Source organism: Taudactylus pleione, unplaced genomic scaffold (assembly GCF_031769625.1).
Source record: "Taudactylus pleione unplaced genomic scaffold, aTauple2 ptg000405l, whole genome shotgun sequence".
In the NCBI taxonomy this organism is placed as follows: domain Eukaryota; kingdom Metazoa; phylum Chordata; class Amphibia; order Anura; family Myobatrachidae; genus Taudactylus; species Taudactylus pleione.
In genome coordinates, this window is record NW_028284807.1 from 2088767 (window position 1) to 2232945 (window position 144179).

General features: G+C 49.6%; 1 protein-coding gene across 1 annotated transcript; it reads right to left on the reverse strand.

Moving 5' to 3' along the window:
- Positions 1–56328: 56328 nt before the first annotated feature.
- Positions 56329–116661, reverse strand: LOC148506426 (immunoglobulin superfamily member 3-like). Its single transcript, XM_088446790.1, has 10 exons — positions 116591–116661; positions 108132–108509; positions 101083–101493; positions 95594–95959; positions 94053–94448; positions 80074–80469; positions 68518–68922; positions 66183–66572; positions 64826–65224; positions 56329–57437 (listed from the first exon to the last, which is right to left on the reverse strand). The coding sequence occupies exons 1-10, from the start codon at positions 116631–116633 to the stop codon at positions 57169–57171; spliced, it is 3453 nt and encodes a 1150-aa protein (XP_088302916.1). The 5' UTR covers positions 116634–116661; the 3' UTR covers positions 56329–57168.
- Positions 116662–144179: the final 27518 nt, after the last annotated feature.

Sequence of the window (144179 nt, forward strand, 5' to 3'; positions counted from 1 at the left end):
TAGTGGCGACATCTCTTGGCTGCAGATCTATGAATGCGCCTGGGTAAGGCATTGGGCAGCTTGGCAGGTGATCTCCTGTAGCATTGGGCAGCTTGGCAGATGATCTCCTGTAGCATTGGGCAGCTTGGCAGGTGATCTCCTGTAGTATCGGGCAGCTTGGCAGGTGCTCTCCTCTAGCATTGGGCAGCTTGGCAGGTGATCTCCTGTAGCACGGGGCAGCTTGGCAGGTGATCTCCTGTAGCACGGGGCAGCTTGGCAGGTGATCTCCTGTAGCACGGGGCAGCTTGGCAGGTGATCTCCTGTAGCACGGGGCAGCTTGGCAGGTGATCTCCTGTAGCATGGGGCAGCTTGGCAGGTGATCTCCTGTAGCATCAGGCAGCTTGGCAGGTGATCTCCTGTAGCATCGGGCAGCTTGGCAGGTGATCTCCTGTAGCATCGGGCAGCTTGGCAGGTGATCTCCTGTAGCATCGGGCAGCTTGGCAGGTGATCTCCTGTAGCATCGGGCAGCTTGGCAGGTGATCTCCTGTAGCATCGGGCAGCTTGGCAGGTGATCTCCTGTAGCATCGGGCAGCCTGGCAGGTGATCTCCTGTAGCATTGGGCAGCCTGGCAGGTGATCTCCTGTAGCATTGGGCAGCCTGGCAGGTGATCTCCTGTAGCATCGGGCAGCTTGGCAGGTGATCTCCTGTAGCATCGGGCAGCTTGGCAGGTGATATCCTGTAGCATCGGGCAGCTTGGCAGGTGATCTCCTGTAGCATCGGGTAGCTTGGCAGGTGATCTCCTGTAGCATCGGGCAGCCTGGCAGGTGATCTCCTGTAGCATTTGGCAGCTTGGCAGGTGATCTCCTGTAGCATCGGGCAGCTTGGCAGGTGATCTCCTGTAGCATCGGGCAGCTTGGCAGGTGATCTCCTGTAGCATCGGGCAGCTTGGCAGGTGATCTCCTGTAGCATCGGGCAGCTTGGCAGGTGATCTCCTATAGCATCGGGCAGCCTGGCAGGTGATCTCCTCTAGCATCGGGCAGCTTGGCAGGTGATCTCCTGTAGCATCGGTCAGCTTGGCAGGTGATCTCCTGTAGCATCGGGCAGCTTGGCAGGTGATCTCCTGTAGCATCGGGCAGCTTGGCAGGTGATCTCCTGTAGCATCGGGCAGCCTGGCAGGTGATCTCCTGTAGCATCGGGCAGCTTGGCAGGTGATCTCCTGTAGCATCGGGCAGCTTGGCAGGTGATCTCCATTAGCATTGGGCAGCTTGGCAGGTGATCTCCTGTAGCATTGGGCAGCTTGGCAGGTGATCTCCTCTAGCATCGGGCAGCTTGGCAGGTGATCTCCTGTAGCATTGGGCAGCCTGGCAGGTAATCTCCTGTAGCATTGGGCAGCTTGGCAGGTGATCTCCTCTAGCATCAGGCAGCTTGGCAGGTGATCTCCTGTAGCATCGGGCAGCTTGGCAGGTGATCTCCTGTATGCCGCATTGCCGGATTATTTCGTTTTCTGTTCCATTTGCAGAATGTTTGTATCAGGGAGATATCAGCTCTGGTTAGAGAACACCGTACAATGAATGCTGGTGCTCCCCAAGGCCGGTGCTATCTGTGGGGGATGGGCACGCTTATGCAGAGAACATCAGTCTCACAGGAAATATTCCTACATTTTAATAAACTACACATTTTAGTATCACAGCAATTAGATAAAGAAGCAGACACAATGCAGAGGATGCAGATATCATATTACACAGAAACAATCACTGGAGTGATGGGAGATCGTCACTGATTCTTATCTCCTGTATAACAAATAACATAGGAAATGTTTATTCTAAATTATTACCGGCCCAATATACAGCTCCCCATCCAGTCACCATGGTGGGGCACAGGCGTTTCCAGCACGGGGGCGTTTCACCCCTGGATCTCCCCTTGGTAGAGGGACAGAGCTCTGGTGACAGTAACACAGCAGTGTGTCTATAATGAGGCTCAATTAGTGCTAATTACGTCACTGCTAGATCTAATAATGCTGCAATGATGGCCTTTGTCTGCACACAATGAGTATAGAGGGGTTTCTGTATCTGTATGACTGATCTATCAGGCTGGCTAAGACCACCCCTGCTCTGACTGGCTACATCTGCTTCCATTAGCTAGGTGCTCTTACCCTACTGTGTGCTAGCAGGTGCTCTTACCCTACTGTGTGCTAGCAGGTGCTCTTACCCTACTGTGTGCGAGCGGTTGCTCTAACCCAACTGTGTGCTAGCAGGTGCTCTTACCCAACTGTGTGCTAGCAGGTGCTCTTACCCTACTGTGTGCTAGCAGGTGCTCTTACCCTACTGTGTGCTAGCAGGTGATCTTATCCTACTGTGTGCTAGCAGGTGCTCTTACCCTAGTGAGTACTATCAAGTGCTCTTACCGTACTGTGTGCTAGCGGGTGCTCTTACCCTAATGAGTGCTAGTAGGTGCTCTTACCCTACTGTGTGCTAGCAGGTGTTCTTAACCTACTGTGTGCTAGCAGGTGCTCTTAACCTAGTGAGTACTATCAAGTGCTCTTACCGTACTGTGTGCTAGCGGGTGCTCTTACCCTAATGAGTGCTAGTAGGTGCTCTTACCCTACTGTGTGCTAGCAGGTGCTCTTAACCTACTGTGTGCTAGCAGGTGCTCTTAACCTAGTGAGTACTATCAAGTGCTCTTACCGTACTGTGTGCTAGCAGGTGCTCTTACCCTAATGAGTACTAGTAAGTGCTCTTACCCTACTGTGTGCTAGCAGGTGCTCTTACCCTAGTGAGTACTATCAGGTGCTCTTATCCTACTGTGTGCTAGCGGGTGCTCTTACCCTACTGTGTGCTAGCTGGTGCTCTTACCCTACTGTGTGCTAGCAGGTGCTCTTACCCATGTGAGTACTAGCAGGTGCTCTTACCCTAGTGAATGCTAGTAGTGCTCTTACCTTAGTGAGTGCTAATAAATGCTCTTACCCTAGTGAATGCTAGTAGTGCTCTTACCGTAGTGAGTGCTAGTAGTGCTCTTACCCTAGTGAGTGCTAATAGATGCTCTTACCCTAGTGAATGCTAGTAGTGCTCTTACCCTAGTGAGTGCTAATAGATACTCTTACCCTAGTGAGTGCTAGTAGGTGCTCTTACCCTAGTGAGTGCTAATAGATGCAATTATCCTAGTGAGTGCTAGTAGGTGCTCTTACCCTAGTAAGTGCTAGTAGTGCTCTTACCCTAGTGAATGCTAATAGATGCTCTTACCCTAGTGAGTGCTAGTAGTGCTCTTACCCTAGTGAGTGCTAGTAGTGCTCTTACCCTAGTGAATGCTAGTAGTGCTCTTACCCTAGTGAGTGCTAGTAGGTGCTCTTACCCTAGTGAATGCTAATAGATGCTCTTACCCTAGTGAGTGCTAGTAGTGCTCTTACCCTAGTGAGTGCTAGTAGTGCTCTTACCCTAGTGAGTGCTAACAGATGCTCTTATCCTAGTGAGTGCTAGTAGTGCTCTTACCCTAGTGAATGCTAGTAGTGCTCTTACCCTAGTGAGTGCTAGTAGTGCTCTTACCCTAGTGAGTGCTAGTAGTGCTCTTACCCTAGTGAGTGCTAGCAGATGCTCTTACCCTAGTGAGTGCTAGTAGTGCTCTTACCCTAGTGAGTCCTAGTAGTGCTATTACCCTAGTGAGTGCTAATAGATGCTCTTACCCTAGTGAGTGCTAGTAGTGCTTTTACCCTAGAAAGTGCTAGTAGGTGCTCTTACTCTAGTGAGTGCTAATAGATGCAATTACCCTGGTGAGTGCTAGTAGGTGTTCTTACCCTAGTAAGTGCTAGTAGTGCTCTTACCCTAGTGAGTGCTCGTAGTGCTCTTACCCTAATGAATGCTAGTAGTGCTCTTACCCTAGTGAGTGCTAGTAGGTGCTCTTACCCTAGTGAATGCTAATAGATGCTCTTACCCTAGTGAGTGCTAGTAGTGCTCTTACCCTAGTGAGTGCTAGTAGTGCTCTTACCCTAGTGAATGCTAGTAGTGCTCTTACCCTAGTGAGTGCTAGTAGGTGCTCTTACCCTAGTGAATGCTAATGGATGCTCTTACCCTAGTGAGTGCTAGTAGTGCTCTTACCCTAGTGAGTGCTAGTAGTGCTCTTACCCTAGTGAGTGCTAGTAGTGCTCTTACCCTAGTGAGTGCCAGTAGTGCTCTTACCCTAGTGAGTGCTAGTAGGTGCTCTTACCCTAGTGAATGCTAGTAGTGCTCTTACCCTAGTGAATGCTCGTAGTGCTCTTACTCTAGTGAGTGCTAGTAGTGCTCTTACCCTAGTGAATGCTAGTAGTGCTCTTACCCTAGTGAGTGCTCGTAGTGCTCTTACCCTAGTGAGTGCTAGTAGTGCTCTTACCCTAGTGAGTGCTAGTAGTGCTCTTACCCTAGTGAATGCTAGTAGTGCTCTTACCCTAGTGAGTGCTAGTAGGTGCTCTTACCCTAGTGAATGCTAATGGATGCTCTTACCCTAGTGAGTGCTAGTAGTGCTCTTACCCTAGTGAGTGCTAGTAGGTGCTCTTACCCTAGTGAGTGCTAGTAGTGCTCTTACCCTAGTGAGTGCTAACAGATGCTCTTACCCTAGTGAGTGCTAGTAGTGCTCTTACCCTAGTGAGTCCTAGTAGTGCTAATTCCCTAGTGAGTGCTAATAGATGCTCTTACCCTAGTGAGTGCTAGTAGTGCTCTTACCCTAGTGAATGCTAGTAGTGCTCTTACCCTAGTGAGTGCTCGTAGTGCTCTTACCCTAGTGAGTGCTAGTAGTGCTCTTACCCTAGTGAGTGCCAGTAGTGCTCTTACCCTAGTGAGTGCTAGTAGGTGCTCTTACCCTAGTGAATGCTCGTAGTGCTCTTACCCTAGTGAGTGCTAGCAGTGCTCCTACCCTAGTGAATGCTCGTACTGCTCTTACTATAGTGAGTGCTCGTAGTGCTCTTACCATAGTGAGTGCTCGTAGTGCTCTTACCCTAGTGAGTGCTAGTAGTGCTCTTACCCTAGTGAGTGCTAGTAGTGCTCTCACCCTAGTGAGTGCTAGTAGGGCTCTTCCCCTAGTGAGTGCTAGTAGGGCTCTTACCCTAGTGAGTGCTACTAGGTGCTCTTACCCTAGTGAGTGCTAGTAGGTGCTCTCACCCTAGTGAGTGCTAGTAGTGCTCTCACCCTAGTGAATGCTAGTAATGCTCTTAACCTAGTGAGTGCTAGTAGGTGCTCTTACCCTAGTGAGTGCTAGTAGGTGCTCTTACCTTAGTGAGTGCTAGTAGTGCTCTTACCCTAGTGAGTGCTAACAGATGCTCTTATCCTAGTGAGTGCTAGTAGTGCTCTTACCCTAGTGAGTGCTAGTAGGTGCTCTTACCCTAGTGAGTGCTGTTAGTGCTCTTACCCTAGTGAGTGCTAGTAGTGCTCTTACCCTAGTGAGTGCTAGTAATGCTCTTACCCTAGTGAGTGCTACTAGGTGCTCTTACCCTAGTGAGTGCTTGTAGTGCTCTTACCCTAGTGAGTGCTAGTAGTGCTCTTACCCTAGTGAGTGCTAGTAGGGCTCTTGCCCTAGTGAGTGCTAGTAGGGCTCTTACCCTAGTGAGTGCTAGTAGGGCTCTTACCCTAGTGAGTGCTAGTAGTGCTCTTACCCTAGTGAGTGCTAGTAGTGCTCTTACCCTAGTGAGTGCTAGTAGTGCTCTTACCCTAGTGAGTGCTAGTAGTGCTCTTACCCTAGTGAGTGCTATTGCTCTTACCCTAGTGAGTGCTAATAGATGCTCTTACCCTAGTGAGTGCTAGTAGTGCCCTTACCCTAGTGAGTGCTAGTAGTTCTCTTACCCTAGTGAGTGCTAGTAGTGCTCTTACCCTTTTGAGTGCAAGTAGGGCTCTTACCCTAGTGAGTGCTGGTAGTGCTCTTACCCTAGTGAGTGCTAGTAGTGCTCTTACCCTAGTGAGTGCTAGTAGTGCTCTTACCCTAGTGAGTGCTAGTAGTGCTCTTACCCTAGTGAGTGCTAGTAGTGCTCTTACCCTAGTGAGTGCCAGTAGTGCTCTTACCCTAGTGAGTGCTAGTAGGTGCTCTTACCCTAGTGAATGCTAGTAGTGCTCTTACCCTAGTGAATGCTCGTAGTGCTCTTACTCTAGTGAGTGCTAGCAGTGCTCCTACCCTAGTGAATGCTCGTACTGCTCTTACTGTAGTGAGTGCTCGTAGTGCTCTTACCATAGTGAGTGCTCGTAGTGCTCTTACCCTAGTGAGTGCTAGTAGTGCTCTTACCCTAGTGAGTGCTAGTAGTGCTCTTACCCTAGTGAGTGCTAGTAGGTGCTCTTCCCCTAGTGAGTGCTAGTAGGGCTCTTGCCCTAGTGAGTGCTACTAGGTGCTCTTACCCTAGTGAGTGCTAGTAGGTGCTCTTACCCTAGTGAGTGCTAGTAGTGCTCTCACCCTAGTGAATGCTAGTAATGCTCTTAACCTAGTGAGTGCTAGTAGGTGCTCTTACCCTAGTGAGTGCTAGTAGGTGCTCTTACCCTAGTGAGTGCTAATAGATGCAATTATCCTAGTGAGTGCTAGTAGGTGCTCTTACCCTAGTAAGTGCTAGTAGTGCTCTTACCCTAGTGAATGCTAATAGATGCTCTTACCCTTGTGAGTGCTAGTAGTGCTCTTACCCTAGTGAGTGCTAGTAGTGCTCTTACCCTAGTGAATGCTAGTAGTGCTCTTACCCTAGTGAGTGCTAGTAGGTGCTCTTACCCTAGTGAGTGCTAATAGATGCTCTTACCCTAGTGAGTGCTAGTAGTGCTCTTACCCTAGTGAGTGCTAGTAGTGCTCTTACCCTAGTGAGTGCTAACAGATGCTCTTATCCTAGTGAGTGCTAGTAGTGCTCTTACCCTAGTGAGTGCTAGTAGGTGCTCTTACCCTAGTGAGTGCTGTTAGTGCTCTTACCCTAGTGAGTGCTAGTAGTGCTCTTACCCTAGTGAGTGCTAGTAATGCTCTTACCCTAGTGAGTGCTACTAGGTGCTCTTACCCTAGTGAGTGCTAGTAGTGCTCTTACCCTAGTGAGTGCTAGTAGTGCTCTTACCCTAGTGAGTGCTAGTAGGGCTCTTACCCTAGTGAGTGCTAGTAGGGCTCTTACCCTAGTGAGAGCTAGTAGGTGCTCTTACCCTAGTGAGTGCTAGTAGTGTTCTTACCCTAGTGAGTGCTAGTAGTGCTCTTACCCTAGTGAGTGCTAGTAGTGCTCTTACCCTAGTGAGTGCTAGTAGTGCTCTTACCCTAGTGAGTGCTATTGCTCTTACCCTAGTGAGTGCTAATAGATGCTCTTACCCTAGTGAGTGCTAGTAGTGCCCTTACCCTAGTGAGTGCTAGTAGTTCTCTTACCCTAGTGAGTGCTCGTAGTGCTCTTACCCTAGTGAGTGCTAGTAGGGCTCTTACCCTAGTGAGTGCTGGTAGTGCTCTTACCCTAGTGAGTGCTAGTAGTGCTCTTACCCTAGTGAGTGCTAGTAGTGCTCTTACCCTAGTGAGTGCTAGTAGTGCTCTTACCCTAGTGAGTGCTAGTAGTGCTCTTACCCTAGTGAGTGCTAATAGATGCTCTTACCCTAGTGAGTGCTAGTAGTGCCCTTACCCTAGTGAGTGCTAGTAGTGCTCATACCCTAGTGAGTGCTAGTAGGTGCTCTTACCCTAGTGAGTGCTAGTAGTGCTCTTACCCTAGTGAGTGCTAGTAGTGCTCTTACCCTAGTGAGTGCTAGTAGTGCTCTTACCCTAGTGAGTGCTAGTAGTGCTCTTACCCTAGTGAGTGCTAGTAGTGCTCTTACCCTAGTGAGTGCTAGTAGTGCTCTTACCCTAGTGAGTGCTAATAGATGCTCTTACCCTAGTGAGTGCTAGTAGTGCTCTTACCCTAGTGAGTGCTAGTAGTGCTCTTACCCTAGTGAGAGCTAGTAGTGCTCCTTACAGTAGTAAGTTGCACATAAAACACAAAAAAACAGTTGATCACTAAGAATATGTCGACACCAAAAGGTTAATAAATGTATATAAATATATAAAGTACCATGTTTTCTGCTATGTGAGCGTTTCCTGTACATTATTGATTGTAACATAATAATAATGTAGATATCTCTGTGTTCCTGATTCGCTAGCAGACCCATGTATGAACCCGTCTGACAGCCCCATGGTGACCGAAGAAGTTGTCTGCTCCATGTCTTCAAAGAGAATTGGGAAGGTGCCTGGATAAGTGGTGTTTACCCCTCAGGGGAGATATGAATATGTAATGACAGCTCCTGCGCTGGGAGTGTAGTTATTAGCAGTGTATATGGGGGGTCACATAGAATGCAGGGAGTGTAGTTATCAGCAGAGTATATGGGGGGTCACATAGAATGCAGGGAGTGTAGTTATCAGCAGAGTATATGGGGGGTCACATAGAATGCAGGGGGTGTAGTTATCAGCAGAGTATATGGGGGGTCACATAGAATGCAGGGGGTGTAGTTATCAGCAGAGTATATGGGGGTCACATAGAATGCTGGGAGTGTAGTTATCAGCAGAGTATATGGGGGGGTCACATAGAATGCAGGGGGTGTAGTTATTAGCAGAGTATATGGGGGGTCACATAGAATGCAGGGAGTGTAGTTATCAGCAGAGTATATGGGGGGTCACATAGAATGCAGGGGGTGTAGTTATCAGCAGTGTATATGGGGAGTCACGTAGAATGCTGGGAGTGTAGCTATCAGCAGAGTATATGGGGGGGTCACATAGAATGCTGGGAGTGTAGTTATCAGCAGTGTATATGGGGGGTCACATAGAATGCAGGAAGTGTAGTTATCAGCAGTGTATATGGGGGGTCACATAGAATGCAGGGAGTGTAGTTATCAGCAGAGTATATGGGGGGTCACATAGAATGCAGGGAGTGTAGTTATCAGCAGAGTATATGGGGGGGTCACATAGAATGCAGGGAGTGTAGTTATCAGCAGTGTATATGGGGGGTCACATAGAATGCAGGGAGTGTAGTTATCAGCAGAGTATATGGGGGGTCACATAGAATGCAGGGGGTATAGTTATTAGCAGAGTATATGGGGGGTCACATAGAATGCAGGGGGTGTAGTTATCAGCAGTGTATATGGGGGGTCACGTAGAATGCAGGGAGTGTAGTTATCAGCAGTGTATATGGGTGGGTCACATAGAATGCAGGGAGTGTAGTTATTAGCAGAGTACAGTATATGGGGGGTCACATAGAATGCAGGGAGTGTAGTTATCAGCAAAGTATATGGGGGGTCACGTACAATGCAGGGAGTGTAGTTATTAGCAGAGTATATGGGGGGGTCACATAGAATGCAGGGAGTGTAGTTATCAGCAAAGTATATGGGGGGTCACATAGAATGCAGGGAGTGTAGTTATCAGCAGAGTATATGGGGGGTCACATAGAATGCAGGGAGTGTAGTTATCAGCAGTGTATATGGGGGGTCACATAGAATGCAGGAAGTATAGTTATTATCAGCAGAGGATATGGAGGGTCACATAGAATGCTGGGAGTGTAGTTATCAGCAGAGTATATGGGGGGGGTCACATAGAATGCTGGGAGTGTAGTTATCAGCAGTGTATATGGGGGGTCACATAGAATGCAGGAAGTGTAGTTATCAGCAGTGTATATGGGGGGTCACATAGAATGCAGGGAGTGTAGTTATCAGCAGAGTATATGGGGGGTCACATAGAATGCAGGGAGTGTAGTTATCAGCAGAGTATATGGGGGGTCACATAGAATGCAGGGAGTGTAGTTATCAGCAGAGTATATGGGGGGGTCACATAGAATGCAGGGAGTGTAGTTATCAGCAGTGTATATGGGGGGTCACATAGAATGCAGGGAGTGTAGTTATCAGCAGAGTATATGGGGGGTCACATAGAATGCAGGGGGTATAGTTATTAGCAGAGTATATGGGGGGTCACATAGAATGCAGGGGGTGTAGTTATCAGCAGTGTATATGGGGGGTCACGTAGAATGCAGGGAGTGTAGTTATCAGCAGTGTATATGGGTGGGTCACATAGAATGCAGGGAGTGTAGTTATTAGCAGAGTACAGTATATGGGGGGTCACATAGAATGCAGGGAGTGTAGTTATCAGCAAAGTATATGGGGGGTCACGTACAATGCAGGGAGTGTAGTTATTAGCAGAGTATATGGGGGGGTCACATAGAATGCAGGGAGTGTAGTTATCAGCAAAGTATATGGGGGGTCACATAGAATGCAGGGAGTGTAGTTATCAGCAGAGTATATGGGGGGTCACATAGAATGCTGGGAGTGTAGTTATCAGCAGTGTATATGGGGGGTCACATAGAATGCAGGAAGTGTAGTTATCAGCAGTGTATATGGGGGGTCACATAGAATGCAGGGAGTGTAGTTATCAGCAGAGTATATGGGGGGTCACATAGAATGCAGGGAGTGTAGTTATCAGCAGAGTATATGGGGGGGTCACATAGAATGCAGGGAGTGTAGTTATCAGCAGTGTATATGGGGGGTCACATAGAATGCAGGGAGTGTAGTTATCAGCAGAGTATATGGGGGGTCACATAGAATGCAGGGGGTATAGTTATTAGCAGAGTATATGGGGGGTCACATAGAATGCAGGGGGTGTAGTTATCAGCAGTGTATATGGGGGGTCACGTAGAATGCAGGGAGTGTAGTTATCAGCAGTGTATATGGGTGGGTCACATAGAATGCAGGGAGTGTAGTTATTAGCAGAGTACAGTATATGGGGGGTCACATAGAATGCAGGGAGTGTAGTTATCAGCAAAGTATATGGGGGGTCACGTACAATGCAGGGAGTGTAGTTATTAGCAGAGTATATGGGGGGGTCACATAGAATGCAGGGAGTGTAGTTATCAGCAAAGTATATGGGGGGTCACATAGAATGCAGGGAGTGTAGTTATCAGCAGAGTATATGGGGGGTCACATAGAATGCAGGGAGTGTAGTTATCAGCAGTGTATATGGGGGGTCACATAGAATGCAGGAAGTATAGTTATTATCAGCAGAGGATATGGAGGGTCACATAGAATGCTGGGAGTGTAGTTATCAGCAGAGTATATGGGGGGGGTCACATAGAATGCTGGGAGTGTAGTTATCAGCAGTGTATATGGGGGGTCACATAGAATGCAGGAAGTGTAGTTATCAGCAGTGTATATGGGGGGTCACATAGAATGCAGGGAGTGTAGTTATCAGCAGAGTATATGGGGGGTCACATAGAATGCAGGGAGTGTAGTTATCAGCAGAGTATATGGGGGGTCACATAGAATGCAGGGAGTGTAGTTATCAGCAGAGTATATGGGGGGGTCACATAGAATGCAGGGAGTGTAGTTATCAGCAGTGTATATGGGGGGTCACATAGAATGCAGGGAGTGTAGTTATCAGCAGAGTATATGGGGGGTCACATAGAATGCAGGGGGTATAGTTATTAGCAGAGTATATGGGGGGTCACATAGAATGCAGGGGGTGTAGTTATCAGCAGTGTATATGGGGGGTCACGTAGAATGCAGGGAGTGTAGTTATCAGCAGTGTATATGGGTGGGTCACATAGAATGCAGGGAGTGTAGTTATTAGCAGAGTACAGTATATGGGGGGTCACATAGAATGCAGGGAGTGTAGTTATCAGCAAAGTATATGGGGGGTCACGTACAATGCAGGGAGTGTAGTTATTAGCAGAGTATATGGGGGGGTCACATAGAATGCAGGGAGTGTAGTTATCAGCAAAGTATATGGGGGGTCACATAGAATGCAGGGAGTGTAGTTATCAGCAGAGTATATGGGGGGTCACATAGAATGCAGGGAGTGTAGTTATCAGCAGTGTATATGGGGGGTCACATAGAATGCAGGAAGTATAGTTATTATCAGCAGAGGATATGGAGGGTCACATAGAATGCTGGGAGTGTAGTTATCAGCAGAGTATAAGGGGGTCACATAGAATGCAGGAAGTATAGTTATCAGCAGTGTATATGGGAGGTCACATAGAATTCAGGAAGTGTAGATATCAGCAGTGTATATGGGGGGTCACATAGAATGCAGGGAGTGTAGTTATTAGCAGAGTATATGGGGGGTCACATAGAATGCAGGCAGTGTAGTTATCAGTAGTGTATATGGGGGGTCACATAGAATGCAGGGAGTGTAGTTATTAGCAGAGTATATGGGGGGTCACATAGAATGCAGGCAGTGTAGTTATTAGCAGAGTATATGGGGGGTCACATAGAATGCAAGGGGTATAGTTATCAGTAGTGTATATGGGGGGTCACATAGAATGCAGGGAGTGTAGTTATCAGCAGAGTATATGGGGGGTCACATAGAATGCAGGGGGTGTAGTTATCAGTAGTGTATATGGGGGGTCACGTAGAATGCAGGGAGTGTAGTTATCAGCAGTGTATATGGGTCGGTCACATAGAATGCAGGGAGTGTAGTTATTAGCAGAGTACAGTATATGGGGGGGTCACATATAATGCAGGCAGTGTAGTTATCAGCAGTGTATATGGGGGGGTCACATAGAATGCAGGGAGTGTAGTTATCAGCAGTGTATATGGGTCGGTCACATAGAATGCAGGGAGTGTAGTTATTAGCAGAGTACAGTATATGGGGGGGTCACATATAATGCAGGCAGTGTAGTTATCAGCAGTGTATATGGGGGGGTCACATAGAATGCAGGGAGTGTAGTTATCAGCAGAGTATATGGGGGGGTCACATAGAATGCAGGGAGTGTAGTTATCAGCAGAGTATATGGGGGGTCACATAGAATGCAAGGGGTATTGTTATTAGCAGAGTATATGGGGGGGTCACATAGAATGCAGGGGGTGTAGTTATCAGCAGTGTATATGGGGGGTCACGTAGAATGCAGGGAGTGTAGTTATCAGCAGTGTATATGGGTGGGTCACATAGAATGCAGGGGGTGTAGTTATTACCAGAGTACAGTATATGGGGGGTCACATAGAATGCAGGCAGTGTAGTTATCAGCAGAGTATATGGGGGGGTCACATAGAATGCAGGGGGTGTAGTTATCAGCAGAGTATATGGGGGGTCACATAGAATGCAGGGAGTGTAGTTATCTGCAGAGTATATGGGGGGTCACATAGAGTGCAGGCAGTGTAGTTATCAGCAGAGTATATGGGGGGGTCACATAGAATGCAGGGGTTGTAGTTATCAGCAGAGTATATGGGGGGGTCACATAGAATGCAGGGGGTGTAGTTATCAGCAGAGTATATGGGGGGTCACATAGAATGCAGGGGGTGTAGTTATTAGCAGAGTATATGGGGGGGTCACATAGAATGCAGGGGGTGTAGTTATTAGCAGAGTATATGGGGGGGTCACATAGAATGCAGGCAGTGTAGTTATCAGCAGAGTATATGGGGGGTCACATAGAATGCAGGCAGTGTAGTTATTAGCAGAGTTCCCAGGGGTGACTCCCAGGTAAGCTGGCTCTCCGTTTGAATGCATTTATGTATGTGCCTTTATCATGAGGCCTTATCATTGTCATATATTACATTTGGGGTGAGCGTTTGGGCGTAGGGCCCCCGTGGCTGGTCTGGCTGGGCCTCCTCAGGGCATCACCACGTAATACACATAATTACTTCTCACATCACTTTTTTATGTTTGTTTTTTATTCATGTAATTTTTTCACATATATTTTAACCCCTTTATCAACACTTATTAACTACTCGCACACATCTATACCTTACACTCGCACACATCTATACTGTACACTCGCACACATCTATACTGCACACTCGCACACATCTATACTGTACACTCGCACACATCTATACTGTACACTCGCACACATCTATACTTTACACTGCACACATCTATACCTTACACTCGCACACATCTATACTGTACACTCGCACACATCTATACTGTACACTCGCACACATCTATACCTTACACTCGCACACATGTATACCTTACACTCGCACACATCTATACCTTACACTCGCACACATCTATACTTTACACTCGCACACATCTATACTTTACACTGCACACATCTATACCTTACACTCGCACACATCTATACTGTACACTCGCACACATCTATACTGTACACTCGCACACATCTATACTGTACACTCGCACACATCTATACCTTACACTCGCACACATGTATACCTTACACTCGCACACATGTATACCTTACACTCGCACACATCTATACCTTACACTCGCACACATCTATACTTTACACTCGCACACATCTATACCTTACACTGCACTGTCACTCTATTTCCATTTTTCGTGTGATGCCCTGGGGGGATCCTGGGCTGGACGTTTTTTTGGGGTGCCCTGCGCCCTGGACATGAACCCCTTAGTGTTAGGGACTGTTAGTAACAGAGAAGCCATGACGTGGCCCAGCAGCTTCCCATGTATTGCAAATGCATGCAACTAATATCTCTGAATCTGTATTACCATATAGTCTTCATATATTGTTGCAAGTACAATTCAGTGTGCTGAGGTACAATAGGGGGTTAAACCCCCTCCCTTTCATGCACCTGAAAAGTACTCCCAGATTGATTGAGCAGCTGACATATTTTGTTTGCGTGCATAAATTAGTCACTGCTATAGCGCACGCAGCCTGAGCGTACAGGTAGGCTATTCCTGAGTAAGGAATGACCTTGTGTAACTGTGTATGAGGCTCCGATGTTACTCCATGGTACCGATGTTTTCTCAGACTTGCAAGGTATTACGTATGTGAGTAAGTGGATGTGGGCGTCTTTATATTGTGCGATCACAGCACAGATCGAAATACTGCGACCGCAATCGCATCTGCGATCCATACTGAATCAGGCCCTAAGTTCTCTATCACATGGACACAACCATACATACTATTTTTGGAGCACGGAAGGACCCAGATCACCCATGCACGGGGAGAACATACAAACTCCACACCCATACACCATGTATAGGGCGGGATGTACTAAGCATTGCATCCAGGATGTAGTACATCCCGCCTCTTGTCGGGAACACACCATACTTGCTTACTTTTGAAAACTAGTTTGAGGGAGATAGCAGTCGGCAGCAGAGTGGGCCGCTGAGGGGGCGTGTCGTATTACGTCCGAAGGGCGTGTCTAGCTCCACCTCTGGGCGTGTCTATTGTCACTGAGAGGCGTGTCCTGCAGTGGCAGGTAAATCTATAGTGCTGAGAGCAGCCACAGCTGGTTATTATATGGGTATCAGGAGCTAATATAGACCTGTGAGCCCCTGTATGAGAGACACTGCGAGATTGTCACAGACCTACGTACATAAATACTGACAGGAGAAAGGGAAGATAGTGCTGAGAGTCACAGAGAGGGCAATGGCTGACAGCAATGGATGGATGGCTGTCACTGAGCGCCCGTTCACAATGCAGGTAATGCCACTGACACCCAGCACCCGGCCACCATGGATCCCTGCTCTGTTGGTTTACTAATTTAATGTATCCCGTTCCCTTACATGTAACAGGGCCACCGCCACCGTAGGGGAAGCCGCTGATGCCGCGTCCGCCGCTGCAGCCGCCAGGCACACAACTGAACCGTGCACAGTGATAAACGGCCACCGCTACCCATAACCCCGCGGAGGTGCACGGGAAACCCGGGAGGTTTGCGGGGCAGCGGGAGTCTCAGTTCAAAATTGTGAGACTGAAATCGGGAGGGTGGGCAACCCTGGTACATACTGACGGTAATTACACCGGTATGTACTCCGAAATGTGATTACAATCACAAAGGACATCTCTCCTGATAAGCCTCGGATAGAGGTGTATAACACCCAGAAGCCCCTCTGCCCTTAGTACATCTTGCCCATAGGGGGGTATTTATCAAAGCTTGGAGAGAGAGAAACTTGTGAAAGATAAAGTACCAACCAATCAGCTCCGGTCATTTTTCACACACAGGATTCAGCATTCAGGGCCGATGTTCGGGAATATGCGCAGGCGTAGGACCCATATGGGCGAGTGTGCAGAATGGGTCCTCGTAACTCGCTCGCAGGCTGGCAGCATTGACAGTCCGTTACTGTTTGTGGGCGGCGAGGGGACGGCGATGCCCTCCATTTCCTGAAATGGAGGCGTGTCGCCGCCGTTGCGTGTGAGGGAAGAAGCCAGGATCTCCGTCGGCTGAAAAGGATTTCCTGGCCTTTTCCTCTAAACTGCGGCGGCCGGCTGCAGGACCCCATGGGTTGAGAACCATCAGCTTGGGCTAAGACAACAGCGTCTGTGCCTCTCTGTAGACTGTCAGATTAGCATTTTGCTGTAACCTACGACTCCCTAGCTGTACTATGGTACCACAAGTCCCAGCACTTCCAGCTACAGGTTGAATACATCTCGTTCAAGGAGGGACAGGACAGGTGAATGTGGCACCAGGGCAGTCTTAGCACATTCCCAGTGTGACAGGGGCGAGTGCAGATGTTTGGTGTCAGCAGAGACTGTAACTCCCCGTCATGGGGGCGGGTGGGGAGGGGGCTGGGTGACGCTCCCTTCAGATGTGACCTTTGGAGGCTGTAATTGTCCACAGTGCCGTGCGCTCTGTGATGTGAGAGGCTCATTATCAATGATTATCCGTCTCCTGGGATCAGCGCTCCCTGTTATCTTCCCGACAATAGGCACAGCGCTGGGAGGAGAACGCAGTGTGCGAGCTCCGTTATATCATACATTTATTATTATCACTTATTTATACGGTACAGCACCAGTATATTATACAGCACGTTATACAGAACGCAGTGTGCGAGCTCCGTTATATCATACATTTATTATTATCACTTATTTATACGGTACAGCACCAGTATATTAGACAGCACTTTATACAGAACGCAGTGAGCGAGCTCCATTATATCATACATTTATTATTATCACTTATTTATACAGTACAGCACCAGTATATTATACAGCACGTTATACAGAACGCAGCGTGCGAGCTCCGTTATATCATACATTTATTATTATCACTTATTTATACGGTACAGCACCAGTATATTATACAGCACGTTATACAGAAAGCAGCGTGCGAGCTCCGTTATATCATACATTTATTATTATCACTTATTTATACGGTACAGCACCAGTATATTATACACCACGTTATACAGAACGCAGCGTGCGAGCTCCGTTATATCATACATTTATTATTATCACTTATTTATACGGTACAGTACCAGTATATTATACAGCACGTTATACAGAACGCAGTGTGCGAGCTCCGTTATATCATACATTTATTATTATCACTTATTTATACGGTACAGCACCAGTATATTATACAGCACTTTATACAGAACGCAGTGTGCGAGCTCCGTTATATCATACATTTATTATTATCACTTATTTATACGGTACAGCACCAGTATATTATACAGCACGTTATACAGAAAGCAGCGTGCGAGCTCCGTTATATCATACATTTATTATTATCACTTATTTATACGGTACAGCACCAGTATATTATACAGCACTTTATACAGAACGCAGTGTGCGAGCTCCGTTATATCATACATTTATTATTATCACTTATTTATACGGTACAGCACCAGTATATTATACACCACGTTATACAGAACGCAGCGTGCGAGCTCCGTTATATCATACATTTATTATTATCACTTATTTATACGGTACAGTACCAGTATATTATACAGCACGTTATACAGAACGCAGTGTGCGAGCTCCGTTATATCATACATTTATTATTATCACTTATTTATACGGTACAGCACCAGTATATTATACAGCACTTTATACAGAACGCAGCGTGCGAGCTCCGTTATATCATACATTTATTATTATCACTTATTTATACGGTACAGCACCAGTATATTATACAGCACTTTATACAGAACGCAGTGTGCGAGCTCCGTTATATCATACATGTATTATTATCACTTATTTATACAGTACAGCACCAGTATATTATACAGCACTTTATACAGAACGCAGTGTGCGAGCTCCGTTATATCATACATGTATTATTATCACTTATTTATACAGTACAGCACCAGTATATTATACAGCACTTTATACAGAGCGCAGTGTGCGAGCTCCGTTATATTATACATTTATTATCACTTATTTATACGGTACAGCACCAGTATATTATACAGCACGTTATACAGAACGCAGTGTGCGAGCTCCGTTATATCATACATTTATTATTATCACTTATTTATACGGTACAGCACCAGTATATTATACAGCACTTTATACAGAACGCAGTGTGCGAGCTCCGTTATATCATACATTTATTATTATCACTTATTTATACGGTACAGCACCAGTATATTATACAGCACTTTATACAGAACGCAGCGTGCGAGCTCCGTTATATCATACATTTATTATTATCACTTATTTATACAGTACAGCACCAGTATATTATACAGCACGTTATACAGAACGCAGCGTGCGAGCTCCGTTATATCATACATTTATTATTATCACTTATTTATACGGTACAGCACCAGTATATTATACAGCACGTTATACAGAAAGCAGCGTGCGAGCTCCGTTATATCATACATTTATTATTATCACTTATTTATACGGTACAGCACCAGTATATTATACACCACGTTATACAGAACGCAGCGTGCGAGCTCCGTTATATCATACATTTATTATTATCACTTATTTATACGGTACAGTACCAGTATAATATACAGCACTTTATACAGAACGCAGTGTGCGAGCTCCGTTATATCATACATTTATTATTATCACTTATTTATACGGTACAGCACCAGTATATTATACAGCACTTTATACAGAACGCAGCGTGCGAGCTCCGTTATATCATACATTTATTATTATCACTTATTTATACGGTACAGCACCAGTATATTATACAGCACTTTATACAGAACGCAGTGAGCGAGCTCCGTTATATCATACATTTATTATCACTTATTTATACGGTACAGCACCAGTATATTATACAGCACGTTATACAGAACGCAGTGTGCGAGCTCCATTATATCATACATTTATTATTATCACTTATTTATACGGTACAGCACCAGTATATTATACAGCACGTTATACAGAACGCAGCGTGCGAGCTCCGTTATATCATACATTTATTATTATCACTTATTTATACGGTACAGCACCAGTATATTATACAGCACTTTATACAGAACGCAGTGTGCGAGCTCCGTTATATCATACATTTATTATTATCACTTATTTATACGGTACAGCACCAGTATATTATACAGCACGTTATACAGAAAGCAGCGTGCGAGCTCCATTATATCATACATTTATTATTATCACTTATTTATACGGTACAGCACCAGTATATTATACAGCACTTTATACAGAACGCAGTGAGCGAGCTCCATTATATCATACATTTATTATTATCACTTATTTATACGGTACAGCACCAGTATATTATACACCACGTTATACAGAACGCAGCGTGCGAGGTCCGTTATATCATACATGTATTATTATCACTTATTTATACAGTACAGCACCAGTATATTATACAGCACGTTATACAGAACGCAGTGTGCGAGCTCCGTTATATCATACATTTATTATTATCACTTATTTATACGGTACAGCACCAGTATATTATACAGCACTTTATACAGAACGCAGTGTGCGAGCTCCGTTATATCATACATTTATTATTATCACTTATTTATACGGTACAGCACCAGTATATTATACAGCACGTTATACAGAACGCAGTGTGCGAGCTCCATTATATCATACATTTATTATTATCACTTATTTATACGGTACAGCACCAGTATATTATACAGCACGTTATACAGAACGCAGTGTGCGAGCTCCGTTATATCATACATTTATTATTATCACTTATTTATACGGTACAGCACCAGTATATTATACAGCACGTTATACAGAACGCAGTGTGCGAGCTCCGTTATATCATACATTTATTATTATCACTTATTTATACGGTACAGCACCAGTATATTATACAGCACGTTATACAGAACGCAGTGTGCGAGCTCCATTATATCATACATTTATTATTATCACTTATTTATACGGTACAGCACCAGTATATTATACAGCACTTTATACAGAACGCAGCGTGCGAGCTCCGTTATATCATACATTTATTATTATCACTTATTTATACGGTACAGCACCAGTATATTATACAGCACGTTATACAGAAAGCAGCGTGCGAGCTCCGTTATATCATACATTTATTATTATCACTTATTTATACGGTACAGCACCAGTATATTATACACCACGTTATACAGAACGCAGCGTGCGAGCTCCGTTATATCATACATTTATTATTATCACTTATTTATACGGTACAGTACCAGTATATTATACAGCACGTTATACAGAACGCAGTGTGCGAGCTCCGTTATATCATACATTTATTATTATCACTTATTTATACGGTACAGCACCAGTATATTATACAGCACTTTATACAGAACGCAGCGTGCGAGCTCCGTTATATCATACATTTATTATTATCACTTATTTATACGGTACAGCACCAGTATATTATACAGCACTTTATACAGAACGCAGTGTGCGAGCTCCGTTATATCATACATTTATTATTATCACTTATTTATACGGTACAGCACCAGTATATTATACAGCAATTTATACAGAACGCAGTGTGCGAGCTCCGTTATATCATACATTTATTATTATCACTTATTTATACGGTACAGCACCAGTATATTATACAGCACGTTATACAGAACGCAGTGTGCGAGCTCCGTTATATCATACATTTATTATTATCACTTATTTATACGGTACAGCACCAGTATATTATACAGCACTTTATACAGAACGCAGTGTGCGAGCTCCGTTATATCATACATGTATTATTATCACTTATTTATACAGTACAGCACCAGTATATTATACAGCACTTTATACAGAACGCAGTGTGCGAGCTCCGTTATATCATACATGTATTATTATCACTTATTTATACAGTACAGCACCAGTATATTATACAGCACGTTATACAGAACGCAGTGTGCGAGCTCCGTTATATCATACATTTATTATTATCACTTATTTATACGGTACAGCACCAGTATATTATACAGCACTTTATACAGAACGCAGTGTGCGAGCTCCGTTATATCATACATTTATTATTATCACTTATTTATACGGTACAGCACCAGTATATTATACAGCACTTTATACAGAACGCAGCGTGCGAGCTCCGTTATATCATACATTTATTATTATCCCTTATTTATACGGTACAGCACCAGTATATTATACAGCACTTTATACAGAACGCAGTGTGCGAGCTCCGTTATATCATACATTTATTATTATCACTTATTTATACGGTACAGCACCAGTATATTATACAGCACTTTATACAGAACGCAGTGTGCGAGCTCCGTTATATTATACATTTATTATCACTTATTTATACGGTACAGCACCAGTATATTATACAGCACTTTATACAGAACGCAGTGAGCGAGCTCCATTATATCATACATTTATTATTATCACTTATTTATACAGTACAGCACCAGTATATTATACACCACGTTATACAGAACGCAGCGTGCGAGCTCCGTTATATCATACATTTATTATTATCACTTATTTATACGGTACAGCACCAGTATATTATACAGCACGTTATACAGAACGCAGCGTGCGAGCTCCGTTATATCATACATTTATTATTATCACTTATTTATACGGTACAGCACCAGTATATTATACAGCACGTTATACAGAAAGCAGCGTGCGAGCTCCGTTATATCATACATTTATTATTATCACTTATTTATACGGTACAGCACCAGTATATTATACACCACGTTATACAGAACGCAGCGTGCGAGCTCCGTTATATCATACATTTATTATTATCACTTATTTATACGGTACAGTACCAGTATATTATACAGCACGTTATACAGAACGCAGTGTGCGAGCTCCGTTATATCATACATTTATTATTATCACTTATTTATACGGTACAGCACCAGTATATTATACAGCACTTTATACAGAACGCAGCGTGCGAGCTCCGTTATATCATACATTTATTATTATCACTTATTTATACGGTACAGCACCAGTATATTATACAGCAATTTATACAGAACGCAGTGTGCGAGCTCCGTTATATCATACATTTATTATTATCACTTATTTATACGGTACAGCACCAGTATATTATACAGCACTTTATACAGAACGCAGTGTGCGAGCTCCGTTATATCATACATGTATTATTATCACTTATTTATACAGTACAGCACCAGTATATTATACAGCACTTTATACAGAACGCAGTGTGCGAGCTCCGTTATATCATACATGTATTATTATCACTTATTTATACAGTACAGCACCAGTATATTATACAGCACTTTATACAGAGCGCAGTGTGCGAGCTCCGTTATATTATACATTTATTATCACTTATTTATACGGTACAGCACCAGTATATTATACAGCACGTTATACAGAACGCAGTGTGCGAGCTCCGTTATATCATACATTTATTATTATCACTTATTTATACGGTACAGCACCAGTATATTATACAGCACTTTATACAGAACGCAGTGTGCGAGCTCCGTTATATCATACATTTATTATTATCACTTATTTATACGGTACAGCACCAGTATATTATACAGCACTTTATACAGAACGCAGCGTGCGAGCTCCGTTATATCATACATTTATTATTATCCCTTATTTATACGGTACAGCACCAGTATATTATACAGCACTTTATACAGAACGCAGTGTGCGAGCTCCGTTATATCATACATTTATTATTATCACTTATTTATACGGTACAGCACCAGTATATTATACAGCACTTTATACAGAACGCAGTGTGCGAGCTCCGTTATATTATACATTTATTATCACTTATTTATACGGTACAGCACCAGTATATTATACAGCACGTTATACAGAACGCAGTGTGCGAGCTCCGTTATATCATACATTTATTATTATCACTTATTTATACGGTACAGCACCAGTATATTATACAGCACTTTATACAGAACGCAGTGTGCGAGCTCCGTTATATCATACATTTATTATTATCACTTATTTATACGGTACAGCACCAGTATATTATACAGCACGTTATACAGAACGCAGTGTGCGAGCTCCGTTATATCATACATTTATTATTATCACTTATTTATATGGTACAGCACCAGTATATTATACAGCACTTTATACAGAACGCAGCGTGCGAGCTCCGTTATATCATACATTTATTATTATCACTTATTTATACGGTACAGCACCAGTATAATATACAGCACTTTATACAGAACGCAGCGTGCGAGCTCTGTTATATCATACATTTATTATTATCACTTATTTATACGGTACAGCACCAGTATATTATACAGCACTTTATACAGAACGCAGCGTGCGAGCTCCGTTATATCATACATTTATTATTATCACTTATTTATACGGTACAGCACCAGTATATTATACAGCACGTTATACAGAACGCAGCGTGCGAGCTCCGTTATATCATACATTTATTATTATCACTTATTTATACGGTACAGCACCAGTATATTATACAGCACTTTATACAGAACGCAGTGTGCGAGCTCCGTTATATCATACATTTATTATTATCACTTATTTATACGGTACAGCACCAGTATATTATACAGCACGTTATACAGAACGCAGTGTGCGAGCTCCGTTATATCATACATTTATTATTATCACTTATTTATACGGTACAGCACCAGTATATTATACAGCACTTTATACAGAACGCAGTGTGCGAGCTCCGTTATATCATACATTTATTATTATCACTTATTTATGCGGTACAGCACCAGTATATTATACAGCACTTTATACAGAACGCAGTGTGCGAGCTCCGTTATATCATACATTTATTATTATCACTTATTTATACGGTACAGCACCAGTATATTATACAGCACTTTATACAGAACGCAGTGTGCGAGCTCCGTTATATCATACATTTATTATTATCACTTATTTATACGGTACAGCACCAGTATATTATACAGCACTTTATACAGAACGCAGTGTGCGAGCTCCGTTATATCATACATTTATTATTATCACTTATTTATACGGTACAGCACCAGTATATTATACAGCACTTTATACAGAACGCAGTGTGCGAGCTCCGTTATATCATACATTTATTATTATCACTTATTTATACGGTACAGCACCAGTATATTATACAGCACTTTATACAGAACGCACTGTGCGAGCTCCGTTATATCATACATTTATTATTATTTTCTCTTATTTATACGGTACAGCACCAGTATATTATACAGCACTTTATACAGAACGCAGTGTGCGAGCTCCGTTATATCATACATTTATTATTATCACTTATTTATACGGTACAGCACCAGTATATTATACAGCACTTTATACAGAACGCAGTGTGCGAGGTCCGTTATATCATACATTTATTATTATCACTTATTTATACGGTACAGCACCAGTATATTATACAGCACGTTATACAGAACGCAGTGAGCGAGCTCCGTTATATCATACATTTATTATTATCACTTATTTATACGGTACAGCACCAGTATATTATACAGCACTTTATACAGAACGCAGTGTGCGAGCTCCGTTATATCATACATTTATTATTATCACTTATTTATATGGTACAGCACCAGTATATTATACAGCACGTTATACAGAACGCAGTGTGCGAGCTCCGTTATATCATACATTTATTATTATCACTTATTTATACGGTACAGCACCAGTATATTATACTGACTGTATAGTATAATGATCTGTGTGCGGTCATTGTATGAACAGTATACTATACAGTCAGTGTGCGGTCGGTGTATTTTCAGTATACTATACAGTCAGTGTGCGGTCAGAATACTATACAGTCAGTGTACCGACCATACTCTGACTGTATAGTATACTGATCATACACTGACTGTATAGTATACTGACCATCAGAGCCGTAACTAGACTTTTTGGTGCCCTGTGCCAGAAAGATTATTGGCGCCCCCCTATATTTCAAAGAGGGACATAACACACCCAAAAAAGGGCCATGGTCTCATGGGGAAGAGCCAGGGAAGAGATAGGGGAGGCTAGGAGGTGCTGGGGATAAATAGGGACATAATATAGTGCACCTGAGAGAGAGCCATGGCCTTATGGGGAAGAACCAGGGAAGAGATAGGGGAGGCCAGGAGATGCTGGGGATAAATAGGGACATAATATAGTGCACCTGAGAGAGGGCCATGGCTTCATGGGGAAGGGCCAGGGAAGAGATAGGGGAGGCCAGGAGATGCTGGGGATAAATAGGGATATAATATAGTGCACCTGAGAGAGGGCCATGGCCTCATGGGGAAGGACCAGGGAAGAGACAGGGGAGGCCAGGAGGTGCTGGGGATAAATAGGGACATAATATAGTGCACCTGAGAGAGGGACATGGCCTCATGGGGAAGAGCCAGGGAAGAGAAAGGGGAGGCCAGGAGGTGCTGGGGATAAATAGGGACATAATATAGTGCACCTGAGAGAGGGCCATGGCCTCATGGGGAAGAGCCAGGGAAGAGACAGGGGAGGCCAGGAGGTGCTGGGGATAAATAGGGACATAATATAGTGCACCTGAGAGAGAGCCATGGCCTTATGGGGAAGAACCAGGGAAGAGATTGGAGAGGCCAGGAGATGCTGGGGATAAATAGGGACATAATATAGTGCACCTGAGAGAGGGCCATGGCTTCATGGGGAAGGGCCAGGGAAGAGATAGGGGAGGCCAGGAGATGCTGGGGATAAATAGGGACATAATATAGTGCACCTGAGAGAGGGCCATGGCCTCATGGGGAAGAGCCAGGGAAGAGATAGGAGAGGCCAGAAGATGCTGGGGATAAATAGGGACATAATATAGTGCACCTGAGAGAGGGCCATGGCCTCATGGGGAAGGGCCAGGGAAGAGATAGGGGAGGCCAGGAGATGCTGGGGATATATAGGGACATAATATAGTGCACCTGAGAGAGGGCCATGGCCTCTTGGGGAAGGGCCAGGGAAGAGATAGGGGAGGCCAGGAGATGTTGGGGATCAATAGGGACATAATATAGTGCTCCTGAGAGAGGGCCATGGCCTCATGGGGAAGGGCCAGGGAAGAGATAGGGGAGGCCAGGAGATGCTGGGGATAAATAGGGACATAATATAGTGCACCTGAGAGAGGGCCATGGCCTCATGGGGAAGGGCCAGGGAAGAGATAGGGGAGGCCAGGAGATGCTGGGGATAAATAGGGACATAATATAGTGCACCTGAGAGAGGGCCATGGCCTCATGGGGAAGGGCCAGGGAAGAGATAGGGGAGGCCAGGAGATGCTGGGGATATATAGGGACATAATATAGTGCACCTGAGAGAGGGCCATGGCCTCATGGGGAAGGGCCAGGGAAGAGATAGGGGAGGCCAGGAGATGCTGGGGATAAATAGGGACATAATATAGTGAACCTGAGAGAGGGCCATGGCCTCATGGGGAAGGGCCAGGGAAGAGAGAGAGGAGGCCAGGAGATGCTGTGGATAAATAGGGACATAATATAGTGCACCTGAGAGAGGGCCATGGCCTCATGGGGAAGGGCCAGGGAAGAGATAGGAGAGGCCTGGAGATGCTGGGGATAAATAGGGACATAATATAGTGCACCTGAGAGAGGGCCATGGCCTCATGGGGAAGGGCCAGGGAAGAGATAGGGGAGGCCAGGAGATGCTGGGGATAAATAGGTACATAATATAGTGCACCTGAGAGAGAGCCATGGCCTCATGGGGAAGGACCAGGGAAGAGATAGGAGAGGCCAGGAGATGCTGGGGATAAATAGGGACATAATATAGTGCACCTGAGAGAGGGCCATGGCTTCATGGGGAAGGGCCAGGGAAGAGATAGGGGAGGCCAGGAGATGCTGGGGATAAATAGGGAGATAATATAGTGCACCTGAGAGAGGGCCATGGCTTCATGGGGAAGGGCCAGGGAAGAGATAGGGGAGGCCAGGAGATGCTGGGGATAAATAGGGACATAATATAGTGCACCTGAGAGAGGGCCATGGCCTCATGGGGAAGAGCCAGGGAAGAGATAGGAGAGGCCAGAAGATGCTGGGGATAAATAGGGACATAATATACTGCTCCTGAGAGAGGGCCAAGGCCTCATGGGGAAGGGCCAGGGAAGAGATAAGAGAGGCCAGTAGATGTTGGGGATAAATAGGGACATAATATAGTGCTCCTGAGAGAGGGCCATGGCCTCATGGGGAAGGGCCAGGGAAGAGATAGGGGAGGCCAGGAGATGCTGGGGATAAATAGGGACATAATATAGTGCACCTGAGAGAGGGCCATGGCCTCATGGGGAAGGGCCAGGGAAGAGATACGGCAGGCCAGGAGAAGCTGGGGATAAATAGGGACATAATATAGTGCACCTGAGAGAGGGCCATGGCCTCATGGGGAAGGGCCAGGGAAGAGATATGGGAGGCCAGGAGAAGCTGGGGATAAATAGGGACATAATATAGTGCACCTGAGAGAGGGCCATGGCCTCATGGGGAAGGGCCAGGGAAGAGAGAGAGGAGGCCAGGAGATACTGGGGATAAATAGGGACATAATATAGTGCACCTGAGAGAGGGCCATGGCCTCATGGGGAAGGGCCAGGGTAGAGATAGGAGAGGCCAGGAGATGCTGGGGATGAATAGGGATATAAAATAGAGCGCCTGAGAGAGGGCCATGGCCTCATGGGGAAGGGCGAGGGAAGAGATAGGGGAGGCCAGGAGATGCTGGGGATAAATAGGGACTTAATATAGCGCACCTGAGAGAGGGCCATGGCCTCATGGGGAAGGGTCAGGGAAGAGATAGGGGAGGCCAGGAGATGCTGGGAATAAATAGGGACATAATATAGTGCACCTGAGAGAGGGCCATGGCCTCATGGGGAAGGGTCAGGGAAGAGATAGGGGAGGCCAGGAGATGCTGGGGATAAATAGGGACATAATATAGCGCACCTGAGAGAGGGCCATGGCCTCATGGGGAAGGGTCAGGGAAGAGATAGGGGAGGCCAGGAGATGCTGGGGATAAATAGGGACATAATATAGCGCACCTGAGAGAGGGCCATAACCTCATGGGGAAGGGGCGGGGAAGCGATAGGGGAGGCCAGGAGATGCTGGGGATAAATAGGGACAAAATATAGTGCACCTGAGAGTGGGCCATGGCCTCATGGGGAAGAGCCAGGGAATAGATAGGGGAGGCCAGGAGGTGCTGAGGATAAATAGGGACATTATATAGTGCACCTGAGAGAGGGCCATGGCCTCAAGGGGAAGGACCAGGGAAGAGATAGGGGAAGCCAGAAGATGCTGGGGATACATAGGAACATAATATAGTGCACCTGAGAGAGGGCCATGTCCTCATGGGGAGGGGCCAGGGAAGAGACAGGAGAGGCCAGGAGATGCTGGGGTTAAATAGGGACATAATATAGTGCACCCGAGATAGGGCCGTGGCCTCATGGGGAAGGGCCAGGGAAGAGATAGGAGAGGCCAGGAGATGCTGGGGTTAAATAGGGACATAATATAGTGCACCTGAGAGAGGGCCATGGCCTCATGGGAAAGGGCCAGGGAAGAGATAGGGGAGGCCAGGAGATGCTGGGGATAAATAGGGACATAATATAGTGCACCTGAGAGAGGGCCGTGGCCTCATGGGGAAGGGCCAGGGAAGAGATAGGAGAGGCCAGAAGATGCTGGGGATGAATAGGGACATAATATAGTGCACCTGAGAGAGGGCCGTGGCCTCATGGGGAAGGACCAGGGAAGAGAAAGGAGAGGCCAGGAGATGCTGGGGATAAATAGGGACATAATATAGTGCACCTGAGAGAGGGCCGTGGCCTCATGGGGAAGGACCAGGGAAGAGATAGGGGAGGACAGGAGATGCTGGGGATAAATAGGGACATAATATTGTGCACCTGAGAGAGGGCCGTGGCCTCATGGGGAAGGACCAGGGAAGAGATAGGGGAGGCCAGGAGATGCTGGGGATGAATAGGGACATAATATTGCGCACCTGAGAGAGGGCCGTGGCCTCATGGGGAAGGGCCAGGGAAGAGATAGGAGAGGCCAGGAGATGCTGGGGATAAATAGGGACATAATATAGTGCACCTGAGAGAGGGCCGTGGCCTCATGGGGAAGGGCCATTGAAGAGATAGGGGAGGCCAGGAGATGCTGGGGATAAATAGGGACATAATATTGCGCACCTAAGAGAGGGCCGTGGCCTCATGGGGAAGGGCCAGGGAAGAGATAGGAGAGGCCAGGAGATGCTGGGGATACATAGGGACATAATATTGCGCACCTGAGAGAGGGCCATGGCCTCATGGGGAAGGGCCAGGGAAGAGATAGGAGAGGCCAGGAGATGCTGGGGATAAATAGGGACATAATATAGTGCACCTGAGAGAGGGCTGTGGCCTCATGGGGAAGGACCAGGGAAGAGATAGGGGAGGCCAGGAGATGCTGGGGATAAATAGGGACATAATATAGTGCACCTGAGAGAGGGCCATGGCCTCATGGGGAAGGACCAGGGAAGAGATAGGGGAGGCCAGGAGATGCTGGGGATAAATAGGGACATAATATACTGCACCTGAGAGAGGGCCATGGCCTCATGGGGAAGGGCCAGGGAAGAGATAGGGGAGGCCAGGAGATGCTGGGGATAAATAGGGACATAATATAGTGCACCTGAGAGAGGGCCATGGCCTCATGGGGAAGGGCCAGGGAAGAGATAGGTGAGGCCAGGAGATGCTGGGGATAAATAGGGACATAATATAGTGCACCTGAGAGAGGGCCATGGCCTCATGTAGAAGGGCCTGGGAAGAGATAGGAGAGGCCAGGAGATGCTGGGGATAAATAGGGACATAATATAGTGCACCTGAGAGAGGGCCGTGGCTTCATGGGGAAGGACCAGGGAAGAGATAGGGGAGGCCAGGAGATGCTGGGGATAAATAGGGACATTATATAGCGCCCCTGAAAGAGCGCCGTGGCCTCATGGGGAAGGGCCAGGGAAGAGATAGGGGAGGCCAGGAGATGCTGGGGATAAATAGGGACATAATATAGCGCACCTGAGAGAGGGCCATGGCCTCATGGGAAAGGGCCAGGGAAGAGATAGGGGAGACCAGGAGATGCTGGGGATAAAAAGGGACATAATATAGTGCACCTGAGAGAGGGCCGTGGCCTCATGGGGAAGGGCCAAGGAAGAGATAGAAGAGGCCAGGAGATGCTGGAGATAAATAGGGACATAATATAGTGCACCTGAGAGAGGGCTGTGGCCTCATGGGGAAGGACCAGGGAAGAGATAGGGGAGGCCAGGAGATGCTGGGGATAAATAGGGACATAATATAGTGCACCTGAGAGAGGTCCATGGCCTCATGGGAAAGGGCCAGGGAAGAGATAGGGGAGGCCAGGAGATGCTGGGGATAAATAGGGACATAATATAGTGCACCTGAGAGAGGGCCATGTCCTCATGGGGAAGGACCAGGGAAGAGATAGGGGAGGCCAGGAGATGCTGGGGATAAATAGGGACATAATATACTGCACCTGAGAGAGGGCCATGGCCTCATGGGGAAGGGCCAGGGAAGAGATAGGGGAGGCCAGGAGATGCTGGGGATAAATAGGGACATAATATAGTGCACCTGAGAGAGGGCCATGGTCTCATGGGGAAGGGCCAGGGAAGAGATAGAGGAGGCCAGGAGATTCTGGGGATAAATAGGGACATAATATAGTACACCTGGGAGAGGGCCATGGCCTCATGGGGAAGGGCCAGGGAAGAGATAGAGGAGGCCAGGGGATGCAGGGGATAAATAGGGACATAATATAGTGCACCTGAAAGAGGGCCATGGCCTCATGGGGAAGAGCCAGGGAATAGATAGGGGAGGCCAGGAGGTGCTGAGGATAAATAGGGACATTATATAGTGCACCTGAGAGAGGCCATGGCCTCATGGGGAAGAGCCAGGGAATAGATAGGGGAGGCCAGGAGGTGCTGAGGATAAATAGGGACATTATATAGTGCACCTGAGAGAGGGCCGTGGCCTCATGGGGAAGGACCAGGGAAGAGATAGGGGAGGCCTGGAGATGCTGGGGATAAATAGGGACATAATATAGTGCACCTGAGAGAGGGCCGTGGTCTCATGGGGAAGGGCCAGGGAAGAGATAGGAGAGGCCAGGAGATGCTGGGGATAAATAGGGACATAATATAGTGCACCTGAGAGAGGGCCGTGGCCTCATGGGGAAGGACCAGGGAAGAGATAGGGGAGGCCAGGAGATGCTGGGGATAAATAGGGACATAATATTGCGCACCTGAGAGAGGGCCGTTGCCTCATGGGGAAGGACCAGGGAAGAGATAGGGGAGGCCAGGAGATGCTGGGGATAAATAGGGACATAATATTGCGCACCTGAGAGAGGGCCGTGGCCTCATGGGGAAGGGCCAGGGAAGAGATAGCAGAGGCCAGGAGATGCTGGGGATGAATAGGGACATAATATTGCGCACCTGAGAGAGGGCCGTGGCCTCATGGGGAAGGACCAGGGAAGAGATAGCAGAGGCCAGGAGATGCTGGGGATGAATAGGGACATAATATTGCGCACCTGAGAGAGGGCCGTGGCCTCATGGGGAAGGACCAGGGAAGAGATAGGGGAGGCCAGGAGATGCTGGCGATAAATAGGGACATAATATTGCGCACCTGAGAGAGGGCCGTGGCCTCATGGGGAAGGGCCAGGGAAGAGATAGCAGAGGCCAGGAGATGCTGGGGATAAATAGGGACATAATATAGTGCACCTGAGAGAGGGCCGTGGACTCATGGGGAAGGGCCAGGGAAGAGATAGGAGAGGCCAGAAGATGCTGGGGATAAATAGGGACATAATATTGCTCACCTGAGAGAGGGCTGTGGACTCATGGGGAAGGGCCAGGGAAGAGATAGGAGAGGCCAGGAGATGCTGGGGATAAATAGGGACATAATATTGCGCATCTGAGAGAGGGCCATGGCCTCATGGGGAAGGGCCAGGGAAGAGATAGGAGAGCCCAGGAGATGCTGGGGATAAATAGGGACATAATATTGCGCACCTGTGAGAGGGCCATGGCCTCATGGGGAAGGGCCAGGGAAGAGATAGGAGAGGCCAGGAGATGCTGGGGATAAATAGGGACATAATATTGCGCACCTGAGAGAGGGCCATGGCCTCATGGGGAAGGACCAGGGAAGAGATAGGGGAGGCCAGGAGATGCTGGGGATAAATAGGGACATAATATACTGCACCTGAGAGAGGGCCATGGCCTCATGGGGAAGGGCCAGGGAAGAGATAGGGGAGGCCAGGAGATGCTGGGGATAAATAGGGACATTATATAGCGCACCTGAAAGTGGGCCGTGGCCTCATGGGGAAGGGCCAGGGAAGAGATAGGGGAGGCCAGGAGATGCTGGGTATAAATAGGGACATAATATAGTGCTCCTGAGAGAGGTCCATGGCCTCATCGGAAAGGGCCAGGGAAGAGATAGGGTAGGCCAGGAGATGCTGGGGATAAATAGGGACATAATATAGTGCACCTGAGAGAGGGCCATGGCCTCATGGGGAAGAGCCAGGGAATAGATAGGGGAGGCCAGGAGATGCTGGGGATAAATAGGGACATAATATAGTGCACCTGAGAGAGGGCCATGGCCTCATGGGGAAGGGCCAGGGAAGAGATAGGGGAGGCCAGGAGATGCTGGGGATAAATAGGAACTTAATATAGTGCACCTGAGAGAGGACCATGGCCTCATGGGGAAGGGCCAGGGAAGAGATAGGGGAGGCCAGGAGATGCTGGGGATAAATAGGGACATAATATAGTGCACCTGAGAGAGGGCCATGGCCTCATGGGGAAGGGCCAGGGAAGAGATAGGGGAGGCCAAGAGATGCTGGGGATAAATAAGGACATAATATAGTGCATCTGAGAGAGGGCCATGGCCTCATGGGGAAGGGCCAGGGAAGAGATAGAGGAGGCCAGGAGATTCTGGGGATAAATAGGGACATAATATAGTACACCTGAGAGAGGGCCATGGCCTCATGGGAAAGGGCCAGGGAAGAGATAGGGGAGGCCAGGAGATGCTGGGGATAAATAGGGTCATAATATAGCACACCTGAGAGAGGGCCATGGCCTCATGGGGAAGGGCCAGGGAAGAGATAGGGGAGGCCAGGAGATGCTGGGGATGAATAGGGACATAATATTGCGCACCTGAGAGAGGGCCATGGCCTCATGGGAAAGGGCCAGGGAAGAGATAGCAGAGGCCAGGAGATGCTGGGGATAAATAGGGACATAATATAGTGCACCTGAGAGAGGGTCATGGCCTCATGGGGAAAGACCAGGGAAGAGATATGGTAGGCCAGGAGATGCTGGGGATAAATAGGGACATAATATACTGCACCTGAGAGAGGGCGATGGCCTCATGGGGAAGGGCCAGGGAAGAGATAGGAGTGGCCAGGAGATGCTGGGGATAAATAGGGACATAATATAGCGCACCTGAGAGAGGGCCATGGCCTCATGGGGAAGGGCCAGGGAAGAGATAGTGGAGGCCAGGAGATGCTGGGGATAAATAGGGACATAATATAGCGCACCAGAGAGAGGGCCATGGCCTCATGGGGAAGGGCCAGGGAAGAGATAGGAGAGGCCAGGAGATGCTGGGGATAAATAGGGACATAATATAGTGCACCTGAGAGAGGTCCATGGCCTCATGGGAAAGGGCCAGGGAAGAGATAGAGGAGGCCAGGAGATGCTGGGGATAAATAGGGACATAATATAGCGCACCTGAGAGAGGGCCGTGGCCTCATGGGGAAGGGCCAGGGAAGAGATAGGAGTGGCCAGGAGATGCTGGGATAAATAGGGACATAATATAGCGCACCTGAGAGAGGGCCGTGGCCTCATGGGGAAGGGCCAGGGAAGAGATAGGAGAGGCCAGGAGATGCTGGGGATAAATAGGGACATAATATAGTGCACCTGAGAGAGGGCCGTGGCCTCATGGGGAAGGACCAGTGAAGAGATAGGGGAGGCCAGGAGATGCTGGGGATAAATAGGGACATAATATAGCGCATCTGAGAGAGGGCCGTGGCCTCATGGGGAAGGGCCAGGGAAGAGATAGGGGCGGCCAGGAGATGCTGGGGATAAATAGGGACATAATATAGCGCACCTGAGAGAGGGCCGTGGCCTCATGGGGAAGGACCAGTGAAGAGATAGGGGAGGCCAGGAGATGCTGGGGATAAATAGGGACATAATATAGCGCATCTGAGAGAGGGCGATGGCCTCATGTGGAAGGGCCAGGGAAGAGATAGAGGAGGCCAGGAGATGCTTGCTGGGGATAAATAGGGTCATAATATAGCACACCTGAGAGAGGGCCATGGCCTCATGGGGAAGGGCCAGGGAAGAGATAGAGGAGGCCAGGAGATGCTGGGGATAAATAGGGACATAATATAGTGCACCTGAGAGAGGGCCATGGCCTCATGGGAAAGGGCCAGGGAAGAGATAGAGGAGGCCAGGAGATGCTGGGGATAAATAGGGACATAATATAGCGCACCTGAGAGAGGGTCATCACCTCATGGGGAAGGCCAGGGAAGAGATAGGGGAGGCCAGGAGATGCTGGGGATAAATAGGGACATAATATAGCGCATCTGAGAGAGGGCCATGGCCTCATGGGGATGGGCCAGGGAAGAGATGGGGGAGGCCAGGAAATGCTGGGGATAAATAGGGACATAATATAGTGCACCTGAGAGAGGGCCTTGGCCTCATGTGGAAGGGCGAGGGAAGAGATAGGGGAGGCCAGGAGATGCTGGGGATAAAAGAAGTGGAAGCTACAAGTGAGAATGATGATAATCAGGAAAAGTGACAGGCCCAAACAGGGCCCCCTGCACTTCGGTGCACTGGTCGCTCCACCCTAGTTGCGGCCCTGCTGACCATACACTGACTGTATAGTATACAGGATACAGTATATAGGAGGATCTTACACTGACCTTACCCAATAGGAGTTCAGTTCCAAGGATACACACAGAAGTGAGAACATTTCCTTCTTAGGCAGGAGACACCTGTGCCCCTCTGATACCAGGGACTGGGGCCTCCTTTTCTTATATATGAATATTTAGGTGTCTATTCTCGGAGTGTCTCTCCCCCTCCCCATCAGTGTTATCACTGTACAGCATGCTTGGAAAGTGTGAATTATTTATAAGTCGGAGATTTATTCCCAGTACAATAACACAGCTAATTACAGCCACGGAATTAGTAATTATCTGACTATAGAAACCTCTATGTGAATGGGAACGCTGCTCTATACACAAAGGGTGGTTACAATGCACATGGAACTCCAAGGGGCCTATACTGTATGTCACCCTGTCATTCCACGGGCACCAATCTCAGCTTGTGCAATAGTGTGTCCCAATTTTCTTAAAGGAGATGGAATCCTAGATCATGTGGTCCTAGGAAATGTATTACAGAGTTTTACACAGCTACAATTCTATTATGTCACATAAGGAGCTGGATGAGACATAACTGCCCAGATATGCAACCATTCCTTATCTATTGCTTTATGCCCTGACCTACCAACTCTACAGTTATCCTTACCTCCTGCCCCGACCCTCCAGCTCTGCTCCAGTTATCCTTACCTCCTGGCCTGAATCACCAGTTATACTCTAGTTATCCTTACCTCCTGGCCTGAATCACCAGTTATACTCCAGTTATTCTTCACTTCTGTGCTGACCCATCAACCATAGTTTATTGTTATCTCCTGCCCTGACCCACCAGCTCTGCTGGTTATCCTTCCCTTCTGTCCTGATCCACCATGTATAGTTCAGTTATCTGTCCTCCTGCAATGATCCACCAGCTCTAATCTAGTCATCATTCCCTCCTGCCTTGACCCGGCAGCTCTAATCTAGTCATCATTCCCTCCTGCCCTGACCCGGCAGCTCTAATCTAGTCATCATTCCCTCCTGCCCTGACCCGGCAGCTCTAATCTAGTCATCATTCCCTCCTGCCCTGACCCGGCAGCTCTAATCTAGTTATCATTCCCTCCTGCCCTGACCCGGCAGCTCTAATCTAGTCATTATTCCCTCCTGCCCTGACCCGGCAGCTCTAATCTAGTCATTATTCCCTCCTGACCTGACCCGGCAGCTATAATCTAGTCATCATTCCCTCCTGCCCTGACCCGGCAGCTCTAATCTAGTTATCATTCGCTCCTGCCCTGACCCGGCAGCTCTAATCTAGTGATTATTCCCTCCTGCCCTGACCCGGCAGCTCTAATCTAGTCATCATTCCCTCCTGCCCTGACCCGGCAGCTCTAATCTAGTCATCATTCCCTCCTGCCCTCACCCAGCAGCTCTAATCTAGTCATCATCCCCTCCTACCCTGACCCGGCAGCTCTAATCTAGTCATCATTCCCTCCTGCCCTGACCCAGCAGCTCTAATCTAGTTATCATTCCCTCCTGCCCTGACCCACCATCTCTAATCTAGTCATCATCCCCTCCTGCCCTGACCCACCATCTCTAATCCAGTCATCATTCCCTCCTGCCCTGACCCACCACCTCTAATCCAGTCATCATTCCCTCCTGCCCTGACCCACCACCTCTAATCCAATCACCATTCCCTCCTGCCCTGACCCACCACCTCTAATCCAGTCATCATTCCCTCCTGCCCTGACCCACCATCTCTAATCCAATCACCATTCCCTCCTGCCCTGACCCACCATCTCTAATCCAATCACCATTCCCTCCTGCCCTGACCCACCACCTCTAATCTAGTCATTATCCCCTCCTGCCCTGACCCGGCAGCTCTAATCTAGTCATCATTCCTTCCTGCCCTGACCCGGTAGCTCTAATCTAGTTATCATTCCTTCCTGCCCTGACCCGGCAGCTCTAATCTAGTTATCATTCCCTCCTGCCCTGACCCGGCAGCTCTAATCTAGTTATCATTCCCTCCTGCCCTGACCCACCATCTCTAATCCAGTCATCATTCCCTCCTGCCTTGATCCACCAGCTCTATTTACCCAGTGGCACTAGGACCCCGAAGTACCAGAGGTGCAACCTCCATACTTTGTGCTCTACAGCACATTCATGGCCATACTGCATGTCTTCAGCTCAGTCCTCCATAGAGGAAGGACATGACCCTGACAATCCCCGTAATGGAGAGACGGCATTACTCAGAGACCCTGCTTGTTCCATTATATCACCTCCACTATACCGCTGCATATAGATGCCAATGTATACACATAGGTGTGTGCCCCCGTTTGTCCATACACACCACCTGTGTTGCCCCATACATTGCTGGCTGGATCTGGTACAATAATTATTGTATACGTGCATTGTGTACTTGTACATACCTGCTACCTTATCCTGTGCCGTCCTGCAATCTGTTCTGTCTGGCTAATAAACCAAAGACCTGGTTATCTCTTATGTGGACTGACCTCCATCACACACCGCTCCCTACTGATCTGTGGGAAAAGGTCCTATTCCAGCTGACCCTAATATATGAATGGACATCGGGAGCCCGGCAGCCATTCCAACATCAAATCCAGGGCTGCAATGGCTACTAACCGCTGCACCACAACCATTCGATGGTATAATCATTGATGGTTTTGCTGTGCACATGCGCAGAAGCAATCAGAGCTTCACAACACCAAATCTGGGTGTCCGCAGCTGCACAGGAGCAACCAGCCATCAGATGGGCATCAGAAAGCTGCATTCGATGGCTGGCAAACATTGAATACCCGCAATTATGGAAAAAGTACTTCCATTGAATCAGGAACATCGATGGTTGGTAATCATTGGCTCCTGATGTCCATCCCTACCAGGGCTGGATAGAACGCTAGACAACCTAAGCGGCCACCAAGGGCCCAGCGGGTGCCAAGGGGCCCGTGGTCAGGCCCACCCAAAATCTGTCCCTGTAGAACCTGCTGCGCTGTCTGTGACGTCATGCTACTAGCACCAGCCGGAGAGAGAGGCGTCGAGGACAAACATACAGGCAGTGTAGTTGTAGCAGCACATCCGAGGCCTTGCCCCTGGGGGAGGAGGAGGCGTAGTTGATAGCCAGGGCTGGCCCTATCATTAGGGAGGAAGGGGATGCCCTCGGTGCTGAATGGAGTGCCACGGTAAGGAGGCCGCCGCTGCACCCGCAGTGAATCACTGTCACTTGGTCTCCCTCTGTGCCGCTATTAAGTAGGCTGGACCACTGGAGCTACTCGAAGAGCCATGCAGGCTCGCTGTGCCCCGGGAAGCTAAGTTTGTTGGAGCTGGCTTGGCGCGGAGGGTAGAAAGGCGCTGAACTGTGAGGGGCGGCGGGGTCTACACTAACAGGGGTTTGTTCTGTGAGGGGAGAGGGTCTATATGATAAGAAGGGTCTATGAGGGCAGGAGGGGGATCTATGCTGAGGGATGACAAGTGTCTATGCTGTGAGGGGAAGGCTCAATGCTGTGAGGGGAGTGGTCTGTGTGGTGAGGGGAGTCTATGCTGAGGGGGAGAGGGGTATGTGCTGTGAGAGGTCTGGGCTGTGAGGGGAGGGGGGTCTGTCTTAGTGGAGCGTTGGGTCCAAAATGAAGTGGGTGACAACAGGGGCAGATTACTGTTCCCACTCTATGACCACATGGACAGTAAAAGTGGAATGAAAATATAGTGCTATGGATGGAAGGAGAGGGGCCCCAAACTGGTATCTTGCCTAGGGCTCCCTGAGGTCTAAATCCGGCTCTGATCCCTACCCTGATGAGGTCTGAGGTACCCACTAACACTGAGACACAAGAAGACTGCAGAGGGATGAACTCTCACTACTCGGGGAATAATGAATGACCCTGACCTATTACACTGAATTATCTGACTCTCCTGTGAGCCACCTCTTAGGTACAGCTGTGCAGAGCGTTTCAGATCCCGCCTCTCCCTCCGGCCATTGTCTGAACAAGGCTTGTTTGTGCTTCCAGTGTTACATTGCTCAGCTGCTGCCAGGCTTTGTCCTGTCTGATGAGCTCATCCTCTGTGTGCTGGGTGTACAGGTCTCCTGTCCGTGGCCTGTGGCTGCCGTCTCTTCTCTCGTACTCTGGACCTATCGCCGTAATATTATCAGTATTATACATTATACCTATTGCATCACCTCCTAGATCCTCTTCTCTGTAAGGTGCCGGGATGATTTATGAAAGTATGAATATCCCTATTACTGACAGACAGGAGAACTGCGACAAAGCTTTTCTAGTATCACACTTTGGGGCCCATTTACTATTTTTTAATTTTTTTTTTATTGAACTGATAATTATAATTTATTGTCGCTGCTAATTGTGGCAGTAAGGAATTATGTATATTATGTACCGTATTAAAGAACACACCCAGGGACAGGGGCTCCGACATACGCTCCCGGAACAGCTGGGTGGCTCCCAAAAATTGGGCGGCTGCTCGCATAAACCACAGCCACCCACTACCCAAGCAAAAGTGGGCTGTACTGGGGCGCCCCACGCTTTACAATGCCTGTGATCTCACCACTGAATTAGCGAGGGCGGGGCCACGATGATGAAATCACACCCCTGCACCACCCGCCTATGCCACAGCCACGTACCCTACTGTGCCGACCGAAAGGGGGCAGCCAGAAAGTCAGCAAGTCTGCCCTCCGCTGCTGGTCCATACAGAATGTCATCATTGTGATCATTTCCACATTCTGCACATGCCGACACGTTACTGTCAGCATTCTAACAATGTCAGCTTCATAACTGTCAACATTGCGATATTGGTATTATGAATGTCTACATTTTAACTACATCCCCATTTACCCGGTTACACAGCTTTACTGTGACTTATGCTGCAATTACCGTACAAGATTACCAGATGGTTGTAAAGGTCAAATGCTCCATCTAGTGGTGGAAAGGGGTAAATTCAGCCATAACGGGGCATAACTCCATTATATATACAGGTCTATTAAGTTATAATGAACTGTGTGAGGAGATAGGGCGTGATGAACTGGCCACCACATCCCGCAGGTGAGCCACGCTCCAGTCACCCACGCGCCGGTCTAACAACCGCCTCCTGGTCTGAAGCCAAAGCCACGCACCGGAGGCGGGAAGGGAAAGTGGCACAAGCGGCAGAATTATAATTAGGGGCAGCGGCAGACTCACAGCGGACAGTTAGAGTGGCTGATAGGAGGGGCTGGGTAAATGCGATGCATTCCGGTGCTTTGTCCCGGTGGGTAGCGGCATCTTTACAGTTATATAGCAACAGCAGTGGAATTACAGACACCCCAAACAGTCCAGGTACATAACCAGCTGTCAGGTATAGGTGGAGTGTAGTAGTTACCGGTACAGCCGCACTCACACTTATACACTGGTTGACCTGAATGAAGCAGAGCTTGGGCGGAGAATATACATTGCCAGCCGGTGATGTATACAGTATACAGGTAGCGGAGCTTGTATACGAAGGATGCACTGTACAAATAGGCCAGAATGCAGAATATTCTGGCAGGGTCTCTGGAGCTAAGTGGAAAACATCTGCGCTCCACTGTGACGCTCATACACAATGACAAGATGGCGCCGCTTCAACCCTCATAGTTTCACCTTCTCCTACCCATTGACTTTGGCTTCATCCCTCATACTTCTACCTTCTCCTACCCATTGACTTTTGCTTCATTACTGATAGTGCCACCTTCTCCTACCCATTGACTCTGGCTTCATCCCTCATAGTTCCACCTTCTCCTACCCATTGACTTTGGCTTCATCACTCATAGTTCCACCTTCTCCTACCCATTGACTCCGGCTTCATCCCTCATAGTTCCACCTTCTCCTACCCATTGACTTTGGCTTCATCACTCATAGTTCCACCTTCTCCTACCCATTGACTCTGGCTTCATCCCTCATAGTTCCACCTTCTCCTACCCATTGACTTTGGCTTCAACCCTCATAGTTCCACCTTCTCCTACCCATTGACTTCGGTTTCATCCCTCATAGTTCTACCTTTTGAGATCAATCATAGAATCATCCGCTCAGGACTTAGCAGCGTGGGTGGATATGGAGTATCTGTCACAGGTGTCCTAGGAGAATCTTCTACTGAGGAGCTGAAAACTGAGGTCCCGGGTTGTGGAAGGAATCGGAGGGGAGAGGCCGGGATTTATGTCCTCATCCACAAGTATCGGATGTTGACGAGACCTGACCAAAGGCGCAGAGTCTAACCTGCTGGGAGGTGTTCACCAGTGACCCCTCCAAGCAGGATATGGGTTTAAGCTGCATCCAGCAAGCAGGTCGCAGCCCTTTGGTCAGGTATCTGATAACGGTGGGAAATGGAGGGAGATAACACTGATGAGGCCCAGGAGAGTGTACTTCTAAAAGAAACACTAGCGAGGATTCTGTACTTGGATGTTGTATTAAGTACGCGGGCAAGGTATCCAGATGCACTGCTGGCTCTGGAGAGTGACACTGTAATTGTGCTCAGATGTTGTACTGAGTACGCAGGCAATGGTATCCAGACGCACCGCTGGCACAGGTGAGTAACTAGAAATGACTTGAGAGTAGAACAGTAAGGGAACCTGGAACGAAGTGACAGCAAGCAAACACTAGTAGTAATGATGTTGTCCAGAGCCCAGTAATATACCCTACGGTAGCAGTCCATTGGAGGGCAGCGTCAGCTTACAATGACCATGCTTCCATTGGACGAAGGGTCAGTCAGGTGATGAAGACTGTCATGGTTGCGCCCATGATGGCAACCTTGGTAACCAAGTCACGGAGCAGCACATGGATGCCCAAGTGCACCTAAGGCAAAATCCGCAGCGCATCACACGCCACCGCACCTGACAGCTCGAGAAGTCAGCGCTGCAGTGAGTAATGGCCGATCATAGGCTGAAACCTGACAGCATCTCTGATAGGTACGCCAGCTAGAAGGTTCTCTCCTGAGTGCATCCAGAACTGAGGAAACTATAAAACATAAAACAGCAATGTGGAACTTGTAGGTATCCGATGCCTCCCATAGAGTCTTACATGGGGTTCTATTACTCCTAGCTGGTGTGGTGGCAACTGGGAAGAGAACCTTTCCCATTGTGTCTCTGCTGACGTTCCCAGCACATCTGTAGTGTTACCTCCATTTTCTCACCTTTTCCACATGGAATGGATAAAAATGTCCATTAATACAGAAAGTAGAGCTGACAAATGTTTGTCTGTTTTCATACATTTTCCCCTCAGGTCAAGTTGACTCCTAAGACATCCGCACAACTGACCTCCTGCTACAAGAAGGAACAACCAGTACTTCCCCGTTCTGGGGGCCTGATTCAGACCCGGTCGCAAGCGCTGAGTGCTCGCAATCGGGTCTATGGTGGCCCACTGGGTATGCGCACGATGGAGCCGGCTCCGTCGTGCGCATGCGCGAGACCCGGCTAGCAACGGGCAATCCGTCGCTCCGGGTCTCGCAACAGAGGGGGCGAGCTGTCGATGGTGAGTGACAGCTAGTCTCCTTTGGTAGGCAGGCTGGGGGCGTGGCCGGGCAAACGGAGGCGTTCCCGAAAGAATGCCTACCATTTGAGCCGAAAGCTCTCTGGGGCTTGCGGCCATGAGACCCTACCACAAGGGTCTCGTCGCAAGCCCGATGGTAGCGATGGTCTTGACCATCTTCCTGGCCGCTCGCTATAGCTGTGGGTGGTCACCCACAGCTATGTGAGTGGCCAGGAGGCCGTTCTAAAAAAACCCCCCAATACCCGGCCCTAATTCAGAGCGACCGGGTCTGAATCAGACCCCGAGTACGTTCACATTTCATGAATGTTTTCTGCAGGCATCACGTCCTCTCCTGCTCTTATCTAAGGACGTATATTAGTAATCTTGTTTATTATAGATGGATTACCTTTGTACTTCCCCTTAATGCTGTATGACACATTATTATATTGTGATGTGCTGAATGACATGCAGTTTATTTGCTGCTATGGTGATTATGGGATCTATTTACTAAGCAGTGTTAGGAGACAGAGTGAAAAGTGATAAGAAAGTGATAAGGTACCAGCCAATCAGCTCCCAACTGTCATTTTTCAAACACAGCCTGTGAGATGGCAGTTGGGAGCTGATTGGCTGGTACCTTATCACTGACATCACTTTTCATTCTGTCTCCTAACACTGCTTAGTACATAGACCCCTATATCTGTTATTACATCTTTGAGCATTTCAATAAATTATATAACCCGCCCCCCCTTCCCCCATAAAAACAAGATAATCAGTTATAATAATAGTAATAATAATAATGCGGATGGAAGTGCTCGCTATGAACATCCGCTGTCGTCTTTGCCGCTGGGGGTTACGTATCTCCCATGGTGCCTATTCTGGTAACATTATCGCACAAATCGCACAAAGATAATAGAAAAAGAGAACCATAAAAATGATATAGGGGTATTTTGGCTGATTTGTTATGATTGGTTAGTGACGGAGCCCCAGTGGATTCTGGTCACAGCGATAGATGAATTTCCCATTATTTTACAATGAAGCACAAAATAAAAAAAACAAGAAGAGATTTATTGTCAGAGTGAGGTGAGTGAGCGAGTGTGCGAGTGTGGTGAGCGAGTGTGTGAGTGTGGTGAGCGAGTGTGGTGAGCGAGTGAGTGTGGTGAGCGAGTGTGGTGAGCGAGTGAGTGTGGTGAGTGAGTGTGCGAGTGTGGTGAGTGTGGTGAGCGAGTGTGGTGAGCGAGTGTGGTGAGCGAGTGAGTGTGCGAGTGTGGTGAGCGAGTGTGGTGAGCGAGTGTGGTGAGCGAGTGTGGTGAGCGAGTGTGGTGAGCGAGTGTGGTGAGCGAGTGTTTGGGGCTGCTGTAATCACTTACACCTCATTTTTTACACAGATTTTTTCCTGCCATTGTGGTTCAACAACCAGCGGCATGGCTACCAGCGCATGCTGGAACATGTAGTTCTGCAATAGCTGCTAGCAGTTTCTCAATAGTTGGGAATCAGCGTCCATTGATGGATGCAAAACTTTCAATTCCCTGTACCCCAAACCCTGCGCTTCCTACCAGTGGTCCTGTGAGCAGCGAACCGCACTGAATTTACGTTAAACAGGCGCAATAACTGTAATAGTGCAGAAGTGACAATATGGTTTTTTGTTATGCAGCATAATGAATCGGCTTCTTAGCTTTCCCCTTCCCTGGCTATTCCCGGCACGTTGGCCTCACATTGCGTCCGGCTGAATGGTGGGGTCGCTGCCATCATGACATCTCTTGGTAACTTATCCCTTAAATGATGTAACAAGTGAGACGCAGACTGTACAAATGGTCGTAGATTTATCTCTGGAGTCCTCTAATATATAACACAATGGTGTCATTGCTGGTAGGGGCCAGTTCTCAGAGCAGAGTGCGTTGGAGCCGCCACGCTCTAACCAATCAGAGGGCTCCCATCAATTGCTGTGGGACGACCGCATGTAGCCGGTCATTGGCGATGGGCTTCCTTTGTGACAAGATCTGCGTCATCTCGTGTCTATTTCTCTCTTCAAGTTCATGGCAATAATGTTAGATCAAAGAGGACCCTTCCCCACGGATATTGTAAGTATCAGATACAGGAAGGGGGGGGGGGTGTTGGGAGTTTTTTTTTTTTAAATAAACAAATTTTACAATGTATACTGCAGGTGCCAGGGCGTTCCGCAGGGGCGTTCTCCAAGTGACAGCAGGCCCCGGCCGCCATATAAATCGGGCATGACAGTGATAGCTGGGTCCTATTTCTATTTTTGTATTCTATTTATTAACCCCAAAGGTTGTGGGGAAAAGTTTTAGGACCTGATTCAGACCCGTTCGCTAGATGCGATCGCTCGCTCCGAGCGTATGGAAATTCGGCTAAGTGACGCCAAGGCAGCCGCTCGCAGGGCAAGGCATAAGCACACCCACTATGTTTTGGTGAGCGATCACGTTGTGTTTGCAGACGCCCACCAGCCTGTCTAAAGATACCCACTTGCGCACGTCATCTGCAGGAAGTGCATGAAACCATTGGTACATCGAGCACCATTGGATGCGATCGCAGCATTTGAGGTTGACTATACCCTGACGCAAGCACTGCGATCACTTCAGTGTATATTTCTAGCAAGTAACATGTCCTATGACGCTGGCTGTTAATTTATGCACGCCTCTGAAACGGCATTAAAATTCTCAGGCACGCCTGTGTTCGCACCTCCACTCCCCCGTTTCCAGTGGTCTGCCCCTGTTACCACCCACAAACGGCTTGACCCGTCACTCATTCAGCTGGGCGGTCTATGCTTGGCGAGGGAGAGTTTCCCCATCGCTCGTTCTAGTTCGCACAATACGAAGCGTACGCATGCGCGCATTGAAAAACATCGCTCGGTCCGAGCGATCGCTTGCTAGCGAACGGGTCCGAATCAGGCCCTTAGTACTATCAGAACCATAGGCGGTGTATATAGAATGGGTGCAGGGTGTGCCAGGCACATGGGTCCCTGGGAGCCCCGTACCGCACACCCTGCACACACAGTGTCCTTTGCACTGGCAAGCGGGTCCATCCTCCTCCACGACGCCATCTTCCCTGTGACATCTTAAGCTGGGTACACACTTAAAGATTCATCTGTCTAATATGTCTGGTGGGAAGAAAATCTGGTAATGTATGGGAGCAAATGACAATCAATGGACAAAAATGATTGTTCGGATACATTGGTAAAATCAAACTTATTCAGTGACTTTGTCTGAAAGACCTTTGTCCAGTTTCCAGTGTTTGGGAGATTGTCATTCCCTCCCATACTGTACCAGACTTTCCTTCCCACCAGACAGATTGGACAGATAAATCTTTAGGTGTGTGCCCAGCCTTAAGATGGTGCTAGATCCTGGCCCTGTGACCGAGCCTCTGCTCTCTTACACCATCGTCCCGAATATCAGTGTAAAGATGGCGCTGCAGGGGGCGGGCGCTGGTCAGAGTGATTACTTACACTATCACTCTAGTTCCTGGTACGGGTCCTTCACACATAATATATATAATAGTCCAGATAGGGCGGCACTCCAAATAATGTCATTCTAATGTCCCTGGTGCCCAATTATTATTATTAATTTTTCTATTTTTGCTGATCTTTTGTATTATGGACAAGCTCTTATAGATACTTATGGATAACATTTATTTATAATATTTATTGCCATGGCATCGCCTTGTTGCGAGTGGACGTCACCAATGTGCGCCTGTCTCCCCTGACGCCAGTTGCCACTAATGTGGCCACCAGGGTAACGGGTGCAGAGAGTTGACGTCATCGGTAGGCGACTCCCTTCCGGATGCTGGGTCTTGTGGATTTCACACGGTGTGGTGCCGGTATAAAGTAGGCGTTGTGGTGTGGTGCCGGGATAAAGTAGACTGTGTGGTGCCGGTATAAAGTAGGCGGTGTGGTGCCGGGATAAAGTAGGCGGTGTGGTGCCGGGATAAAGTAGGCGGTGTGGTGTGGTGCCGGGATAAAGTAGGCGGTGTGGTGTGGTGCCGGGATAAAGTAGGCGGTGTGGTGTGGTGCCGGGATAAAGTAGGCGGTGTGGTGTTGGTATAAAGAGGCGGTGTGGTGTGGTGCCGGGATAAAGTAGGTGGTGTGGTGTGGTGCCGGGATAAAGTAGGCGGTGTGGTGTGGTGTCGGGATAAAGTAGGCGGTGTGGTGTGGTGTCGGGATAAAGTAGGCGGTGTGGTGCCGGGATAAAGTAGGCGGTGTGGTGTGGTGCCGGGATAAAGTAGGCGGTGTGGTGTGGTGCCGGTATAAAGTAGGCGGTGTGGTGCCGGGATAAAGTAGGCGGTGTGGTGTGGTGCCGGGATAAAGTAGGCGGTGTGGTGCCGGGATAAAGTAGGCGTGTGGTGCCGGGATAAAGTAGGCGGTGTGGTGTGGTGCCGGGATAAAGTAGGCGGTGTGGTGTGGTGCCGGGATAAAGTAGGCGGTGTGGTGCCGGGATAAAGTAGGCGGTGTGGTGTGGTGCCGGGATAAAGTAGGCGGTGTGGTGTGGTGCCGGGATAAAGTAGGCGGTGTGGTGTGGTGCCGGAATAAAGTAGGCGGTGTGGTGCCGGGATAAAGTAGGCGGTGTGGTGCCGGGATAAAGTAGGCGGTGTGGTGCCGGGATAAAGTAGGCGGTGTGGTGCCGGGATAAAGTAGGCGGTGTGGTGCCGGGATAAAGTAGGCGGTGTGGTGTGGTGCCGGGATAAAGTAGGCGGTGTGGTGTGGTGCCGGGATAAAGTAGGCGGTGTGGTGTTGGTATAAAGAGGCGGTGTGGTGTGGTGCCGGGATAAAGTAGGCGGTGTGGTGTGGTGCCGGGATAAAGTAGGCGGTGTGGTGTGGTGTCGGGATAAAGTAGGCGGTGTGGTGTGGTGTCGGGATAAAGTAGGCGGTGTGGTGCCGGGATAAAGTAGGCGGTGTGGTGTGGTGCCGGGATAAAGTAGGCGGTGTGGTGTGGTGCCGGTATAAAGTAGGCGGTGTGGTGCCGGGATAAAGTAGGCGGTGTGGTGTGGTGCCGGGATAAAGTAGGCGGTGTGGTGTGGTGCCGGGATAAAGTAGGCGGTGTGGTGCCGGGATAAAGTAGGCGTGTGGTGCCGGGATAAAGTAGGCGGTGTGGTGCCGGGATAAAGTAGGCGGTGTGGTGCCGGGATAAAGTAGGCGGTGTGGTGTGGTGCCGGGATAAAGTAGGCGGTGTGGTGTGGTGCCGGGATAAAGTAGGCGGTGTGGTGTGGTGTTGGTATAAAGAGGCGGTGTGGTGCCGGGATAAAGTAGGCGGTGTGGTGTGGTGCCGGGATAAAGTAGGCGGTGTGGTGTGGTGCCGGGATAAAGTAGGCGGAGTGGTGTGGTGCCGGGATAAAGTAGGCGGTGTGGTGCCGGGATAAAGTAGGCGGTGTGGTGTGGTGCCGGGATAAAGTAGGCGGTGTGGTGTGGTGCCGGGATAAAGTAGGCGGTGTGGTGTGGTGCCGGGATAAAGTAGGCGGTGTGGTGTGGTGCCGGGATAAAGTAGGCGGTGTGGTGTGGTGCCGGGATAAAGTAGGCGGTGTGGTGCCGGGATAAAGTAGGCGGTGTGGTGCCGGGATAAAGTAGGCGGTGTGGTGTCGGGATAAAGTAGGCGGTGTGGTGTCGGGATAAAGTAGGCGGTGTGGTGCCGAGATAAAGTAGGCGGTGTGGTGTGGTGCCGGTATAAAGAGGCGGTGTGGTGTGGTGCCGGGATAAAGTAGGCGGTGTGGTGCCGGGATAAAGTACGGGTATTGTTTTATATTTCTTTGAGCTGCCGATGGAGCAATAAAGGGCTCTGATACGTGTATGTACTTACCTGTGCCTGCTTTACTGACCTGAGTGCTGAGATATATAGATATAGGAACTCTGTAATAAACATAAGATTGATTTCATGTGTTATGAGCTTTCTGATCTGTCAGAACCCATTGGAACCATTTCCATCCTTATTATTAATAATTATTGTATTGTTACTTTCATCGTCCTTTGTGCTTATATTTTATCCATTTACATATTTAGTGCAGCCGTATTAGCCTGAACATCTGTATTCTCGCTCCGTGATTCCATCTCTCCCTCCTCACTACTTACTACTCATTGTAAATTATTTAGAAACGTCTTTCTCTCATAAATAATGAGGCGTACGAGGGCCCGGGAACACTCATGTAATTATTCCCCATTATACCAGACAGCCTATCGTAGGAGAATCACTCAGCCACTGGCCTCTCGGGATTCCGTCTACCCGGAAATAATGCTCCACACCTGAGACATCGCACCAAGCCTTAGGAGGAGATTTACCAAAGCTGGGAGAGAGAAAAAGTGGACCGAGATAAATTACCAACCAATCAGCTCCTGTCATGTTACAGGCTGTGTTGCAATATATAGGACGGACAAAACAGAACTTGAAAACACGTATATCTGAGCATCGGTGCAACATCAAGAAAGTCCTTGAATCACACACGCTCTCCTTACACTTCAGAGAGAGACATGACAAGGACCCCGAAGGGATGAGATATATAGGGATAATCAGAATTCAGAAGAACTAGAGGGGAGGGGGCTTCGACAAAACACTAAACAGGGAGGAAATGAAGCGGATATACACTTTAAAAACCTTTCAACCACAAGACCTCAATGTGGACAACGAGGTCAAATCAGTCATCACATGTCAATAAACATCCACCTACCATCCAGGTCCACCTCATCCACCCCCCTCCTCCTCCTCCCACCCACGGCATTTGTATGATACAATGCCAACACCCAATCTACACCTCTGTATTTTTATGTGTATACCAATCGTCATATGTGCAAAGAGTTTTAAAAAAAAATTAAAAAAAAAATAATATATATATATATATATATATATATATATATATATATATATATATATATATAGTCCAAATAGGTCCACACTCTCGTCTTCAATAATAAATTGCTGGGGTAACACACCCATATGGGATCACAATAATCCTCTTCATGCAAAAGTAGAAAAAAAGGGGGGGGGGGTAGCATTCACCAGTCTTCTTAAAAACATTTCTTTATTACATCTCAGTAAAAATTTTACAGCATTTCAAAATCCGACGTTTCGGTCCTGTGCATGGACCTTTGTCAACCTTGACAAAGGTCCATGCACAGGACCGAAACGTCGGATTTTGAAATGCTGTAAAATTTTTACTGAGATGTAATAAAGAAATGTTTTTAAGACGACTGGTGAGTGCTACCCCCCCCCCCTTTTTTTTCTACTTTTATATATATATATATATATATATATACTCAATGAATAGGATTGTCGGTATACCTCGACCAAATATCGACCCCTGATATTTTTATACAAGATAACATCATATCTTTTTATACACCAGCTAACTACCGATATAACACCCCGTGTTTACCATCTAATGGAGGACATAATATGACTTGCCTCACACAAGATGGCCACCGCTACACATATGTAATTGATATCAGTGCCACACACAAGATGGCCACTGGAACTATCATTGGGACCACAACCAAGATGGTGGACATCATGATTTACCTATAAATGGCCCTTCAGTATGACACGCGGTATTCCCAATCATCACACATCACTACCGGCCTCTATTCCCCCCCCCTCTCCCAGTCTCCTCGCGGCGCCGAGTCGAGCCACTGCGCACTTTTGCTGAGCCCGGTACACTGCGTGCTCTCGCAAGCGCAGTGACCCGGAAGTCTCGCAAGACGCCGGTGAAGACGCCGCTTCCCAGCCAGCACGTGGTGCTCTGCGCGCTGACATCCAGAGGGAAGCAGAAGAACCGCGACGAGGACTACAAAGAGGACATCGCTCACCTGGAGGTGAACAAGCAAAGGACGTCGAGGGTAAGTATGTGCACCTGGGGGATACGGGACGCTGCCATACCAGACACATTCTGAAGACACCCCGCGTGCCAGGACTCACACCGGCTGGACCATACCTGATCTACTAGTGGTGCCCACGTGATCTACATCTATTACCGTGTGAGAGACATGGTACTTTCCACCCCTCACACACCAGCACTTGGCCAGTCCCTATCTGACTGACCATTAGGTCCTTTCACACAAGGACCAACCTGACTTTACTACACTCCCTCTACTTATTCCCCATTATATCTGCAGATCATTTCAAGTGTGTAGCGCTCACCTCCCACTACCATATTTGTGTTTGAAAAATGGCAGTTAGGAGCTGATTGGTTGATACTTTGTCTCCCCACTTTATCTCTCTCCAAACTTTGATAAATCTCCCCCTAAATACCCATCCCAGCACCTGTCACGTACGCTAGCGTTCTGCCGACACCTTTCCTTTTATCTACATTTATGTGATGAACAAATATGTCGTCTGTTCTCTGAACGTTTGATCTAAACATACAGTATAATGATCACATAACTACATTTAAACATAATAATGAGCAGCATAGTTTATAACAGCGAGTGCCAAAAAAGTTCAAATACACAAATGAGCCATGGCGCGGTGTTAGACGCAGTCAATGTTAAAACAAAAAAAATCTATATTTTCTAAGTGCACTTTTCTTCCACAACAAGGTAACAGCCGGAAAATGCCGCCTCCTCCTCCCCTGTGCTGTTTGAATGATTGATTACTAAATATTTCATCTGGAATTATACTTTATCGTGAATCAAAAAATGACATAACCATATTGTGTAATTACTTCCACGTCCGAACAATATAATATATTACTGAGGATTAAGTCACTGGAAAATTAAAATCCGGTGTCAGAAAACTACTGTATCTATCCGTAGCGTTGGGTGTAGTATTGGTAATATGGCGATTTTAGGTTACTAGGGGTCTGGTTGTAGCCATTTCTTACTGAATGGGATTTTACACAATGACAAATCGTGTTCGCCGACATAGAGGTGCACAGGGAAACGTGCGACGCTGGCGGTACCCTGCACAATAGCACTGCTCGTACACCCATCCCTATGGCCATTAGCCGCAAAGCACCTTACAGACATAAGTTCACCTCCAAGCTTGGAGCACCCAGAACATCCATTACTAGTGCTGGCAGATTCTTGCGCGCGCGCGCGTCAGTGAGCCCTGGCTGCCTTGCGCGCGCGCGCGCGTCAGTGAGCCCTGGCTGCCTTGCGCGCGCGCGCGCGCGTCAGTGAGCCCTGGCTGCCTTGCGCGCGCGCGCGCGTCAGTGAGCCCTGGCTGCCTTGCGCGCGCGCGCGCGCGTCAGTGAGCCCTGGCTGCCTTGCGCGCGCGCGCGCGTCAGTGAGCCCTGGCTGCCTTGCGCGCGCGCGCGCGTCAGTGAGCCCTGGCTGCCTTGCGCGCGCGCGCGCGTCAGTGAGCCCTGGCTGCCTTGCGCGCGCGCGCGCGTCAGTGAGCCCTGGCTGCCTTGCGCGCGCGCGCGTCAGTGAGCCCTGGCTGCCTTGCGCGCGCGCGCGCGTCAGTGAGCCCTGGCTGCCTTGCGCGCGCGCGTGCGCGTCAGTGAGCCCTGGCTGCCTTGCGCGCGCGCGCGCGTCAGTGAGCCCTGGCTGCCTTGCGCGCGCGCGCGCGCGTCAGTGAGCCCTGGCTGCCTTGCGCGCGCGCGCGCGCGTCAGTGAGCCCTGGCTGCCTTGCGCGCGCGCGCGCGCGTCAGTGAGCCCTGGCTGCCTTGCGCGCGCGCGCGCGTCAGTGAGCCCTGGCTGCCTTGCGCGCGCGCGCGCGTCAGTGAGCCCTGGCTGCCTTGCGCGCGCGCGCGCGTCAGTGAGCCCTGGCTGCCTTGCGCGCGCGCGCGCGTCAGTGAGCCCTGGCTGCCTTGCGCGCGCGCGCGCGTCAGTGAGCCCTGGCTGCCTTGCGCGCGCGCGCGCGTCAGTGAGCCCTGGCTGCCTTGCGCGCGCGCGCGCGTCAGTGAGCCCTGGCTGCCTTGCGCGCGCGCGCGCGTCAGTGAGCCCTGGCTGCCTTGCGCGCGCGCGCGCGTCAGTGAGCCCTGGCTGCCTTGCGCGCGCGCGCGCGTCAGTGAGCCCTGGCTGCCTTGCGCGCGCGCGCGCGTCAGTGAGCCCTGGCTGCCTTGCGCGCGCGCGCGCGTCAGTGAGCCCTGGCTGCCTTGCGCGCGCGCGCGTCAGTGAGCCCTGGCTGCCTTGCGCGCGCGCGCGCGTCAGTGAGCCCTGGCTGCCTTGCGCGCGCGCGCGTCAGTGAGCCCTGGCTGCCTTGCGCGCGCGCGCGCGTCAGTGAGCCCTGGCTGCCTTGCGCGCGCGCGCGCGTCAGTGAGCCCTGGCTGCCTTGCGCGCGCGCGCGCGTCAGTGAGCCCTGGCTGCCTTGCGCGCGCGCGCGCGTCAGTGAGCCCTGGCTGCCTTGCGCGCGCGCGCGCGTCAGTGAGCCCTGGCTGCCTTGCGCGCGCGCGCGCGCGTCAGTGAGCCCTGGCTGCCTTGCGCGCGCGCGCGCGTCAGTGAGCCCTGGCTGCCTTGCGCGCGCGCGCGCGTCAGTGAGCCCTGGCTGCCTTGCGCGCGCGCGCGCGTCAGTGAGCCCTGGCTGCCTTGCGCGCGCGCGCGCGCGTCAGTGAGCCCTGGCTGCCTTGCGCGCGCGCGCGCGCGTCAGTGAGCCCTGGCTGCCTTGCGCGCGCGCGCGCGCGTCAGTGAGCCCTGGCTGCCTTGCGCGCGCGCGCGCGCGTCAGTGAGCCCTGGCTGCCTTGCGCGCGCGCGCGCGCGCGTCAGTGAGCCCTGGCTGCCTTGCGCGCGCGCGCGCATCAGTGAGCCCTGGCTGCCTTGCGCGCGCGCGTCAGTGAGCCCTGGCTGCCTTGCGCGCACGCGCGTCAGTGAGCCCTGGCTGCCTTGCGCGCACGCGCGTCAGTGAGCCCTGGCTGCCTTGCGCGCACGCGCGTCAGTGAGCCCTGGCTGCCTTGCGCGCACGCGCGTCAGTGAGCCCTGGCTGCCTTGCGCGCACGCGCGTCAGTGAGCCCTGGCTGCCTTGCGCGCACGCGCGTCAGTGAGCCCTGGCTGCCTTGCGCGCACGCGCGTCAGTGAGCCCTGGCTGCCTTGCGCGCACGCGCGTCAGTGAGCCCTGGCTGCCTTGCGCGCACGCGCGTCAGTGAGCCCTGGCTGCCTTGCGCGCACGCGCGTCAGTGAGCCCTGGCTGCCTTGCGCGCACGCGCGTCAGTGAGCCCTGGCTGCCTTGCGCGCACGCGCGTCAGTGAGCCCTGGCTGCCTTGCGCGCACGCGCGTCAGTGAGCCCTGGCTGCCTTGCGCGCACGCGCGTCAGTGAGCCCTGGCTGCCTTGCGCGCACGCGCGTCAGTGAGCCCTGGCTGCCTTGCGCGCGCGCGCGCGTCAGTGAGCCCTGGCTGCCTTGCGCGCGCGCGCGTCAGTGAGCCCTGGCTGCCTTGCGCGCTGCGCGCGTCAGTGAGCCCTGGCTGCCTTGCGCGCGCGCGCGCGTCAGTGAGCCCTGGCTGCCTTGCGCGCGCGCGCGTCAGTGAGCCCTGGCTGCCTTGCGCGCGCGCGTCAGTGAGCCCTGGCTGCCTTGCGCGCGCGCGCGCGCGTCAGTGAGCCCTGGCTGCCTTGCGCGCGCGCGTCAGTGAGCCCTGGCTGCCTTGCGTGCGCGCGCGCGCGCGTCAGTGAGCCCTGGCTGCCTTGCGCGCGCGCGCGTCAGTGAGCCCTGGCTGCCTTGCGCGCGCGCGTCAGTGAGCCCTGGCTGCCTTGTGTGTGTGCGTCAGTGAGCCCTGGCTGCCTTGTGTGTGTGCGTCAGTGAGCGCTGGCTGCCTTGTGTGTGTGCGTCAGTGAGCGCTGGCTGCCTTGTGTGTGTGCGTCAGTGAGCGCTGGCTGCCTTGTGCTCAGGGCAATGTTCTGCTGGGAAACTTTGGGTCATGTCATTCATGTGGATGTTACTATGACACGTACCACCTACCTAAACAATGTTGCAGACCAAGTTCACCCCTTCATGGCAGCAGTATTCCCTGATTGCAGTGCCCTCTCTCAGCAGGATAATGCGCCCGGCTGCCAAATATTGCTCAGGAATGGTTTGAGGAACATGACAGAGATCAAGGTGCCTTCAAATTCCCAGATCTCCGTATGATTGCGCATCTGTGGGATGTGATGGAAACACAGGTCCAAGCCATGGAGGCCCCAGCTCACACCTTACGTCTCGGTGCAAGATACCACAGGACACTTCAGAGGTCGTGTGGAGTCCATGCCTTGATGGATCAAAACTGTTTTGGCGGCACAAGGGGGACCTACACTATTATATATATATATATCTCCATCTCACCACTTCAATAACACATTACCCTCCCTCACTGCAATAGTAACACATTACCCTCCCTCACTGCAATAGTAACACATTACCCTCCCTCACTGCTATAGTAACACATTACCCTCCCTCACTGCTATAGTAAGACATTACCCTCCCTCACTGCTATAGTAAGACATTACCCTCCCTCACTGCTATAGTAAGACATTACCCTCCCTCACTGCAATAGTAAGACATTACCCTCCCTCACTGCAATAGTAAGACATTACCCTCCCTCACTGCTATAGTAAGACATTACCCTCCCTCACTGCTATAGTAAGACATTACCCTCCCTCACTGCTATAGTAAAACATTACCCTCCCTCACTGCTATAGTAAGACATTACCCTCCCTCACTGCTATAGTAACACATTCCACTCCCTCACCTCTTCTCCCGTGTTGTATATATAATGGTAAGGTCTAATGACTGAAAATCTCACCAACATGATTACACACTAGATCACAAGAACACACACCTCCCAGTGTAGCCACATGCAGGATCTACTTACTTCTGTCATCAAAACCTCATCACAAAGCCGCAGCTGCATCACTCCACAAATGTAAACAATTAAATCTTGCACACTGCTCAAAGAAAAGCAGCATATTGCCCCCTCCCTGACAGTCCTACGCGTCGCCCCCTCCCTGACAGTCCTACGCGTCGCCCCCTCCCTGACAGTCCTACGCGTCGCCCCCTCCCTGACAGTCCTACGCGTCGCCCCCTCCCTGACAGGAATACGCGTCGCCCCCTCCCTGACAGGAATACGCGTCGCCCCCTCCCTGACAGGAATACGCGTCAACCCCTCCCTGACAGGAATACGCGTCACCCCCTCACTGACAGGAATACGCGTCACCCCCTCACTGACAGGAATACGCGTCACCCCCTCACTGACAGACATACGCATCACCCCCTCACTGACAGACATACGCATCACCCCCTCACTGACAGACATACGCATCACCTCCTCACTGACAGTCATACGCATCACCCCCTCACTGACAGTCATACGCATCACCTCCTCACTGACAGTCATACGCATCACCTCCTCACTGACAGTCATACGCATCACCCCCTCACTGACAGTCATACGCATCACCCCCTCACTGACAGTCATACGCATCACCCCCTCACTGACAGTCATACGCATCACCTCCTCACTGACAGTCATACGCATCACCCCCTCACTGACAGTCATACGCATCACCCCCTCACTGACAGTCATACGCATCACCCCCTCACTGACAGTCATACGCATCACCCCCTCACTGACAGTCATACGCATCACCTCCTCACTGACAGTCATACGCATCACCCCCTCACTGACAGTCATACGCATCACCCCCTCACTGACAGTCATACGCATCACCCCCTCACTGACAGTCATACGCATCACCTCCTCACTGACAGTCATATGCATCACCTCCTCACTGACAGTCATACACATCACCTCCTCACTGACAGTCATACACATTTCTGACAGAAAAAAAAAAAAAAAAGTCAAAATGACTACATAACTCAAAGGAACCGACATCAGTCCTCACCAAAGAGAACTGGTACAACGATGATGATCTATTTACAGAACTTGAACAGGATTTACCTGAACAGTCACTTCCGAATCCAGCACAGCACACAGTGAGCAGACATGGCAGCTCTAACCATGAGGAAGTAAGAAGCACGTCCTGCCAGTACAAGTCACTGTGCAACAGATGTTTTCTTTCCAAAATGAACAACTCTTACAGGGACGGCAGTAATTAATGTTCAACTGTTTTATTCACTTACACTGTTATACAGTTACATGTTTATTCATTACATAGAATTCAAATTAAACAGCCTATTCTGAACTATTCCGATCTCCTATTCTGTGTCACTCTGCGTCATCTCCACAAAGCTATTCTGTCACCACAGGGGCCATTGTATAAGATAGATATAACGCTCTTGGGTGTGCGGTTGTGCCTTTGGTGGTTAAATGCGAAGGCGTGCGTATATCAGAGCATGACCAGACACCCAAGAGTGGTGTGCCAAGATTGGTTTGAAGAATATATTTAGTTACTTTATTAAACAAGCTTTTGTTACATTGCTGCATTGTGATCTGTCATCTTTACAAGGTTTTGTCTTCTGGATATAATTCTCATGTACATATACATTAGAGATGTGCGGTCCGGTTCCCAGAGAACCAACAACAGAATTTAGGGATTTAGAGTCAAACAGAGTAAAAATTTGGAATCACTTTGGGGTACCGAGTCGAACAGAGTCCCGGCTCAGTTTTTCAGTCAACTCGGAACTCTGTTTTAAAAACTGAACTCGGGTTTTGGATGGTATCGTCCAAATTACATTGCTGTTTATTTTATTTATTTAAAAAAAATACAGATCCAAAACATAATGATAAAACTAGATCTAAAACTCGGGGGTCCGCGCACATCTGTAATATACATGTTCATTTAGTATATTTCTACACATATTGAGACATGTATTAGAGTTTGAATAGAGATATTAGTTATATGTTATCTCAGCCTTTAGAAAGTGTTGATACTGTGGACTGGTCATATGAGAGAACCTCAGAATATGAGGCTTGGACCCCTCAGCTACTGGCTCAGGGCACAGACACATAATAAGGGCTACAATGTATCTTCAGAACGGAGCTAAGAGGAACCGGAGTTCAATCTGCCTCCTCTGTCCCACGTTCCTCCTCTGTCCCACGTTCCTCCTCTGTCCCACGTTCCTCCTCTGTCCCACCACCACCATTCATATCACACATTGTTATTGGAGATAAGAGATGCTCTTGGCTCTTAGGATTGGACTTTCCAGTCTTGTTTTTCCTTCTCAGATATCTCCATGCAAGAAGCATCACTAGTAATATGAAGAGAAATGGAAACACAGCAAGAAAGGAGAAGAGAGGCCGGGATGAACAGACCTGTGAGTGGACACCTGTGGTGGAAAAGAATGGAGATGTCATTTACTTATAACTCATATCAGGGGCTATTAACAGAGGAGAAGAAAATAGCCTGTAAGATAATAGAGAGATCTATACCTGAAGAATGAAGGCAAGAAAGCTGCAGTCTACAGAGAGGTCCTGGAGAAGTGGAGGCTGCAGTCTATAGAGAGGCCCTGGAAGAGCGAAGGCTGCAGCCCACAGAGAGGTCCTGGAGGAACGAAGGCTGCAGTCTACAGAGACCTTGGAATAGAGGAGGCTGCATTCTACAGAGAGAGAACCTGGAGGAGAGAGGACTGCAATCTACAGAGAGGTCCTGGAGAAGAGGAGGCTGCAGTCTACAGAGAGGCCCTGGAGGAGCGGAGGCTGCAGTCTACAGGGAGACTGTGGAGGAGAAAAGGCTGCAGTCTACAGAGACGTCCTGGAATAGAAGAGGCTGAAGTCTACAGAGAGACCGTAGAGGAGAGGAGGCTGCAGTCTACAGAGAGAGACACTGGAGGAGAGAGGACTGCAATCTACAGAGAGACCGTGGAGGAGAAGAGGCTGCAGTCTACAGAGAGGTCCTGAAGAAGAGGAGGCTGCAGTCTACAGAGAGACCCTGGAGGAGAAGAGGCTGTATTCTATAGAGACACTCTGGAGGAGAGGAGGCTGTATTCTATAGAGAGACTCTGGAGGAGAGGAGGCTGTATTCTATAGAGAGACCCTGGAGAGGAGGCTGCATTCTATAAAGAGACCATGGAGGAAAAGAGGCTGTATTCTATAGAGAGAACCTGGAGGAAAGGAGGCTGTATTCTATAGAGAGACCCTGGAGGAGAGGAGGCTGTATTCTATAGAGAGACCCTGGAGGAAAGGAGAGCTGTATTCTATAGAGAGACCCTGGAGGAGAGGAGATTGTATTCTATAGAGCAGAGGTTCCCAACCACAGTCCTCAAGGCACACTAACAGTCCAGGTTTTAAGGATAGCCGTACTTGAGCACAAGCGTGTTAATTAGTTCTGCTGTTTTGTGATTTAACCACCTGTGCTCAAGCATGGATATAACTAAAACCTGGACTGTTAGTGAGCCTTGAGGACCGAGGTTGGGAAACACTGCTATAGGGAGACCCTGGAGGAAAGGAGGCTGTATTCTATAGAGAGACCCTGGAGGAGAGGAGGCTGTATTCTATAGAGAGACCCTGGAGGAGAGGAGGCTGTATTCTATAGAGAGACCCTGGAGGAGAGGAAGCTGTATTCTATAGAGAGACCCTGGAGGAGAGGAGGCTGTATTCTATAGAGAGACCCTGGAGGAGAGGAGGCTGTATTCTATAGAGAGACCCTGGAGGAGAGGAGGCTGCATTCTACAGGGAGGCCCATGAAAACATGATGTGCAGCAAGAGGAAATGTAAAACATTTCCACCAAAAGTTTATAAGACTAAAAAGTGGTCCGACTGCCGGCTCCTCATGGGCCTGTTTCTGAGTTGGGCTCATCCGTGGCCGCTTCCCTGTTTGGCCATAGCAGGCTACTTAGGGGGGGATGTACTAAGCATCGCATCCGTGATGCTGTACATACAGCCCATTATTGGGTACATACCGGCGATTATATAACCGGTACGTACCTAGAAAAAGGAGAGTTATGGTAAAACTTACCTTTGTTAATTCTCTTTCTTCGAAGTCTATAGGGTCCACAGGGAGACAATGGGGTATAGGAAGGACCTTGGAGAACTGGACACCAACAGCAAAGCTTTTCAATTCCAGGATGCTCTGGTCCTTCCCCCTATACCTCGCCCACAGCTTGAGGGCAACTCAGTTTTAATAAGCCCCAAGGCAGGAGCAGGAGAGGAGGAAAACTGGGACTGAAGAATCACACAGAGAAGGAACCAAGTGACCAAGAGAAGAAACCCATAGAAGCAAGGTGAGTCAGGGCGGGTGCCCTGTGGACCCTATGGACTTCGAAGAAAGAGTTAACAAGGGTAAGTTTTACCATAACTCTCCTTTTCTTCTTCAGAGCCCATAGGGCTCCACAGGGAGACAATGGGGATGTCCCAAAGCAGTTGTTCAAGGGCGGGGACGCTCCTTAGCTAACAATAGGAGAACCCTACACCTGAAGGAAGCATCCTGAGAGGCAAATGTATCAAAGGCATAAAACCTAAGAAAGGTGTGGACAGACGACCAGGTTGCCAACTTGCATAGCTGTTCAGCAGAGGCGCCACGCCAGGGTGCCCACGAGGGACCCACAGAGCGAGTAGAATAAGCAGATACTGAAGTCGGCACAGGAAGGCCAGACTGTAAGCATGTGAGATAGGAATGCGAATCCATCTGGCCAGAGTCTGTTTGTTAGCTGGCCATCCCCTCTTGTGGAATCCATATAGGACAAAGAGGGAGTCAAATTTCCTGATGGTACTAGTACGGTCCACGTAGATCTTTAGAGCACGGACCACATCCAAAGAGGCCTCACCTGCTGAGAGGTCTGGTGATTGAAAGGCCGGAACCACAATTTCCTCATTTAGGTGGAAGAGATCACCTTGGGAAGGAAGCCCGGGCGTGTTTAAAGAACTGCCCTGTCCCTATGAAAGATTAAAAAGGGTGAGCGACATGGAAGCGCCGCTAATTCCGATACCCTACAGGCAGATGCAATAGCCAGAAGAAACGGAGCCTTCGCAGTGAGCCACTTGACATCCACCTATTCCAGGGGTTTCAATGGAGGTTCTTGAAGTGCTAGGAGCACCACTGCCAAATCCCATGGAGTCACAGGAAGGACATAGGGAGGCTGTATCCGAGAACACCTTGCAGGAAGGTGTGAACATCTGGTAGAGGAGCCAGTCTGCACTGGAAACAGATGGATAAAGCAGAGATCTGCACTTTCAGAGATGCTAGGCGGAGGCCTAGATACAATCCAGCCTGAAGAAAGGTAAGAATTCTAGACAACGTAAAAACTTTGGGGTCATAGTTTCTTGGAGCACACCATTGGAAATATGTATTCCATATTCTGTGATAAATCCTGGCTGAGGCCGGTTTACGGGCTCTGAGCATGGTCTGGACCATGCTCAGGGCCCGTAAACTGGCCTCAGCCACAATTTATCAAGAGCCAGCGGGCACCCGGCTCCATCCCTGCAGTGGCAGCCGAAAGCCAGAGCTCACTCCTGAGCTCTGGCAGAGAGCACTATGGTAGGAACGTCATGACGTCTCTCCCATAGATCCGTAGAGCCGCGGTGGGACCGGACGGCAGCGGAAGCAGGACCGGGGCAGTATTGTGTTTTTTTTTTTTTTTTCAGAAGCACCAGCACTGGGGGCACGACTATAGGGGCATTACTACTGGGGAGACGCATATATGGGTGACATTACTACCGGGGGGTACTACTACTGGGGGCATTGCTATTGGGGGCACTACTACAGTAGGCACTACTATAGTGGGCATTACTTATGAGGGAATTACTACTGGGGAGCATTACTAATGGGGGCATTACTACTGTGGGCACTACTATAGGGGGCATTACTACTTTGGGCACTACTATAGGGGGCATTACTAATGGGGGCACTACTATAGGGGGTATTATTAATGGGGGGTTTACTACTGTGGGCATTACTAATGGGGTAACTACTATAAGGGGCACTACTATAGGGGGCACTACTATAGGGGGCATTACCACTGAGGGCATTGCATGGGGGGCACCACTACTAGGGCCATTGTGTAAGGGGCACCACTGCTGTGGGCATTGTATAAGGGGCACTACTACTGTGGGCCTTGTGTATAAGGGACACTAATTTGGGCATTATGTAAAAGGGGCACCACTTTGTGTCATAACATGAATAAGGGACTAATGTGTGGTGTAATTTGAATTGGGGATAATGTATTATAAAGGTAATTACTGTGTGTGGTATAATGTGTTATACAGGTAATTACTGTGTGTGGCATAATGTGTTATACAGGGCATTACTGCGTGTGGCATAATGTGTCATACAGGGCATTACTGCGTGTGGCATGATGTGTTATACAGGGCATTACTGCGTGTGGCGTAATGTGTTATACAGGGCATTACTGCGTGTGGCGTAATGTGTTATACAGGGCATTACTGCGTGTGGCGTAATGTGTTATACAGGGCATTACTGCATGTGACAATGTGTTATACAGGGCATTACTGCGTGTGGCATAATGTGTTATACGGGGCATTACTGTGTGTGGTATAATGTGTTATACAGGGCATTACTGCGTGTGACATAATGTGTTATACAGGGCATTACTGCGTGTGGTATAATGTGTTATACAGGGCATTACTGCGTGTGACATAATGTGTTATACAGGACATTACTGTGTGTGGTATAATGTGTTATACAGGGCATTACTGCGTGTGGTATAATGTGTTATACAGGTTCTTACTACGTGTGGCATAATGTGTTATCAGGGCATTACTGCGTGTGGCATAATGTGTTATACAGGGCATTACTGCGTGTGGTATAATGTGTTATACAGGGCATTACTGCGTATGGCATAATGTGTTATACAGGGCATTACTGTGTGTGGCATAATGTGTTATACAGGGCATTACTGTGTGTGGCATAATGTGTTATACAGGGAATTACTGTGTGTGGCATAATGTGTTATACAGGGCATTACTGTGTGTGGTATAATGTGTTATACGGGGCATTACTGTGTGTGGTATAATGTGTTATACGGGGCATTACTGTGTGTGGTATAATGTGTTATACGGGGCATTACTGTGTGTGGTATAATGTGTTATACGGGGCATTACTGTGTGTGGCATAATGTGTTATACAGGGCATTACTGTGTGTGGCATAATGTGTTATACAGGGCATTACTGTGTGTGGCATAATGTGTTATACAGGGCATTACTGTGTGTGGCATAATGTGTTATACAGGGCAATACTGTGTGTCACATAATGTGTTATAAAGGGCATTACTGTTCAAGGCGCTTTACTATGCATGGCAATTATTCGCCATGAGGGGAGAGCTTGGGGGAAGGCCAGAACCTCCGTAAGTGCTGGGCACGCCCCACAGTGTGATGAACTGGGGGTGTTCCCCAAGGAAACGCCCCCTTTCTAGAAGGGCACGCAGAGGAACGGCATCTAAAAAAAGTAATTTCTTTATTTTTAGTTTTTTTTTTTTGGGGGGGGGGGGAGGAGCTGCGCAACTGGGAACTTTCGCCCTGAGCTCCACGATGTCTAGAACCGGCCCTGATGAGAATCCACTGTTGGGGGAACTTCCCATTTAGTGCAATCAGTAGCTGGAAGAGGGTGGAGAGAGCTTAAACATTTTGGAATTTGAAACCTTTTACCGGGCATATTCCATGCTTCGCTCAGACAGCTGGTCAGAGTGAGGGGACTCAGGTAACACTATCTTCTGTCATTTATATAGTGGCTGGTTTTTTTTTTTTTTTTTTTTTAGGGGCAAGTTCTGTGTCTGCTATTTGTAAAATAGATTTTACAGCTCTCACAAGTGCAGGTATATTTAGTTTAGAGGGGGGTCTCCTCGTCTCCAGAGGGGGAGTCAGAGTGAGAGAGAGGTCTGCGTCTTCTGCCTCCCCAGATGATAAATCAGACTCTGATAACTGCTCTGGGAAGATAACACATTACGCTTAGTAGGTAAAGGTTTTTCCTTTTGCAGCATTTGTTGAAAAACCGTAGAGGAATCCGCCAAACTCTGTACTGAGGTAGATAGTACGTCTACCCATGGGGGAGGCACAGGATGTGCAGGGAGTACCTGCTGTGGCCATCCCATAGGGGGGGCTACCACGGGGACTGTTAAGTGGTCCGCAAGCTTTGTCAGTACCTGAGAAAAGCCCGCCCAGGGTGGGTCCTGAGGAGAAGACCCCGGGGGCTGAGGGGCCTGGGGCTGTGTAACAATTAGTACAGAGACCATCCTGAGTGAGGACCTCTGGGACTAAGCCCGCTGAGCAGGACTTACAGGACACCAGAGTGGGAGCCTCAGGCTGCTCATTATTCTCTCCTCTGCCAGACATAGTCACAGGGATAATAACACACACAGGGGCCTATTCATCATCGGGGGCTGTATGTCCTCCAATGATTACGTATTGAACTCGCTGCGAGGGATGGATTACATTGGAGCAACTCATCATTGCTCCGGTGAGGGGACAGCAGCTCAGAAAGTCAGTTGTCTCCTCGGTTAGCGATACAGATCTAGCTGCGTTACTCACCTCCTCCGCATTGGCCCGGCTACGTACCCGAGGTCACACATGCGCACAGCCGCTGGGGAGTCCGTGAGAAGGCGGCAGAGGGCTCTGCTCGGATCTCGCACCAAAAGTGGGGCCCGAAATGTGGTTACTGCCAACTCCAATGAGGTGTCAATGTCTGGCCGCAAGGGGCGGAGTTACCACTATGTACAGTCACGTGTATTAATTATGGCAGAAAAATATTGTGCGCAACTGGCCAGTATCTATTGGGGTAATCTCATTCCCTGTACGCACTGTATGTCAGAGCCATGGCGGGAGTCGTGGACGGGACGCGGCGTTTGGTGACATAACGCCTGATGCGCTAACCAACATTGGAGGAGATGTATTAAAAACCGAAGCGGTATCAGATCACGTTATGTGCGCTGATACCGCTTCTCCCCCATGTATTATTGGGGGTTTGGGCAGTAATCGACTATGCGCCCCTGTCATTATCAGCGCTGTTATTTACAAGATAGCAGCGCCGATGGGCGGGGCAATGTATGAACGGTCCATTTGCCTGACCGTTCCGCCCGCTGCAGTTACCGATAGACAGCTGCAGCAGGTGATGCCCTATCCCCAGTGTTGTCCCTGCTGCGGCGGCTGGCGGCTCCAGGGCTGCACGCGGGATCTCGTGGTGCTTGCGAGATCCCGCGCATGCTCAGTGGAGCGAGTGAGACACAGCACATTGAGAGCGCTAGGCCGATGCGCTGTGAGCTCTAGCGGGGATCGCCGGAGGAGGGAGTTATCACTGCACGCTCCGGCCGATGAGATGTTCATACATCGGTAAAGAGGCGAAGCAGGAAGCGTTATAGCGGCGCGATAATACATCTGCCCCTCTGTTTCCTATAGACACCTCCCGCTGCATTTGTTTAGATGGACGGAATTGCGCAGCTGCTTGTGTACGGCTCTGCTATTCCGTCCACCCCTGACCCAGGCCCATAGGTTGTATGGTCTCAAGGTTCCTGGTTCAGCAAAATATAACCTTGCTGTGTGAGTTAATACGTTACCTGTAAGAACAGGCGCAAGTATAGAAAAATAGGGACAAGTGGTTCTTGCAATGTGAAGCTCCAGTTGGGAAGTGACCGTAGCCGTCCGTAGTAAATTCCATCTAAACTCAGTAATTAGAGCCGGGGCGGGTGAATATTTACTCCAGAACATTAGAACGAGGACATTTCCATATTTCCATCTGGTTTCAGGAAGACGATTAGGACACTACTGTACCTTCTGGCTGGACAGTAACGGAGACGTTCCCAGATCTGCGCTCTGCTATCAGGTTCCAGGCTCCTCGGGGGCTCAGCACCCACTCCTGGACGCTGCAGTAATAGACTCCGGAGTCTTCCTCCTGGGTGCGGAGGATCCTCAGGGTCACGGCGAGCTCTGATGACCTCTCATACTGGAGGCGGCTGCCCCTGGAATCCTCGCTGGGATAGTGAAACAGACCTGTGTGACTGGCATTAAACACCAGCTGCTCCGTATGCCCGGGTTCCAGAATCCTCCACCAGGTGGTGGAGAGGGCAGAGCTGGGCTGGGACACGGACAGTACCTGGCAGGGCAAGGTGAGGCTGGATTCTTCTGGCACTAGAAGGGTTAATTTAGTGCGGTTCACGCTCAGATGGCCTCCTGGAAGGAAAGAGAGACAGTCAGAACTAAGTACAATAAATAACCCACATCAGCGCCAACAGGTGGAGCAGGGTGCAGTACAGACATTCAGCAGAACTGTCCATGGATGGGTAACCAGTAACTAAGCACAATATATAACCCACATCAGCACCAACAGGTGGAGCAGGATGCAGTACAGACATTCAGCAGAACTGTCCATGGATGGGTAACCTGTAACTAAGCAAGGACCCATCTTGTGCAGACATTGCCCTGATCCAGGATATAAAGACCTGAGACCTGGATGCAAAGGAAAAATATTCAGAGGCAGAATCACTGATCATCTCCGGAAAAAGTCCAGAAGCCCTGAACTATATTATATAACCAGATCCAGAACAACCTGTACTATATTATATAACCAGATCACCATGAATATTATATAAACGGATCCAGAACTATATTATATAACCAGATCCAGACCACCATGAATTATATTATATAAACGGATCCAGAACTATATTATATAACCAGATCCAGAACACCATGAATTAAATTAGATAAACGGATCCAGAACCCCTGAACTATATTATATAACCAGATCACCATGAAATATATTACAGAAATAGATTCAGAACTATAATATATAACCAGATCTAGAAAACCATGAATTACATTATAGAAACAGATCCAGAATTCCTGAACTATATTATATAACTAGATCCAGAACCTCATTAAATATATTATAGAAACAGATCAAGAACCCTTGAACTATATTATATCACCAGAACCCTGGACCCTGAACTATATTATCTATGAACTATATCAAATAACTGGATCCAGAACCCCTGAACTATATTATATAACCAGATCCAGAATCACTCAACTACAGTATATTATATAATCCGATCCAGAGCTTGATACTTCATGCTCCAGAACCCCACACCCTCTGTGCAGGATTGCTGGCCAGGTGAGTGTTACCTACCTGGCCTGGTGACTCTGAGCCGCAGGTAACCTGATGCATCTGTGGCCTCCAACTTCCAACTCTCTCCCTGCAGCCTCCACTCTTCTGCCTGGCAGTGGTATGTTCCTGCCTCCTCCTGCCCCACGCTCTGCAGGATCAGGCTGTAATTCCCCCGGCTCTTGGCCACCAAATGCAAGCGATTGGCTAGTGACTCCTCGTACTCAGGAACCCCTTCCCAGCCTGCCCGGTATAGGAGTGTGGGGGAGTAGACGCCAGGCCTTTGGTAATACCAGGACACGGCGTAGAGGGATGCAGAACTGAGAGCCACCCCCAAGGGGCAAGGCAGCAGAGCGTCGCCCCCTTCCTGGACCGCAGAGCTCACATTCTCTTTAGGAACGTTCAGGGTTTTGTCTGTGGGTGAGAGGAGGAGAATGAGAGGACGTTACAGGCATGTCCCGCGTATATAGGGGGGATGTTCTAGGACAGAGGAGGAACCGAAGATCTGCCCCCCATATTCTGTGTTATATCAGCTCTGCTCTTATTGGACAGAAGTTATGTCGCCGTCTTTATGTATCGCTCCTACGGATGAGCCAGGGACACAGCAAAGGAAGTTACAGGTGACCTGTTCTGATGGGAATGACGGGAAAGTCTATCTTACACTATGACGCTATACATAGAATAATATACTGTATATACCGTTATGTTGCTGTCTTTATGTATCGCTCCTACGGATGAGCCAGGGACACAGCAAAGGAAGTTACAGGTCACCTGTTCTGACGGGAAAGTCTATCTTACAGTATGACGCTATACATAGAATAATATATATACCGTTATGTCGCCCCTTTTATGTATTCTTGTTTCTGGCTATTAAATCAATTCCACATGGGAGTAAGTTGCAGAATAGTCTTTCCAAAGAGAACAGTTGTTAAATTGTCTGTAAAAATCTTGGAAAAATTAGTTTTTAAATAGTAAAAAAAAACCCAACAAAATTAAAAAACCATTTACAAATTATAGACGATGGCGTCTGTACATCGCAGCCATTTATAAAGAACATTTCCAGGTCCCTCTGCTGTAGCATAACATAGGGCGCGGCAACGCAACATAGGGCGCGGCAACGCAACATAGGGCGCGGCAACGCAACATAGGGCGCGGCAACGCAACATAGGGCGCGGCAACGCAACATAGGGCGCGGCAACGCAACATAGGGCGCGGCAACGCAACATAGGGCGCGGCAACGCAACATAGGGCGCGGCAACGCAACATAGGGCGCGGCGCACGTAACTGACAGAGAGCAGGGGGCCCAAACGGAGGCTGCACACGGGCCGCCTCCTCTCTTAAAACGCCCCTGGGACACACGGTATCAGAAACGTTGCAGAAAAGTGATGGGCGTACCTGGACAGTGGCTACTAGTGTACGCACCATGCCGTGTGCATGGTATGGGAGTGCCGTGGGCGTGGTATGGAAGCGCCATGGGCGGGGTATGGGAGCATCGTGGGTGGGGTATGGGAGCATCGTGGGCGTGTCAGTGCAAGCAGCTGCGTTTCCAGATGGTCAGTGCGGTGAATTCAGACTACTGTGTGGCATTTGGGGTGGTGCTGAGAGCCTGATTCCGGTTGGTTCACACGCAGCCGGCCGATGTTTGCATTCTGCGCATGCACCGCGAACCGACCGCTGCGATCGGGAATCTTTTGCAGTAAGCACGCAGTGATTGGCAGGAAGTGACCGTTGGGGGTGGTCAGCGGAACGCAGGCGTGCCTGTGCATTTGAATGCAGTTACAGGAGCATGCATAATTAAGCCCCTGCGATTGTATATGTACCCAGAGATCTAGTTGGCGATAGGAAGTTGAGCAGTTTATGCGGTAGGGTCAGGTCACCCACAACTGTGCGAATGGTTCCGATGTTACCGATGTTTACGCTGACTTGCGGATGTCATAGGAAGTGGGCGGCTTTATACAGTGGTGGGTGGCTTGGTGTAGAGCTGCGGTTGCCGTACGATTGCACTCATTAGCATATTTTCGCAGCGAGCGGGTGCATGCGAACGCAGCTTTGCGAACCATCCTGAACCAGCCCTGAGAACGGTAGGGGCCAAGCTGTGATCGTCTCTGGCCAAATGCAGAATGAAGCAAATGATCTGTGGCTCAGTTTGCGCATTTTCTCTCATCCCGACTTTAACTACAAATGTCGCATTGTGCGTTTATCATTTATATCAATATTCAATGGACCTAACGGTCGCCGCTCGCAGCAGTTACTGTACACGTAGCTACACTTGGGTTATTGTCACACGGAGCCCATCGGATAATCCTGGGAACATCACCGGGGGTAACTGCAAGGCTGATATTTGGACATTTGTTAGTACCTGAAGCACTGAAGGTTATTTGTGTGGCCCCAGAAGACTTCTCTTCCCCCAGCCTGATCCAGGCCCCACTCTCCCTCTGCAGCCACTCCTGCACCGCACAGTAGTATGACCCCATCTGTCCGGGGCCCGGTCTCAGGATGCGCAGGACGACGGCGCCCACAGCGACTCGCTCACTCAGGAACCTGGAACTTGGTCTGGAAAACGATGGGTTGGGAGAGATCACTCCCTCGTGGCTGACCTTCAGGATTTCCACTGGAGAGGTGGCCGTGGGTGGGAGAAAGAACCACGCCACGCTCAGGACAGCACCAGGGGTCCACGCCATGATGTCACAGCTCACAGCAGCCTCATCCTGCACGCTGGTCACTGATAACAGCCGGGAGGTGGCGTCCATCGTCAGGCGACTGGCTGGGGGCAGAGCGACAGGAAGTGCAGTCATTAGAGAGGAAGGGTCACATCTGAGACAACTATTTCATAAGTTCAGTTTGCTCTAATATGGTTCCTGCATCTCACAGCCCTGGATAATGGGGGTAAACGGCTCTACAAAATATAAAACTATAATCCTGGCGCTAGGTGGTGATATTACACACATATAATAATATCAGCTGCCTTCCCGAAGAGAGGAGCGCCAATCACAACAAGTACAAAACCACACAGGTGGTGCTGCTATATAAAAATAACACACACAGGTGGCACTGCTATATATGTAATAACACACAGGTGGCGCTGCTATATATGTAATAACACACAGGTGGCGCTGCTAAATATGTAATAAAAACCACACAGGTGGCACTGCTATATGTGTAATAACACACAGGTGGAGTTGCTATATGTGTAATAACACACAGGTGGAGTTGCTATATGTGTAATAACACACAGGTGGCGCTGCTAAATATGTAATAAAAACCACACAGGTGGCGCTGCTATATGTGTAATAACACACAGGTGGCGCTGCTATATGTGTAATAACACACAGGTGGCGCTGCTATATGTGTAACAACACACAGGTGGCGCTGCTATATATGTAATAACACACAGGTGGCGCTGCTATATGTGTAATAAAAACCACACAGGTGGCGCTGCTATATGTGTAATAAAAACCACACAGGTGGCACTGCTATATGTGTAATAAAAACCACACAGGTGGCGCTGCTATATGTGTAATAAAAACCACACAGGTGGCGCTGCTATATGTGTAATAAAAACCACACAGGTGGCGCTGCTATATGTGTAATAACACACAGGTGGCACTGCTATGTGTGTAATAACACACAGGTGGCACTGCTATGTGTGTAATAACACACAGGTGGCGCTGCTATGTGTGTAATAAAAACCACACAGGTGGCGCTGCTATATGTGTACTAAAAACCACACAGGTGGCGCTGTTATATATGTAATAAAAACCACACAGGTGGCGCTGTTATATATGTAATAAAAACCACACAGGTGGCGCTGCTATATGTGTAATAAAAACCACACAGGTGGAGCTGCTATATATGTAATAAAAACCACACAGGTGGCGCTGCTATATGTGTAATAACACACAGGTGGCGCTGCTATATGTGTAATAACACACAGGTGGCGCTGCTATATGTGTAATAACACACAGGTGGCGCTGCTATATGTGTAATAACACACAGGTGGCGCTGCTATATGTGTAATAACACACAGGTGGCGCTGCTGTGTGTGTAATAACACACAGGTGGCACTGCTATATTTGTTATAAAAACCACACAGGTGGCGCTGCTATGTGTGTAATAACACACATGTGGCGCTGCTAAATATGTAATAACACACAGGTGGCGCTGCTATATGTGTAATAAAAAACACACAGGTGGCGCTGCTATGTGTGTAATAAAAACCACACAGGTGGCGCTGCTATATGTGTAATAAAAACCACACAGGTGGCGCTGCTATATGTGTAATAAAAACCACACAGGTGGTGCTGCTATATGTGTAATAACACACAGATGGCACTGCTATGTGTGTAATAACACACAGGTGGCGCTGCTATGTGTGTAATAAAAACCACACAGGTGGCGCTGTTATATATGTAATAAAAACCACACAGGTGGAGCTGCTATATATGTAATAAAAACCACACAGGTGGCGCTGCTATATGTGTAATAATACACAGGTGGCGCTGCTATATGTGTAATAACACACAGGTGGCGCTGCTATATGTGTAATAACACACAGGTGGCGCTGCTATATGTGTAATAACACACAGGTGGCGCTGCTATATTTGTTATAAAAACCACACAGGTGGCGCTGCTATGTGTGTAATAACACACAGGTGGCGCTGCTGTGTGTGTAATAACACACAGGTGGCACTGCTATATTTGTTATAAAAACCACACAGGTGGCGCTGCTATGTGTGTAATAACACGCAGGTGGCGCTGCTATATGTGTAATAACACACAGGTGGCGCTGCTAAATATGTAATAACACACAGGTGGCGCTGCTATGTGTGTAATAAAAAACACACAGGTGGCGCTGCTATGTGTGTAATAAAAACCACACAGGTGGCGCTGCTATGTGTGTAATAAAAACCACACAGGTGGCGCTGTTATATATGTAATAAAAAACACACAGGTGGCACTGCTATGTGTGTAATAACACACAGGTGGCACTGCTATATTTGTTATAAAAACCACACAGGTGGCGCTGCTATGTGTGTAATAACACACAGGTGGCGCTGCTAAATATGTAATAACACACAGGTGGCGCTGCTATGTGTGTAATAACACACAGGTGGCGCTGCTATGTGTGTAATAACACACAGGTGGCGCTGCTATGTGTGTAATAACACACAGGTGGCGCTGCTATGTGTGTAATAAAAACCACACAGGTGTCGCTGCTATGTGTGTAATAAAAACCACACAGGTGGCGCTGCTATATGTGTAATAAAAACCACACAGGTGGCGCTGCTATATGTGTAATAAAAACCACACAGGTGGCGCTGCTATATGTGTAATAAAAACCACACAGGTGGCGCTGCTATATATGTAATAAAAACCACACAGGTGGAGCTGCTATATATGTAATAAAAACCACACAGGTGGCGCTGCTATATGTGTAATAACACACAGGTGGCGCTGCTATATGTGTAATAACACACAGGTGGCGCTGCTATATGTGTAATAACACACAGGTGGCACTGCTGTGTGTGTAATAACACACAGGTGGCACTGCTATATTTGTTATAAAAACCACACAGGTGGCGCTGCTATGTGTGTAATAACACACAGGTGGCGCTGCTAAATATGTAATAACACACAGGTGGCGCTGCTATGTGTGTAATAACACAGGTGGCGCTGCTATGTGTGTAATAACACACAGGTGGCGCTGCTATATATGTAATAAAAACCACACAGGTGGCGCTGCTGTATGTGTAATAACACACAGGTGGCGTTGCTATATATGTAATAAAAACCACAGGTAGCGCTGCTATATGTGTAATAACACAGGTGGCGCTGCTAAATGTGTAGTAACACACAGGTGGCGCTGCTAAATGTGTAATAACACACAGGTGGCGCTGCTAAATGTGTAATAAAAACCACACAGGTGGCGCTGCTGTGTGTGTAATAAAAACCACACAGGTGGCGCTGCTGTGTGTGTAATAAAAACCACACAGGTGGCGCTGCTATATGTGTAATAAAAACCGCACAGGTGGCGCTGCTATATGTGTAATAAAAACCGCACAGGTGGCGCTGCTATATGTGTAATAAAAACCACACATGTGGTGCTGCTATATGTGTAATAAAAACCGCACAGGTGGCGCTGCTACATATGTAATAAAAACCACACAGGTGGCGCTGCTATATGTGTAATAACACACAGGTGGCGCTGCTATATATGTAATAACACACAGGTGGTGCTGCTATGTGTGTAATAACACACAGGTGGCGCTGCTATATGTGTAATAACACAGGTGGCGCTGCTATATGTGTAAAAACACACAGGTGGCGCTGCTATATGTGTAATAACACACAGGTGGCGCTGCTATATGTGTAATAACACACATGTGGCGCTGCTATATGTGTAATAACACACAGGTGGCGCTGCTATATGTGTAATAACACACAGGTGGCGCTGCTATATGTGTAATAACACACAGGTGGCGCTGCTATATGTGTAATAACACACAGGTGGCGCTGCTATATGTGCTATATGTGTAATAACACACAGGTGACGCTGCTATATGTGTAATAACACACAGGTGGCGCTGCTATATGTGTAATAACACACAGGTGGCGCTGCTATATGTGTAATAACACACAGGTGGCGCTGCTATATGTGTAATAACACACAGGTGGCGCTGCTATATGTGTAATAACACACAGGTGGCGCTGCTATATGTGTAATAACACACAGGTGGCGCTGCTATATGTGTAATAACACACAGGTGGCGCTGCTATATGTGTAATAACACACAGGTGGCGCTGCTATATGTGTAATAACACACAGGTGGCGCTGCTATATGTGTAATAACACACAGGTGGCGCTGCTATATGTGTAATAACACACAGGTGGCGCTGCTATATGTGTAATAACACACAGGTGGCGCTGCTATATGTGTAATAACACACAGGTGGCGCTGCTATATGTGTAATAACACACAGGTGGCGCTGCTATATGTGTAATAAAAAACATAAAATATGCAATTGGTAAATTTCATTATAATAAAATATACAAGATAAATACTCCCGGGAGTGTAAAAGACAACATATATTAAATGAAAATATTCACACCAGATATATGAATACATTTAAATATAGGTAATACACCTAACTGATTAGTGATAGATAATGACGTTTGGATTACCTATATCCAAACGTCATTATCTATCACTAATCAGTTAGGTGTATTACCTATAACCAAACGTCATTATCTATCACTAATCAGTTAGGTGTATTACCTACATCCAAACGTCATTATCTATCACTAATCAATTAGGTGTATTACCTATATCCAAACTTCATTATCTATCACTAATCAGTTAGGTGTATTACCTATATCCAAACATCATTATATAGGTAATACACCTAACTGATTAGTGATAGATAATGACTTTTGGATATAGGTAATACACCTAACTGATTAGTGATAGATAATGACGTTTTAATATAGGTAATACACCTAACTGATTAGTGATAGATAATGACGTTTGGATGTAGGTAATACACCTATCTGATTAGTGATAGGTGTATTACTTGTATCCAAACGTCATTATCTAACTGATTAGTGATAGATAATGACGTTTGGATATAGGTAATACACCTAACTGATTAGTGATAGATAATGACGTTTGGATGTAGGTAATACACCTAACTGATTAGTGATAGATAATGACGTTTGGATGTAGGTAATACACCTAACTGATTAGTGATAGATAATGACGTTTGGATATAGGTAATACACCTAACTGATTAGTGATAGATAATGACGTTTGGATGTAGGTAATACACCTAACTGATTAGTGATAGATAATGACGTTTGGATATAGGTAATACATCTAACTGATTAGTAATAGATAATGACGTTTGGATATAGGTAATACATCTAACTGATTAGTAATAGATAATGACGTTTGGATATAGGTAATACATCTAACTGATTAGTAATAGATAATGACGTTTGGATATAGGTAATACATCTAACTGATTAGTGATAGATAATGACGTTTGGATAAACACTGTTGCTATCTGTGATATTTAAGTCTCTTTATAAGAAACCGTGTAGCCAGATTGTAACATCGGATATGCACACCAGTAATACCCACAGCTCTCTGATACATCACAGTACTAAATAGTATTCACCGTGGAGGCTCTAAAGAGTCCTCATAAGTCTCTACACGGTGAATCGACAGCTAAAAGACAGTAAATACCGTGGAGACTCTCGGAGCAGTCCTCGTCAGTCTCTACACAGTAATAAGTCTTCCAGGTGATACATTGCTCTGTGGCAGCAGGAGTATTAGAGTTACCGTCAGGGACCTTTAGATGTAGCATAAGCGGAGGGTGTCCTGGAGCGATAGAACAGCGGGACCAATGAAGGGGTCCTGTGCGGCGTTACCACCTCCAAGTGTCTGCGCTGTCGTAGGCCCGGCTGTGTAAAGCTGTCAGCAGAGTTATGCTCTTCCGAGAGCTGGTGGCGAGATCTGTATATCAGAGATGGCTGATGAATTGAAGGCGGCCAAAAAGGGAAACAGCTTCACAGATCATAGGTCGCTGCCCTGTACATGGGAACCTTGTGTCGCTGCCCTGTACATGGGAACCTTGTGCCACTGATCATAGGTCACTGCCCTGTACATGGGAACCTTGTGCCACAGATCATAGGTCACTGCCCTGTACATGGGAACCTTGTGCCACTGATCATAGGTCACTGCCCTGTACATGGGAACCTTGTGCCACTGATCATAGGACGCTGCCCTGTACATGGGAACCTTGTGCCACTGATCATAGGACGCTGCCCTGTAAATGAGAACCTTGTGCCACTGATCATAGGTCACTGCCCTGTACATGAGAACCTTGTGCCACTGATCATAGGTCGCTGCCCTGTACATGGGAACCTTGTGTCACTGATCATAGGTCGCTGCCCTGTACGTGGGAACCTGGTGTCACTGATCATAGGTCACTGCCCTGTACGTGGGAACCTTGTGTCACTGATCATAGGTCACTGCCCTGTACATGGGAACCTTGTGTCACTGATCATAGGTCGCTGCCCTGTACGTGGGAACCTTGTACCGCTGATCATAGGTCACTGCCCTGTACATGGGAACCTTGTACCACTGATCATAGGTCGCTGCCCTGTACATGGGAACCTTGTGCCACTGATCATAGGTCGCTGCCCTGTACATGGGAACCTTGTGTCACTGATCATAGGTCGCTGCCCTGTACATGGGAACCTTGTGCCACTGATCATAGGTCGCTGCCCTGTACATGGGAACCTTGTGTCACTGATCATAGGTCGCTGCCCTGTACGTGGGAACCTGGTGTCACTGATCATAGGTCACTGCCCTGTACATGGGAACCTTGTGTCACTGATCATAGGTCACTGCCCTGTACATGGGAACCTTGTGTCACTGATCATAGGTCGCTGCCCTGTACTTGGGAACCTTGTCCGGCTGATCATAGGTCGCTGCCCTGTACATGGGAATCTTGTACCACTGATCATAGGTCGCTGCCCTGTACATGGGAACCTTGTGCCACTGATCATAGGTCGCTGCCCTGTACATGGGAACCTTGTGTCACTGATCATAGGTCGCTGCCCTGTACATGGGAACCTTGTGTCACTGATCATAGGTCACTGCCCTGTACATGGGAACCTTGTGTCACTGATCATAGGTCGCTGCCCTGTATATGGGAACCTTGTGCCACTGATCATAGGTCGCAGCCCTGTACATGGGAACCTTGTGCCACTGATCATAGGTCACTGCCCTGTACATGGGAACCTTCTGCCACTGATCCTAGGTCACTGCCCTGTACATGGGAACCTTGTGTCACTGCCCTGTACATGGGAACCTTGTGTCACTGATCATAGGTCACTGCCCTGTACATGGGAACCTTGTGTCACTGATCATAGGTCGCTGCCCTGTATATGGGAACCTTGTGCCACTGATCATAGGTCGCAGCCCTGTACATGGGAACCTTGTGCCACTGATCATAGGTCACTGCCCTGTACATGGGAACCTTCTGCCACTGATCCTAGGTCACTGCCCTGTACATGGGAACCTTGTGTCACTGCCCTGTACATGGGAACCTTGTGTCACTGATCATAGGTCACTGCCCTGTACATGGGAACCCTGTGCCACTGATCATAGGTCACTGCCCTGTACATGGGAACCTTGTACCACTGATCCTAGGTCACTGCCCTGTACATGGGAACCTTGTGTCACTGATCATAGGTCACTGCCCTGTACATGGGATCCTTGTGCCACTGATCATAGGTCACTGCCCTGTACATGGGAACCTTGTGCCACTGATCATAGGTCACTGCCCTGTACATGAGAACCTTGTGCGACTGATCATAGGTCACTGCCCTGTACATGGGAACCTTGTGTCACTGATCATAGGTCACTGCCCTGTACATGGGAACCTTGTGCCACTGATCATAGGTCACTGCCCTGTACATGGGAACCTTGTGCCACTGATCATAGGTCACTGCCCTGTACATGGGAACCCTGTACCACTGATCATAGGTCGCTGCCCTGTACATGGGAACCTTGTTCCACTGCTCATAGGTCGCTGCCCTGTACGTGGGAGCCTTGTGCCACTGTTGAGGTCCGTGGAGTGATACTGGCAGGGAATACTGGGACTGAGTAGGATTTACTACAGTTTGTGATGATTACTATAATCTCGGAGAGGATGAAATGAGGCTTGGTATGCGATCCTGGTGCACGAAGTGCTGGCGGCCAGAATCCTGACAGTGGAAATCCCGACACGTGCAGGTAAATAATCTAACCCTTCCCCTAACCCACCTTTTCTGAAACCTAACCCTCCAACAGCCTAAAGGGGCCCATACACGGTGCGGTGTTTACACGATATGGTTCGATCAATCGTAACGACCAATCGTGTAAAAAATTGCGTTTTCTATGCGATGCGCGTCTCCGGCGTCGTGAATCACATGAACCTGCAGTGAGATTTCAACCAATCGTGTACAATGTGACACACATCGTATGCTGTTTTGCTTGTTGAAAGATCCGTTGTATGATGTAATCATATGATGTAAGCAATCGCTCCATGACACATTTGATCCTACGCTTGTTTGTACAATTGTTTCTTGGCACAAATCGTAAATAAATTCAAGGGAAGAATCTGAAGGGAAATCATACACGACAGAAATCACATATACAAAGAAGAAAAGTAAGTAGCTTTAATGGGTGCACTGGGACCCACGTTGGTAATTTAAAATGTAATATTTTTAATAGGTATGCATTAAAATCTCACTATATTAAATTTGCTAAGATGGTGAAATATAAAAAGATAGAATTGTGCAAAAGAGATGAAAATTAATGTGTACAATAAAATATGCAAAACAAAACCGTTGTCAATTTGTCATTGTTTCAATATGATCAGTGTTTAGTAGCTAGTGGTTCATTACTTATTATAGTTTATTCTCTTATTTATGTTGCAAATAATTATTTCTTAAGGTTAAATGCCTTCATCAGCTCCTAGAAGGAAGTAGCAAATTGTATAAAAAAAATACATTGAGTAATATTGTGTATAGTCAGTTTCCCAAACTGATACAATGTCTTCTCTTCCTATACTTAGATGCCTTATCCTTATGTATTGCCATGCAATGCTTATAGTGAATATTTGTTAGCTATGCAGTATACACAAATATATGTTGTATTCTGAATCTCTTAGCTGTAAGGTTAAATCCCACACAGCAGGTATATGTTAGTATATAATTGGTCAACACACCTAGTAATAATGGGTCTCCACTACATGTGATATATAATAGTAGTAGTTCCCATTATGTCATGTGTGTGTGAATCACATACCATAAAAAAAGATTTTATAGGTAAAAATAACCTTTACAGCTCTGGGTATTCATGTATACAATAGTGTAGCTGAATCTTTAGGCAATTGTAATCATTCCCAGCACTGCTACATATCTCTCAGTTATATATTTATGTTATAGGAAGTAGATGTTAGTGGATTGCTATTAAGACTATACCACCATTCTAATAATGTAATCACTATCTAAAAGATAATAATACTGAAATGAAGTGATCTATAAAATGTGATGTTATAAAATGTACCATGATAATGCTAGATGGATGGAGATGGATTGTGATATACTTTGGATATATATTGGTATGTGTGTCTTATATTTCACTGTCCCTATGTATACTTCTTTTCATCATGATAGAAATATCATCACCCCTATGAGAGATATGTATAAATAGAAAAATAATGGAAAGATATAGAAGATCTGACATAAAGGAATAATTTTTATGTATATAATGGATAAACTCAAAATCAAATTTTATATAGGATGAGACATCACAAATAAAAACATCAGAGGAAGTGTTTTAACATTATACTTAATATAATGAAATCAATTGTTCATATTTATGTTTTAAGAAGTGGATGTTGGTGGATTATTATTAAGATTATACTACCATTCTAATAATGTTAAACATGATTGATTTGCTGATAACCAATCAGAACTTAGGGAAGGGGATTTAAGGAAAAGGAAATGACATGACAGCTGATGCCTTGAGAAAGCCTGACTGGTGAAACGGCCGTAGGCTATCTGTAACCGATTGTCAATGTCATGTAATTAAAAGTCAATGTTAAATATGTTGCTAAATGGATATAAATCCCAGCCATTGATGTCAAAGTAAAATGATATATGCACTATACATTGTGCTGAGACTAATTGCTATTGCCTACAATTAGTGAAAGCTATGCTAATTATATGAGGCCTATGCTCCAGCTACTGATGTATAAAATGATACATGTACTATACGCAGTGCTGGGAATGATTACAATTGCCTAAAGATTCAGCTACACTATTGTATACATGAATACCCAGAGCTGTAAAGGTTATTTTTACCTATAAAATCTTTTTTTATGGTATGTGATTCACACACACATGATATAATGGGAACTACTACTATTATATATCACATGTAGTGGAGACCCATTATTACTAGGTGTGTTGACCAATTATATACTAACATATACCTGCTGTGTGGGATTTAACCTTACAGCTAAGAGATTCAGAATACAACATATATTTGTATATACTGCATAGCTAACAAATATTCACTATAAGCATTGCATGGCAATACATAAGGATAAGGCATCTAAGTATAGGAAGAGAAGACATTGTATCAGTTTGGGAAACTGACTATACACAATATTACTCACTGTATTTTTTTATACAATTTGTTACTTCCTTCTAGGAGCTGATGAAGGCATTTAACCTTAAGAAATAATTATTTGCAACATAAATAACAGAAAAAACTATAATAAGTAATGAACCACTAGCTACTAAACACTGATCATATTGAAACAATGACAAATTGACAACGGTTTTGTTTTGCATATTTTATTGTACACATTAATTTTCATCTCTTTTGCACAATTCTATCTTTTAATATTTCACCATCTTTGCAAATTTAATATAGTGAGATTTTAATGCATACCTATTAAAAATATTACATTTTAAATTACCAACGTGGGTCCCAGTGCACCCATTAAAGCTACTTACTTTTCTTCTTTGTATATGTGATTTCTATAATGTTTAAGTAGTGGGTAGCACCTCAGCAGCTTTATATTTATTCTCTCGATACAGATGAATTGATTACCAGCTAATTGGAGAGAGGACAAACGAAACTGTTAACTATTAATGACAAAATATATGGCTGGTGCGGGATTGGTACTCTATTTGTAACTACTGTTAAATCGTACACGACATCGGAACGTTTGGAAATCGCAGCTGCCGGGATTCTGAGCACCGGGATGCCAAGTATATCCCAAATAAATGTTACTAATAGGGACTATTTGATCCTACATATACACTACTAGTGACGGCCGTACTTACATGGTAACTGGACTTTTACGGCCATGACATTAGAGGAGACTGAAGGTGTCGTCACATTGATGTCTGGATACAGGATCCCGACTTTGCACACGTATGACCCATCCTGCTCTTGCTGGACCCTGAAAATCGTCAAATTGGCCTTGTGCCCCTCTACGGAGAGCTGCGCTTTTCCTTGGAAGCCGGAGGATGAATCCCCCCAGGACAGGCCGTTCCTGGACACTGTGGCCACACTCTGAAATGGCCGCGTTGGGTTGGAGCTGGGCTGGAAGTCCCAGGACCAGAGCAGGAATTTATCCGGCAGGCTGTACGCCGCTGTCACCCTGCAGTACAAAGTAGCACTATCACCGGAGGTTACCCGTGCCTTCCTAGTCATCAACGTGGCTCTGAGCGAGCTGTCTGCAAAGAAAAGATGAGAATATTCTTCCGTCAGGATACAGAAGGGCTGTATATACTGTATGTACAACAGCATGGGACAGACAGGGCAATGAGACATAGGCGTAAGGGTTCCCAAAGTTATATCCATGTAGCAGCCTCGTACACCCGCCCCCGGCCGACCTTCATCACTCTCATCTGCATCAGTCTCCTCATTACAAATAATATTAGGTATGTACACATATATATACATTTATTTATTTAAACAATTAAACGAAGGCAGAGGGTGACACTAAGGATCCACAAAAAGCAGCTCTCTGACATTTATATATACTTCATTATTTTATCACCATCAGGGAACGGATAGAAATATGAACTGGAACATGCGCTCTAACAGCTGTTTCACTGGCTACTGGGACTGGAGCACCACCCACCCTCTGCCTCTCTTATAATATATATTTATATATATTTATGGGACAGACATAAGGGATCCCTCTCCAATCCTCCCCCTCCCCCTATTTACACATGTTCAATAGGACGCCCATGTCATAAACCGGGATGTCTTCTCATGGCCGGGACAGCTGTCATCAGAAGAGCTGCCCTGTAGGGTAAGTATTCTTGCATATCAGCAATCGCAGATGCCGGTATGGAGGCGATAGAGGGCGGGATGTATCACTTTGTTTGCCAAAATTCATACATCCACCCATATAAGGGGCAGATGTACTAAGCTCTGGAAAGTGATAAATATGAGGAGTTATAAACTACTAACCAATCAGCTCCTAACTGGTAGTTTTCAAACACAGCCTGTAACATGACAGGAGCTGAATGGCTGGTAGTTTATCTCTTTCCAGAGCTTAGTACATCTCTATCTTACCAGACTTCTATGTAAGATAGGATAAGGTTTCCTAAAGGGGTAGCATCCCATTTTCATTGAGTGGTGTGTGTAGTTGATGTTATCATGGTGAGGGGTGCGTGTGTAATGGATGCTATAATATACTGGGGTCACTATAATGTTACAGAATATGAACTGGAGGGCACTGTAGTAAGGCACACTATGAACTGGCGGCACTGTAATGTGGCAAAATATTAACAGAAGGTACTATAGTGTGGCATAATGTGAACTAGGGGCAGTACAGGGTGGCATAATGTGAACTGGGGGCAGTACAGTGTGGCATAATGTGGAATGGGGGCAGTACAGTGTGGCATAATGTGAACTGGGGGCAGTACAGTGTGTCATAATGTGAACTGAAGGGCTCTACAGTGTGGCATAACAAGAACTGGGGACACTACAGTGTGGCATAACAAGAACTGGGGACACTACAGTGTGGCATAAAATGAACTGGGGACACTACAGTGTGGCATAAAATGAACTGGGGGCACTACAGTGTGGCATAAAATGAACTGGGGGCACTACAGTGTAGCATAATATGAACTGTGGTCAGTACAATGTGACAATGTCCGTGGGACACTATTTGGCATGGGAATTGGGGGCAATGTGTGGCACTACGAGGCATGAAATAAACATCCAATGCAGAGGTGTCTCTCTAGAACCATTAGGGCAGCTTGAAAATGCTGCTATAGGGCCCACAAAGGTCTGTGTTTGAATCAACCTATGAAAGAGCGTTGGCAAGAAGATGAGAGGGCCATGTTAAGTAAAGACTCCTTGTCTGTCTTGTTGCGGGTAGCAGTCAGGAAACCAATCCTGATGCCTGTCATTAGACCTACGCCGGGAGCCCGACACCCGGTTTACTGATCGAAGGTATTGTTGCGACGTGGAAACCTACATCCCATGCTGCCAGGCCTGGCCATGCTACATTCATCTGAGAGAGCTGCCAGGTCACAAATGTTTCATCACACAGACCTGGCTTGGAAATGGTTAAGGCCAGAAGTAATTTCTAGCAGTCACATTCCAGAGCTTCTGCCAATATATAATGTTATACAAGGCTCACCCTCTGCCTCATGCTACCAATAACGGGGGAGCCGGACCCTGGCAGGGGACAGACACGGATCTAGTTGCACTAGTTGTATAGTCGGGTACTGGGCTCAAGTATAAATGCTGCCTACTGCCCTGAGGAAAGACCCCCACATGCTATTATCCTCATATCATACGTCAGGCACAAAGGACAGACAGAGAGACAGAAGGACATGCTGGAGGCAAAGCAGAACTAGACAACCTGAAAGCTGGAGCATAGACACAAAGCTCAGCACATATGATGTAATTCTAGGTTACACGGAGAACATGCATGTGGTAGGGGACAAGGACGCCAGGTGGGCAAGATGGGGGTGGCCACACTGGGCAAGAATACAAGAGGAAGTGGCCCTGATCGTAAGAGCTTACAATCTACAGTAAAGTTTAAACTATTCTCCTCTACATGGTAAGAGCTCCAGATTGTTCAGGGACCCCATTTATTAGAAAATAAACATTAGAAAGCCCAGGAATATCACTATCAGAGTTACAGACTCCGCAGGATCCTGCTGCAGATAATATTATCATCAATGTGGCTATTTCTTGTCTCTTGTTGTTGTGCACAGAAACCCCTGTGTTAGTACAGGGTTAATCTCTCTAGCCCTACCCCATAAGAACCCTATAATACCCCGTGCATCCTCCCTGGGACTCTTCTCCATGCTCCGGCTGTGATCCTCCTGCTCTCCCAGCACTAATAGCCCTGTGCACAGTATGCCGCTCTCCCTGCACTAATAGCCCTGTGTACAGTATGCCGCTCTCCCAGCACTAATAGCCCTGTGTACAGGATGCCGCTCTCCCAGCACTAATAGCCCTGTGTACAGTATGCCGCTCTCCCAGCGCTAATAGCCCTGTGTACAGTATGCCGCTCTCCAAGCGCTAATAGCCCTGTGTACAGTATGCTGCTCTCCCAGCGCTAATAGCCCTGTGTACAGTATGCCGCTCTCCAAGCGCTAATAGCCCTGTGTACAGTATGCCGCTCTCCAAGCGCTAATAGCCCTGTGTACAGTATGCCGCTCTCCCAGCACTAATAGCCCTGTGTACAGGATGCCGCTCTCCCAGCACTAATAGCCCTGTGTACAGGATGCCGCTCTCCCAGCACTAATAGCCCTGTGTACAGGATGCCGCTCTCCCAGCACTAATAGCCCTGTGTACAGGATGCCACTCTCCCAGCACTAATAGCCCTGTGTACAGGATGCCACTCTCCCAGCACTAATAGCCCTGTGTACAGTATGCCACTCTCCCAGCAGTAACAGCCCTGTGTACAGTATGCCGCTCTCCCAGCACTAATAGCCCTGTGTACAGGATGCCGCTCTCCCAGCACTAATAGTCCTGTGTACAGGATGCCTCTCTCCCTGCACTAATAGTCCTGTGTACAGGATGCCGCTCTCTCAGCACTAACAGCCCTGTGTACAGTATGCCGCTCTCCCAGCACTAATAGCCCTGTGTACAGTATGCCGCTTTCCCAGCACTAATAGTCCTGTGTACGGTATGCAGCTCTCCCAGCACTAATAGCTCTGTGTACGGTATGCCGCTCTCCCAGCACTAATAGCCCTGTGTACAGTATGCCGCTCTCCCAGCACTAATAGCCCTGAGTACAGGATGCCGCTCTCCCAGCGCTAATAGCTGTGTACAGTATGCCGCTCTCCAAGCGCTAATAGCCCTGTGTACAGGATGCCGCTCTTCCAGCACTAATAGCCCTGTGTACAGTATGCCGCTCTCCCAACACTAATAGCCTTATGTACAGTATGCCGCTCTCCGCAAGAACAAGATTGATAATATCCGAAATGAAATGGTATGCACTTCCTCAGCCAGGCACTTGTACAATTCCCTACCTGAATCCAGTGGCACGTTCTCATCATTTGACTCCACTAATGAAGATGAAGTATCTACACTCTTCTCATCCTCCTACTCTACTACCTCTCCTGTTGATCCTATGCCCTCACAAATCAGTGAAGCTCTGTCTCCTGTGCTCATCCCACACTTAACTAAAACCTGTAATCTCTCTTTCTCTACTGGTATCTTTCCATCACTGTTCAAGCATGCAGTGATAACTCCCATTTTGAAAAAACAAAATTCTGACCCTAACTCTCTTTCAAATTACCGTCCTATCTCCCAGCTCCCTTGCCCCTCCAAGCTACTGGAGAGACTTGCCTACACTCGCCTCACACACTTTAACACCCACAACTTATTGGACCCACTTCAGTCTGGCTTCCGTTCCCAGCACTCCACAGAGACAGCACTGACTAAGGTAGTAAATGATCTGGTCACTGCCAAGGCTAAAGGCCATTACTCACTTCTAATTCTTCTAGCTCTCTCTGCTGCCTTTGACACTGTTGACCACTCTCTTCTCATACAAACACTACAATCCCTAGGTCATCAGGACACAGCCCTTTCTTGGTTCTCATCCTACCCATCTAATCGCTCCTACACTGTTCGCTTTTCTGATTCTGCCTCCTCCTCGCTACCTCTATCACTGGGAGTACCACAAGTTCAGTATTAGGTCCCCTGCTTTTCTCAATCTATACCCCCTCTCTTGGCAAACTAATCAGCTTTTTTGGTGTTCAGTATCATTTGTATGCGGACGATACTCAAATCTACCTATCCTCCAAAGATTTGTCACCATCTGTATTGGTCCGTGTCACTGAATGTCTCTCTGCCATTTCATCTTGGATGTCATCTCACCACCTCAAACTTAATATATCCAAAACAGAATTATATTTCCATCGGACAATAGTAGTTACCAACCTGATATCTCTATCAATGTTGACAACTCAACAATCAACCCCACCCCACAAGCTCGCTGCCTAGGTGTCATCCTTGACTCTGAACTGTCTTTTGTTCCCCACATTCAATCTGTCTCTAAATCATGTTACATACATCTAAGAAACATATCAAAAATTCGACCATATCTTACGCAAGACACTGCAAAAACTCTAATACACGCACTCATTATTTCCCGCATTGACTATTGCAATAGTCTCCTTATTGGTTTTCCCAAAAACAGGCTCTCCCCACTACAATCCATTTTGAATGCAGCTGCGAGGTTGATCTTTCTCACCAAACGTTCAGTGTCTGCTGATCCACTCTGTCAGTCCCTCCATTGGCTGCCGGTCTTCTACCGTATTCAATTTAAATACTTACACTCACACATAATGCTATTAACCAAACCACACCAACATACATCTCTTCACTTATCTCAAAATATCTTCCAACCCTATATATCTCCGCTCAGCACAAGATCTGCGTCTCTCATCCGCGCGCATTACTTGTTCCCATGCACGGTTACAGGACTTTTTTCGGGCTGCACCCACCCTGTGGAATGCCCTCCCACGCACAATAAGACTTTCCTCTAGTCTCCAAACATCCAGACAAGCTTATCAGATTCCAGAACCGCCTACATTACCTTTATAGCTCCCTATCAAACTCTCTTCTCATAGTAAACACCTATCACATCTTCTCTTTCATCAATTTAACATCCCCCTAACCCTAGGCCAACTTTCCAGTGTGATTGGATTATACAGCTCACCAAGAACATCTGCAATCGGGCTGGACCAATTTGCAATATATAGCACCTATCCTTGTGTATCAACACCTATTTCCCTATAGATTGTAAGCTTGCGAGCAGGGCCCTCTTACCCTTATGTATGTCTTTTACGTATCTTATGTATGTATGTATGTCTTTTACAACCCAGTAAAATGTTAATGTTGATTCAAATTGTAAAGCGCAACGGAATTTGCTGCACTATATAAGAAACGGTTAATAAAATAAAATACAGTGGTAGATCAGTGGTTCCCAAACTTTCTTGAATCACGGCCCCCCTAGTGCATCAGAATTGTTATCACTGCCCCCCTAAGCCAAACATCTGTTATTGAGAAACTCAGGAAAGAATGAAGTAAAGTGAAGTAAATTGTGCTGACCTGTCACCCTTAGGGTCAGTTATGTGGTGAGGACAGGGATGTGCTGACCTGTCATCCTTAGGGTCAGTTATGTGATGGGGACAGGGATGTGCTGATCTGCCACCCTTAGGGTCAGTTATGTGATGGGGACAGGGATGTGCTGAGGACAGGGATGTGCTGACCTGTCATCCTTAGGGTCAGTTATGTGGTGGGGACAGGGATGTGATGACCTGTCATCCTTAGGGTCAGTTATGTGGTGAGGACAGGGATGTGATGACCTGTCATCCTTAGGGTCAGTTATGTGGTGAGGACAGGGATGTGCTGATCTGTCATCCTTAGGGTCAGTTATGTGGTGAGGACAGGGATGTGATGACCTGTCACCCTTAGGGTCAGTTATGTGGTGAGGACAGGGGTGTGCTGACCTGTCATCCTTAGGGTCAGTTATGTGGTGGGGACAGGGATGTGCTGACCTGTCATCCTTAGGGTCAGTTATGTGGTGAGGACAGGGATGTGCTGACCTGTCATCCTTAGGGTCAGTTATGTGGTGAGGACAGGGATGTGCTGACCTGTCACCCTTAGGGTCAGTTATGTGGTGAGGACAGGGATGTGCTGACCTGTCATCCTTAGGGTCAGTTATGTGGTGAGGACAGGGATGTGCTGACCTGTCATCCTTAGGGTCAGTTATGTGATGGGGACAGGGATGTGCTGACCTGTCATCCTTAGGGTCAGTTATGTGATGGGGACAGGGATGTGCTGACCTGTCATCCTTAGGGTCAGTTATGTGGTGAGGACAGGGATGTGATGACCTGTCACCCGTAGGGTCAGTTATGTGGTGAGGACAGGGATGTGCTGACCTGTCACCCTTAGGGTCAGTTATGTGGTGAGGACAGGGATGTGCTGACCTGTCACCCTTAGGGTCAGTTATGTGGTGAGGACAGGGATGTGCTGACCTGTCACCCTTAGGGTCAGTTATGTGGTGAGGACAGGGATGTGCTGACCTGTCATCCTTAGTGTCAGTTATGTGATGGGGACAGGGATGTGCTGACCTATCATCCTTAGGGTCAGTTATGTGATGGGGACAGGGATGTGCTGACCTGTCATCCTTAGGGTCAGTTATGTGATGGGGACAGGGATGTGCTGACCTGTCATCCTTAGGGTCAGTTATGTGGTGAGGACAGGGATGTGATGACCTGTCATCCGTAGGGTCAGTTATGTGGTGAGGACAGGGATGTGATGACCTGTCACCCTTAGGGTCAGTTATGTGGTGAGGACAGGGATGTGCTGACCTGTCACCCTTAGGGTCAGTTATGTGGTGAGGACAGGGATGTGCTGACCTGTCATCCTTAGGGTCAGTTATGTGGTGAGGACAGGGATGTGCTGACCTGTCATCCTTAGTGTCAGTTATGTGATGGGGACAGGGATGTGCTGACCTATCATCCTTAGGGTCAGTTATGTGGTGAGGACAGGGATGTGCTGACCTGTCACCCTTAGGGTCAGTTATGTGATGGGGACAGGGATGTGCTGAGCTGTCATCCTTAGGGTCAGTTATGTGATGAGGACGGGGATGTGCTGAGCTGTCATCCTTAGGGTCAGTTATGTGGTGGGGACGGGGATGTGCTGACCTGTCACCCTTAGGGTCAGTTATGTGGTGGGGACGGGGATGTGCTGACCTGTCACCCTTAGGATCAGTTATGTGGTGAGGACGGGGATGTGCTGACCTGTCACCCTTAGGGTCAGTTATGTGGTGAGGACAGGGATGTGCTGACCTGTCACCCTTAGGGTCAGTTATGTGGTGAGGACAGGGATGTGCTGACCTGTCACCCTTAGGGTCAGTTATGTGGTGAGGACAGGGATGTGCTGACCTGTCACCCTTAGGGTCAGTTATGTGGTGAGGACAGGGATGTGCTGACCTGTCACCCTTAGGGTCAGTTATGTGGTGAGGACAGGGATGTGCTGACCTGTCACCCTTAGGGTCAGTTATGTGGTGAGGACAGGGATGTGCTGACCTGTCACCCTTAGGGTCAGTTATGTGGTGGGGACAGGGATGTGCTGACCTATCATCCTTAGGGTCAGTTATGTGATGGGGACAGGGATGTGCTGACCTGTCATCCTTAGTGTCAGTTATGTGGTGAGGACAGGGATGTGCTGACCTGTCACCCTTAGGGTCAGTTATGTGGTGGGGACAGGGATGTGCTGACCTATCATCCTTAGGGTCAGTTATGTGATGGGGACAGGGATGTGCTGACCTGTCACCCTTAGTGTCAGTTATGTGGTGAGGACAGGGATGTGCTGACCTGTCACCCTTAGGGTCAGTTATGTGGTGAGGACAGGGATGTGATGACCTGTCATCCTTAGGGTCAGTTATGTGGTGAGGACAGGGATGTGCTGACCTGTCATCCTTAGGGTCAGTTATGTGATGGGGACAGGGATGTGCTGACCTGTCATCCTTAGGGTCAGTTATGTGGTGGGGACAGGGATGTGCTGACCTGTCACCCTTAGGGTCAGTTATGTGGTGGGGACAGGGATGTGCTGACCTGTCACCCTTAGGATCAGTTATGTGGTGAGGACGGGGATGTGCTGACCTGTCATCCTTAGGGTCAGTTATGTGGTGAGGACAGGGATGTGCTGACCTGTCATCCTTAGGGTCAGTTATGTGATGGGGACAGGGATGTGCTGACCTGTCATCCTTAGGGTCAGTTATGTGGTGAGGACAGGGATGTGATGACCTGTCATCCTTAGGGTCAGTTATGTGGTGAGGACAGGGATGTGCTGACCTGTCACCCTTAGGGTCAGTTATGTGGTGGGGACAGGGATGTGCTGACCTATCATCCTTAGGGTCAGTTATGTGATGGGGACAGGTTTGTGCTTATGTTTGTCCTCATATTTACATTACATTGCCCATACATAATTTGATTTGGTGCTGGACCACCAACCTGAGGAACCCCTGCAAGTGTCCCAAGGGACCCCATGGTGCCATGGCACACAGTTTGGGAACCACTGCGCTAGGTAATTGAAGGCGTTATGTTAATAGTAGTAAGATTTTGGTCTCACACTGACCACCTCCCCCCCACAATGACCTCCTCAACACCCACTGGTTACACACTGACCTCTTCCCCACCCACTGGTTACACACTGACCTCCTCCCCCCTCACACTGACCTCCTCCCCACCCACTGGTTACACACTGACCTCCTCCCCCCTCACACTGACCTCCTCCCCACCCACTGGTTACACACTGACCTCCTCCCCACCCACTGGTTACACACGGACCTCCTCCCCACCCACTGGTTACAAACGGACCTCCTCCCCACCCACTGGTTACACACGGACCTCCTCCCCACCCACTGGTTACACACAGACCTCCTCCCCCCCACACTGACCTCCTCCCCACCCACTGGTTACACACTGACCTCCTCCCCACCCACTGGTTACAAACTGACCTCTCCCCCCCCCCCCACTGGTTACTAACTGACCTCCTCCCCCCCCACTGGTTACACACGGACCTCCACCCCACCACACTGACCTCCTCCCCACCCACTGGTTTCAAACTGACCTCCCCCCCCCCACTGGTTACACACTGACCTCCCCCCCCCACTGGTTACACACGGACCTCCTCCCCCCCCACTGGTTACACACGGGCCTCCTCCCCCCCCACTGGTTACACACGGGCCTCCTCCCCCCCCACTGGTTACACACGGGCCTCCTCCCCCCCCACTGGTTACACACGGCCTCCTCCCCCCCCACTGGTTACACACGGCCTCCTCCCCATCCACTGGTTACACACGGCCTCCTCCCCATCCACTGGTTACACACGGCCTCCTCCCCATCCACTGGTTACACACTGACCTCTTCCCCACCACAATGACCTCCTCCCCACCCACTGGTCACACACTGACCTCCTCCTCCCCCACTGGTCTCACACTGACCTCCTCCCCGCCCACTGGTCTCACACTGACCTCCTCCCCGCCCACTGGTCTCACACTGACCTCCTCCCCGCCCACTGGTCTCACACTGACCTCCTCCCCGCCCACTGGTCTCACACTGACCTCCCCCCCGCCCACTGGTCTCACACTGACCTCCTCCCCGCCCACTGGTCTCACACTGACCTCCTCCTTGCCCACTGGTCTCACACTGTCCTCTCTCCTCCCATACTGGTCTCGCCTCCCCCCCATACTGGTCTCACCTCCCCCCCTCCCCTCCCCCCCATACTGGTCTCACCTCCCCCCCTCCCCCCCCTCCCCCCCATACTGGTCTCACCTCCCCCCCCTCCCCCCCCTCCCCCCCATACTGGTCTCACCTCCCCCCCTCCCCCCCATACTGGTCTCACCTCCCCCCCCTCCCCCCCATACTGGTCTCACCTTCCCCCTCCCCCCCATACTGGTCTCACCTTCCCCCTCCCCCCTCCCCCCCATACTGGTCTCACCTTCCCCCTCCCCCCCATACTGGTCTCACCTCCCCCCCTCCCCCCCATACTGGTCTCACCTTCCCCCTCAAACCCATACTGGTCTTGCCTCCCCCCCATACCGGTCTCACCTCCCCCCCCCCCCATACTGGTCTCGCCTCCCCCCCTTCCCCCCATACTGGTCTTGCCTCCCCCCCCTCCCCCCCATACTGGTCTCACCTTCCCCCTCTACTGGTCTCACCTTCCCCCCCCCTCCCCCCCATACTGGTCTCACACTGACATACACTTGAAGTTTGAGGTTTTGCAGCTCGGAGATTGTGACATGTTAGAAGCTTGTGGTCTGTGTAATGTGTTTCCTGTCTGCTCCTCCAGACACAGCACAAGCTCTACGTCTGCAGAGCCACAGAGCTGGCAGTCTGACAGCACAAGCGGCACACACGGACATCCCTGGCACATTCGGCGGCGCGGATGCACACACGGGAAGGAGTTTGTAGCAGTGTTTGCAGAGACGGGCAATCGCCATTAGACGCTGTTACGAGCGCTTCTGCGTGCGACTCAATCATGGTGCCGGGATCCTACTAGACTAGCAGAGTACACGGCTCAGCAGCCGGGATAGGGGGGAGATAGGGCTGTATATATGGTGATAGTACGGCAAACACCCCGGCAAATGTTCCATTGTACAAGACCTGGAATTACAGATAGAGCTTCGTGCGAAGAACCCTGATATGTGCTTATTACCATCCACTTTGCCTAAATGATTCCAATCTGCCTAATGTACCAGGAGTGCCACAGGCTGCACCAAGCATTTATGTAGGTAATAGAGACCCGGTACCCTGACAATTTCTGCACCTAAGTCCACACTGATATTGGAGGAGGACACGGTACATGGTAACACGCTTACTACACGGAGGATGACGATGGCACTTACCTAGGGATATGACACTGATATAGGAGGAGGACACGGTACATGGTAACACGCTTACTACACGGAGGATGACGATGGCACTTACCTAGGGATATGACACTGATATAGGAGGAGGACACGGTACATGGTAACACGCTTACTACACGGAGGATGACGATGGCACTTACCTAGGGTTATGGCACTGATATAGGAGGAGGACACGGTACATGGTAACACACTTACTACATGGAGGATGACGATGGCACTTACCTAGGGGTATGACACTGATATAGAGGGAGGACACGGTGCATGGTAACACGGTTACTACACGGAGGATGACGATGGTACTTACCTAGGGGTATGACACTGATATAGGGGGACACGGTACAATGTAACACGCTTACTACAAGGAGGATGACGATGGCACTTACCTAGGGATATGACACTGATATAGGAGGAGGACACGGTACATGGTAACACGCTTACTACACGGAGGATAACGATGGTACTTACCTAGGGGTATGACACTGATATAGGGGGAGGACACGGTACATGGTAACACGCTTACTACACGGAGGATGACGATGGTACTTACCTAGGGGTATGACACTGATATAGGGGGACACGCTACATGGTAACACGCTTACTACACGGAGGATGACGATGGTACTTACCTAGGGGTATGATACTGATATAGGGGGAGGACACGGTACATGGTAACACGCTTACTACACGGAGGATGACGATGGCGTTTACCTAGGGATATGACACTGATATAGGAGGAGGACACGGTACATGGTAACACGCTTACTACACGGAGGATGACGATGGTACTTACCTAGGGGTATGGCACTGATATAGGAGGAGAACACGGTACATGGTAACACGCTTACTACACGGAGGATGACGATGGCACTTACCTAGGGATATGACACGGATATAGGAGGAGGACACGGTACATGGTAACACGCTTACTACACGGAGGATGACGATGGCACTTACCTAGGGGTATGACACTGATATAGGGGGAGGACACGGTACATGGTAACACGCTTACTACACGGAGGATGACGATGGTACTTACCTAGGGGTATGGCACTGATATAGGAGGAGGACACGGTACATGGTAACACGCTTACTACACGGAGGATGACGATGGTACTTACCTAGGGGTATGACACTGATATAGGGGGAGGACACGGTACATGGTAACACGCTTACTACACAGAGGATGACGATGGTACTTACCTAGGGGTATGACACGGTACATGGTAACACACTTACTACACGGAGGATGACGATGGCACTTACCTAGGGATATGACACTGATATAGGAGGACGACACGGTCCATGGTAACACGCTTACTACACGGAGGATGACGATGGTACTTACCTAGGGGTATGACACTGATATAGGGGGAGGACACGGTACATGGTAACACGCTTACTACACGGAGGATGATGATCGCACTTACCTAGGGGTATGACACTGATATAGGGGGAGGACACGGTACATGGTAACACGCTTACTACACAGAGGATGACGATGGTACTTACCTAGGGGTATGACACTGATATAGGGGGAGGACACGGTACATGGTAACACACTTACTACACGGAGGATGATGATGGCACTTACCTAGGGATATGACACTGATATAGGAGGACGACACGGTACATGGTAACACGCTTACTACACGGAGGATGACGATGGTACTTACCTAGGGGTATGACACTGATATAGGGGGAGGACACGGTACATGGTAACACGCTTACTACACGGAGGATGATGATCGCACTTACCTAGGGGTATGACACTGATATAGGGGGAGGACACGGTACATGGTAACACGCTTACTACACGGAGGATGACGATGGTACTTACCTAGGGGTATGACACTGATATAGGAGGAGGACACGGTACATGGTAACAGGCTTACTACACGGAGGATGACGATGGTACTTACCTAGGGGTATGACACTGATATAGGAGGATGACATGGTACATGGTAACACGCTTACTACACGGAGGAGGACGATGGTACTTACCTTGGGGTTTGACACTGATATAGGAGGACATGGTACATGGTAACACGCTTACTACACGGAGGAGGACGATGGTACTTACCTAGGGGTTTGACACTGATATAGGAGGACACGGTACATGGTAACACGGAGGATGATGATGGTACTTACCTAGGGGTATGACACTGATATAGGGGGAGGACACGGTACATGGTAACACGCTTACTACACGGAGGATGACGATGGCACTTACCTAGGAGTATGACACTGATATAGGGGGACACGGTACATGGTAACAGGCTTACTACAAGTAGGATGACGATGGTACGTACCTAGGGGTATGACACTGATATAGGGGGAGGACACGGTACATGGTAACACGCTTACTACACGGAGGATGACGATGGCACTTACCTAGGGGTATGACATTGACTTGCAGGACATTACTCTCATAGGTCACATTCCGCCAGGCGTCCTCCTGTTCCTGTATCCTTTCCCGCACGCGGCAGATGAAATTTCCGCCATCGCTTTGCGTTACTCTGTCCAATCTCAGGAAGAAGTGCCCCGACCTCTCCCTCTGCGCCCCTAGATGCCCTCTCTGGTACCTCTGCACATAGTCCTGTGCCACCTGCAACTCTCCATCAGCCTGTAACGATGCCATCTCCACCCACTGATCCGCTGACTCCATCCTAAACCATCCCAGAGACATCCACATGGGAGGTCCGGACACCACACATTGGTACTTAACAGAGTTCCCTTCATAGACCTCCGAAACATCAGTGCTGAGTATGAGCTGCCGGCTGCGGGGAGCTGGGGAAATAAGAGAGAACATATGATACATAATGTACAATATATCACCGGTGGGAGCGTTGTATCTCTCTGTGTAGTGTTATTGCTGGAATCTTTCATCTTTTCCCATTTCTAGCCGGGCAGCTGGTCTGGCAGTGGATGGGCAGAGCTTGGTCTGGCAGTGGATGGGCAGAGCTTGGTCTGGCAGTGGATGGGCAGAGCTTGGTCTGGCAGTGGATGGGTAGAGCTTGGCCTGGCAGTGGATGGGTAGAGCTTGGCCTGGCAGTGGATGGGTAGAGCTTGGCCTGGCAGTGGATGGGTAGAGCTTGGCCTGGCAGTGGATGGGTAGAGCTTGGCCTGGCAGTGGATGGGCAGCTTGGCCTGGCAGTGGATGGGCAGCTTGGCCTGGCAGTGGATGGGCAGCTTGGCCTGGCAGTGGATGGGCAGCTTGGCCTGGCAGTGGATGGGCAGCTTGGCCTGGCAGTGGATGGGCAGCTTGGTCTGGCAGTGGATGGGCAGCTTGGTCTGGCAGTGGATGGGCAGCTTGGTCTGGCAGTGTACAGGTCAGGTGCTCTGCGCTATATGTCAGTGTACAGGTCAGGTGCTCTACGCTATATGTCAGTGTACAGGTCAGGTGCTCTGTGCTATATGTCAGGTGCTCTGCGCTATATGTCAGTGTACAGGTCAGGTGCTCTGCGCTATATGTCAGTGTACAGGTCAGGTGCTCTGCGCTATATGTCAGTGTACAGGTCAGGTGCTCTGCGCTATATGTCAGTGTACAGGTCAGGTGCTCTGCGCTATATGTCAGTGTACAGGTCAGGTGCTCTGCGCTATATGTCAGTGTACAGGTCAGGTGCTCTGCGCTATATGTATAGAGGTTTCCTGCAGGACGTATGAGCGTGTGGGTATCTGGCACTTCTGTGTCTCAGATGCAGCAAATATAGAATAAATGCTGCTCTTCTCATAAAATACAATGTTATTCTGCATGGAGATAAAGCGGTTTCTGCATATAATTGTCCCTGCGGAGAGGAAGAGGAGCACAGGGGGTTGGGGTCTAACACACACACCCAGATATGTCAGATGCCGGCACTGCTGTATATTTATATATACTGTATATATAATAGGGGCAGCTCTGGCGGGCAATACAGCGCAGTTATAATACTCACCGGCTGCTTCCACAGTCACAGATATGGGTTTGGAATTCTGCCTCCTGTCGGACCCCTCCTCAGTAACCACACACATGTATGAGCCCCCGTCCTGGGACTGCGCCCAATTCATCCTCAATACCCAGGTCTGCTGGTCTCTCCTTCCCGCTGACAGCTGCCACTTTGCAGCCCGGGCGCTGTACACATCCATGAACCTGGTGATGCCAGATGTCTCCCAGGTCACCGCCACCTCATTATTGAATAGCCAGGAGACATGGAAGCGGCTGCGGGCAGGATTCTGACGGGTGACAGAACAGGTGACCTCCAGGGGACTCCCAGCGCTGAGAGTCGTGTCTGTAGCTTGTATCCGTACCTCATATTCTCCACCTGAAATGACATTTATATCCCCAGCCATTGTCTGTCACTGGTCTTTCATGTACACACTTACCCTCCACGTCTGACACCCTCACACTACACACACCCTCCACGTCTGACACCCTCACACTACACACTTACCCTCCACGTCTGACACCCTCACACTACACACTTACCCTCAACGTCCGACACCCTCACACTACACACTTACCCTCCACGTCCGACACCCTCACACTACACACTTACCCTCCACGTCTGACACTCTCACACTGCACACTTACCCTCCACGTCTGACACCCTCACACTACACACTTACCCTCCACTACACACTTACCCTCAACGTCCGACACCCTCACACTGCACACTTACCCTCTACGTCTGACACCCTCACACAACACAGTTACCCTCCACTACACACTTACCCTCCACGTCTGACACCCTCACCCTCCACTATACACTTACCCTCAACGTCCGACACCCTCACACTACACACTTACCCTCCACGTCTGACACCCTCACACTACACACTTACCCTCCACTACACACTTACCCTCAACGTCCGACACCCTCACACTACACACTTACCCTCCACGTCTGACACTCTCACACTACACACTTACCCTCCACGTCCGACACCCTCACACTACACACTTACCCTCCACGTCTGACACCCTCACACTACACACTTACCCTCCACGTCTGACACCCTCACACTACACACTTACCCTCACACTACACACTTACCCTCCACGTCTGACACTCTCACACTACACACTTACCCTCCACGTCTGACACTCTCACACTACACACTTACCCTCCACGTCTGACACTCTCACACTACACACTTACCCTCCACGTCCGACACCCTCACACTACACACTTACCCTCCACGTCTGACACTCTCACACTACACACTTACCCTCCACGTCTGACACTCTCACACTACACACTTACCCTCCACTACACACTTACCCTCAACGTCCGACACCCTCACATTACACACTTACCCTCCACGTCTGACACTCTCACACTACACACTTACCCTCCACGTCTCACACTCTCACACTACACACTTACCCTCCACGTCTCACACTCTCACACTACACACTTACAATCCACGTCCGACACTCTCACACTACACACTTACCCTCCACGTCCGACACCCTCACACTACACACTTACCCTCCACGTCTGACACCCTCACACTACACACTTACCCTCCACGTCTGACACTCTCGCACTACACACTTACCTTCCACGTCTGACACACTCACACTACACACTTACCCTCCACGTCTGACACTCTCGCACTACACACTTACCCTCCACGTCTGACACTCTCGCACTACACACTTACCCTCCACGTCTGACACTCTCACACTACACACTTACCCTCCACGTCTGACACTCTCGCACTACACACTTACCCTCCACGTCTGACACTCTCGCACTACACACTTACCCTCCACGTCTGACACCCTCACACTACACACTTACCCTCCACTACACACTTACCCTCAACGTCAGACACTCTCACACTACACACCTACCCTCCACGTCTGCCACCCTCACACTACACACTTACCCTTCACTACACACTTACCCTCAACGTCCGACACTCTCACACTACACACTTACCCTCCACGTCTGACACACTCACACTACACACTTACCTCCACGTCTGACACCCTCACACTACACACTTACCCTCCACATCACACTTACACTCCACGTCTGACACCCTCACACTACACACTTACCCTCAACGTCCGACACCCTCACACTACACACTTACCCTCCACGTCTGCCACCCTCACACTACACACTTACCCTCCACTACACACTTACCCTCAACGTCCGACACTCACACTACACACTTACCCTCCACGTCTGACACCCTCACACTACACACTTACCCTCCACGTCTGACACCCTCACACTACACACCTACCCTCCACGTCTGACACCCTCACACTACACACTTACCCTCCACGTCTAACACCCTCACACTACACACTTACCCTCCACGTCTGACACTCTCACACTACACACTTACCTTGCACGTCTGACACCCTCACACTACTCGTCTACCCTCCACGTCTGACACCCTCACACTACACACTTACCCTCCACGTCTGACACCCTCACACTACACACCTACCCTCCACGTCTGACACCCTCACACTACACACTTACCCTCGACGTCTGACACCCTCACACTACACACTTACCCTCCACGTCTGACACCCTCACACTACACACTTAACCTCCACGTCTAACACCCTCACACTACACACTTACCCTCAACGTCCGACACCCTCACACTACACACTTACCCTCCACGTCTGACACTCTCGCACTACACACTTACCCTCCACGTCTGACACTCTCACACTACACACTTACCCTCCACGTCTGACACTCTCGCACTACACACTTACCCTCCACGTCTGACACCCTCACACTACACACTTACCCTCCACTACATACTTACCCTCAACGTCCGACACTCTCACACTACACACCTACCCTCCACGTCTGCCACCCTCACACTACACACTTACCCTCCACTACACACTTACCCTCAACGTCCGACACTCACACTACACAATTACCCTCCACGTCTGACACCCTCACACTACACACTTACCCTCCACGTCTGACACCCTCACACTACACACTTACCCTCCACGTCTAACACCCTCACACTACACACACCCTCCACGTCTGACACTCTCACACTACACACTTACCCTCCACGTCCGACACTCTCACACTACACACTTACCCTCCACGTCTGACACCCTCACACTACACACTTACCCTCCACTACATACTTACCCTCAACATCCGACACTCTCACACTACACACCTACCCTCCACGTCTGCCACCCTCACACTACACACTTACCCTCCACTACACACTTACCCTCAACGTCCGACACTCACACTACACACTTACCCTCCACGTCTGACACCCTCACACTACACACTTACCCTCCACGTCTAACACCCTCACACTACACACACCCTCCACGTCTGACACTCTCACACTACACACTTACCCTCCACGTCTGACACTCTCACACTACACATTTACCCTCCACGTCTGACATTCACACTACACACTTACCCTCCACGTCTGACACTCTCACACTACACACTTACCCTCCACGTCTGACACCCTCACACTACACACTTACCCTCCACGTCACACTTACCCTCTACTACACACTTACCCTCCACGTCTGACACCCTCACACTACACACTTACCCTCCACTACACACTTACCCTCAACGTCCGACACCCTCACACTACACACTTACCCTCCACGTCTGACACCCTCACACTACACACTTACCCTTCATGTCTGACACCCTCACACTACACACTTACCCTCCACTACACACTTACCCTCCACGTCCGACACTCTCACACTACACACTTACTCTCCACGTCTGACACCCTCCACGTCTGACACCCTCACACTACACACTTACCCTCCACGTCTGACACCCTCACACTACACACTTACCCTCCACGTCTGACACCCTCACACTACACACTTACCCTCCACGTCACACTTACCCTCTACTACACACTTACCCTCCACGTCTGACACCCTCACACTACACACTTACCCTCCACTACACACTTACCCTCAACGTCCGACACTCTCACACTACACACTTACCCTCCACGTCTGACACCCTCACACTACACACTTACCGTCCACGTCTGACACCCTCACACTACACACTTACCCTCCACGTCTGACACTCTCACACTACACACTTACCCTCAACGTCCGACACCGTCACACTACACACTTACCCTCCACGTCTGACACTCTCACACTACACACTTACCCTCCACTACACACTTACCCTCAACGTCTGACACCCTCACACTACACACTTACCCTCCACGTCTGACACTCTCACACTACACACTTACCTTGCACGTCTGACACCCTCACACTACACACCTACCCTCCACGTCTGACACCCTCACACTACACACTTACCCTCCACGTCTGACACCCTCACACTACACACTTACCCTCCACGTCTGACACCCTCACACTACACACTTACCCTTCATGTCTGACACCCTCACACTACACACTTACCCTCCACTACACACTTACCCTCCACGTCTGACACCCTCACACTACACACTTACCCTCCACGTCACACTTACCCTCTACTACACACTTACCCTCCACGTCTGACACCCTCACACTACACACTTACCCTCCACTACACACTTACCCTCCACGTCCGACACCCTCACACTACACACTTACCCTCCACGTCTGACACCCTCACACTACACACTTACCCTCCACGTCTGACACTCTCACACTACACACTTACCTTGCACGTCTAACACCCTCACACTACACACTTACCCTCCACGTCACACTTACCCTCTACTACACACTTACCCTCCACGACTGACAACCTCACACTACACACTTACCCTCCACTACACACTTACCCTCAACGTCCGACACCCTCACACTACACACTTACCCTCCACGTCTGACACTCTCACACTACACACTTACCCTCCACGTCTGACACCCTCACACTACACACTTACCCTCCACGTCACACTTACCCTCTACTACACACTTACCCTCCACGACTGACAACCTCACACTACACACTTACCCTCCACTACACACTTACCCTCCACGTCACACTTACCCTCTACTACACACTTACCCTCCACGTCTGACACCCTCACACTACACACTTACCCTCCACTACACACTTACCCTCAACGTCCGACACCCTCACACTACACACTTACCCTCCACGTCTGACACCCTCACACTACACACTTACCCTCCACGTCTGACACCCTCACACTACACACTTACCCTCCACATCTGATACTCTCACACTACACACTTACCCTCCACGTCTGACACTCTCACACTACACACTTACCTTGCACGTCTGACACTCTAACACTACACACTTACCCTCCACGTCTGACACCCTCACACTACACACACCCTCCACGGCTGACACTCTCACACTACACACTTACCCTCCACGTCTGACACTCTCACACTACACACTTACCCTCCACGGCTGACACCCTCACACTACACACTTACCACCCACAGCTGACACCTTGACACTGACTTTCTCTGACTGCTTCTCTGTGATTTTTGTCCATGTTTTATCAGGATCCTGAATCCACTCAGATCCCCGGCAGTAGATCTCTCCCTGGTCTGACAAGCGGAGTGCTCGGATGGACAGTCTGTAGGTGGCATCGTTCAGCTTGTCCATCCGTATATCGCCAGAGGTAAATCTCTCCATGTAGTCTGCTCCAGGAAGAAGAACAAAATCCTGGGACAGGGACAGGATCTCCTTACTGTCCTGGTCAGTGGTAAGAAGCCATGTGACCGAGAGGTGGGTGTGCTGGGGGGAGGCCTTGGATACCTGACAGGTGAGATCCAAAGAGGCTCCTTCTGTCATCTCCAGGGCCTGGTGGACCATTGTGACCATGAGAGAGTCTGGCATAACTGGTGGGAAGAGGAGCAGTGTTAGACAAGCAGCACCCTCACCTGCTACTGGTTAGTGTTGGGATGAGGACCCCACTGACTGAGTAACCGGCTATTGTCTAGGTGCAGGAATGATGCCTGGTACTACATAGCAGTGACGATACTCTCTTATACTCAGGGAGCTCTGGATTTATTGTCAGGCTGGAGAGTATTATTATTAGTCTCTTCTTATAACTTAGAGCATGTAGGGTATTAGAAGTGACAGGAATGTATATGACCGTAGAGCCACTTGAGGCCACAGGCAAATCACTTACCTGTATACAGCCCTCTCCCGCTCTCCTGTATACAGCCCCCCCGCTCTCCTGTATACAGCCTACCCCCGCTCTCCTGTATACAGCCTACCCCCGCTCTCCTGTATACAGCCTACCCCCGCTCTCCTGTATACAGCCTACCCCCGCTCTCCTGTATACAGCCTACCCCCGCTCTCCTGTATACAGCCTACCCCCGCTCTCCTGTATACAGCCTACCCCCGCTCTCCTGTATACAGCCTACCCCCGCTCTCCTGTATACAGCCTACCCCCGCTCTCCTGTATACAGCCTACCCCCGCTCTCCTGTACACAGCCTACCCCCGCTCTCCTGTACACAGCCTACCCCCGCTCTCCTGTACACAGCCTACCCCTGCTCTCCTGTACACAGCCTACCCCCGCTCTCCTGTACACAGCCTACCCCCGCTCTCCTGTACACAGCCTACCCCCGCTCTCCTGTACACAGCCTACCCCCGCTCTCCTGTATACAGCCCCCCCTCGCACTCCTGCATACAGCCCCCCCCGCTCTCCTGCATACAGCCCCCCCCGCTCTCCTGCATACAGCCCCCCCCGCTCTCCTGCATACAGCCCTCCCCCGCTCTCCTGCATACAGCCCTCCCCCGCTCTCCTGCATACAGCCCTCCCCCGCTCTCCTGCATACAGCCCTCCCCCGCTCTCCTGCATACAGCCCTCCCCCGCTCTCCTGCATACAGCCCTCCCCCGCTCTCCTGCATACAGCCCTCCCCCGCTCTCCTGCATACAGCCCTCCCCCGCTCTCCTGCATACAGCCCTCCCCCGCTCTCCTGCATACAGCCCTCCCCCGCTCTCCTGCATACAGCCCTCCCCCGCTCTCCTGCATACAGCCCTCCCCAGCTCTCCTGCATACAGCCCTCCCCAGCTCTCCTGCATACAGCCCTCCCCCGCTCTCCACACTAGGTTGCTGGTGCAGCTCCCCTTTCTTACTGGTGTATAAAATAATGCTGTATAAAGTTATGTTATGCAAAAAATTATATCCTGGCATAGTCTCTGCTATACAATTACAAATAGTGTATACTACCAAAGTAATAATACAATGAGGGGAGATAGATCAAAGCTTGGAGAGAGAGAGAAAGTACCAACCAATCAGCTCCTGCCATGTTACAGGCTGTGTTTGAAAGATGACAGTTAAGAACTGATTGGTTGGTACTTGATCCCTCCCCAAGCTTTAATACATCTGCCCCTGAGTCTGTGACACTTTCTCCTATACTCAGTTACCCTGCAGTATTACATCTCCCCCTGAGTCTGTGACACTTTCTCATATACTCAGTTACCCTGCAGTATTACATCTCCCCCTGAGTCTGTGACACTTTCTCATATACTCAGTTACCCTGCAGTATTACATCTCCCCCTGAGTCTGTGACACTTTCTCATATACCCAGTTACCCTGCAGTATTACATCTCCCCCTGAGTCTGTGACACTTTCTCATATACTCAGTTACCCTGCAGTAATACATCTCCCCCTGAGTCTGTGACACTTTCTCATATACCCAGTTACCCTGCAGTATTACATCTCCCCCTGAGTCTGTGACACTTTCTCATACTCAGTTACCCTGCAGTATTACATCTCCCCCTGAGTCTGTGACACTTTCTCATATACTCAGTTACCCTGCAGTATTACATCTCCCCCTGAGTCTGTGACACTTTCTCATATACTCAGTTACCCTGCAGTATTACATCTCCCCCTGAGTCTGTGACACTTTCTCATATACCCAGTTACCCTGCAGTATTACATCTCCCCCTGAGTCTGTGACACTTTCTCATACTCAGTTACCCTGCAGTATTACATCTCCCCCTGAGTCTGTGACACTTTCTCATATACTCAGTTACCCTGCAGTATTACATCTCCCCCTGAGTCTGTGACACTTTCTCATACTCAGTTACCCTGCAGTATTACATCTCCCCCTGAGTCTGTGACACTTTCTCATATACTCAGTTACCCTGCAGTATTACATCTCCCCCTGAGTCTGTGACACTTTCTCATACTCAGTTACCCTGCAGTATTACATCTCCCCCTGAGTCTGTGACACTTTCTCATACTCAGTTACCCTGCAGTAATACATCTCCCCCTGAGTCTGTGACACTTTCTCATATACCCAGTTACCCTGCAGTATTACATCTCCCCCTGAGTCTGTGACACTTTCTCATATACCCAGTTACCCTGCAGTATTACATCTCCCCCTGAGTCTGTGACACTTTCTCATATACTCAGTTACCCTGCAGTATTACATCTCCCCCTGAGTCTGTGACACTTTCTCCTATACTCAGTTACCCTGCAGTATTACATCTCCCCCTGAGTCTGTGACACTTTCCCATATACTCAGTTACCCTGCAGTATTACATCTCCCCCTGAGTCTGTGACACTTTCTCATATACTCAGTTACCCTGCAGTATTACATCTCCCCCTGAGTCTGTGACACTTTCTCATATACCCAGTTACCCTGCAGTATTACATCTCCCCCTGAGTCTGTGACACTTTCTCATACTCAGTTACCCTGCAGTATTACATCTCCCCCTGAGTCTGTGACACTTTCTCATATACCCAGTTACCCTGCAGTATTACATCTCCCCCTGAGTCTGTGACACTTTCTCATACTCAGTTACCCTGCAGTATTACATCTCCCCCTGAGTCTGTGACACTTTCTCCTATACTCAGTTACCCTGCAGTATTACATCTCCCCCTGAGTCTGTGACACTTTCTCATACTCAGTTACCCTGCAGTATTACATCTCCCCCTGAGTCTGTGACACTTTCCCATATACTCAGTTACCCTGCAGTATTACATCTCCCCCTGAGTCTGTGACACTTTCTCCTATACTCAGTTACCCTGCAGTATTACATCTCCCCCTGAGTCTGTGACACTTTCCCATATACTCAGTTACCCTGCAGTATTACATCTCCCCCTGAGTCTGTGACACTTTCTCATATACCCAGTTACCCTGCAGTATTACATCTCCCCCTGAGTCTGTGACACTTTCTCATATACCCAGTTACCCTGCAGTATTACATCTCCCCCTGAGTCTGTGACACTTTCTCATATACCCAGTTACCCTGCAGTATTACATCTCCCCCTGAGTCTGTGACACTTTCTCATACTCAGTTACCCTGCAGTATTACATCTCCCCCTGAGTCTGACACTTTCTCCTATACTCAGTTACCCTGCAGTATTACATCTCCCCCTGAGTCTGTGACACTTTCTCATACTCAGTTACCCTGCAGTATTACATCTCCCCCTGAGTCTGTGACACTTTCTCCTATACTCAGTTACCCTGCAGTATTACATCTCCCCCTGAGTCTGTGACACTTTCTCATACTCAGTTACCCTGCAGTATTACATCTCCCCCTGAGTCTGTGACACTTTCTCCTATACTCAGTTACCCTGCAGTATTACATCTCCCCCTGAGTCTGTGACACTTTCTCATACTCAGTTACCCTGCAGTATTACATCTCCCCCTGAGTCTGTGACACTTTCTCATACTCAGTTACCCTGCAGTAATACATCTCCCCCTGAGTCTGTGACACTTTCTCATATACTCAGTTACCCTGCAGTATTACATCTCCCCCTGAGTCTGTGACACTTTCTCCTATACTCAGTTACCCTGCAGTATTACATCTCCCCCTGAGTCTGTGACACTTTCTCATACTCAGTTACCCTGCAGTATTACATCTCCCCCTGAGTCTGTGACACTTTCTCCTATACTCAGTTACCCTGCAGTATTACATCTCCCCCTGAGTCTGTGACACTTTCTCCTATACTCAGTTACCCTGCAGTATTACATCTCCCCCTGAGTCTGTGACACTTTCTCATATACCCAGTTACCCTGCAGTATTACATCTCCCCCTGAGTCTGTGACACTTTCTCATATACCCAGTTACCCTGCAGTATTACATCTCCCCCTGAGTCTGTGACACTTTCTCATATACCCAGTTACCCTGCAGTATTACATCTCCCCCTGAGTCTGTGACACTTTCTCATACTCAGTTACCCTGCAGTATTACATCTCCCCCTGAGTCTGACACTTTCTCCTATACTCAGTTACCCTGCAGTATTACATCTCCCCCTGAGTCTGTGACACTTTCTCATACTCAGTTACCCTGCAGTATTACATCTCCCCCTGAGTCTGTGACACTTTCTCCTATACTCAGTTACCCTGCAGTATTACATCTCCCCCTGAGTCTGTGACACTTTCTCATACTCAGTTACCCTGCAGTATTACATCTCCCCCTGAGTCTGTGACACTTTCTCATACTCAGTTACCCTGCAGTATTACATCTCCCCCTGAGTCTGTGACACTTTCTCATACTCAGTTACCCTGCAGTATTACATCTCCCCCTGAGTCTGTGACACTTTCTCATATACTCAGTTACCCTGCAGTATTACATCTCCCCCTGAGTCTGTGACACTTTCCCATATACTCAGTTACCCTGCAGTATTACATCTCCCCCTGAGTCTGTGACACTTTCTCCTATACTCAGTTACCCTGCAGTATTACATCTCCCCCTGAGTCTGTGACACTTTCTCATACTCAGTTACCCTGCAGTATTACATCTCCCCCTGAGTCTGTGACACTTTCTCATACTCAGTTACCCTGCAGTAATACATCTCCCCCTGAGTCTGTGACACTTTCTCATATACTCAGTTACCCTGCAGTATTACATCTCCCCCTGAGTCTGTGACACTTTCTCCTATACTCAGTTACCCTGCAGTATTACATCTCCCCCTGAGTCTGTGACACTTTCTCATATACCCAGTTACCCTGCAGTATTACATCTCCCCCTGAGTCTGTGACACTTTCTCATATACCCAGTTACCCTGCAGTATTACATCTCCCCCTGAGTCTGTGACACTTTCTCATATACCCAGTTACCCTGCAGTATTACATCTCCCCCTGAGTCTGTGACACTTTCTCATACTCAGTTACCCTGCAGTATTACATCTCCCCCTGAGTCTGACACTTTCTCCTATACTCAGTTACCCTGCAGTATTACATCTCCCCCTGAGTCTGTGACACTTTCTCATACTCAGTTACCCTGCAGTATTACATCTCCCCCTGAGTCTGTGACACTTTCTCCTATACTCAGTTACCCTGCAGTATTACATCTCCCCCTGAGTCTGTGACACTTTCTCATACTCAGTTACCCTGCAGTATTACATCTCCCCCTGAGTCTGTGACACTTTCTCATACTCAGTTACCCTGCAGTATTACATCTCCCCCTGAGTCTGTGACACTTTCTCATACTCAGTTACCCTGCAGTATTACATCTCCCCCTGAGTCTGTGACACTTTCTCATATACTCAGTTACCCTGCAGTATTACATCTCCCCCTGAGTCTGTGACACTTTCCCATATACTCAGTTACCCTGCAGTATTACATCTCCCCCTGAGTCTGTGACACTTTCTCCTATACTCAGTTACCCTGCAGTATTACATCTCCCCCTGAGTCTGTGACACTTTCTCATACTCAGTTACCCTGCAGTATTACATCTCCCCCTGAGTCTGTGACACTTTCTCATACTCAGTTACCCTGCAGTAATACATCTCCCCCTGAGTCTGTGACACTTTCTCATATACTCAGTTACCCTGCAGTATTACATCTCCCCCTGAGTCTGTGACACTTTCTCCTATACTCAGTTACCCTGCAGTATTACATCTCCCCCTGAGTCTGTGACACTTTCTCATACTCAGTTACCCTGCAGTATTACATCTCCCCCTGAGTCTGTGACACTTTCTCCTATACTCAGTTACCCTGCAGTATTACATCTCCCCCTGAGTCTGTGACACTTTCTCCTATACTCAGTTACCCTGCAGTATTACATCTCCCCCTGAGTCTGTGACACTTTCTCATACTCAGTTACCCTGCAGTATTACATCTCCCCCTGAGTCTGTGACACTTTCTCCTATACTCAGTTACCCTGCAGTATTACATCTCCCCCTGAGTCTGTGACACTTTCTCCTATACTCAGTTACCCTGCAGTATTACATCTCCCCCTGAGTCTGTGACACTTTCCCATATACTCAGTTACCCTGCAGTATTACATCTCCCCCTGAGTCTGTGACACTTTCTCATATACTCAGTTACCCTGCAGTATTACATCTCCCCCTGAGTCTGTGACACTTTCTCATATACTCAGTTACCCTGCAGTATTACATCTCCCCCTGAGTCTGTGACACTTTCTCCTATACTCAGTTACCCTGCAGTATTACATCTCCCCCTGAGTCTGTGACACTTTCTCATATACTCAGTTACCCTGCAATGTGTTTACCATAGAGGTATTAATGCTATAACATGATTTGTTTGCTCCCCCTGGCATCTTACCGCTCAGGTTCATCTTGGCGCTGTAGCTGCCGTGGTAGGTGGGGTCGGTGTTGGGCGTGTGACATTCGTACTCTCCGGCGTCTCGTTCCTGCAGCTGGCGGATGTGTAGCAGCGTGTGGTCACCTGACACCCTCTCCACAGATATGTCCGCGCTCTGTACGCGCTGGCTGTATATTGCATAGGAGAAAGAGGGGTCGCCTGTGCCCACCACCTGCACCTCTCTGTCAGGGGCGGACGGCAGGTAGACGGAGTAGCGAAAGTTTTGCTCGGAAGGGCCCTGGTAGCCCCTCACCTTGCACCAGATAGTAATGTGGGAGCCCACGGTACGGTACAGGGGCCCCTGCTGGACGATCACCTGCCGCTGGGCCCAGGACACACCTGTGAGGGGAAACACATACAGTATGTTCATTATATCCTGTGCCCAGCACAATTTACATATTGCCCCATCAGAACGCCCTGGGAAATGGATCCAAATTGAGTATATTATAGGGAAATCACAGACTTTATACTGAGTCACTTACCTAAGGCCCCTCACAATGAGCCCCAACAAGACTAAACCGTAATCCGCAGTCTGCGCTATCCGGGGCAGTTTTACTGACAGGGACTATGACCTGGGCCAGGACAATGTTAGACCTTAGATGCTACATGTGTTCTCACCCACCTGTCAGTCCTGCGCCATATGGTGCGACTTGGACGCTCTGCCACGGGTAGCGATTCTCAGACTTTCATACCTATATCTTAATTTAGTGACTGTGTGGCATCGTAGTCGCATACAAAGTGACTTATAATGTACAGAGCACTATGGAGTTGGTATAAAGTGTCAGATTAAGCTGAACGCTGCGTGGCGGACACAAGGCGCGGCTTACTCCTCTTGGTCCCCAGTTTTTTCCCAGGTTGGCATCAGAGCTGCACGTAATGCCAGCGCCCCGGGTACCCGTGCATTGCACTTTGCTGCATTAGTGTTGCGACTAAGACATATATTCTGTACAAAACTATGTGGCAGGACGCAGGGCGCGGCTTAGCCTCATTTTCTGCGGCACGCCAGGCGGGGCTGTTTGGCACGATGTGAGGAAACGTCAGTGTGGTGTGGTCACATCTCTACCTTTCAGAAGTTTTTTCAAAGTTAAAAAGAACGTGCTTTATAACCCTCAAAGAATATTAGTAATAAAACTGTCCGACAAGAAGGGGGGCAATGTAATTGGGGATATCAGCACAGTAATAAAACTGACAAGAAGGGGGGACAATGTAATTGGGGATATCAGCACAGTAATAAAACTGACAAGAAGGGGGGACAATGTAATTGGGGATATCAGCACAGCAATAAAACTGACAAGAAGGGGGGACAATGTAATTGGGGATATCAGCACAGTAATAAAACTGACAAGAAGGGGGGGGGGCAATGTAATCGGGGATATCAGCCCAGTAATAAAACTGACAAGAAGGGGGGGGCAATGTAATTGGAGATATCAGCACAGTAATAAAACGGACAAGAAGGGGGGGGCAATGTAATTGGGGATATCAGCACAGTAATAAAACGGACAAGAAGGGGGGGACAATGTAATTGGGGATATCAGCACAGTAATAAAACGGACAAGAAGGGGGGGGCAATGTAATTGGGGATATCAGCACAGTAATAAAACGGACAAGAAGGGGGGGGGCAATGTAATTGGGGATATCAGCACAGTAATAAAACTGACAAGAAGGGGGGACAATGTAATTGGGGATATCAGCACAGTAATAACACTGACAAGAAGGGGGGACAATGTAATTGGGGATATCAGCACAGTAATAAACCTGACAAGAAGGGGGGACAATGTAATTGGAGATATATCAGCACAGTAATAAAACTGACAAGAAGGGGGGGGGGGCAATGTAATTGGGGATATCAGCACAGTAATAAAACTGACAAGAAGGGGGGGCAATGTAATTGGGGATATATCAGCACAGTAATAACACTGACAAGAAGGGGGGGGGCAATGTAATTGGGGATATTAGCACTTATTTTAAGAATTCCCTAAATTTATTGGCAGGTAGCAACATTCTGCTCACTCTCCATAGCCCTGTAGCTGAATTCTATGGTGTAAGGATGGGGTAATGGTCAGCATTACCGCCTCACAGTACTGGGTCTCATTGCCACCACAAGCCTAACTGTGTGGAGTTTATATATTCTCCCCGTGCTTCCGTTTGTTTCTTCTGGGTATTCCTGTTTCCTCCCAACCTCCAAAAATATACTGGAAGGTTAACTATCGTCTGACAAAAATGACCCCCAGTGTGTCTGTGATTGGCCAAATATTCTCGCGCTGCAGATTATGCGCGCTATATAAATAAGTGATAATAATAGGGTTGCTATAATATCCCTCTAATCAGGGACACATGTAAATTACACAGGTTCTGTGGCTGATTAAAACCAGGTGAAACACAGACTTGTACTGTGCAGCCACAGAAGCTGGTTTGGCACCAAATGGGGTTCCGGAGACATTGGAGAGGAAGCGGAGCCAGGAGGCTGACTGGGCATTCGCAGATAGCCCTGCATGGGCGTCTGGCTGCCGGAATGAGGCCATTGAGGAGACAGGGCAGTGACACTGTTGCAGCTGGAGAGTGGGCTGCAGTGAGAGGCACGAGGCACATCGGCTGTGCAGAGAGTGGCGAGGAGCGGACGCTGACCCCTTGGGGGAGCCAGGCCACCATCTACAACGCTGCAAGCTAGTCCCTGAGCTGAGACAGAGTCTCCGGTTCTGGGTGAACGTTAGGGGGTGACTATAACGTTAATGTTCTGAGTTCAGCATAGAAAAGTGACTTGTCCATAGTTACATGTATCCGCTGGGGTCCATCACGGAGTTGTGGACGGTATTAGAGTACTTATCGATAGCAAAGTATTTTCTCTGAAGACAGAAGCGATCATCGTATTGTATAGCCCAGTAATAAAGATTAGTAACAGTAACTGCTCCAGAGATCGAACGTGGTGCATTGCTATCCAAAAGCCTGAATTACTATTCATCATTACATGTGCGCCAACGCCAGTGACACCCAGCGTTACTAGTCTGTCCCCATATATCTAATGCTGCATGTCTGTGCGTGAGGCTGTGTTTATCCCGATGTGTGTACAGTAGGTGATCTGTGGGAGATTAAGGGATTTGGGGGCCTATGTATCAAAGCTTGATGTGAGATATAAATCAGCAACCAATCTGCTTCTAACTTACAGGTTATAGGCTGGGTTTGAAAATTGACAGTTAGCAGCTGATTGGTTAATACTTTTTCTCTCATCAAGCTTTGATACATAGGCCCCCTGGGCGGATGTGTCTGGAACACGGTTGGTAGAATAATAGTATTATTCTGTGGGAAACTTATAATGGTTCATAGTGTTAAAGTATCTAATTGGAGTGGAAAGTTTATTGATTACAGTGAGGATTCTTTCAATCTTACATTTTTTGTTTATATTCTTTGATATTTTATCTTTTATATTGTGCAAGATCTTTATTATTCAAATTCTAGGCAATTTATCGATGTTTTGTGATGATCCATACTCCAAAGCTCATATTTTGTATCAATTATCAATAGATCATGGTTTTCCATGTTATTAAACATCCAACTTTATCATCAGTCTTTTCATGTTTTACTCTGTCCATTCTCTCAGGCCCTATTTATGCCGATATCATTCTACTTCAATTGCTATTATTGCTAATATACAATACCAAGCAGTTGTTAGGGGTCTATGTGCTGGATGTACCAAGCAGTTGTTAGGGGTCTATGTGCTGGATGCACCAAGCAGTTGTATGCCGTTAGGGGTCTATGGGCAGGATGTACAAGCAGTTGTATGCCGTTAGGGGTCTATGGGCAGGATGTACAAGCAGTTGTTAGGGGTCTATGGGCAGGATGTACAAGCAGTTGTATGCTGTTAGGGGTCTATGGGCCGGATGTACAAGCAGTTGTTAGGGGTCTATGTGCTGGATGTACAAGCAGTTGTATGCCGTTAGGGGTCTATGGGCAGGATGTACAAGCAGTTGTATGCTGTTAGGGGTCTATGGGCCGGATGTACAAGCAGTTGTTAGGGGTCTATGTGCTGGATGTACCAAGCAGTTGTTAGGGGTCTATGTGCTGGATGTACCAAGCAGTTGTTAGGGGTCTATGTGCTGGATGTACCAAGCAGTTGTTAGGGGTCTATGTGCTGGATGTACCAAGCAGTTGTTAGGGGTCTATGTGCTGGATGTACCAAGCAGTTGTATGCCGTTAGGGGTCTATGGGCAGGATGTACAAGCAGTTGTATGCCGTTAAGGGTCTATGGGCCGGATGTACAAGCCGTTGTATGCTGTTAGGGGTCTATGGGCTGGATGTACCAAGCAGTTGTTAGGGGTCTATGTGCTGGATGTACCAAGCAGTTGCTAGGGGTCTATGTGCTGGATGTACCAAGCAGTTGTTAGGGGTCTATGTGCTGGATGTACCAAGCAGTTGTATGCCGTTAGGGGTCTATGGGCAGGATGTACAAGCAGTTGTATGCTGTTAGGGGTCTATGGGCTGGATGTACAAGCAGTTGTATGCCGTTAGGGGTCTATGGGCTGGATGTACAAGCAGTTGTATGCCGTTAGGGGTCTATGGGCAGGATGTACAAGCAGCTGTATGCTGTTAGGGGTCTGTGGGCTGGATGTACAAGCAGTTGTATGCTGTTAGGGGTCTGTGGGCAGGATGTACAAGCAGTTGTATGCTGTTAGGGGTCTATGGGCCGGATGTACCAAGCAGTTGTATGCTGTTAGGAGTCTATATTTCCACAATCTCTGCTACTAATATTTCTTATCCTTTTTAGTCAAGATGCTGCCACCGCTCTCACATATTTAAGATAAATACAGTCAGGTGCATAAATATTGGGACATTGACAGAATTTTCATATTTTGGCCTCTATTCACCACCACAATGGCTTTGAAATGAAACAAACAAGATGTGCTTTACCTGCAGACTTTCAGATTTAATTTGAGGGTAATTACATCCAAATCAGGTGAACGGTGCAGGAATTACAACGGTTTCTATATGTGCCTCCCACTTTTTAAGGGGCCAAAAGTAATGGGACTATCAACTCAAAAGCTATTTCATGGACAGGTGTGGGCTATTCCCTCGTTATTTCATTATCAATGAAGCAGGTAAAAGGTCTGGAGTTGATCCTAGGTGTGACATTTGCATTTGGAATCAGTTGCTGTCGACTCTCAATATGAGATCCTAAGAGCTGTCACTATCAGTGAAGCCATCATTAGGCTGAAACATCAAAACAAACCCATCAGAGAGATAGCAAAAACATTAGGTGTGGCCAAATCAACTGTTTGGAACATTCTTAAAAAGAAAGAACGCACAGGAGAGCTCAGCAACACCAAAAGACCCGGAAGACCACGGAAAACAACTGTGGTGGATGACAGAAGAATTATTTCCCTGGTGAAGAAAAACCCCTTCACAACAGTTGGCCAAATCAAGAACACTCTCCAGGAGGTAGATGTATATGTGTCAAAGTCAACAATCAAGAGAAGACTTCACAAGAGTGATTATAGAGGTTTCACCACAAGATGTAAACCATTGGTGAGCCACAAAAACAGGAAGACCAGATTAGAGTTTGCCAAACAATATCTAAAAAAGCCATTACAGTTCTGGAACAACATCCTATGGACAGATGAGACAGACAAAGATCTCTTGTACCTGAGTGATGGGAAGAGAAGAGTATGGAGAAGGAAAGGAACTGCTCATGATCCAAAACATACCACCTCATCAGTGAAGCATGGTGGTGGTAGTGTCATGGCGTGGGCATGAATGGCTGCCAATGGAACTGGTTCCCTTGTATTTATTGATGATGTGACTGCTGACAAAAGCAGCAGAATGAATTCTGAAGTGTTTCGGGCAATATTATATGCTCATATTCAGTCAAATGCTTCAGAACTCATTGGACGGCGCTTTACAGTGCAGATGGACAATGACCCGAAGCATACTGCAAAAGCAACCAAAGAGTTTTTTAAGGCTAAAAAGTGGAATGTTATGCAATAGCCAAGTCAATCCCCTGACCTGAATCCGATGGAGCATGCATTTCACTTGATGAAGACAAAACTGAAGGGAAAATGCCCCAAGAACAAGCAGGAACTGAAGACATTTGCAGTAGAGGCCTGGCAGAGCATCACCAGGGATGACACCCAGCGTCTGGTGATGTCTATGCGTTCCAGACTTCAGGCTGTAATTGCCTGCAAAGAATTTGCAACAAAGTATTAAAAAGTGAAAGTTAGATTTAGGATTGTTTAGTTTGTCCCAATAATTTTGGCCCCTTAAAAAGTGGGAGGCACATATAGAAACCGATGTAATTCCTATACCGCTCACCTGATTTGGATGTAATTACCCTCAAATTAAATCTGAAAGTCTGCAGGTAAAGCACATCTTGTTTGTTTCATTTCAAAGCCATTCTGGTGGTGAAATGAGGCCAAAATATGAAAATTCTGTCAATGTCCCAATATTTATGCACCTGACTGTATATTGCGGTGGTTTTGGCAACAAACTTTGTGTGGTTTGTACTTGTCAAGTGTAAAAGCTCAGTGTTGTTGGGGCGGAGGTTTCTTGGATCCATCTCTGGCAAATCGGAGCGACATTTCGGTTACATCGTCTAATGTGCACCCATGATATACGCGCTCCCGCAGGTACTTACCAACATCACGTGCCTGCCCTACTGCAGGGCCGAAGGGGGATGTCGCCAACATGTCCCTCACCCCCGTCGGACCAAGCATCGGCAAGTGTGTATGGCAGTTTCCGAATGCCGGGTCCCGTCGCCGGTGACATTGCGCTGGATACACGTCGGCTAATGTGTACTCCGCTTTAGGTGGAAGCGCTGCCGGAAGTCTACAGAAGGAAAGGTGAGAGGAGAGTTTGCTGCATGGACACAACCCTACTCTACAGGCGCATACACAAGGGGAGAACCTGGGAAGCGTCTATATATTAGAGATGAGCAGTTCGGCTTTACTTAGTTATGCTTTGATCTCAAAAACGGCATCTTATTGGCTCTCGCATGTTTTGGATAACCAATGAGATAAATCCTAACTTCCACTAATTGGTGAATAGAACAGAAGTTGCTGAACGTAGAGAAGTTCCGGATACAGAAACAGAGCGAGAGTTTGGGCCGAGGATTCTCTGCGATAACGAGAGGCGTAACGATCTGTATGCGCTTGTACGCTGGGCTTATTCATGTTTCTGCACTGATCATATCCGAGGTCGCACATATGTAAGTACGTGTCTTACTGCAGCCCAGCGCATCCACCTTGAAATCACGTGTGTGTGTATATATAATTATGTATGTGTATACACACACACAAATACAGAAACATAAATGTACAGATCCTATAATTTTATCCTGTATTACTTCTAAGGGCCATATTCAATTTGGAGCGAAAACCCGTTATCGGCGAATGTAATTTTCGTCTCGCTTATCTCCGTATTCAATTTGGATGACTTTTCGCAGGTGCGGAAAGTCAGAGGTTCGAACCCAGCGAAAAAGTATCCCCATTGAATAGGTGGCGAGAACAAGTGCAGAATTGGGGTTTTGGGGGTGCAGACTTTTAAAAACTACCGTGCACCCCTTGGACAGACCCCTAATGGTATTCTATGTAAAAAAAATAAATAAAATACCACAGGACACCCCAAAAAAGGTACTTTCATTTTGGGGGCAAAAAAAAAAAGTTGGAGGACAAACTTCTAAACTAGCGAAATAGGCTCAGGGGAGGGTCCCCAAGTATGCGGCAGGTGTTTTTTTTTGATTGCAGGTTGATTTTTCACAATTTTTAAAACTTCACATTAGCCACTTTAAAATATCCTAGTACCCATTTTCATGTACCCCAAGTTTGATGGAATTACTTATTTTTTTCACAAAAAAGTTTCTAAATGCTATTCTTCACCACTTTACCAAAGACGCTAAATAGCACCTATTGAGTGCGTTTAAAGACCCCACATACCTTGAGCAGGGCTATTCGGTGGTACCCATAGTGAACTCCCATGTCAAAGCATCTTTTGGGGGGGTGTCAGGATGATATCTCCAGAAATGACAGGACTTTTCGCTGATTTCCTTTTCGCTGGGTTCCGTTTTCGCCGAAATGAAATTGAATACGGGAAATAGCGGGGACGAGCGCGATACTTTATCGCTGGCAAAACCTCCGATGATGGCGAAAAGTCCAGCAACTGACTTTTCGCTTCAAATTGAATATTCCCCTAAGTGTGTGAAGTCCCATTCTGAGCACTGATCATAGAGGTCCCCCCACATAACCGCACAGAGCCCCCGGCTGCCTCACAGTCTCAGCCACCAGCAAACATGGTGCAAGAGCAAAGTCAGCGAACATTACGCTGTTTAGGTCACTTAGACATTATACACATTATTTAGGGCACTATGAATTCTCAGGCTTCAATATAAGCGCAGAACTATATCATCTCCCCAATATTAAGAGATAAGAGGGGCTTACCCAAGATGCTCAGCAACAGAAGCTCCCCAAACACTGGTGCCATGGTATGCAGCGCGGGTGAGGTGTGAGGCTCTGAGTGCTTCCCGGCAATGTGTTTGAGGCATTGTCAGACAGTAGGTTAGAGCCGTAACTGTTGTGTACAGGAAACCACAGACTCGCAGACAGACGGTCACACAGCAGAACCGTGTCACAATGCGACAGAACAAGTCACCCACCACACGCCACACAATCTACATCCTGAACCCCTATTGTCTGAGATGCTGGGGGAGGGGGCGATATCTGGGGAACGTATCAGTGGCTGCAGCGACTGACTCTCAGGATTCTGCTTTCATGAAAGTCTGGGTGTGGGGGTGAGAGGGAATCTAATGACAACCTAGAAAGCTGGACGTGGCAAATAATGGGGGGATATTACATTCCAAGGGCTGCACGCACAGACTCCGCCCAATGCGCAGGGGAGGAACTATCACACAGGCTGAGCATTAGGCCTTGTACCCAGTGGTGACATACGGTTTCATGGTATGTAAACTGCATGAACTGACCACTATTGTGTCTAGTCTTTCCCAGTGGCTAGAGGAAGTGGACATGTGAGTAGCACCCAGAGGAAACCCATGTGACCATGGGGAGAACATATAAACTGCACACAGATACAGGCTTAGTGGGATACTGACCCCCAGCTCTGTGAGGCAGCCCTTACCTGCTGTTGTGTGATGCGTTTGTACCTTACAGATTACGGAGAGATTGTGTTTCGGACATTGGTTTCCAGCTTACATCACCGAGTCTCAGCATTCAAAAATGGACAAAAACAAGCTCTCTCCGCCCCGCATCACCCAGCTACAAAGGCGCAGAGCGCACCTTATAGAGAGCCGGAGCGGGCAGCATATTACAGTCATTGGAACACACAACATACTGTACAGTCACTTAGTGAGGCCTATAGTCATTATACTGATACCTACTCTGGCGATAAGTGTGATCGTGTATAATTATTGTGGAAATATAAAAAATTCCACCATAAAAGGAGCAGGGAAGTTATTTAGGGCCCAGGAAGCTCCGTCTCAATTAAACTACAAAAAAAATAAAATAAATAAATAAAAAAAGAGTAATGTTAAAGAAAAAAGTTTTAATACCTAAAATTATCGCAGCAGGGAAATCGAGAAATGACCCTTCCACGTCTTGTCTGTTATATATAAGGTCAGCAGATACAAGACCCTCTTCGATGACCTTAAACCTGCGCTAACAGCAAAGCGGAGAAGTAATATACATACATAGTCCCTGCACTTATTATAACCAGGACAGGGACTTGTCTTTACTCATGTTCAACAACTGCATGAAATAAGACAGTATCATATTTACCTTTATTCCCTAATTAATGGTCCTGGTGTCAGCCCGTCCCCTCCAGCGCCTGTGAGCGAGCTGCGGTATTTCATCCACTCACGTGACCCGCCTGATAGACTGGAAATGACCTTGTTAGTCTGTTTCTTGGAGCAGCTGTATATTACATGGCTGTGCTCGCGCTGTACCATAATGCCGGAGCTCTATGTCGTTACAGACTACAACATGATTATCAGCATTTATTTATAATAGTTGATGTCAATTTCCGCAGCGCCACAAAGAGCACAAAATACAGAACAGGGTAAACGGTGTATAGGGATAACATATATACATAGTTACAAATGTGGGAATAATACTGACATGTAATAAATGTAACACAATTGGCTGAGATGGGGGACCTAGTGGTAGGGTAGAAACATCAGGAGAAATGCTCACATATTCTAAAACGGAAGGAGTGGGGGGAACTGGGGAGAGACAAGGGTCGGGGAAGGGGACGGGGGGGCAGAGACAAGGGTCGGGGACAGGGGGGGCAGAGACAAGGGTCGGGGACAGGGGGGGCAGAGTCAAGGGTCGGGGACGGGGACGGAGGGGCAGAGACAAGGGTCGGGGACGGGGACGGAGGGGCAGAGACAAGGGTCGGGGAAGGGGACGGGGGGGCAGAGACAAGGGTCGGGGAAGGGGGGGCAGAGACAAGGGTCGGGGAAGGGGGGGCAGAGACAAGGGTCGGGGAAGGGGGGGGGCAGAGACAAGGGTCGGGGAAGGGGGGGGGCAGAGACAAGGGTCGGGGACAGGGGGGGGGCAGAGACAAGGGTCGGGGACAGGGGGGGGGCAGAGACAAGGGTCGGGGACAGGGGGGGGGCAGAGACAAGGGTCGGGGACAGGGGGGGGGCAGAGACAAGGGTCGGGGACAGGGGGGGGGCAGAGACAAGGGTCGGGGACGGGGGGGGGCAGAGACAAGGGTCGGGGACGGGGGGGGGCAGAGACAAGGGTCGGGGGCAGAGACAAGGGTCGTGGACGGGGGGGGAGCAGAGACAAGGGTCGGGAACGGGGGGAGCAGAGACAAGGGTCGGGGACGGGGAGGGCAGAGACAAGGGTCGGGGACGGGAGGGGGGCAGAGACAAGGGTCGGGGACGGGAGGGGGGCAGAGACAAGGGTCGGGGACGGGAGGGGGGCAGAGACAAGGGTCGGGGACGGGAGGGGGGCAGAGACAAGGGTCGGGGACGGGGGGTGGGAGGGCAGAGACAAGGGTCGGGGACGGCAGAGACAAAGGTCGGGGATGGGGGGGGGGAGGGCAGAGACAAGGGTCGGGGACGGCAGAGACAAGGGTCGGGGATGGGGGGGGCAGAGACAAGGGTCGGGGATGGGGGGGGCAGAGACAAGGGTCGGGGATGGGGGGGGCAGAGACAAGGGTCGGGGATGGGGGGGGCAGAGACAAGGGTCGGGGACGGCAGAGACAAGGGTCGGGGACGGCAGAGACAAGGGTCGGGGACGGCAGAGACAAGGGTCGGGGACGGCAGAGACAAGGGTCGGGGACGGCAGAGACAAGGGTCGGGGACGGCAGAGACAAGGGTCGGGGACGGCAGAGACAAGGGTCGGGGACGGCAGAGACAAGGGTCGGGGACGGCAGAGACAAGGGTCGGGAACGGGGGAGGGGGCAGAGACAAGGGTCGGGGACGGGGGAGGGGGCAGAGACAAGGGTCGGGGACGGGGGGGGAGCAGAGACAAGGGTCGGGGAAGGGGGGGGAGCAGAGACAAGGGTCGGGGAAGGGGGGGAGCAGAGACAAGGGTCGGGGAAGGGGGGGGAGCAGAGACAAGGATCGGGGAAGGGGGGGGAGCAGAGACAAGGATCGGGGAAGGGGGGGGAGCAGAGACAAGGATCGGGGAAGGGGGGGGAGCAGAGACAAGGGTCGGGGAAGGGGGGGAGAGCAGAGACAAGGGTCGGGGAAGGGGTGGAGAGCAGAGACAAGGGTCGGGAGCAGAGACGAGGGTCGGGAACGGAGGGAGCAGAGACAAGGGTCGGGAACGGGGGGAGCAGAGACGGGGGAGCAGAGACAAGGGTCAGGGACAGGGGCGAGCAGAGACAAGGGTCTGGGGAGAGAAGACCAGATTAGGCAGATATCCAGTATACTGAATGGCCTCTCACATACCCACTTGTGACTATTCCAGTCACCTGAGTTTGAGATGGCCATGAACAGGCCTGAGGACCCCTCACATAGTGACATGTAATGTGAGAGGCCAGGCTCTATAATATGTTCAGGTGACAATAGTATAATGTAGTGGTGGCGCTTTAAACCCAATCCTACATTACACCAGTGGATCCCTATTGTTATACTGTGGTGACTTCAGGAGACTTCTAGGAGCCCTAACATCAGGGGGGAACCAGGCGCTCGTCACCCCTCCAAAGATCACTCACCTTTATTCAAAGGACCTAATTCCCACCAGGAATTTTCAACATTTACGCACAGAAGGTGTCAACAAGGAGTGAGACGACCATCAGGAGAGGGGAGATATTATATATATATCCATCATTAAATACACCAAGTTATGTTCTGCAGGACACATGCAATAATCACAACTATTTTTGGAATAGAGGGAGTCTGGCACCCGACTTACAGTATTGGACTGCACACCTACCTCATAGCATCACCTGCGTCCTGCACACCTACCTCATAGCATCACCTGCGTCCTGCACACCTACCTCATAGCATCACCTGCGTCCTGCACACCTACCTCATAGCATCACCTGCGTCCTGCACACCTACCTCATAGCATCACCTGCGTCCTGCACAGCCACCGCGTCCCTCACCTGCGTCCTGCACAACCGCCGCGTCCCTCACATGCGCCCTGCACAGCCGCCGTGTCCCGCCACCTGCGTCCTGCACACCTACCTCATAGCATCACCTGCGTCCTGCACACCTACCTCATAGCATCACCTGCGTCCTGCACAGCCACGGCGTCCCTCACCTGCGTCCTGCACAGCCACGGCGTCCCTCACCTGCGCCCTGCACAGCCACCGCGTCCCTCACCTGCGTCCTGCACAGCCACCGCGTCCCTCACCTGCGTCCTGCACAGCCACCGCGTCTCTCACCTGCGTCCTGCACAGCCACCGCGTCCCTCACCTGCGTCCTGCACAACCACCGCGTCCCACCACCTGCGTCCTGCACACCTACCTCATAGCATCACCTGCGTCCTGCACACCTACCTCATAGCATCACCTGCGTCCTGCACACCAACAGCGTCCCTCACCTGCGTCCTGCACAGCCACCGCGTCCCTCACCTGCGTCCTGCACAGCCACCGCGTCCCTCACCTGCGTCCTGCACAGCCACCGCGTCCCTCACCTGCGTCCTGCACAGCCACCGCGTCCCTCACCTGCGTCCTGCACAGCCAGCGCGTCCCATCACCTGCGTCCTGCACACCTACCTCATAGCATCACCTGCGTCCTGCACAGCCACCGCGTCCCTCACCTGCGTCCTGCACAGCCAGCGCGTCCCATCACCTGCGTCCTGCACAGCCAGCGCGTCCCTCACCTGGGTCCTGCACAGCCACCGCGTCCCATCACCTGCGTCCTGCACACCTACCTCATAGCATCACCTGCGTCCTGCACACCTACCTCATAGCATCACCTGCGTCCTGCACACCTACCTCATAGCATCACCTGCGTCCTGCACACCTACCTCATAGCATCACCTGCGTCCTGCACACCTACCTCATAGCATCACCTGCGTCCTGCACACCTACCTCATAGCATCACCTGCGTCCTGCACACCTACCTCATAGCATCACCTGCGTCCTGCACACCTACCTCATAGTATCACCTGCGTCCTGCACAGCCACCGCGTCCCTCACCTGCGCCCTGCACAGCCACCGCGTCCCATCACCTGCGTCCTGCACACCTACCTCATAGCATCACCTGCGTCCTGCACACCTACCTCATAGCATCACCTGCGTCCTGCACACCTACCTCATAGCATCACCTGCGTCCTGCACAGCCACCGCGTCCCTCACCTGCGCCCTGCACAGCCACCGCGTCCCATCACCTGCATCCTGCACAGCCACCGCGTCCCATCACCTGCGTCCTGCACAGCCACCGCGTCCATCACCTGCGTCCTGCACAGCCACCGCGTCCCTCACCTGCGTCCTGCACAGCCACCGCGTCCCTCACCTGCGTCCTGCACAGCCACCGCGTCCCTCACCTGCGTCCTGCACAGCCACCGCGTCCCATCACCTGCGTCCTGCACAGCCGCCGCGTCCTTCACCTGCGCCCTGCACAGCCGCCGCGTCCCTCACCTGTGTCCAGTCACCTGCGCCCTGCACAGCCACCGCGTCCCTCACCTGCGCCCTGCACAGCCACCGCGCCCAGACACATGCGCCCTGGAACAGCCACCGCGTCCCTCACCTGCGCCCTGCACAGCCACCGCGTCCCTCACCTGCGCCCTGCACAGCCACCGCGTCCCTCACCTGCGCCCTGCACAGCCACCGCGTCCCTCACCTGCGCCCTGCACAGCCACCGCGTCCCTCACCTGCGCCCTGCACAGCCACCGCGTCCTGCACACCCACTGCGTCCCTCACCTGCGCCCTGCACAGCCACCGCGTCCCTCACCTGCGCCCTGCACAGCCACCGCGTCCCTCACCTGCGCCCTGCACAGCCACCGCGTCCCTCACCTGCGCCCTGCACAGCCACCGCGTCCCTCACCTGCGCCCTGCACAGCCGCCGCGTCCCATCACCTGCGCCCTGCACAGCCGCCGCGTCCATCACCTGCGCCCTGCACATCCGCCGCGTCCTTCACCTGCGCCCTGCACAGCCGCCGCGTCCCTCACCTGTGTCCAGTCACCTGCGCCCTGCACAGCCACCGCGTCCCTCACCTGCGTCCTGCACAGCCACCGCGCCCAGACACATGCGCCCTGGAACAGCCACCGCGTCCCTCACCTGCGCCCTGCACAGCCACCGCGTCCCTCACCTGCGCCCTGCACAGCCACCGCGTCCCTCACCTGCGCCCTGCACAGCCACCGCGTCCCTCACCTGCGCCCTGCACAGCCACCGCGTCCCTCACCTGCGCCCTGCACAGCCACCGCGTCCCTCACCTGCGCCCTGCACAGCCACCGCGTCCTGCACACCCACTGCGTCCCTCACCTGCGCCCTGCACAGCCACCGCGTCCCTCACCTGCGCCCTGCACAGCCACCGCGTCCCTCACCTGCGCCCTGCACAGCCACCGCGTCCCTCACCTGCGCCCTGCACAGCCACCGAGTCCCTCACCTGCGCCCTGCACAGCCACCGCGTCCTGCACTGCCACCGCGTCCATCACCTGCATCCTGCACACCAACAGCGTCCGTCAGCTGCGTCCTGCACAGCCGCCGCGTCCTTCACCTGCGCCCTGCACAGCCGCCGCGTCCTTCACCTGTGTCCAGTCACCTGCGCCCTGCACAGCCACCGCGTCCCTCACCTGCGTCCTGCAAAGCCACCGCGTCCCTCACCTGCACCCTGCACAGCCACCGCGTCCAGACACATGCGCCCTGGAACAGCCACCGCGTCCCTCACCTGCACCCTGCACAGCCACCGCGTCCCTCACCTGCACCCTGCACAGCCACCGCGTCCCTCACCTGCGCCCTGCACAGCCACCGCGTCCCTCACCTGCGCCCTGCACAGCCACCGCGTCCCTCACCTGCGCCCTGCACAGCCACCGAGTCCCTCACCTGCGTCCTGCACACCCACCGCGTCCTGCACTGCCACCGCGTCCATCACCTGCGTCCTGCACACCAACAGCGTCCCTCACCTGCGTCCTGCACAGCCACCGCGTCCCTCACCTGCGTCCTGCACAGCCACCGCGTCCCTCACCTGCGTCCTGCACAGCCACCGCGCCCCTCACCTGCGTCCTGCACAGCCACCGCGTCCCTCACCTGCGTCCGGCACAGCCACCGCGTCCCTCACCAGGGTCCTGCACAGCCACCGCGCCCCTCACCAGGGTCCTGCACAGCCACCGCGCCCCTCACCAGGGTCCTGCACAGCCACCGCGCCCCTCACCTGGGTCCTGCACAGCCACCGCGCCCCTCACCTGGGTCCTGCACAGCCACCGCGTCCCTCACCTGGGTCCTGCACAGCCACCGCGTCCTTCACCTGCGTCCTGCACAGCCACCGCGTCCATCACCTGCGTCCTCCACAGACACCGCGTCCATCACCTGCGTCCTGCACAGCCACCGCGTCCATCACCTGCGTCCTGCACAGCCACCGCGTCCCTCACCTGCGTCCTGCACAGCCACCGCGTCCCTCACCTGCGTCCTGCACAGCCACCGCGTCCTTCACCTGCGCCCTGCACAGCCACCGCGCCCCTCACCTGCGCCCTGCACAGCCACCGCGTCCCTCACCTGCGCCCTGCACAGCCACCGCGTCCTTCACCAGCGCCCTGCACAGCCACCGCGTCCTTCACCAGCGCCCTGCACAGCCACCGCGTCCCTCACCAGTGCCCTGCACAGCCGCCGCGTCCCTCACCTGCGCCCTGCACAGCCGCCGCGTCCCTCACCTGCGCCCTGCACAGCCACCGAGTCCCTCACCTGCGTCCTGCACAGCCGCCGCCTCCCTCACCTGAGTCCTGCACAGCCACCGCCTCCCTCACCTGCGTCCTGCACAGCCACCGCCTCCCTCACCTGCGTCCTGTACAGCCGCCGCCTCCCTCACCTGCGTCCTGTACAGCCGCCGCGTCCATCACCACAGAAGAAAACTCTTTGCTGTAAAGCCTGCATGAGCAGAGAGCCCTTAGTCTCTATTTTCCCGCACCCTGATAGGGTAGCCGGGGTAGATGAATGCATCAGCGAGGAGGTCTACTCATGCCCATCATACCAACTGCATAACTACATGGGGCTACACGTGTGCACTCTGTATGGGTATCTTAGATGTATGTAACAGGATATGGTACAGATCGCATGTGAGGAATAAGTGACATAATGAGAGCACGGAGCCAGCGCTTGGGGTTGGGCTTCCTCTAGTCTAGTCCGTCTGTTGGCCGATGGGAATATTATCAGCTTTATTTTGAAAGATTGGGACAGCAAGCGGACATCCAACAGTACATGACCAGGAGACTTTCCGTAATGAGAGAACGGTGACAAATCCACAGGACAGATACATTTCTGTGTCATCTACATGGAGGATATTGGAAACCAAACGAGCGGATTTGTTTTCCAAGAGACGTAGTATAGGCAGTTGGGAGCTAGGCCCGAGCTTTGTGGTGTCCAATCGATAGAGGAAGCAGAGAGGAGGTGGGTCCAGAGAAGAACAGACTGAAAGCGTGATGTGATAAGTAGGATGAGACCTAGGATAGGAACGTGTCTTAGATGGGAGCAGGGAAGGAACCCTGGACTCACACCATGGTCTGCTCTACAGATTACACCTATCTGTGCAGCTTACACCTCCGACCTCAGGCCTGGGGACTCTCACCCTTCCACCACCAACTCCACACCCCCAAGTGAGGTCACTTCTGGCTGAGGTCTAGGAGATCTCAGATCTACTGCTCTAGATAATAACTACTAGACCAGGCCTGGCCATCCTGTGGCTCTCCAGCTGTTATGAAACTACAAATCCCAGCATGCCCTGCTACAGTTTTGCTATTAGGGAATGCTAAAACTGTTGCAGGGCATGCTGGGACTTGTAGTTTTACAACAGCTGGAGATCCACAGGTTGGCCAGGCCTGTACTAGACACTGGCAAAAGGTGCCCAGCTGCCCCTCTAAGGTGCTTATAAGACCCTAATAACCCCGTATACTGGTACATGCGCCAAAGTGAGGTGTCAGCTGGTTACATTCAGGAAATGTTGAGGTGTCTGAGATTTGGGAAAACAAGCAGCAATTTTATGTATTTTCCGGAAACCGTCACTGTCTCAGCGTCTCTCCCATATCCCACTATCAGGAACCTCATCGCCTAATATCGTGTAACACACCCGTCTATTCATCACCCCCAAACTTATCCCACCAAATCCATTATCCACCAGTCACCTACTCACAGCCCGTTTCCTTGGTGGTTACTTTTCAGTTTATACATAAAATTATTATATATATCTTCTTGTATATATTTACCAACAAGCTAATCACTATGACGACATGACTGCTGTATGTAATAATATTCTCTATTACCATTGCGCTCCTGATCAGCCACCATCGGCCTCGGTGGTCTTACAGACCTAGGACAACCAAAGCCAGCGCTCTGCGGCATAGAACGGCTGTATGACTTCATCTCCTGCCCCCCCGCTGACCCCATAGGGGAACTTTTACAGTGTGTGCTACAAAACGGGTCAGTATTACACACCAGCTTATCATATTAGTCTAGTGCACAGGTTCTCAAACTCAGTCCTCAGGACTCCAAACAGTGCATGTTTTCAAGGTCTCCTCACAATCACAACTGAAATAATTAGCTCCACCTGTGTCAGTGAGTGATGAATACACCTGTGCACCTGCTGGGTGACCTGGGAAATGTGTCAGTGAGTAATGAGTACACCTGTGCACCTGCTGGGTGACCTGGGAAATGTGTCAGTGAGTAATGATTACACCTGTGCACCTGCTGGGTGACCTGGGAAATGTGTCAGTGAGTAATGAGTACACCTGTGCACCTGCTGGGTGACCTGGGAAATGTGTCAGTGAGTAATGAATACATCTGTGCACCTGCTGGGTGACCTGGGAAATGTGTCAGTGAGTAATGATTACACCTGTGCACCTGCTGGGTGACCTGGGAAATGTGTCAGTGAGTAATGAGTACACCTGTGCACCTGCTGGGTGACCTGGGAAATGTGTCAGTGAGTAATGAATACATCTGTGCACCTGCTGGGTGACCTGGGAAATGTGTCAGTGAGTAATGATTACACCTGTGCACCTGCTGGGTGACCTGGGAAATGTGTCAGTGAGTAATGATTACACCTGTGTACCTGCTGGGTGACCTGGGAAAAGTGTCAGTGAAGCTGCATACACACGCAACGATTTTTTGAACGATTATCGTTAAACGATATCATTTAACGTTAATCGTTTGAAAAAATCATTCACTTTCTGAGTTAAACGATGAACAATAATCGTTCCATGCGTGTTCACGTTTGTAGTTCAGTCAGACTTGTCAACTGAACGATTTTCATTAAGGGAATATGCAAAAATCGTCTGTAGTTCAAAAAAATCGTTCATTACACTTTAAAAAATCTGACAGATAATCGTTCAAAAAATCGTTGGTAACAAAATCGTTGTGTGTGTATGCAGCTTGAGTAATGATTACACCTGTGCTCCTGCTGGCTGACCTGGGAAATGTGTCAGTGAGTAATGAATACACCTGTGCACCTGCTGGGTGACCTGGGAAATGTGTCACTGAGTAATGATTACACCTGTGCTCCTGCTGGGTGACCTGGGAAATGTGTCAGTGAGTAATGAATACACCTGTGCACCTGCTGGGTGACCTGGGAAATGTGTGAGTAATGAATACACCTGTGCACCTGCTGGGTGACCTGGGAAATGTGTCAGTGAGTAATGATTACACCTGTGCACCTGCTATGTGACCTGGGAAATGTGTCAGTGAGTAATGACTACACCTGTGCACCTGCTGGGTGACCTGGGAAATGTGTCAGTGAGTAATGAATACACCTGTGCACCTGCTGGGTGACCTATGTGTCAGTGAGTAATGACTACACATGTGCTCCTGCTTGGTGACCTGGGAAATGTGTCCGTGACTAATGAATACATCTGTGCACCTGCTGGGTGACCTGGGAAATGTGTCACTGAGTAATGAATACACCTGTGCACCTGCTGGGTGACCTGGGAAATGTGTCAGTGAGTAATGATTACACCTGTGCTCCTGCTGGCTGACCTGGGAAATGTGTCAGTGAGTAATGATTACACCTGTGCTCCTGCTGGCTGACCTGGGAAATGTGTCAGTGAGTAATGAATACACCTGTGCACCTGCTGGGTGACCTGGGAAATGTGTCACTGAGTAATGATTACACCTGTGCTCCTGCTGGGTGACCTGGGAAATGTGTCAGTGAGTAATGAATACACCTGTGCACCTGCTGGGTGACCTGGGAAATGTGTGAGTAATGAATACACCTGTGCACCTGCTGGGTGACCTGGGAAATGTGTCAGTGAGTAATGATTACACCTGTGCACCTGCTGGGTGACCTGGGAAATGTGTCAGTGAGTAATGATTACACCTGTGCTCCTGCTGGGTGACCTGGGAAATGTGTCAGTGAGTAATGAATTCACCTGTGCTCCTGCTGGGTGACCTACAAAACGTGACCTGCGTGGGGTCCTGAGGACAGAGTTTGAGAACCCCTGGTGTAGAGGACACGGTATAAATGTATGCCGTCATATGGCAATGAAGCAAATATAATTAAAAAATAAATGTATAACTCAAACATAAAAGCAGCGACGTGCTCCAGAGATTTCATATGGAAATTATTAAATACAAAGATGATATTTATAACTTATAAACTGATAGAACGTTTATTGTAATCATTTCTATAGATAACACTCACCAGCTTTGTGCAGCTCCCTGGGACTGCAGAGAGACGGGAGATGAGGCAGCAACAGCTCAGCCTCACTTCTGTATAATCAGACACTGCTTGCAGAGCTGGGGGCGGGGCTACACCACGGGCAGTAAGCTGCACAGAAAGAGAGCTAATAGGGGCATGCATCTGTTTAAGGGGGCGTGCCTTGAGCACTGACACCTTGGATGTGACCAGGAAGTGCACTGCAGTGTGTTTAGAGATTGGAGCTCAGTCAGCAGCAAGAGAAGACACAGTGATGCAGGTAGGAGAATCAATGTACACTGGAGCTTAGTGTAGTGAGGGGAGAGTTACAGTGAGTAGGGGGTGAGACAGGCTCCCAGCACTCAGACCCATCTCAATGTGTGCCTCCCCAGCTATTCACCTCATGTCACTGCTAGAAAAGCCATTGATGTTAGTAACATTGCACTCTCAGAGAAGAGGAAAGCAATATAGAGATGTGCGTTAGGACTATCATGCACGTGGGCGCAGGCCGATATAGTAACATGCACAGCGCACGCAGTAGCCGGCGTCTTATCTGCGTGACAACAAATAGGAGAACTGAAAACAGAATTACAAGAAAGAAGAGAAACGTCCAATGCGGTGCACTGAGAAATACGCTCATTACACAAATATAAAAATTAAATATAAAAGTCAACAATTTAATAATGTTTTAAAAATTGAATAAAAGAATATTGTGTCAAAGTTAGTAAAAATGTTTGTGCAGATCACTCAGACTGTCTCCTGTGATATCTAATGTCCACGTAATACAGAGAGATACACTGAGACACCTGGGAGGAATTAAAAGGTGTCATTGGAATAGGACCCATACAATAGAAATAGGAGCAGGATCTGATTTTAAATGAATCTATACAGGACTCTATAGTGAGGAGGATCTCACGGTGAATGAGATTCCTCAACGATTGAAAGACGTCAGGATGATATATATATATATATATCAGCCATACTACGGCACTCATGAGGTCACAGCATAAATCAGCCGGGTGCCTTCCACAGTAAACCTCACTGCCGAGATCATCTGTATATAAACTCCGCAAGGTGGCAACTCCGTAATAAAAAAGACTCCAGTCACTTTAGCTCATAGTGCAATATATTGTTGGCATGACAATAGTGCACATTAAAGCGCTGAAACGTTGCACTATGAGATAAAGTGACTGGAGTCTTTTTTATTACGGAGTTGCCACCTTGCGCAGTTTATATATATTATAGTGCAGCAATAAGTGGAGGTACAAGTGCTAAATCACTTTTTTCTAACTTTGACACAATATTCTGACTTATTACATTTGCACTGGTATTAATTAGAACATTGTTATAAATAAAAGTTCCGTGTAATGAGCGTATTTCTCAGCGCACTACATTGGGAGTTTCTCTTCTTTCCTGTAATCCGGTTTGGATCATATCATACATGTCCGTGGCAGCACCCCCGACCTCATCACACACAAAATTGAATGGGGGATACATTTATTTACTCCACCATACCCGATTATTATACCCTTCTTGTGCGACTGGCGATTACACAATACTTCACAACTGAAAACAGGCCTGCGCAGGGGGAGTTACCAAGGGGCAGGAGAGCGAGAGGGTGGTATACAGCAAGACGGAGGAGGCAGGAGAGCGAGGGGAGGGGGGGTATACAGCAAGACGGAGGAGGCAGGAGAGCGAGGGGAGGGGGGTATACAGCAAGACGGAGGAGGCAGGAGAGCGAGGGGAGGGGGGGTATACAGCAAGACGGAGGAGGCAGGAGAGCGAGGGGAGGGGGGGTTACAGCAAGACGGAGAAGGCAGGAGAGCGAGGGGAGGGGGGGTATACAGCAAGACGGAGGAGGCAGGAGAGCGAGGGGAGGGGGGTATACAGCAAGACGGAGGAGGCAGGAGAGCGAGGGGAGGGGGGTATACAGCAAGACGGAGGAGGCAGGAGAGCGAGGGGAGGGGGGGTATACAGCAAGACGGAGGAGGCAGGAGAGCGAGGGGAGGGGGGGTATACAGCAAGACGGAGGAGGCAGGAGAGCGAGGGGAGGGGGGGTTACAGCAAGACGGAGAAGGCAGGAGAGCGAGGGGAGGGGGGGTTACAGCAAGACTGAGGAGGCAGGAGAGCGTGGGGAGGGGGGTATACAGCAAGACGGAGGAGGCAGGAGAGTGAGGGGAGGGGGGTTACAGCAAGACTGAGGAGGCAGGAGAGCGAGGGGAGGGGGGGTATACAGCAAGACGGAGGAGGCAGGAGAGCGAGGGGAGAGGGGGTATACAGCAAGACGGAGGAGGCAGGAGAGCGAGGGGAGGGGGGGTATACAGCAAGACGGAGGAGGCAGGAGAGCGAGGGGAGGGGGGTATACAGCAAGACGGAGGAGGCAGGAGAGCGAGGGGAGGGGGGTATACAGCAAGACGGAGGAGGCAGGAGAGCGAGGGGAGGGGGGTATACAGCAAGACGGAGGAGGCAGGAGAGCGAGGGGAGGGGTGTATACAGCAAGACGGAGGAGGCACTAGAGCGAGGGGAGTATACAGCAAGACGGAGGAGGCAGGAGAGCGAGGGGAGGGGGGTATACAGCAAGACGGAGGAGGCACTAGAGCGAGGGGAGTATACAGCAAGACGGAGGAGGCACTAGAGCGAGGGGAGTATACAGCAAGACGGAGGAGGCAGGAGAGACAGTAGCTGGAGGGAGAGACAGAGAGGAGCAGAAGAGCAGGGGAAAAGGACAGAGGGCCTAATTCAGACCCGCTCGCAAGCGGGTCGATGTTGCCCAAGTGCGCATGCGCACGACGGAGGCTTCTCCGTCGTGCGCATGCGCGAGACCCGGGTAGTGACGAGGAAGCAGTCACTCTGGGTCTCGCACCAAAGGGGGCGTGCTGTCGATGTTAGTGACAGCACGCCCCCTTTGGTGGGCGTGTGCCGGGGGCGTGGCTGCCCAGACGGAGGCGTTCCCATGGGGCCGGCCCCACTGACATCAATAGTGATGTCAGTGGGGCTGCTTTTGGCTGATAGAGCCAAAAGCACTCCTGGGCTTGCGGACAACGAGACCCTACCGCAGGGTCACCCACAGCTATGCGAGCGGCCAGGAGGCCGCTCCAATTTTAGCTATGACGGCCCTGATTCAGAGCGAGCGCTCTTGTCAGAGTGTCCGGCTCTGATAAGTAGGGGGTCACTGTTTGTATGATTACTATGGATGGCCCCTCTGCAAACATTACCAGTGTCCTCTACATGGAATGTTCTATATATAGATATGTGTGTGTCTGTGTGTGTGATGGTGGGTAACATTACTGCCTCACAGCCCTGAGGTTCATATTTACTGTTACCCACATCTGAGGCCCCATCCACCAGCTGGGAGGCTGTGACAACTCCTGGAGCGACACTGGGGGCACACATCCGGCAGAGCGGTCACGGACACTGGGGGCACACATCCGGCAGAGCGGTCACGGACACTGGGGGCACACATCCGGCAGAGCGGTCACGGACACTGGGGGCACACATCCGGCAGAGCGGTCACGGACACTGGGGGCACACATCCGGCAGAGCGGTCACGGACACTGGGGGCACACATCCGGCAGAGCGGTCACGGACACTGGGGGCACACATCCGGCAGAGCGGTCACGGACACTGGGGGCACACATCCGGCAGAGCGGTCACGGACACTGGGGGCACACATCCGGCAGAGCGGTCACGGACACTGGGGGCACACATCCGGCAGAGCGGTCACGGACACTGGGGGCACACATCCGGCAGAGCGGTCACGGACACTGGGGGCACACATCCGGCAGAGCGGTCACGGACACTGGGGGCACACATCCGGCAGAGCGGTCACGGTCACTGGGGGCACACATCCGGCAGAGCGGTCACGGTCACTGGGGGCACACATCCGGCAGAGCGGTCACGGTCACTCGGGGCACACATCCGGCAGACTGGTCACGGTCACTCGGGGCACACATCCGGCAGACTGGTCACGGTCACTCGGGGCACACATCCGGCAGACAGGTCACGGTCACTCGGGGCACACATCCGGCAGACAGGTCACATACACTCGGGGCACACATCCGGCAGACAGGTCACAGACACTGGGGGCACACATCCGGCAGACAGGTCACAGACACTGGGGGCACACATCCGGCAGACAGGTCACAGACACTGGGGGCACACATCCGGCAGACAGGTCACAGACACTGGGGGCACACATCCGGCAGACAGGTCACAGACACTGGGGGCACACATCCGGCAGACAGGTCACGGACACTCGGGGCACACATCCGGCAGACAGGTCACGGACATTCGGGGCACACATCCGGCAGACAGGTCACGGACATTCGGGGCACACATCCGGCAGACAGGTCACGGACACTCGTGTAAAAAATAAACTGTTTTTATTGCTTGGTCGGAGAGAGGACGGAATAAACACACAAACCACAACAATATGGCGAATCCTTCTCTGCCGCTGAGGAGTGCAATGAAATTGTCTGCTATGGAAGACAAAGTTAATCCCAGCCCGGAGCCCCCGCCAGTGAGAGGCTAATACAGCGAGGCCCAGATCAGGTTTTGCATTGGGGCCAGTGGCTGTGATCTCAGTATAAAACACACAGACAAACCGCATTTATACAAAAACATTTCTGGACAGTCTTAAAAAAAAAAAAAAACATTAAAAACATTCAGAAAAAAACTGGAAAACTTGTGCTTTTCCTGCAAATGGCGTGTCTCACTGGTGGAGGCACTTTATACACAGGTACGTATGGTGGCACTGTACACAGAAAACACGCCAGCGGCAGTGCCGTACAGCCATAGATAGCACCTACACTGGCTGTAGCGTAGCTGGCACAGTTCCCTTTATTTTCATTGGTTGGATTCACATTCCAGGCCTTGTGATAATGTAGCCACGTATGTCAGGTACTTGGAGACTTATTGCTTTGAGGAGGGAGCCAGTGATGTCCCCATGGCCGTACCGTCGTTCTAGTCTGTGCAGAGTGTAGGGAAGACCCCGCATCGATCTCAGTGGTTCCATGCTCCCAGGTCAGAGTCACATCCGGGCTCCGTGCTTTATGCGTAACCCCCAGGATTAGAGTCAGTGGTCAGCCTGAGACCGAGCGCAGCCTCTCCCTACAATCCTACCGTCAGTCCATCTCCATGGGCATGAGCCGGCGGTGCTCCCGACGTTTCTCCTTTACCGGCTGGACCTTACAGCAGAAGCGCGTAGTGCAGTATCCGATCAGACAGGATAACAGCCCCACGAGCAGAGAAAGGCCGGCTCCGATCAGCAGCGGATATTTGAACGCACTCAGCACTGGGGGAGAAACATGAAACTGTTACTGTCATGGATTCACCAGTTCCTACTCAGACGTATACACCATGCACACAGGAACCGTACACTACAGCAATTATCCAGGAGGTGGCGCTGTACCATGCACACAGGAACCGTACACTACAGCAATTATCCAGGAGGTGGCGCTGTACCATGCACACAGGAACCGTACACTACAGCAATTATCCAGGAGGTGGCGCTGTACCATGCACACAGGAACCGTACACTACAGCAATTATCCAGGAGGTGGCGCTGTACCATGCAACAACATCTACAGCTCAAAGCTCGTGCTCAGCCCCTACTGGCGAGACACAACACTACAATATAAAGGACAGCACAACCTACTGCACACATGGGGGTTCCTGTACGGCTCAGCAATCAACTATACTGCACACAAGGGGGTTCCTGTACGGCTCAGCAATCATCTATACTGCACACATGGGGGTTCCTGTACGGCTCAGCAATCATCTATACTGCACACATGGGGGTTCCTGTACGGCTCAGCAATCATCTATACTGCACACATGGGGGTTCCTGTACGGCTCAACAATCATCTATACTGCACACATGGGGGTTCCTGTACGGCTCAGCAATCATCTATACTGCACACATGGGGGTTCCTGTACGGCTAATCATCTATACTGCACACATGGGGGTTCCTGTACGGCTGATCATCTATACTGCACACATGGGGGCTCCTGTACGGCTAATCATCTATACTGCACACATGGGGGTTCCTGTACGGTTAATCATCTATACTGCACACATGGGGGCTCCTGTACGGTTAATCATCTATACTGCACACATGGGGGCTCCTGTACGGCTCAGCAATCATCTATACTGCACACATGGGGGTTCCTGTACGGCTGATCATCTATACTGCACACATGGGGGCTCCTGTACGGTTAATCATCTATACTGCACACATGGGGGCTCCTGTACGGTTCAGCAATCATCTATACTGCACACATGGGGGTTCCTGTACGGCTGATCATCTATACTGCACACATGGGAGTTCCTGTACGGCTCAGCAATCATCTATACTGCACACATGGGGGTTCCTGTACGGCTCAGCAATCATCTATACTGCACACATGGGGGTTCCTGTACGGCTGATCATCTATACTGCACACATGGGGGCTCCTGTACGGTTAATCATCTATACTGCACACATGGGGGCTCCTGTACGGTTCAGCAATCATCTATACTGCACACATGGGGGTTCCTGTACGGCTGATCATCTATACTGCACACATGGGGGCTCCTGTACGGTTCAGCAATCATCTATACTGCACACATGGGGGTTTCTGTACGGCTGATCATCTATACTGCACACATGGGAGTTCCTGTACGGCTCAGCAATCATCTATACTGCACACATGGGAGTTCCTGTACGGCTCAGCAATCATCTATACTGCACACATGGGGGTTCCTGTACGGCTGATCATCTATACTGCACACATGGGAGTTCCTGTACGGCTGATCATCTATACTGCACACATGGGGATTCCTGTACGGCTCAGCAATCATCTATACTGCACACATGGGGGTTCCTGTACGGCTCAGCAATCATCTATACTGCACATACGGGGGTTCCTGTACGGCTCAGCAATCATCTATACTGCACACATGGGGGTTCCTGTACGGCTCAGCAATCATCTATACTGCACACATGGGGGTTCCTGTACGGCTCAGCAATCATCTATACTGCACACATGGGGATTCCTGTACGGCTGATCATCTATACTGCACATACGGGAGTTCCTGTACGGCTGAGTACTGCACAGGCATAAGTCACAATGGAGGACGTATACTTCTGCATGTAGATGGCCTCACATCTTATACTCCTGGTTACCGAAGAGGCAGAACCAGGGCAGGAAGGGTCAGAGGAGCGTAAGCCGGGTACAATAAGGTCCTCACTAACATTATTGAAGTGTACACACATACAGCTGTAAGGAGACGCATGTCTTGCTGGTACAGTATCACGCAATGATGATCAGGACTAAGTTATCTATAAACAAGACTGGGCAATAGCAGAGAATGGTAACGGGGCCCTGCTCGCTGGCATACACTCTATAGGACAATACGACTTAGACACAGGAGGATGAGCGCTGCATACTGTATAGTAAGTGAGCAGTGGGCGGTATGAGCCAGTCACATAGCAGTGTCATCCTGGGGTCAGATCACTGGTTCATGCCGATTGCGTCGTGAATCCTCCCACTAATAATACACCAGTCACTAGAGCAGCTGCTATTGCCGCGTTAGTCTATTCCACTGGTTCTCAAACTCGATTCTCACTACCCCAAACAGTGCATGTTTTCCAGGACTCCTCACAGAATCATAAGTGAAATAATTAGCTCCACCTGTAGAGTCAGTGAGTAATGACTACACCTGTGCTTCTGCTGGGTGACCTGGGAAATGTGTCACTGAGTAATGACTACACCTGTACACCTGCTGGGTGACCTGGGAAATGTGTCAGTGAATAATAACAAGAGATATGGTAAGAACTTACCTTTGTTATCTCTGTTTCTACGAAGTCCATAGGGTCCACAGGGTATAGCTGGATCCTGGATCCTCGGGCACCACGGAGTTAAAGCTTTTAGCTGCTCCCAGGATGCACTTGAGTCCAACCTCCCCTATACCCCGCCCCCGAGCCACAGGCACCTCAGTTGGTAAGCAGCCCAGGCCGGAGGAGGAGACGAAACAGAGAGAAGGAAGACTGGAACACACAAGAACCATACTCACAGAAATGGGAGACGGAAAACCGGTGACCAGTCACAGAGCCCATATGAAGTCAGGTGCGTCAGGGCGGGTGCCCTGTGGATCCTATGGACTTCGTAGAAACAGAGATAACAAAGGTAAGTTCTTACCACATCTCTTGTTTTCTACTTCAGGGTCCATAGGGGTCCACAGGGTGACCTAGGGGATGTCCCAAAGCAGTCCAACTAAGGGCGGGGACGCTCCTGTGCTGATAGGAGAACCCGGCGCCCAAAGGATGCATCCTGAGAGGCAAAGGTGTCAAACGCATAGAACCTCAAAAAGGTCTGAATGGAAGACCAGGTGGCCGCCTTACAGAGCTGAACAGCAGAGGCGCCACGGCTAGCAGCCCAAGAAGGGCCCACAGACCAAGTGGAATGAGCCTTAACAGAGGCTGGAACAGGTAAACCCTCCTGCATATAAGCCTCAATAATAACAGAACGAAGCCAACGGGCTAGAGTCTGTTTGTTGGCAGGCCAACCCCTCTTGTGAAAACCAAAGAGGATAAACAAAGAATCCGACTTCCTCACAGAACTTGTCCGGTCCACATAAACCTGGAGTGCCCTTACAACGTCTAAGGAAGTCTCCCCAGCCGAAAAATCAGGCGACTGAAAGGCTGGTACAACAATTTCCTGATTAATGTGGAACCTGGAAACCACCTTAGGCAGGAAAACAGGACGAGTGCGAAGCACCGCTCTGTCCTGATGAAAAATCAGAAAAGGGGGACGACAAGAAAGCGCCCCCAAATCCGAAACTCTCCTGGCAGAAGCAATTGCCAAGAGGAAAACAGTCTTAAAAGTTAGCCACTTGAGCTCCACTGACTCCAAGGGCTCAAAAGGCGGACCCTGTAAGGCCCGAAGAACCACCGCCAAATCCCACGGGGCCACAGGTGGCACAAATGGAGGCTGGATTCTCAAAACTCCCTGGAAAAAGGTGTGTACGTCCGGCATAGCAGCGATCCTGCGCTGGAACCACACCGACAGAGCAGACACGTGCACCTTCAGTGAGGAAAGACGTAATCCTAAGTCCAAACCCGACTGAAGGAAAGCCAGAATACGCGAAACCCGGAACACCTGGGGATCATAGTTTCTGGCCTCGCACCACTGAAAGCAAGTGTGCCACACTCTGATAGATCCTCGCGGAAGCAGGCTTGCGCGCCCTCAGCATGGCGGTAATAACGGAGCTAGAAAAGCCCCGAGACCTCAGGACGGCTGTCTCAAGAGCCACGCCGTCAAAGATAGTCGACCCAGATCCGGGTGAAGACAGGGCCCCTGAGACAACAGGTCCCGCCGTTGAGGTAGGAGGTACGGAGCGTCGATGGACAGGCTCCGCAGATCGGAGTACCACGGCCTTCTGGGCCACGCTGGGTCCACCAGGATCAGTGTGCCTCCTTCCTGCTTGAACTTGCGCAGGACCCGAGGCAGCAGAGATATCGGAGGGAACAAGTAAGCCAGTTGAAACAGCCATTTCACCGACAGCGCGTCTATCAGACTTGCGCCTGCATCCCTTGTCCTTGACCCGTACACAGGCAGCTTGTGATTGTGACGGGACGCCATCAGGTCCAGCTCTGGCAGCCCCCACTTGTCCACGAGTAGTTGGAATAACTCTGGATGAAACGACCATTCCCCGGGATGCACGTTGTAACGGCTGAGGAAGTCTGCCTCCCAATTGAGGACTCCTGGAATGAAAACTGCCGAGAGAGCTGGAAGATAGCGCTCCGCACAAGCCAGGACGCGGGACACCTCCGACATCGCAGCTCGACTGCGAGTCCCTCCCTGGTGATTGATGTACGCCACCGTGGTGGCGTTGTCTGACTGCACCTGAACGGCCCTTCCGTGAAGAGCGGTGCCGGACGACTGCAGGGCTCTGTATACTGCCCACAGTTCCAGGATGTTGATGGGAAGAATCGCTTCCTCCGCCGACCAACGACCCTGAAGTGACAAGGAGCCTGTCACCGCCCCCCAACCCCGGAGACTGGCATCTGTCGTGAGCAGAACCCATTCCGGGATCCAAAAGGGGCGTCCCTCTAGGAGATGAGCCGTCTGCAGCCACCAGGCTAGGGACAGACGCACCTCCGAGGACAACACCAGCATCTGAGAGCGGATCCTGTGTGGCAATCCGTTCCATTCCGAAAGAATCAGCCCCTGCAGGGGCCTGGAATGGAACTGGGCAAACTCCACCATGTCGAATGCCGACACCATGGACCCCAAAACTCTCATCGCTGAGTGCACCGACACTCTGCCACTGCTCAGACAACTGTGAATCCGCAGCTGTAAGGAGGAGACCTTCTCTGGAGTCAGAAAAATCCGTTGCTGACGAAAGTCCAGCAGGGCCCCCAAATGAACCATCCGCTGTGATGGGATGAGGGAGGACTTCTTCCAGTTGATCAACCAGCCGTGCGCCTGTAGACAAGCGACCGTCAGGTGGAGATGCTGGATCAGTACCTCCGGGGAGCTTGCCAGCAAGAGGAGGTCGTCTAGATACGGTAGCAACCGTATTCCCTGGCTCCGAAGGTGAGCCGCCATGACCGCCATCACCTTGGTAAATACCCTTGGTGCCGTGGAGAGACCAAAGGGTAGAGCCCTGAATTGGTAGTGGTTGTGGAGAATAGCAAACCGCAAAAACCGTTGGTGCGATGTTGCTATAGGCACATGGAGGTAGGCGTCCTGGATATCCAGGGAGACCATATAGTCCCCCGGTTCCATCGCCAGAATGATGAAACGCAAAGTTTCCATCCTGAATTTGGGAACCCTGAGAAACCTGTTCAGGGACTTCAAATTGAGGATGGGGCGATGAGAGCCATTGGGTTTCTGCACCAGAAACAGCGTAGAGTAATACCCCATCCCACGTTGAGACTGTGGTACGGGTATAATGACCCCCGCCATCAGCAAGGACTCTATGGCTTCCTGAACCTGCAAGGCCTTGGTTTTGTCCTGAGAAGGACTTGTGCAAAAAAACTGGCAAGGCGGCCTGTGCCGAAAAGACAGGGCGTACCCCTGGGAGACCACTTCTCGCACCCAGGCATCCGTGGTGGTATTGTGCCAGCACTGGGCGAATTGAAGAAGTCGGCCTCCCACTCTGGGCGCCCCCAGAGGGAGGCCCGTCCCATCACGCAGAAGGCTTATCTTCTTGCTTGGAAGAAGGGTGCCTAGCACTCCAGGCTTGCTTCTTTGGCTTTGAGGCGGTCTTGGGTGCGGACTGCTTCGGGAAGGACTGACCCTTTGCCTTGCCCTGAACCCGAAAGGAACAAAAGGCCGAGTTCCGGACCTTAGCAGGTGTAGTAGCTGAAGGGAGGAAGGCTGACTTGGATTTTGCCAGGGTATCCACTATTTTGTCCAGGTCCGGACCAAATAGTAATTCTCCATTAAAAGGTAAGGCCTCCAAGCCTTTCTTTGAATCCGCGACTGCTCTCCAAGACAGCAACCACAAGGATCTACGAGCAGACACTGCTGCCGCCGAAACCCTAGAGGTCAACAGGCTAGCATCCAACGATGCTTCTCCAATGTAGGAGGCGGCATCTCTCATCTGTCCTAACAACGCCCTCTGGACGTCCAGAGCTTCATCCGTAAACGTGTCCTCCAAGGCGTTGGCCCACCCCTCAATGGCCTTGGCCACCCAGGAGATGGCCATGGACGGCTGGGCTACAGCCCCTGAGAGAGAATAAACAGACTTTAGACAAGTCTCCACCTTCCTGTCCGTAGGATCCTTCAGCGAGGATATAGACGGCAATGGCAAAGTAGCACTCCCGATGAGGCGTGTTACATGTGAATCGACCGCAGGCGGAGTTTCCCATTTCTTACAATGCGCTTCCGGGAATGGATAATTGGACGCCAAGCGTTTCTGTGGCAGGAATCGCTTACTGGGCGTCTGCCAGGCCACCGCCATGTGATCAGTCAACTGATCAGACAAGGGGAACGCTGCAGAAGTAACCTTAGCTTTTTTAAAACTAGGATACCTCGACTTGGGAGCGGGTGCCTCATCCTCAATCAGAAGAATGGCCCGCACCGCCCTAACCAGAGCCCGCACATTGATGGAAGACTTAGTGTCTACCTCCTGGACTGAGGCATCTGAGGCTGAGTCATCCTGTACCTCACCATCATCCGAGGACCCCTCAGAATCCGAAAGATGCGCAGCCTGCGCCATGACTGAGCTTTTAGACGTCCTGGAGGGCACGTCACTGCGCAACATCGACTGAAAAGCCGAAGATGCTGCCGCCAAATCTTGGACAGTGTGGGAAAGCGCATCCACCCAGGGTGGAGGAGCTGCCACAGGAGCCTGAAACGGCACCACAGCCTGCTGCGCCACAGGGGTGGACTGAATATACATTGGCAACCCCGCATAGGGACCAACAGGCTGAGACCCCGGGGGAGTCTGCAATAATTGTGGGACACCCGGGGAATGGCAGGCTGAGGCAACGCCCTAGTAGGGGCGGCAGTCGGGACCGACAGACGGTCCGCGATTGACACCAGCACCAGGGAAAACATCGCCCATGGTGGCTCCTGCGACATGGGAGGTTTAGACATACCAGGGAGCGCCTGGCACCGTCCGCACAGGCCGTCCTGTGACAAATCCTCCCTATCCACTCCTGCAGAACAGCGCCTGCAGGAGAACAATACCGGAGCCCCGGAGTGCTCAATCTCCTCCTCAGACATGACTTAGGAAGAAAACGTGCGCACTCACCCGTGTGCTGGACAACAGCCCACAATATGGTACTGTGTAGCACACAACTGTATGTGACGGACCTCACAAATACGTGATCTATATAGGTGAGGTCAGTAGAAACACCCTTCCCCCGCACACCTGTAGGGCTTGTAGGAGAAGGAAAGGGATAGGTACAGGCTGACAGTAAGTAGAAAAAAGACACAGACAGGCAGCACTAGCAAAAGTCACATACCATGCAGGAAGATATACTCACTGCACCTTTACACTACAATCAACCTGCCCAGATTCAGTGTCTGGGAGGGCTATAGTGCTGTGTACACTGTCCTTGTCGGGGGAGAGGTACACAGGGGGACCGGTCCGCGCGCTCCCTGAAGATCTGCGCTGCCACTTGAAGAAAATGGCCGCTGGAGACCTCAGAGGAGGAGTGGCCCGAGAAGCTGCAGCTCAGCGACGCCAGACTCCGAGCTGAAAGTCGCGCTGAGCTGAGGGGAGGAGCCGCTAGACAGCGAAGGCTTCCTCCCCTGGCTAGCATATTTAACCCCCGGGTTGCCGGCATCCCGCTTGCCGCTTAATTTACCCTGGTGGTCTAGTGGCCTGGCGGGGTATGCCTCCGCTGGAGGGGGGGGGGCCCGCCGCCACCGCTAGCGCCCCCGGTCTGTCCCCTAGACCGGGGGCATGGGACTGCATTTAGAAGGAACCCGCGCACCGCCGCTAATCAGCGGTGCGCGGCTTACCTTGATCTCCCCGCCGTCTTCCTGCAGCAGTCGCGGGGGAAACCAGAGTCCGGCTAGTACAGACTCTGGCTTCCCCCGCCGCGATCCCCAGTTCAGTGCTGGCGTCGCGGCGCCAGCAGGGAGAAGGAGCGGCAGCGTGGGCGTCTGTACAGACAGCCCATCGCTGCTGCTCTAGAGAAAAAACATAGTAAAAATTAACTAAGTTAAAATAAAAAGCTTTAGGGGGCTGCTCCTGCAGCCCCCCCCCCGCAGGGTGACCCGACTCCGGCCAGGCACCATCTTAAACTGAGGCACCTGTGGCTCGGGGGCGGGGTATAGGGGAGGTTGGACCCAAGTGCATCCTGGGAGCAGCTAAAAGCTTTAACTCCGTGGTGCCCGAGGATCCAGGATCCAGCTATACCCAAGGTCACCCTGTGGACCCCTATGGACCCTGAAGTAGAAAAATACACCTGTGCACCTGCTGGGTGACCTGGGAAATGTGTCAGTGAGTAATGATTACACCTGTGACCTGTGTGGGGTCCTGAGGACCGAAATTGAGAACCTCTGGTCTATTCAAAAGTACATAATGGCAATTCTATTTGGAAGTAGGACAGGGAGGAGCCCAATTTATTCTTAAAGGGAAAACAAATGTTTGAATTTAATTCATTTTATATGTTACAACTTTGACACTGACAGCAGCCCAGATACTACACTCTGAACACAATATAGTTTCATGCGGCATCATATACACAAATAGGATAGTGCAGCCTTATGCTGGATACACACTTGCCAATGCCGGCAGCAACGGAATGATTGCGGGGGCCATACCGCCCGTCCGGGAGCGTGCATCGCCAGAGACATAGCAGGTACACGTTGCTCGATGTGGACGATATGATGTCTAATACACCGAATCAGATGACATTGTCTACTGCAGTGTTGGCTAACCTTGACACTCCAGCTGTTGTGGAACTATATATCCCAGCATGCCCTGCCACAGTTTTAGCATGCCCTAATAGCAAAACTGTAGCAGTGCATGCTGGGTTTTGTAGTTCCATAACAGCTGGTGTGTCAAGGCTAGCCAACATTGGTCTAGTGTGTACCCAGCCTTAGTGTCCTATCTGTACAGTATCACAGGATGTATATATATAGTATAGTGCAGCCTTAGTGTCCTATCTGTACAGTATCACAGGATGTATATATAGTATAGTGCAGCCTTAGTGTCCTATCTGTACAGTATCACAGGATGTATATATATATAGTATAGTGCAGCCTTAGTGTCCTATCTGTACAGTATCACAGGATGTATATATATAGTATAGTGCAGCCTTAGTGTCCTATCTGTACAGTATCACAGGATGTATATATATATATAGTATAGTGCAGCCTTAGTGTCCTATCTGTACAGTATCACAGGATGTATATATAGTATAGTGCAGCCTTAGTGTCCTATCTGTACAGTATCACAGGATGTATATATATAGTATAGTGCAGCCTTAGTGTCCTATCTGTACAGTATCACAGGATGTATATATATATATATAGTATAGTGCAGCCTTAGTGTCCTATCTGTACAGTATCACAGGATATATATATATATAGTATAGTGCAGCCTTAGTGTCCTATCTGTACAGTATCACAGGATATATATATATATAGTATAGTGCAGCCTTAGTGTCCTATCTGTACAGTATCACAGGATGTATATATATATATAGTATAGTGCAGCCTTAGTGTCCTATCTGTACAGTATCACAGGATGTATATATATAGTATAGTGCAGCCTTAGTGTCCTATCTGTACAGTATCACAGGATGTATATATATAGTATAGTGCAGCCTTAGTGTCCTATCTGTACAGTATCACAGGATGTATATATATATAGTATAGTGCAGCCTTAGTGTCCTATCTGTACAGTATCACAGGATGTATATATATATAGTATAGTGCAGCCTTAGTGTCCTATCTGTACAGTATCACAGGATGTATATATATATAGTATAGTGCAGCCTTAGTGTCCTATCTGTACAGTATCACAGGATGTATATATATATAGTATAGTGCAGCCTTAGTGTCCTATCTGTACAGTATCACAGGATGTATATATATATATATATATAGTATAGTGCAGCCTTAGTGTCCTATCTGTACAGTATCACAGGATGTATATATATATAGTATAGTGCAGCCTTAGTGTCCTATCTGTACAGTATCACAGGATGTATATATATATAGTATAGTGCAGCCTTAGTGTCCTATCTGTACAGTATCACAGGATGTATATATATATAGTATAGTGCAGCCTTAGTGTCCTATCTGTACAGTATCACAGGATGTA

What these genes read in the sequence shown, in the direction of transcription:
- LOC148506426 (XM_088446790.1), bottom strand. Translation starts at nt 116,633, where the DNA reads ATGGCACCAGTGTTTGGGGAGCTTCTGTTGCTGAGCATCTTGG. An exon ending in AGTCAATGTCATACCCCTAG is followed by an intron (nt 80,470 to 94,052) that starts GTAAGTGCCATC and finishes TTTTCTTTGCAG; the next exon opens with ACAGCTCGCTCAGAGCCACG. An exon ending in CGTTACTGTCCAGCCAGAAG is followed by an intron (nt 57,438 to 64,825) that starts GTACAGTAGTGT and finishes TTTCCACCACAG; the next exon opens with GTGTCCACTCACAGGTCTGT.